This window comes from Catharus ustulatus, chromosome 3 (genome assembly GCF_009819885.2).
Source record: "Catharus ustulatus isolate bCatUst1 chromosome 3, bCatUst1.pri.v2, whole genome shotgun sequence".
Lineage (NCBI taxonomy): Eukaryota > Metazoa > Chordata > Aves > Passeriformes > Turdidae > Catharus > Catharus ustulatus.
In genome coordinates this window covers 27,887,454-28,031,632 of record NC_046223.1, presented here as the reverse complement: position 1 = coordinate 28,031,632, position 144,179 = coordinate 27,887,454, and the positions used below count along the sequence as shown (strand labels likewise).

General features: G+C 42.7%; 1 protein-coding gene and 3 long non-coding RNA genes across 8 annotated transcripts; 2 read left to right on the top strand and 2 right to left on the bottom strand.

Moving 5' to 3' along the window:
* Window positions 1–50,957: 50,957 nt before the first annotated feature.
* SIX3 (SIX homeobox 3) lies at window positions 50,958–56,293 on the bottom strand. Its single transcript, XM_033054916.2, has 2 exons — window positions 54,843–56,293; window positions 50,958–52,471 (listed from the first exon to the last, which is right to left on the bottom strand). The coding sequence occupies exons 1-2, from the start codon at window positions 55,607–55,609 to the stop codon at window positions 52,279–52,281; spliced, it is 960 nt and encodes a 319-aa protein (XP_032910807.1). The 5' UTR covers window positions 55,610–56,293; the 3' UTR covers window positions 50,958–52,278.
* A 2,814-nt stretch (window positions 56,294–59,107) lies between these two features.
* On the top strand, window positions 59,108–95,703 carry LOC116993814. Of its 5 annotated transcripts, none has more exons than XR_004417369.1 (6): window positions 59,108–59,175; window positions 73,601–73,685; window positions 74,677–74,791; window positions 81,356–81,436; window positions 86,515–86,597; window positions 88,642–95,703. It is a non-coding gene; the product is annotated as an uncharacterized LOC116993814 (long non-coding RNA). The 5 variants fall into 5 exon arrangements; XR_004417365.1 differs by having other exon boundaries at window positions 83,317–86,597; window positions 88,642–95,698; XR_004417368.1 differs by having other exon boundaries at window positions 83,317–86,597; window positions 89,178–95,697.
* On the top strand, window positions 62,507–68,549 carry LOC116993815. The gene is made up of 3 exons (XR_004417370.1): window positions 62,507–62,791; window positions 65,888–66,145; window positions 67,996–68,549. It is a non-coding gene; the product is annotated as an uncharacterized LOC116993815 (long non-coding RNA).
* A 5,395-nt stretch (window positions 95,704–101,098) lies between the features above and the next one.
* LOC116994604 lies at window positions 101,099–111,339 on the bottom strand. The gene is made up of 5 exons (XR_004417525.1): window positions 111,069–111,339; window positions 110,386–110,490; window positions 106,089–106,183; window positions 102,664–102,726; window positions 101,099–101,335 (listed from the first exon to the last, which is right to left on the bottom strand). It is a non-coding gene; the product is annotated as an uncharacterized LOC116994604 (long non-coding RNA).
* Window positions 111,340–144,179: the final 32,840 nt, after the last annotated feature.

The following is a 144,179-nucleotide window of genomic DNA, read 5'->3' as shown; positions in this document are numbered from 1 at the left end:
CGAGCCCGGGAGCTGGACGGGAGGGCCCTCACCATCCCTTCCGTGTCGCTCGGGGTGGGGGGCTGCCAAGCGGGATCACGGCTTCTGACCCTCAAAACCCCAGGGAAACCATGCCGCACCTCGCTCTGCCCTGCGAGCTGGGCGAGGGAAGGACAGGACCCTGCGTCAGCACACCCGTGAGCGCTGCCGAGCTGCCCTTCTCGGTCCTGCGGCGGCGAGGGGCCGGGGGTTTCTCTTTTAATATTATCAGTGTTTTCCTAAAACACTTTGTTATTTCTTCGCAGCTCGGAGGAGCAAGAGTTTTAGGGTGAGAGGTGGGTTTGCTCTCACGTTTCCCGGTGTTTGGCGTTACCCACCGTGAGGCACCGTCGGTGAGCGTTCCTGCCGGGGGCTGGCCGGGCGTATCTTGGAGGCTGGGGGCGCACACCTTTGCTTTAGGTTATTTTACTGCGGACAAAGATGAGAGGGTGGCGATGCTAGAGCGGCAGGGGCCGCCCCGCAGCCCGCCCGGCCCGGCCGAGCAGCATCGCCCTTATAAGGAATGTAATTCAAGGGCCAATGTCGTCAGCGCGGCATTAGCACATTTTTGTCATTAAATGTACTCCAGTAGTAATAGTTGTTTATATTTACAGGGCATTCCTGAACGCGAACCACATGCTCAAATCATCCCGAGATGAATGTGGAGCCGGTGAAAGTCAGTACTTTCCGAGGACAGTTTTGGTGGCAAGGGCAGCTCGGGTCAAAATCAGTTTAGTTTGGTGCCACCTATTTTTAGATATGGAAAATCTAAAAGAAGTTAAAGAAACGGGACATTAAAAAAAATCTCAGAAAGAGTTGCAAACCTCAGTCTATTTTTTCCCTTGTTCGCATAATCGTGAACACAATCTCAGCCTCTTTCTAAAATGCTTACTGTGTGTATGCACTGCATATTAATCTAAATCTAAATTTAAAACCACTACTTCATTTCAAAAACCTCTCAAAAACTTTTCTGTCATTTCAATGTCTTATGAGGTTTTCACATAGAAAGCTTGTTAAAATTCTAATCTCTTTCTTTTTTTGCAGGTGATATGGACTTTGACAAATGGGTATTTTATATTTCCTATTAATACTTCTCATATTGTCTTTGATTTATTAGTATAAGCTTTTGAAAAAATCTCCACCTGTCTGGTCAGCTGAAATCATAGCTACTGTCTCCCAGCTCATTTCTGTAAGAAAAGTTAAGTAACACAGCCAGTCTGAAAAGTGGTCATTTGCGCTAACCAGGAAACAGTTGATACTAAGTCTGAAGAACTCAAAGGTGCTATTTAACATGTTACTTTCAATCTATACAATCTTTATGACTACTTTTTCTATTAAGGGACTCATGTCCAACAAACCTGTAAGTAGACGTGTAAAATTTCTATTTAGGTACAGTATGCTTTAAAACATAGATTCATGGGTGTTTAATATTATTAGTTACAGTATAGCTACACAAATTCAAATAATACATTCTTTCTAAAGTCTTTGAAAAGGATTTGTGTCTCTTTCTTGATTTGTTTTTCAGCCAAGGGCTAAAGCCTGGCCCTGTTCTTTTTGAAGACAGTGGCAAAGTTCCCACCTACACCCTAAGGAGCTGTGAAGTCAGTCAGAGTTTTTCCATGGACTTTGGATCAAGCCCATAGCATGAGTCAATTTAAGAAGTGATTAATTCTCTCTCATTGCCTTTGCTTAGATAACAGCATCTCAAGGATTATCCACCCCCATATTCTAGGGTCTTAAATGAAGAAATTCTTTGGTAAAAATTTCCTTGAAATGGGTCCAGCCTTCTCTGCACTCCCCACTTCCTCCCTTCCCTCCCCGGGTTCTCACCTCCAGTTTGGTACTTGCTCTAGGTGGCACCACTCTTATACAAACCCATTATTTCTGTCACTGTTTGCCCTCTAACCTGTGCTCCCGTGATCCTTCAGCAAACGCGTAAGGAGATACAGGGAGTCACTGGAGCCCCAACAGCAGCACCAGGCACGATGACATGAAAAGAAAGACCCACGTTCCCCATTCTTCATTTCTGGCATTAACTGCCCTACTTTCTTCACTCTGCAATCTCCCCATCCTCCCTTCCACGAATATGCCCCAGGGTAAGTGGTTTTACGTGAGTAAGAATGGCTTTAATGCCCTCTGCAAGTTAGAGAAAACTCATCCACCCCTTGCCACTCACTACGACCAAAAGGAAAGAGTCAGGATCACTTTGTATGCAGTCTGTTTGGAAGACCTGGCTGTTGGGTAGATTCTGGTAATGAAAACAGCTGACTTTGACAAAGTCATCTGCTACCAGATTCTCCAAGGACAACAATGCATCCAGCACTGGGGAGGGGTAGGCACTGCTGGAGGATGATGGGCCCCTCCTGCAGCTTGGCTGCCCCCAGATGTCCTCCAGCAGCTGGTGCATGTTCATATCTGCCATACCTATCCCTCTCTGCTCAGCCAGCTTCAGCAGGGGGGAAAGGTGAGCCCCTTGCTGCATTTTCAGCCTGCTGTCAGTCTGTGCTCTGTATAGTTTGGCTGGACCCCAGAGCCCGCCTGGGACTTTTCAGATCACATCTGTGTTTGATTACATCTGTTTGGAGCATCTGTTTATGTCTATCTGTGGCATTATAAAGGAATCTCCGAGGTCTGTTTTGTTGTGTCATGCAGAAATGAAATGGTGTCAGCGAGTCAGCACCACCAGTGATCCAGCAAGCAGAGCAGAGCCCAGGGAGGTGAGGAGAGGGGCAACAGGGAGATGCAAATGTGTGGCTGGGTTTTATCCACCAATGCCAGCCCACAGACCCACTGCCACCAGCACTCACTGACATTTCATCTGCAAAATCTGCTTGTGTTTATGTGTGTCCAGGAGAAACATTGTCATAATTAATGTCTTCTCATTTCTTGCAAATCCCTGTTGTCCAAGGAGTGAATAAAGCTGGGTAGGTGGGAAGAGTTTGTACATTTGTGTGTATTTCCCAAATACTGACTTGGAAACCTTGTGCTTGCTGGTCCAGTGCTTCCCACTCAGGTGTAAATCACTGGCATCTCCAGCTGGTGCAGCAGTACTGGCTGGGGAGGAGCAGAGGGGAAGCAGTGAGGACAGAAGGCAGGTAGAGCTTACAGAACTCAGCATTTATTTATGGCATAATAGCAATTAATCTCACTTTTTAACTTTGTGGCAACTGCATTTAGTCTCTGGTTACATTCAACCAGAAACAAAATCACTGTGTACGAGCAGGTCGGTGTCACTGATATTTCATAAATCTTCTTCTGTCGTTTACAGACAAGTAAGTTTTATCCAGTTGAAACAGGTGGTGGAAGGCAGTGCAGCATTTCATCTACGATTGCGTTTAAATGGAAGATTTGCAACTGCAGTGGGGTTTTTTTAAATAGATGTGGAGACCTAATTGACGATGCTTAAAAAAAAAAGGAGGGGCGACAAAATATTTATGAGAACCTTCACTCAACTCTTCAAAACAGACATGAGTGCTAATCTGACTGTCCATTACAGAGTGAAGGTCAGCGAGAAGAACAGCCGGTGTGACCTGTGTGCTTCAGGATACTGGTACGGCTACAAGCACCTGTAAGCAAAGCAGCATAAGCATTTTACAGCTGAGCAATCTGGGACAGGGAACTGGCTAACAAGCCTGGAATTCCAAACTCCTGATAGCCCAGTGTTATCTCAAACACCTTTTAAGACTCATTTGTAGATTAAAACTCTCAACCAAAAGAGCCTTATAAATTCCCTGAGAATCTGAGAAAGACAGGTGGAAATGTCAGTGACTCATTTTCTCAAGTGCTGCCCCCTCTGCTCATCGAGTTTAGCTTTGTCCAATGGGGCTGGCATTGCTGTGACCTCTGAAGAATGCTGCTATTAATTACACAGCTTTGTTCTGTCACACTGCAAAGCCAAAACCTGTATTTTGCCTTTCACTACCATCAGCATTCTCTACCACAATACAGTAATAGTGCAGGTTTTGTGATCTGAAAGGACACAACACAGTGTACAGTTAGCATTTCATCAGAGCCTGTTCTCCCAGAATTCCTAATCATGTCATCAAAGAAATGGTGATTTGGGCAGAGTCTCACAGGCAAAATGCTGTCAGTAAACCATTGTTTCTGTGATGAAAAAATCTTGCAGTTGATACACATGGTCTGCAACAGGTGCTCATTTCCTTTTATCTATTGCTAGAATCATTCCTTCTGGAAATAAATATGAGCTTGAGGAGAAATTGTTTTGCCACTCTCATTTGCATGGAACCCACAGACTGAAATCCCCTTTTGTAAGCTTATACTTTACCTTTCAGTGCCATCAGTGATGGAACTGTCCACCTCCAAATTTAAACAGGAGGCACTCATAAATATAAAGTATAACGAGCTCTAAAAAAAATAATGTCCAGTACTTGGATTGTGAGTCTTGTTGGCACAACCTTGAAAACTATCTAGGTATCTGTTCCATGCATAGGGAATATTTTACACTTCTCTGTCTTTACTGGGGAAAAGACACACACCCTGATTTGACCCTGCTAAAGAGCAAATCCCCTTAAATACGTCTTGCATTTTATGTAGTGTTTTACAAATTCGTACCCATCTCTTTTCTGCTACATCTCAGACTGCTTTTGTTGATTTTACCCAAGATTCCGCCAGTTTATCCCTTCAGTTAAAATAATACTGTCCTGAATTTAACATGACATGGCAGTGGAGTGGGATGACATGAGAGCTATTGCAACGCTCTTTTATGAGATAAACAAACATCTAAAACAGTTACCCCAGCTTGGACTGGTACAACAATGAAATGAAGAGGCATATACACCCTGCCATTCACTAGCTTGCTTTATTTTTACTATCTATTAATTACTTATCATAATCATCTTTATGCTGTGGGATTTTTGTTTGTTTGTTTGGGGGTTTTTTGAGTTTTTTTGTTCTGTTTTTTTTTTTTTTTTAAATCTCAGACAAATGTCCTACAGTTATTTTCTACCCACATCTTTTTCTTTCTGGATTTCTTTGCTTCATTTCCTAACCTAGCATCATTTCAAAGTGTCAGTGATATGCATTGTATTCCTTCTGATTGTTAATGAAGATGTCAAAGATGATGTCAAATACTGCACTCATTAAATATGCCTTTCTTTATTTGATATACTACCATTAACCCTGATGCTTTCTTTTTTTTTTTTTTTAGAGCCACTCAGGCACCATTCCAACTTCATGCATTCTCTCAGGAATTTAAAATTAATTTCCAGGTAAGACTTTACTATGGAACTATCTAATAAAATGCACATCTAGTTATTGTATCTCTTTCAACATCCAGTTTTGTGATTAGATAGGAAAATGAAAATGAATAATCAGTTTTTCATGTCAGGATTCTTTCTTGACAACCCTGTTGTAATCAGTCTGCACATGTAGAAGAAGTCCAATGCTTCCCTGAAGTCATGAATTTATTGCAGATGTGGTATAAAACAAGGACTAAATTTAAGCCCCAGGTGTGAGGAGGATGCAGGAAAGATGACAGCAGTGAGAGAAAGTTGTCATGTGGAATTATTAATTTAGTGCACTCCCAAACAATTTGTATCTCTCTCTCTTTTTAAATTATTATTATTATTTTTATTTTTTTTCCTTCCTGGAGCAGTTTGAGTTCAAGGAAGGAGCGGTATGTTGGCTGAATGAATTGTCTTGCCATGGGCCACTCCTTGTCATTGTTTTTCCTAGAGGATTTCAGCATTTTCCCCTCACATGACTAATGTCATATTGGGGAGAAGACCCTTGGAACTTCCAGGACAAGGTTTTGGTTGGATGCACATTCATGGCAGTTTGCATACAGTCAGCAAGGCAACCTCAAAGTGGAAAACTCCCATTGTGGTCAAAACTAAGAGGAATTCACAAGAAAAATAGTTTGTTATCTGAAAACACAGAATCATTTAATCCAGAAATGCCAACTTCCTGTGGCAAGAATTCTTGAAGACACCTGTACTAAAATTCTAACTTTTTTTGGTGAATATCTGATTCTGTTCCTCCCAACATCAGAGGTGTATATCTTAATGTACTGATTTCAAAATGTGACTCTAAACATCCCATTTGTAGTAGGCTGACAGAAGCCTCCAGGAGTAACCAGAAATCACAGGTTAGAAAGAAGGGATAAATGTTGATGTTAAGGAGGGTACATGCAGAAGATTTGAATGGACCTCCGGGACTATGAAATCTAGGCATCAAAACCAAAGTAAAACAAATCTTTAATTTTGTGTGTCAGTGGAGACATCAATTCTGCACCAATCAACTGCATTTTACAAAAAACTGATCTTTACTAGTACCAAAAACTAATCACTTCTCCTTTAGCGCCTTCACTTTTTCATTTGCCATTTGATTTCTTCAGCAGCCATAAAATATAGCAGTCCACTTGCCACAGTTGCAGGTCGGGCTGGTCAATAGGGCCTCTTATGTGCCTCTCCTGTTTTCCTCTTGTGCAGCTGCTCTGACTTCCACAACCGACTGCCAGAGGGCCAGTGTCATCTAGTGCTAGATTTTGGCCCCCTTCTCCACTTCCCCAAGCACATTAACAAGGACCATCAGTCTCCAGGTCGATTTTAGCCTTGGAACCCGCAGCTGTGGAGCTGTTCCCCAGATCATTTCCTTACAGCAGGGCTCCTGTCTGCCCCAGGTGCCTCATGCTCAGCCTGCTGTAGGCTGAGTTCCCTCGCGTCGGGAGCTACTCCACTGTTTCCAGCTGCAGCTTTGGGGAGAGAGAACCAGTCCCAGGATTCTGGCGCTGACTGGAGCTGCAGCATTGTCTCCATCAGAAGACCCGTCTGAGACACAGTGTTCCGCTTCCTGCTCCTTTCCTTTAACAGCCTCAGTCACAGCACCTGACAGGGATGACACACGGGCGGGGAGATCCTTCATGCAAAACTCGTAACGCAAACGCTTGTCCATCACCCATTTGTCCATCGCTCATCTGTCCCCGCTCCCAGACGTCACGGTGACACAGTGGGGGTGGCAGTGACAGTGCAGGGGTCACGGTGACACGGGAGCGGTCGTGGTGACACACAGGGGTCACAGTGACAGGGTCACGGTGACACGCAGGGGTCGCGGTGACAGGGTCACAGTGACACGGGAGCGGTCACTTTGACAGGGGCCGTGGTGACCCGCAGGGGTGGCGGTGACACGCAGGGGTGGTGGTGACACAGACGGGTGGCGGTGACAGCACAGTCCCACCGCGGCCATCCCGGCGCTCCCTGCGGGCGCTCCCTGAGGGCGGCGCGGGGCCAGCCCGGGGCCGCAGCGCCACCTGCTGGCCGCGGGCGGGCACGGCGGCCGCGCGCGCTCCCGGGGCGGCCCCGGGCGCGGCCCCGCGCTGCTCCGGACACGGCGGCACCCAGAGAGGCGATGCTGCTGCTGCTCCATGTGCGAGCGCTCTTAGAGGCACTAAGCACTCCTAGAGACGGACAGCCGGGAACTCATTCTTAGTGGGATTCTAAAGAAAAAACAACTTTGCCATTCCCATTTTCCTGGAGTACTAATAAAGCCCAAATTTTATGACACAATTATACTCTATGATACTTGAGGATCCATTAAAGCATAGTGAAGCTGGTACATTCCAGCCACTTTGTATGATTTAGACACCTCAGATTAATAACTGCAGGAGAGCTCGCCCGTGGTGACCTCAGGCTCACACATTGCTCATGCCCATCGCATCTTCAGTGTCTCAGTAGCGCCAGCGAGGAGCAAAACAACAACAAAGATGAGAGGGCCCCAGTTCTCATTTCGCCTCCTCCATTCCTGAGTTTCTCAATGGAATCACCTCCAGCAGAGTTGCTCATCATTTAAACCAGGGTGAGAGGAAAGCCACGGGTTTTCTGGTCCAGAGGTGAGACATGAGACAGAGGGAGTGGGGAGCCCCGAGAGAAAAAACCTGTTGCTGACACTGCTACCATGGGGACTGGAAACTGGACAGGGAAGACCAGGGCATCCTTGGGATGGGGAGTGAAGAAGGGATCAGGAACTGATCAGGTCAGCGTAGAACATTGTTTGTTTATTCAGAGCTGCTTTCTAAAGCACGTTTTTCTTGGAAACGCAGGAATAGGCACACTGAATCAGTCTTAGCCACCCAATCCACTGGCCTGGTTTGACACTGACTCATTGGAGTGCTGCAGAGAGAGAGGCATGGGAACCCTCTTGTGTCCATGCCTTGCAAATACTTGCTTTGTTTCTGTGCCCTAAGCAGGGACTAGACCCTGAGGCAAGGGGTTTGTTTTAATCCATTTCAGTAACTGCACGTGTAGGAGTGTTTTCCAGTTCCTGAGATTGTTAGCCATGATTCTAACTTCTCTAGGTAACTTTATGAGGGTCCAAGGACACTCAAGTTCAAGTTATTTGCCCATACTCCTTCCAGCCTCTTTCCCTAACTTCCCAGGCACTGACAGCAAATACTTCCTCTGTTGCTCATCAAAGTGCTGGATTCTCATCCTATCACCCAGTTCCTATCCAGTGGGTGATGGTTCACATTGCACAGTGTGTTCTTAAAAGCAGAAACAGATGCTGTTCATGTATATTTCATTGAGCCGACCTGTTATGCAAACCCAGGCAGTGACTGATAAAGCTCACAAATTCCTTTGTCCATAAATTCATGACGTGCCCTACATTCTGCCGCCATGCTGCTGTACACATCTCAGCCCTTCTGGTTAAAGCAGCTTCTCCTTGAACACATGGCAAATGTGACAACTGTTAAAATATGTTACATTATCTGTAGGAGTCACGTGCCCCTTCTTTCTAAATGAGTTAATGCAGCTACGGTTTAAATTTTTTTAAATAATCCATTACCTGCTTAACTGATTAGGTGTTGACATTGATTTCATTTGAGCATGTTGAGGAGGTCTTGTCAGACCTTGTTAAGCTAGAAATGCTTCTGCCACCACTCATACATGACAGCAGCCTCATTTTCTAACTTAATGGCATTGGCTTTATTAGGAGTGCATTTGCCATCATTCATCTGTCCAATCAGAGCTCTACAGCACTTGGCAGGAACTGCAGCAGGGAACATTTCTCTTCTGTAATGATATGTAGGTCAGTCATCCAACACAGTATTTAGCCTCCACTGGGACAGGTACAATGGCATGAAGCCAGCCACAGGAATTTGCTCTTACAGGCAATTTAAACAGAGTTGAGTGCCCTCTAGCTCAGCTATCCAGAGGTCTTAGGACCTTGGGTCTGCAATTACAAAGGTCATGAGAGTCTAGCACCACCCTCGTTTCATTAAAGATATATACATCAAAATAGAATATCTGTGCTGTTGGGCCATAGGAACTTTCAGGGATTGCTTTCTCTTTAAAAAACCCAATCTTTTAACAGGAAAACTCACAAAAGTTTTGCATAGCTCTTACGAGGTCAGAGTTTAGTCCTTAAACTCTTAGCATTAAGTTTAGTTCTTAAACTTAGCATGGAGGATCTGTTGTCCCTTCTCATCTCTCCCATCGCTCCCATTTCCATGCTCTGAGCTCACCCCAGCCCAGAAGAAAGAGTGGTTATGCAGCTATGCAATATTACTTAAATATATACCAATATAGTCACTCTTAGCATATGGCCTCAAATACACTCATGTCCAATGACAGAAAAAACATATTTCCTTTTCATGCTCAAAGTTTGACTTAGCATCCTTAACAGACAAATGACACATGACCAAAACTATTTAAGGAGTCTTGGACACCTTGTTAGTAGATATACAGAAATGAGATTAAATGTAACCAATTTAGCAGCTCTCAGGTCACCAAATCCCCTCTACATTTCCAAAAACCCCAGACAGTACTGTCCATTGGTCAAGACTTGGTCCAGGAGGGCTGAGAACTCAAGCATGGTAGCAGAAGAGCTGAACATTCATAGTTCTTGCTAGATTCAGCTAAGACCATGCAAGACAAAGTGTCACAATGTGAAAATTCAAAACTGTTGCAGTCTCAACTGATGTTGAGGCATGATGCTAGACTGCAAAATCTTAAACTTCCATTGCCACAAAAGCAAAACACAAACCATACCTTAATGTGGAATTAATATCTCCAAGACATGTTTTGTCCTGCATAGTCTCAGAGCCTGAACAGTGATACAGAGTGAAGCAAATATTTTCTATCTCTCTTCCAGCATCCAACCCTTTTTCTTCTATCATGTGGCAAATAGTTTTGTATCTTCATTATATCTGTGAGGATGTCTCTTCAGAGCTGATGCCTGTATTGCATCGTGCATGGATTAGTGAAGCCTTTGACTACAAAATAGGTAAAGCTTTGTAACTCAACAGGCAATCTAAATCCAGGAAGAAGGAACCAGATGACAACACTGTGGGTAGTCACATGCAATAGAGAGGAAGTTCAAAAAGGCACAGGACAGATAAACCCTACTGCAGTATAAATACTTCTGATACTTTGACTACTAAAAATACTGTAAGTCTAGATTGTCTGAACTAGACCCTGACAACCTAGGTCAGGAATACATTTAAGTCCCAGAAGAAAGCCTGACTTGCCCAGTTTTTAGCACCACCAGACCCTCAGGGCATCTCCATGCTGTGCATCAAAACACCCTGTCAGGCTCTGTCTGTGCTAGCAGAGCAGAAAAAGGGCAAGAAACAGAGGGACAGGCAGGAGCTAAGGGCAGGTTGGGTCTCTGTCCTCCCAGCTGAGCATTCTGCCCTTAGTGCAGGATTATCCTTCCTCTTGCCCTCCTTCCCGGCCTTCTGACTGCATTCCTAACTATGTAACAAGCCAGCCTCAGCGAGAGAGAGGAATGTGGCACTGACACAAGTGCCTGATAGACTGGAGGAAGTTTCTGGGGGTAGAGTCACAACGCTTCAAGGCAGTGATCTCCTATATTCTAATATTTTAATATTCTAATATTCTAATTCTTAGGTGACTGAAAGCATCTGATGTTGTGATGCAGAAAGAGTTTTCAGATATTCTGCTGTGCCATGCATCTAGCATGTTTTGTCTCTTCACGTTTTCCCACACAACATACAAGCTTTTTGGATTGCCTTCCAGAGACTCCATCTATTAACCGTGCATTTGGTCTGTCTGACTCATTTAGATGCATTGGGTCTTCTTCCTGGAGCTAAAGGGGCTTGTAGCTAAGTGTTGCTGTACCTAAATTAGGTGATTTGGATCTGTTCATATGTTAAGAATCACTGTATTGATTTACCTTCATTAGGATCAACTATTGCCTTGCTGCCTTCTGGGAGAATAATGCTCAACCTGTCTGAGCAAAGATGCTTCAAATTGCTTATAGTTTCTAGTTCCATATATGAATTCAAAACCATGGTCCAAATTTGCCCTGAGTTCAGGCTTGTAGTATTGCTGTCTTCAATGACATTGCACAGTGGAATTTTCATAGAAAGTCAATGAAAACTTACTTTAGGTGAGGGGCTAAAGGCTTAACTCACCCTCTCAGAAATATGTTCATAAATCCTACATGATGAAAAGTCTTTCAGAAATATGAACCCTTTACAAAGAAGATGAAAGTTTGCCAACCAATGTTTTTCTCATTTTCGGGTGGCTATGACCAACAAACAGTGAGGTGGCAGGAGAGCCTCGTGATTAACACTCAGCAGACCCTGTTCACATCCCAGCTCTGTCTCTTGTTTCCATACCTCTCGACCTGTCCAAAGGAAGTAACTGGATGTGTCTGAGAGGTGCTGATCTGCACAACAGCCTTTTTGTCTGGGAGTCCGTGACAGCTGCCAGCCAGACAGAAATCCAGTAGATTCCTGGTGGAATCTAGGTAAGACAGTGATTTATCTCTAAAAACAATATAGTTCTAACCAAAATAACAGACTTGGCAGGTCTGCATGCCTTGACTGACTGTGTGCATCTACTGTATGCATAATTCATGCAATAGGGTCAGATATGTAATTTGAGAGATGGGGACAGTAATTATTTCTTTTTCTCTGATCCCCTTAGGTTGTACACTTTTTCTCCCAGAAGACAACTGCATGCTACACCAACTATGCACAGCCCTGATCCCATTTGGGACCTCTAGATGGTACTGTAATATAATAATATAGTAAACTGACAGATGGGCACTTAAAAAAAATGGCCATTTTGCAGGAAAAGCCCACAAAAGGAATAAATGGGTTAGCCAAGTTCTAGCTTCCATAGCTGGATTTTATTAAAAAATATGTAATGAATAAGCATAGCCAAGAGGAGGATTTTTGTTCATCAGATGTACCTGATGGAAAGTCTAAACTACTGCTAACCCTTTCGTGTCATACAAATCCACTTTCTGTACCCATTCAGGTTAAAAAAAGCCAAGCATAGAAAATGACCTCTTTATAGAAGTTACAGAAGCCAATGCATCTTCAGTGGGTGACACAAAAGTCAGTTTTCTCTGCACTGGGCTTTCTCTGGCAGTCCCTTTGAACACAGGTAACTGTCAGCAGGATGCTATCACACCCTGCTCCAGAGTTTCTGAAGAAAGAATTTCAGAGATTCAAAATCCCTGAAAAGGGAACACCCCTGTCAAGGGAGGACTTTGAAGTGACACTAAACATATATTTATAATTACAGATGAGGCGATATAGCATGCACAAGGAATAAAGACACGCAGCGTGTCCTAGGGGCATGGCAGGAGAGGTGACATGCATCATGAAGCCTTGTTAAACTGCTCACTGGGGCTGAGGAAACCTGAGGCTGGTGTCTCCTATCACTTTTCATGTCACAATGCAGTCCTTTTGTTTGCAGAAGTGTACACACCTCACATGCACTATTGATATCCCTTAAACACGACAGAACTCTTAGGCCTACCTCAAGAAGGGAACATAATCTTGTTCACAGACTCAGCACAGATGCCAGAAAGGATGCAGGGCAGATTTTTAGGTAGCTCAGCTCAGTGTGCTCCCTGTGAGAGACCTGAACTCAGGCAAACAAGCCTCAGGAGGATCGCTTGGAAAGAGTTAGAGACTTGCTGCCATTTGCCTGGAAGGCTTGGAGAGAAAAGCAAAGCCAAAACCAGCCAGAATGTGTACGTTTCTATTTAGAGATCTAGTTGTCTGCATCTCTTTGTGTGTGTGCACATATGCGTGCAAGAGTGATTATGATCTCAGAATGAAAGCAGTTTATTAAAGCAGTCATTTTTTTTATAATAGGAAAGCATACACACACATATATATCCTCACAAATGTGTGATTGTGCACAGACATTTTCCATGCATAAGGACCAGCTCCTCTATTCAGGAAAGTGCATGGGTCTTATCTTTTATTGCGCAAAATGCCTTAGTGATGTCCCTAGAGAGTCAGAGCCCCTGATATCTATTGGAGAACAGTGATTTTCCTCTATCACAAGTACTAAGCCCTTGGTTCCAAACCCAGTGGATCAATAGCTCCCTACCTATACACTCAAAGATGACTTGAAGACACACGTGTGTGTGTGTACAAGTTCAGATGAAAGCTTCCTTCCATCTCACCAGGTAACTGTAAGAAAAAAACTGAGTTACAGCTTTTAGCCAAACAGAGCTAAGGGCATGGTGAGTAAACATTCCTGTAGATTGCATTAAAATCACAGCATTTGCCTCACTGAGGTATCTGTCTGTGGCACCTTCAGTGATTTTCCTTTCCTAGGAATGAAGAAGGCTACAAATAGCAAGATTTGTCTTCAGCAAGTGACATGCATGATTATTTAAACCATGCTTTCCCAGAGTGCTTTATCCTGAGGGAGAGCACACATGATGCCTGAAAATTATGCATTTCCTGTGCAAATCTGATTAGAGGATCACTCCATGGATGTAGTGTCCATCTGAACTACACATCAACAACTGCTGAACAATAGATGGCAAGAATCCCTGGCATACTGCTCCTTGCATTTCTGTTTCATACATTCCTGTTTGCCCAGAGAGTTCAATTGATATTGCTCTTTGTGTTTTGCCTGCCAGATTTGATCAAGCCTATATAAAGAAGGATGCATGTTTAAACTACCACAGCAGGAGTAATTTGAATCAAATACAGGTTTGCATGAAAGCTTTGGTGTATTATTTGGTGGTAAGTTTATTTTAAATCTTCAGGACTACCATTATGAGGTGGGATGCCACATACTGGTTGGAATAGTAATTGAATCTGAATGCAAATCATCCTTTATATAGTAATGTTTTCCTGTCCTCCTCTGTGCATGTGGAATATGTTTGTTTTATTTTAGGGGTCACTCAGGCTACAAGATTTTCTAGTCAGTTCTTTGCAGTCAGATATGACTATCTTCCAAAAAATTAAGGCCAAACCGTGGTCTTCTTCCTCACTTTCCTTGTCTTACACAACAGCCACCCGGAGTACCTTTACACAGCTTTCCAAGAGGTATTTTGACAGAATTTCCAATCAGAAAAGTATCCCATCTGCACAGGTTATTCTTGGGAGCAGCGAGGGTTGATGAGCAACTCATGTAAAACTTAAACTCATTTCTCTTGAAAGTAATAGCCTGTTCTTCCCTAGGGAATGGTTAAACATCGTCTAATTTGCAGCACAGCTTGTCCTCCGACTCAACAGAGATTGGTCTGGTCATCACCAAGGCCTTTTGAAAATGTCAGGTGGTAGACACTGGACAAAGATTGTTAGTGTGTTCCCCAAAGAGACCTCTCTGGTACCTGTCTAGAAGTCAGAAAGAATTTAAAGGCACCTGTGTCCACAGAGCAACTATAAAGGTAGGAAGTGAGGTCTTGGGAGGAATATGAACTCAGAGACATTTGTGGGACTGCACAGCTGATGCACAGAGCACGCACAGCCCCTGGAGCTATGCAGGTCTCTTAGAGGCCCAGGGCAATGATATCATCCTCAATGATTTCACACACCAGCCTCTCACAGCACAGCAAAGCAAACTACCAGGAGGTGAGTCCACACTACTCTGCTCCCCTGCAATGTTAGTACAGGAGCCTTCTCTGGAAATTTGGAGGGCTCCTTTTATACCCTTCCCCTAAGGACATCCACACACACAATTTTTCATCTGGGATGTTTGACTCCATCTGGAAGAGATGGAGGACAGAGGGGGATTGCAACCCAGATTTGCTATCAAGTATCATGACCTGGAGGCTTAGCCCTTTGGAGGAAGATCATACACAAATGTTCCTAGAGTTTTCCCAAACAGATTCTCTGATGTAAGTGTCCATATGAAAATTTGACGTTTATAAGGAGTTCACCACATATGATGCATGTCCTATCCTTTTTTGAGACTGTTTCTCTCTTATTTATGTGGTCTATGTGCTGTATGAGCCTTAGTGAGGGAAAACAACATCCTATTAACAAAAGACATAAGATGATTTTGTAACATGCTTATTTATAAATTCTCTGCTAAAATATCAGGGTGGCGGTTTTGTTGCACAGTAGTTTTTAAGCAACTTTGTCATAGATCTAGACTCAACCAGTCAGGTCAGCTACAAATATTAAATAAATCTATAATTCCTTCCGAAAAGATTTACAAGAAGTACTTAAAGACTACATGCTGTAGGCAAGAGAGTGAAACAATGAAACAGTCACAGTGGGTGCCATCTACCAGAAATTAGCATTTTTTAACTTCCTCATTGATTAGTGAAGCTGAACCATTTCCAGCCTAGCATTTGTAGCAATTATTTAGTGAAACATGAGCTAGTTTTAAAGCAGTTTTTTCTACAGCATCATATTATATATACTTTCTTACTACATAATTACATTTTATACTATTTATTTTAACAAACTGAAAGCTTATTACAAATATTGTTCTTTCTCACACTGGTATTTATCAATTTTAAAAGAACTCTCTAATCCCACTTTGAAACAAATACGAATAACTTCTATAATATAAGTTTAATGTTTTGACCAACTGTAACAAAACTGCCTTCAAAGTATGTGGAATAAAAATCATATACATGAAGATTTGCTCTGCTGTCATTCACGGCAGTCCTAAAATGTCTGACATAGCTGATTTTTGACTGAAAGCAAACATCTAGTTCTCCTAAAGGGGATGATACAGATATGATGTGACATTATCGTGTTACTTCGATTGTACCTTAAGAACATTTGTTTTTATCTTCTCCCGTGGTTTTTTTCTTGCTCAAAGAAGACAAGAAAACATCTATCTGCATGTTATATCCATAGCACTGTATCTCCAGCTGCTGAATATTGGAAGGCCCTTATTGGCCTAACTGTGGCCTACTTCTTGCATTAGTGTTAGTAATTTTGTGTCACCCAGGATGTCTGATGCTTCACTGAAACTGCCCCTGTAAAAAGCAATAAAATATTTCTATCATGAGTGAAGCTGCACACCAAAAAAAAAAAAGGAAGAGGAGAGGCATAGAAGTAATTTAATGATCCCAAGAAAATAACAGAACTGACTTATTGTAGTCTTTTCTCTGAAAGTGAATAAGCTATATCTAGCAATAGCTACTGGGAATCTGGCCCTGTATAAGTATATGAAATGCTTTTCCGGCATAATTCCTCTAATCACATTTCCTCGTGAGCTTCCTGCTTCATTTTGGCTAATATCTAAATAGTATCTTCTTTATTTTTTCTGAAATCTTTACTCTTCTTTGTCGGATGTCTGTGCATCTCGTTACTGGCTGTATTTCTCTAATATGAAAATACTACATTCCCATAAGTAAAACTAGGGGAATGATTTATGCATTTTTCTGCATGAAAAGGCCCCTTGTGTACTTCACATGTAAAGGCAGAACAAAGCAGATCTCTACGAACATTTGTTTTCCTTTTAGCAGTTATTGCCATAAAAAGAGGTCAGAATGAAATGAAACAACTTAATGTTTTGTCCCCTGTCCAGCTCTGGTGCCTGATCTGGTTTCAGCTGTTGTAATTACGGGTCTCTTTCTGAACACATGAGAATGGACTCTGGCCCCTAAAGGATTACAGCTCGTTCAGTGGTTCCCACAACTTTGGACCAACTGGTCACAGTCCATCAAGCCAGCCATGTGTGTGCTTAATACTTTCTGCAGCCCCAGGTGCAGAGCACTCAGGATGGCCTCAAGGACCACCCAGTTTTTCTGCACTGCAGCAGTGGAGCCACTGAAATAAGTAACTTGACAATCACACCCTATAATAAAGAGATCTCTTTGGCCAGGAGTTCCAGCACAGCTGAGCTAGTCAGATGTGCTCATCTTTAGGCATTTCAGGAGCAGTCTGAGGGGAGCCATGGTTGGCTTCACTGTCTGGTTTTGTTCCTAGGTGAAAAACAGACCCAAAAAGCAGATAGATCTTCTAAATAATATTATACAATTTCTGAAAATTAAAATGGCAAATCGGAATCTTTTAGGTGTTGGCACTGTGCACTTGAACAGTTAATCTGTGAGGACCATAGTGACTGGTAAAATTTCTGCTTGAAACTCTCTCTTTGGACACAGGGCAAACATCACAGGAAGCATCTCTCTGCTGTATCAGTGTGCTCCCAGACTACCTGAAAGATACATAGGTGGGAGCCTGATGTCAATCATGCTTTCTGGTTTTTGAAGTCCTTGTTATTCAGATAGAATTGACAGGCACAGAGGTGCTTCATGGAGCAGTAGTTCGACCAGGAGACAACTTGTCCAGTGCTGAAAGACTTCTGACATTTATCACACAGCATTGCAATACTTCAGTTCAGCTGCACTCCATCCCACCACAGACAAGTGTGTCCAGTTAAATCCCACGACAGAAATTCAAATGAGTACTTTAGAGTGTAGGAATGCCAGCAGGAACATATTGCCCTTCTCCCTTGTTTATCCATCCACCTCTGAATGAGGGAATTTTTGAGCTCAATGTGGCATCCAGATCATAATTTTTAAAACCTACCAGTACACCTATCATCCATGAGGACATATAATCCTTTTCAGACTTCCTTTACGCTTTTGCCATGTATCATATTCTGCATCAGTGAGTTCCTCCGTTTAATTTTGTGTTTTCAGAAGAAAAGGGCTTCCTTCACTTAGTCTTATATTTGGCAATAATTATCATTGGGTGTCTCTGTAATATTAGAAATTACTGTATCCACACTTTTCACCTTCTTTATGCCCTACATCCTTTTCAAGCCCTTAGTGCAACCTAAGGGTCTTTACAATTTCTCCTTAAACAGAAAACATTTCCTACTTCTCATCAAACATTTTACCCTCTCTACATAATTTATTTTTTCATAAACTACATTGGGGTTTCTTAGTATGAAATGCAGAAGTGCATGAGATCTTTGAGGTGAATTCAAACATTGATATAATTCTATTTTTTTTGTCTTTTTCCGTCTGTGTTCTTTCTGTAATAACTCAGTTCCTAGTTTTGGTATTATCAGATGTAAGAATATCTCTTGCTTTTGCTGATGTTGATAGTGAAAATTCTGATTTGATTTCCATGAGGATGGGTTGGACCTCTAGCCCAGAGCTCCCCCAGCGGCCCACCACTAATCTCCTGAGTTATTAGGCCACCTATCAGTACTCTGTTGTTCAGCCTTTTGTTCATCTGAGGAGTAGGTCTGCATGGATTCCATGACAGATCAATGATTCTGGGCTTCTCCTCAGAGAAAGGGAATAATTTATCATTGCTAATGGTTTGTTTTGTGTATCGATCTTGCCTCCTCCTGACATCCGCTCATAAGGAACTCGGAAATATCTCCCATTAAAAACACTTTATTTTTGGATAAACATAACAGTTTTATGTCCTTCCAGTCAGGTGTGATTATTTTTGACTATGCCCTGATTATTTAATGACCAGCTAAAAAACTGCCAGCTGATGTCAGTGTAATTCTTACAGAATACCATAGGCAAGGGAGTAAGGTTGGAACATTCATCCTGTTTTCCACAGTCAGGTGCCATTGCCCACTCCAGGACTCTTGGAATTTGTAATAACTGAACTCCAAAGACTGACATTCACACGATGACATGAGAATCACAGGTTTGTTTTTAAAGCAATTTTCTTCTCCCCATCACACTAGAAATTATGAAGAAAATCTTCCCTCAAACACATTCTTAGGTCTCAGAAAAAACACAAGCAATAAAGTGAACATTTTTCCTCTTGGTATGTTTAGTCTCCAAAGCAGATGTGTGTTGAGCTTTTGGGATCTGCAGGCAGGTGACTCTGGGAATGGCAAGCTAGCTCTGCTATTGTCAGTGTCACAGTTCCTAGTAGCTTCATTATGAATATGGTTTTACCCAAGGGCTTTACCAGCTAAGCAACTGTTACTCTATATACACTTAGAGGATGCATGATGTCAAGTGCCAAACTTTTCAGATAATTTCTGCTTAGTATCTGCACAGACATACATAGAGAATGTCACAGTTAAGGCACTACCTTTGATTGTTGCCTTTGGTTAAGCTATTTTGTTTACAAAGACAAAAATTATGATGAATAGGTTTCTTTTAGTTCCTAACTTTATTCCCCAGAGAAGTAGATTTCAGGGGGATTAGTTTGAAGAGCAAATGCATACGTCTTCACAGGATCAGCACCTAAATTCCTGTGATTCTTCTAACAGAGCAATTACTTTTCACATTTGATTTTAACAATGTTAGTTCCCAATTCAATTAACATCACCACTATTTTCTCTTGACAATTTCATGGCAAGCCTATAGGGATCCCATTAAAATGTCATTATATTGCTGCTGTGTTGTGAGACTTCAGTGGGAAAACAATTTCATTGCAAGTCTACAGAGATCTTGTTATGAAGATGTTAGAATGTGAAATGCAAATAGCATCAATTATTTCAGTGTGAGCCTGTGGAGTCCCAATCCTGATGTCATCATGACATGAAGTTGAAAAGAAAAACTCTTCTAATCTTCATGTATGAAGACACCAGAATGATGTGAGAATTAAGGGAGAAAAAGAAAGGCAGAAAGGGACAAAATGCTTTTAATGCATTGCTACAGTGATGCGAGACAAAAAGAGAATTCATAGGTCATGTATTACAATTACTGTGTGACCGTGGTAACCCTAGTCCTGAACTTTCAATATATATGGTCCTCTAATCCTATATGCAGAGGGTTTACACAACTACATTTTAGTGACAGGAAGTATTTTTAGATCCCTTCAAGGAAAGGATCTGTTCCCGCTGCACATATTTTGAGCAGAACGTAGTTTCCCACAGCTTCATGACACACATAAGTACTCCTGAAATCCATGGTAAGCCATACCACGCCTGTACACTTCATCTGTGTAATTCTCTAGAAATAATTAGAAGAGAAGGATCACCAAGCCCTGAGGGTGGACCCCCACTGTGCGCTACGGGCAGCTCCAAAGCTGCCTTGATACCAGGCGCATCAGTCACGCAGACAACAAACCCGTGAAAGGAAGCTCAGATGGAGCTCAAACGTGCCCTGTGGAGCTCATCTGACATTGGTCCTCCCAGCACATGTACACGGGGGGCTTGGCTCCCGGGACACTGCCTGTGTGGAAGCTGCCTGGATGGTCACTTGGCTGCCCTAAACCCTGCAGTTCCCTAGCACAGCAGAGAAAACCACAGGGCCTCCCTGAGCAAGGCGGGGAGATGGCTGAGCGTGCAGTGCTGGGTCGTTGCAGTCTGGGTGAGTGAAGACAGCAGGACTAGCCCCAAAGACAAGAGTTTGGTGTGGTTTTCTGAGGAGGGGGTGCCGTCACTGTGGGAACAGATAGAATGGCACAGAAAATTATGTAAGTGTGAGATGTGACTGAGTACAATATCTAAAATGCATCTTTCCATGCTGTGCCAACCACAGATTTTTTGGTTTGTAGAGCCTGCATCCCCGTATTTTTGTGCAGATATACTCTCCTCCATTTCCCAAAGGTCTACACAAAGTAAAACTAAAGTAAAGGTCTTTTAGTAAACTCTGAAAAAGTGCTCCAGGTTTCCAGTCAAACTCTTTGGACTTTGGTCCAAACTCATCTGGTCAGTGACAGGCTACAAAAATACTCATTTTGCTGATATGGGCAAAGGATGTTGATGACTGCACGCTACTCTTCTGCCACAAAAAATATCAGTCTGGAAGGATGGTCCCCATCTTAAATTATGGTCACCATCACCCCAGACAAGACCCAGAGCCATCAAGGACTTCAGTACACACTCAGGAATCCAGAACTGAGGGAGAAATGGGATTTTCTCTTTTCCTTCTTCTTCTTCTTCTTTCCTAGAGACAGATTTGACTGTTCATAACTGTGGATCAAATTAACTCTCTGAAGCCCTTCAGAAGCACAAGACTCCCGAATGGCAAAGTGCTATCTTAGAAAATACCTCATAACTACCCCAGGAGAGATGTGACCATATCCGATGTGTTATTCTGTGTGCCTCCATGTTCTCAGGATGGTATGTCCCAGGAGACACAGCAGCAGCAGCACGTATGGCATTGCACTCACAGAAGTCCATAATAAATAATTCTGTAGATCTACAATGCTTTCAACACAAAAGGCTGAGTTCAAGGAGTTGTAATTGCCTTATGTTTCTTAACATCTGTGCAATGAACCAAGCCTCCAACTTTGTTTATTCTTGCTCTGAAGCCAGGTATTCTCTGCAAGCAGAATTTTTTTTGTAAGGATGCACAGTGTTTCTACTTCACCTGAGCATGACACTATCTATCATCTATCTATCTATCTATCTATCTATCTATCTATCTATCTATCTATCTATCTATCTATCTATCTATCTATCTATCTGTCGGCAGAACCATCCCCAGAAGTCTTAGAAAGGAATGACAGTATAGAGACTGGATGGTTAAATACTCCTTTTAACTGCTTACTGAAGTGTGAAAAGAAAAGTATTATGGTAACACCTCAGCATCTTCCTGCTGTTACTGCCAAATCATGACAAGGCTATGGTATGTTATGCAGGCTGCTACAGTTCAACAATGCTTAGAAATCTTTATTTGCAGATCATCCACATGGGTAGCACTGGACTAGAGTACCTGTTGGGAGTTTTGTCCTCACACTGCTAAGATGCATTGAAGATATCTAGTGGCTTGACAGCAAGATTAGAAGATTTTTATGTTCTCTTTTCTGAGCCACATGTGAGGCAACAAATGCATGATATCCTCTGGTTTTAGAGTGGTTGGTGTTACTGTAGTCTCCCCAGCTGAGCAGCTACTGCAGTTGGTATCAGCTGCTGTAGCTGTGAGTTTCTCCCAAGAGTCATATCTTATGGGCAGCCTTTGTTACTTATATTTGCTCTGGCCTTTGTGGATAGACAGAGCTCAGGACAGTCTGCATCCTGGCTGACTTCTTTCTGCACTGCAAATAATACAGGCTTATTGAAACATTCTTAATTGTTGTAATCAGGACAGAAGATTAATACAAAGAGACTTTAAAAATTTCTCTCTCTCCTACTTCGGTACTCCCAGACCTCCTCTGTGAACAGCCTCTTCTGCAATGTATTTCTCTATTTCTGTATCTGTTCCAAGACAGAAAGCAGAAGAGCACCAACACTGCTCAGGGTTAGCTGAGTTTAAATGCAAAAACCTGAAAAACAAATGTCAGGCAACCTATATTGTATCTAAAGTCAGTTTAGTTTGCTAGCGGTTATTTAACCTAAATCATTGCACCCATCTCCTCCCTTTATAGTGCTAATGTTTATTTTGCACAGAAATAATTGAGATGGCAAGTGATCACTCTTTGCAAGACCTTTACAAATGAACCAATATCTCAGATTTGCACTGCCCAGAGCTGGCATTACAAGTTCAGCTTTCACAAAAAATGCCTGCAGAGGAGAGTGGCTTGTGGAGCCTCTGTGAAATTCATCAGGCTGAAGCCACTCTAACAAGACTCAGATAAAAGGCCAGTTAAGGGGTGCCCTGGCTCTGGATAGCTGGCTGCCAACAGCCACTTTTGCCACAGAATAGAAGAAATAAGGCTAGAGGGATGGCCAGAGGGCACAGAGGGAAGGCAGCAGGAGAAGAAAGTTGGAGGTGGATGCCAAGGCACAGGGTGGAACAAATCCACTGAGTGATACTCTTCCTGCTCCTGTCAAGCAGAAAAGGATAATATCCCAGATACTTCCCTTCCCACAGGGGTCGTTATCCCTGTTGTCTACTCCTAGAAACCTCCTTTCTCTCTCCCCCTTTCCCTGTCATCAAGAAGCACAAGTTCTCAGTCTGTTGGCTCGGACATGATGCAGCCCCACCCATACCCACTCAGACTTGGAAAGGGCTGAAGGGGGAAAGGGGCTCTCTCTGCCTGGACATCCTGCCCCAGACTCTCGGGTGCAATCCCAGCACAGCCTGTTTCCTCCACAGGTCAGAAAACCATAACAGATTCAGTGTGGGCCTGCTGGGACTAGATGGCAGATCCTGTGCTCTCCTGTCTTACTACAAGGCTCAACTTTACATCAAGTGATTTGTCAGTGTTTTCCTGCTAGCATTTGGCTTTTCTCTTGGCTTTGCTTCCCACTGCTGTTAACTGTCCTGACAAATGAAAGTCATTCTGAAACTATGTGGCTTTGTAATTATTATCTTTGGTAAATGTTTTGAAAGCTGAAAAGTTGCTGTTTGCTCCCTCACAAGCTGCAAATGCCTGCCAGAAGTTCAATTTAACTGTCAACACCTCTGCTCATGAACTTAAATATTTTGGAGTCTGTCTTTATGGTTACATATATTAGCATGTTCTGCTTTCTGTAGGACAGACAACTGCTTGCTAATAAGAATGTGCTCCTGTTTAGTCATGTTTCTTTATTTAAGGCTGCTGTTGAACCAGTCCTTATCCCTCTGTGCTAGAATTCATGTCAGAAATGGGTTTTCTGAGTTCCTCTTGACTAAAGACCTTTTGGGTACTGGTACCTTAAAATAAATCCAGGCGCTGGATACCCTCACGACCGACATTGCTACCTGCTTTTTGAAGTTGGAATGGTAATGCTTGGAAAAACTCATGATAGGTCTCTCCCATTTCCATGAGTGCTTTCATGGACAGATACAAGCACTTTTGGAAACTGCAGGGGAACAACTTGTGAGCACTGAGTTAGGCACAATGACAACCAGGTGGAGTAGCTGATTGAGAATGGAGGTTTAATAGACATATTCAGTCTGCAACAAATTAAACAACTCCCATGTTTCACTGTAGTAGGTGGTAAACCCTGTGTTCTCTTCTTTGGAAATCAGCCAGGTTATGTGCAGTATTGACAGGAAATTGGCACCTTGGATGCTTTTGAAAATTCTCCCTAAGATTTAGGTCTTCAGGCTAATGACCAACTCCCATTGACTTTAGACGGAATTAGAAACCTGTGTGATCTTGAGATTCAAGGCCACAGAAAGATTTTTAAAAATGCTGGTGTACCTAGTTGCCTTTAATTTCACATGAGAAGTTGCATCTGCATCTCTAAGTTCCAGAAAACCAGAGAAACTCAGTCCCTCCTCATTCCAATGCATCCTTATAAGGAGTAGGAATAGGAGTGATTTGTGGTGGGATGTACTCAGACCTCAATGGGTTTGCCAGGGTTATTAAAGGAGGCTAAAAGGATTCAGTACACATTAACCTTAAAAATATAATGGGAGCTGGGTATGACCCTTATTGGATATCCCAGAAATTGCCTGTTAACTCTATATTAAGCTCCTCTATTAAGTGCCCTGTACATTCCCAAATGACTATTTTTTCACCCTGGTTGGACAACAGTCCAGCTACAGCCTACTTCCCATGTGAAGGAGTTTCTGGTTAATAGAAGAATACAGAGAATATGCCTTAAATTTCTCTCATGCTTTAGAATGATTGGGCATGATCACAGTTCCGTTTGTGGGGGACAGGCAGAGTGGGCAATTCTCTGTTCCAGATTTCCTGAGTTTTAAGGGTCCTCTTTCATACAGTCGTCCATAAAGAAATGGCCTGATAATTGCAAGGGTTGCAATTACACTCCTCTGAAAGTAATTTCTGCTAAGTCTAGGTATTTGTGCAAGAATTCAGTTAAAAATCAGAATGTTCAGTGTTCAAGATGTTTCTAGGGATGACATCAACAAATTCCTTAATAAATACCACAGAAAATAAATTAATCTCTGGAAAGATGAGCCATTAATTAGGCCATTTGTCTCATATGTCACCACCTAATCTGTTATATTACATCCCTCTACATTTTCCAACAAAAATAAAACTGCTTTCATATTAATTTTGGTCTTTGTCATAAAAGGAATTGGGTTTGCATTCTTTGCTGGGATTTTGTGTGTGTTTGTGTCAGGAACAAACGCATTAATGAGACCTCAAGAGCAAAATACTCTTTAACATGGAAGAGACATAATCTCCAAATCAGAACAGAGCACACTGAAGCATAAATAGGACAGAGTGGATGACACTAAGAACAAGCAGCTGGCCAGCACAGATTCACAGACTGAGTGGAGCTATATGGTGATAAGAGATTCATTTAGCTTTAAAAAGTGTCTAATGTGCCAAAACAGCCCAAATGATAGGGTTTCCCTAATCACCATGGATAAATTTCATGTCATGCCTGAGAGACTCATTGCATTAGCACCTTTAACTCACCTAGATTAAATGCTGAAAGCTCAGAGGGCTCGGGCCTCTGACACTGCCTTTGTGCATCCCCTCTTTATCAGTGAAGATTTCATCTCACAACCATTCACATGCAGTGTTGTAAATGTAAAGTGAGACCTCAAGTCTTCAGCAAGGTGCTTGAAATGTGAATTGTTGGTCAATAGGGAATATAATCCCACAGTTCAGATGTACACTTAGGATATGCTTATGAATGTGCTTGGAACTTGATTACCCAGAAAGCACTTACACCTGAAGCTGAGTTTTAGAACAGTCAATATTGCCAAGGGAGTACAGCAGCACATGGAGCTGCTATATATTTATTAAGAATATAAGCATAAGAACAGCAATGACCACAATGGAACATTCTGGGGGAATCAGCAAAAACATCTTTTTAAGGAGAAGACTGATCTGGAAAGTGGTATAAAGAATATTTTTACTATGAGAAAGAATGGCACCAAATGAGCAGAAGGACTGGGAGAACTGGCAACTGAAATGTAGTTTCTCAGCGTCTATGAACAAAGGGAGCAAACTGAGTTGTCTGGAGAGTTAACGAAAGATCCATGAAATTACATTTAAAGAGACTTTAAACACTTTGTAGACGGTAGTGAAGGAGGAATCAACTGCTGTGAATAACAGAGATACTTCTGGTGATTAAACCAGGTCTGATAGTTTGCATTTTTGGCTGCCCTAAATGGTCCTGGACATTTTGGTGCTAGTGCTGTGTCAAGGCTCGAAATGAAATGCAGAGGACTCTGCACAGGTGTGATGTGAAAAGACTGAGCCAGCTGGAGAAGGGGCTACCTTAGAAAGCTGTGCGTTGGGGAGACACTGCCTACCTCTGTGGGATCTGTGCAGCCTCCTCATGCCCCACCACACCTGGGTGCAGTCCTGCCACCAGCATTGCTCCTCTTTGCAGGGCCAAGGATGGGGAGAGAGCTGCCTTCAGATCATGAAGATTTTCATCTGTCATTTGCAGCTTGTATTCCCAATTGTCAGGCAAGAGAGATGAAAAGTTACTGCAAAATCTTTTTGTAACATTGAAGCTGTAAAGCCAGGTGCCTCCATACTGTGTGGCATGGCCAAGAGAGGTGTACTGCAGTGGGATATATCAGCAATGGAGAGATGGTGTTTCCCTGGTCCAGTTCTCTGCTGATACCTGCTCTCTCCCAGTAGAAAATCTGTACCCATATTTATATCTGATGTAGAGAAATCTTAATATATGCAAGGGTCTTCTCAAGAGCAAAAATAATGGAGATTTATACTTCAACAACACTCACACACTTTGCAATTTTACCTACTGTGAGTGCACATGTGCATGTTTTGGGCTGATTTGTTTCTGTTCAATAAGCAAAAGATAGTGGAAAATACTTCAGCTTTGGAATGTTCTTCATTAAATGCCTTGGGACTGTGATGCATATACACACATATCCTGCCCCAGAAAATTCTTAGGGCTGTCTGCAAGACTCATTTGTCCAGCTGATGTCACTGTTAACCCTTTCTGAGAGATTTTGTGCTTGCACAGTTCTCTAATACAGTCATCTGAAAGGCATCGGAGAAGTGCCAAAAGGAGTGTCACACTTGCTGGCAAGGACAGCTGTGGAAGATCCCTTCCTCATTTCATGCTGCCAGTATGAGCCTTTGTTTTTCACACACATGCACAGCTCTGACTTCTGCTTGGCTCTCCAGGGGAGAGAGAAGCTGAAGTGCCTTGTTCCAGATGCACGTTTTTGTACAGTGTATTTAGCAATGCTCATTCATCAACAGAACCTGTAATGTCACCTTCCAAACAGCAAGAGAGAGGGATGTGCCAGTGAGTCCAAGTCTTCAGTGCTGTGCTAAGAGTTTCCCCTCCACTTCCCTGAACCTGCAACCTAGGTAAAGTGGCCAGAATCAATATAAAGTGTATTAAAGGAGGCAAAGATATGGCTTTTGGAGAGAATTTCCTTGTCATGTCATCCAGGGAAGTATCATCAGTCCCTGGGCTTTTCATCAGAAAGCCAAATTGCTCTTTCTGTTCTTCTCCTGAGTCCTGAGGATTACACAATGCCTGCAGACTTTGTTTCCTTTATAGGTCTGTCAGTATAACAGGGCACAGTGGCTGTTCTGGGGGCACCCATCTACCTTGAAACTCTGCAGAGACATGTTCAGATCTGGTTTTTGTAGCCTCACTGCTACACTGGGAATGGCCTCAAGCTTGAGTGCTCTTAGACAGGAAGGCTTCTGAGGGCAAGGAACTGTTCGCCTGCATCTCCTTCCCTCCTTCCATCTTAAAACAAGAAAGAAGATCCATTTCAGAGTCTCTTTAGGATTTCTCTTAATCTCTTACCTTGTCACAGGAGCCAAAACTGCGGGCACAGGACATCAGATGTCCAACAGGTGACAAGACTGCCCTGTAAACCAAGTTTAACATCAATTCCCAAATGTGGTTTAACAACTTTACTTTATAATCCCAAATTCTAAATTTTGCTTGGTGGTCTTTGATTTCCTTCCACATCAACGATGTGACAACATAGATATTGTCTTAAGGAGGTGCAGTAACAAATGTTCCATTTAGGCAGTGACAGGGCCACATCTGAACTCAAACAAATTCTCAGTACCATGAGGCCTCATGTCAGCCTCCACACCAGTTCCTTATTTGAACAAAACTTCCTGAATATTGGTATCTCTATCCAGCCTCAGTAACATGATTGAAATGGGGTCCAGCGCCAGTAAATGGATTGGGTTCAGTGTTAGTGAATGCATGTATCAATATATAGTGCTGTTTCTGCAACCCACAGACCCCAGGACAATAGCTCTACCTGAACAGTCAGTAACCACATGATGGCCCACAGTTGTGGGGCTTCTCTGAAGCTTTTTCACTGCTGGGGAATTACTTCTTAAGTGCATCCAGAAGTACAGTTCCCAAATACAGTTAAGATTTTCAGCGTATGAATCCACAGGAACTGTCTTGTTTCCAAATAACTCACAATTATTCTTTAAAATATTCATTCAGAATTCAGATTCCAGTGCAATAATTAAATGAATGGAGCTCCCGAACTCAAGGATAGCAGAAAAATTAATAGTCTTTGGAGCTTTTGGCAGTAAGACAAGCATGAAATAGCATGAATTATGACACTGCCTGAATGCTCAGTTCATGTCTCAGGTAACCATTTGCCTTCAGACCGCAGAGGAGGAGGAAGAAGAGCTGCAGTGTTGTTGAATTGTTTAACAGTAGCTATAACCACTGTCTCGACCCACACCCTGGTGCAGCCTCCTCACTTTCTGGCTCCTGCTGCTAATGATGATACCATGGCAGCTTGTCTCTTGAGTAAATTGATTCTTCAATCTGGTTATGTTCTTGGGTATTAATATGTTTAGAGAGATCTCTAATCCATCCCAAGCTGAAACTGTGATTCAATCCAAAAGGTTAATGCATTGCTTTTGCACAGTACTGTGAATAAGTTGAACCTGTATGCTATCACTCATTGTTTAAACACTCTAACACCTCACAAATGCACAATTTCTTTCAGTCACGAACTTCAAAGCATTTTTTCAATCACCAATTTAATTCCACAGTGCACCAGCCAAGTCAGCTGGCAGATATAGCTCTCCTCTTTTTAGGTAGGTAAACTGAGGCAGTGAAAACTCTAACATATACGTCCAATATGATTTATTTTCAAACACACCAGCTCCTTATAGCTGCATTGCTTTAGTATTCCTACATATTTCTGAACTTCAGATAACATTTCTTGAAATAAATAATGAAGTGAATAACGAAGTGAACAAAACATGAATAGTCATGCCAGATTATGAATGTATTTTCCCATCCTTTTTGTGATTCTTTAGACCTCATAACTTATTTTATGCATCCAAGGAAGATGAATGGAAGGCCAGAGGCTTGGAGGTTATTTTACCAGAAGGAATGGTTTGTGTTCCTGAGCAAAGACACCTAATTTTTAGTGAAAGCTGAAAAGAGGAAGAAAATTCCATACTACTGGTATTATATATTCCCTTGTTTATACACACTGGCCTGTATCCAAAGCAGAGTGTGTGGAAACCACATGACTACTATTGAATATGTGCCTAAATCAAATCTGCAGTGTTTTTCCTCTGCTTGCCAAGCACAAGCCTCCAGTGGGGTTAGATACCATATGTTAGGTAGAAAACAGGTTGCAGTTTTATTGCCTGCCTTTCCAGGTACAGGACTATCTTGCCAAACTAAGTGACATTCAACTCTATAGAAACTATAAATGTCTGGTTTAGCCTGGGACACAAAGCCCATCCCAATTTCTCCAAAATGGTTGACCAAAGCAGACACCTACTCCTTCAAAAGCTGTATCTAAGCAGAGAGGAGGACAATGAAGAAGGTGAAGCTTTGGGTCTTTCCTCCATCTGATCCTGGGGAAAAGATCTCACATTTGCAGGTGAGGTTGTTAGAGAAGTCATCAGGAAGCAACATGTACCATGTGCTATTGTTCTCATTGCAGCAACACTAAAAATTTCAGAATGTGTTTTTGCTCCTTGTTGGCACAAACCCAAATCTTTTAGGGCAGAGTCTGCTGTAGATTTGTTTTGCTGCTCATAACTCCAGGCACAAATGAAGAGCCTGGTCCAGCTGCCAATTTCAAAGGGAAGGGGCTCAAATATGATTTTCCACTTTTGGTCAGGAACTAAAATGGAAGACTAGCCACTGGCCAGCTGTCATTTTGTTTAGAAATATGGAGCCTTCTAGCATAAATGCAAAGAGTGGCCACAGTGAATCAAAGCAAAAATCCATCCAGCACAGTAACCCGTCTCAGAGAGACAGAAAACTCACATAACCACCTTGCAACAGCTTGTTGCTCAGGGACTTCCAGATTGAAAATAATTTTATTTAGTGGGTCTTGATTGATAGTTTTCTCTTCTGCTAATTTTCCCTATCTCTCCCTGAATCAAGGTCAGCTTTCACCATTCACAGCATCCCACAGCAGAGCACTCCTGTAGTTTCCAGACGTGGGTAAAGGAACACTTTCTTCTGTTTGTTTTGAATCTTCCCCTTTTTTTTTCTCATAAAGTATTATTCCATATACTTGGCCACCTTGTCACCCTTCTCTGAACCTTTTCCAGCTTAGTTATATTATGGTAGAGATGAGGGGCTCAGAAGAGCATACAAAACAATAACATGTTTTGGGTATGCTGTAGATTTGAGCCAGCACTGTGAATGGATCACTTTCTCTCCATATACATTTGCATTTATTTACATTGAATGTCATCTGCCATCTCAGGGCAGAATTACTTCATCTTTAGTGCATCATAGAGCATGAAATTAGTCCCTTTATGAAGGTTGACATCCAAGAATGTCCTGAAGAAGAAAACATAACGTACCTACCACACAAACTACACTTTAAAAAAACACCTGTATGGGAGGACTCACACTTCTGAAAATGCAGGATTTACAGGTCAAAAATTTAGTAAAAGGGTGAAAGTAGGAATGCATACTGCACAGTGAGCTAGGCACGACATATAATTATATAAGGATGTGAAGTATTTTTTAATGTTGTCTTCAGGAGGAAAAGTTTCAAAAGCCCATCTAAAATACTGTATGATTATTGGGTTGTATCATAATGTCTAACAAGTACTTTTAGCACTTACTTACCTAAACAGAGACGATATAACTGGCAAGTTTGGAAGCAACAATCAGTTGTGGGGCACACAAAAAACAGAAGCCAGGGTCACCTGGGTCTCACACATTGAACACTTGGCATTGGGATTACACACCTCAGCTGTCATTATCTCTCTGGACTTATCTCCTACTTCATTGAAGATACTCAGAGGTGGGTATCCAAACACAACAGCTCTGCTCCAGTCTTGGTTAAAATAATTTATTTACCATATTTACTATTTACAGTTCAAAGCTGATCAAAAGCTGATTTTGTGGTTGAGCTAGATTTGCCTGATCATCTAGATCATAAATGTTAGGCCCTGCTTCTTTTTGAAAAGGTCCTATGATCTCCATGCTTAATTCAATCCTCTTGGAACTCAAATGCTTGATCCAATCTTCTGAGATTTATATACTGGTGGTCTGTGCAAGAGCTTGAAAAATCAAAATGTTTCACAAAGCCACAGTGTCTCCAATCCAGAGTTGCCTGCTGAACTACTGGATATGGAACAATTTTCCCTGGTTGATCATGGTAACCACATGAGCCTTTACATCATTCCCAGAGATGTCGTCTTGTGTCCAGCCACTGATGCCATTTCCTACCACCATGACTATGTTGCCTGGAACCCTCCACTGCAACTCAGAGAAAAGAAAACAGAGACACCAGTCTGAAGCAACTAATCCAAACAGTGAGAGTATCTGAACTGCTGGGGAAAGGGTTTCAGTTCTGACAGAGAACAGCACTTCTCAAGCACTCTAGTTCAAAACAAATAGGAATCCAGGCAGACAGACAAATGGAAAATGCAGATGTCAGGGTTCAATGGAAAAAAAGAAGGAAAAGGTTCAGTCTATAATCAATCATGGGTACAGTGGAGCATTACAGAGATACTCACGTTACATTCCAGCACCACGATTATCCCATGGTAGTGGAGAGCTGCCCTAGGATTGCTCTTCTGATGAAGCAGCAGTATCTGCTGGTATCATTTTAGCAACTCTGAAGGTGCTCTAGATGCATGCACTGTAGAAGAAATGTATTGACTAAAAGATTGCAGCCCTTCTACTGGATGCATTTACAGCCACTTACAGGCTAATGGATCAAGTTTCTTCTAGGTGGATGGGAAGCCCTCTGAAATCCATTCCAAGAAACACTGCTAAGTAACATTAATAGAATGTCTGTAGCTATCCTCACATGGAGAATTAAAAATATAAAGCAGAGTCAGTGAAGTCCTGGGAAAAACGTGCGCAGTGATCGATTACAGTAATTTCACGACTATAAGGCGCACCCTTTTGACTAAAATTTTCGCCTGAACCCGGAAATGCACCTTATAGTCCGGTGCGCCTTATATATGGGCAAAAGTTCGGAAATTTGCCAACCCAGAAGTGTGAGCTGCAAGCTGCAGGGGGAGCTGGCAGGGCCATGGCTGCCAGGTGGAGGCGGGGACACAAGGGCGCAGCAGCCGGATGGAGGCGGGGCCGTGGGGCTGGGGTTTCTGGGTTCAGGGGGGCCCGGGGGCCTGCGGCGCCCCGGCAGGCATGCCCCAGCCCTGGGGAGGCTGCACGGGGCAGCGGCAGGCATAGCCCGGCCCCCGGGAGGCAGCACGGAGCAGCAGGGGGCATGCCCTGGCCCCGGGGAGGCATAGCCCAGCCCCGCTGGGTACAGGTGGGCCCAGGGGCCAACGGCTGCCAGGTTGGGACGGGGCCTTGTCCAGCAACCGCACGGGGGGAGCTGGGGGCAGGGCCTCGCTGCAAAAAAAAAGTGCGCCTTATAGTCCGGTGCGCCTTATCTGATCTACAAAGTTGCGAAATTTGCCAACTCCCCGGGGGTGTTCCTTGTAGTCCAGTGCGCCTTATGGTTGTGAAATTACTGTATATTAAGTGAAATTGATTTAAGGCCAGTGTGAGAAACTGGGAAACCCATGAAAACAGAGAGGCATTCTCACTGGACTCTGGCATAACTGGCACTTTGGAGTCCTGGCCATTGCTGATGAGCAGAGAGCTGCAAAGCACAGACCTGATTGCCATGTGAAGGGATGTAAAGGCAGTTGCCAGTTTTCTGTTTACCTCAGCTCTCTCTGGATCACTGATCTACCTGGACACCTACAGGAAGACATCAGATCAGGTGGGAAGCAAGTCCAGACCTGCAGTGTTGCGATTTAAAAATTCGCTCTCCCAACACTGCAGGCAAGGTGGGCAGGAGAGGGCAAAGCCTGCTTCACTTGATGTTACAGCCCAGTAACTAGACAGAAAAACATGGTAGCTAAATGAGCAGCCCCTGAATGACTGGAAAGAAATGCTTGAAGCAGCCCCACAATTAAGCCCGTTTGATAGTCTTCAAATTCTTTTCTAAAGCAGCAACAAACGGCAGCAGTCCAAGCTTTACTAGGAAAGCGATCACAGAAACACAGGCACATGACCATGGAGAGACAACGCTTCAGATAGCTCCAAGAAATAAAGAAGTAAGTTGACGTAAGTATAGAAGCCAAAACCTTGGGTAGAAAAGTCAGGAGAAACAAAGAGATTGTGAGACAAATCAAACCAACATGATATAAACCAAGAAAAGGAGTTCAGTGACTGGGTGGAAGACTGCAATGTCAGATATAACATGAGCAAAGGAGACAAGTTCATGGGAGGGGATTCACAGAAGGGATATCAACCATTTAATCTGTGATGGGTTGCTGGTAGAAGAACTGGGGGGGTACAGACTTTCAGGTGACACTGAGCAATACAGTTCACATTTGACATGTGTCTCAAGATCTTGTACTGTCATTCATACCTGTGTCACACCCATCTTCAGTGCAGTGATCTTTCTCCATGGACTTCTGGGGTGAAAGCAGGTGGTTGGTCTGCTGCTGGTGGCTCTGGGACCATGGTGTGTGGGAGTCATGTTGCCTGACTGTGTCTGGAGCTGTCTTCCCAGAGGTTTCAGAGAAATCCCACTGAAATCTCCAACCTTTGGCAGCAACCTCCATCTCTTTCTTTTACTGCTCACCATCAGTACATTTTTCCACTGGAACAAGCTCCCAGAATCTCTCATGGGAGCAGTATATTTGTCTTCCAGCCAATCTCAGAGACTTTGTTTTAGTACCAATGCCCATTTTCACACAAAATGCACAGAAAGATTTAGCACTGAGGCTAGCGCAACAGAAAATTAGCTACTAATTTTTGTAGCAATTTCCAAAAATTTGTTTTCTCTGGATTTAAGGCAGGTTGGGTTAAAACTGCTATAAACATTAATTTTAAAATACAGTCTTCCTTTGGGCACCATCAGAGCAATGGAAACAACCACAGAAAATACAGAGGAATCAGGTATCACTTGTAAGAAAGTAACTGGGGATGTAGTATTCCATTACACAGGATGCATTTGTACCATTTTAGCTTGCACAGATGGAAATATAGTTCAATGTTTCAACATCATTTGACTTTCACGTGTTAAAATATTGATAAGTGCTGCACAGGATAATGCCCCTATGGTTTCAAGTAGTAACTGGAGCATGATGTTTATTGAAGTGAAATACAGCAAAGCCTTTAACAAGTATTTAAAATTCTGAGAATCATTCTCAACACTGTCATAGATTATTTCTTTATTTTTCTTCAGCTAATCTTTGTTGATATCTTCCAGTCTGTGGATGTTAAAATAGAACTCATCTTCTGATCACTCAATGCTTCTGTGTTACAAGAAACTCTTTAGAAAAAAAATACATCCTATTTGAAAACTACAATGCTGCTGTCATACACAAAATAACAAGCTTCAATAAAGAAAAACAATGCTACATAAAATAGGCATAAATGGACCATAGACTCTCTGTTCTAAATATTTATGGACCTTTATGCTGCAGCAAGAACATCTGAAAGCCATAAAACACATGATTATCCAAATTGCTCAATGAGGTCTACCTTGTATCATGTCAAAGCTTCAGGTCTAAAATGCACAGTATTTCCTACACCACTTAGGATTGCTAAAACCAAATTAGTCCAGCCAGAAGTCAGCAGAGGCCAGAAAATGTGTCACTTCAATATATTTGAAGGGAAGATGAGCCATGAAGGATTTTCTGAAAGTGCATATCACAGAGGTGAGACCATCATTCATTCAGAATTCATCTATCCAGTCTGCAGCATCATATTTAGCACAGAGTTGCTTTGGTCCGCTATGAAAGCAAGGCTTCATTTTGTCTTTCTCATTGGCACAAGCATGGAAAAAATCAAAGAGGAAGGTAGTTCACCTGATATTGTTCAGTTGAACAGACTGGAAAGGATTCAATGTTCTCTGAATGCTGTTTGGAGGAAAAATAAAAGTTTTCAAGTAATGGAGCAACCATTCATTGGGGTACTCAGGTCTGCAAGGAATTTAGGGACTTGACTCTCAAACAGGTAATTCTTAGAATATAGTCATTAACCACATCATCTCATGTGTACATTGAGTAGGCCAGATCCACATGGGAAGCCTGAGTAATTCCCAAATGAATGTTAAGTACCAGAAGCAGTGTTTGCACATCAAATGTTCTCTTCTCCACTTAACCTTTGAAGACCAAACAGCATTCATAATTAGACTGCAAACAGAATATTTTTTTCCTCTTCTTAAAACAAAATAAGAAAAATAAATCCTATTTTTGCTGTTGTGCTTTGACTGTAGGAATATCACCTTACATGGAGTATTGTTTAAGGCATTCATATCTCAGTAGTTGTCCTCTGAATACTATTTAAATTAAATATCAGTTCCCTTGTTTCCTAATATATACACTTATTTTAGCACATAAGTCATAGTAATAAGAGGCATCCATTTCAGTGTAAGTTATTATTTTGCAGAGTAGACTCTTCCTTTCCTTCTAGTTAATTTATTATCTGATAATTAGGACTGGTTATAAAAGTCCTAAGTTGTCAATTTCAGTACTGGTTGATGAAAATTCTGTGAGTGTTCTTTGCAAAAAGTACTGGAGTATTTAATTTCTAAGTTGTTGAAGTGTTTCCCTTTGTTTCTATAATTTATATTAAGAGAATAGAAAAGTTGGTATTGTTAAGTGAAAAGAAATCCATACTAGCATGAAGTGTTTCAAACTTACTGAAACAGAAGATTCTGGTAGTTCATGATTCATATTTCGTAGTTTGATATTCATGAATATGAATATTTCAAATTTTTGTCTCTTTGTTGTCTTAATAGAGAAGTTTGAAATGTTAACCTCTGCATGGAATAAATTTTCTCAGTTCTGAAATCTGCTAAAGATGTTGAACAATAGGCATCAATAGACTTCAAAGTACCACTTACAAGTAGTACAAGAAGTACTACAAACCATCTCAGAAAAAAGAATTGTATTACTATGAATTAGTGATGCAGCAAGATGTTCAGGCTACTCATTATGTTTCACAGTGTCATATGCTAAACACTATTTAAAACAACAATAACGTAATTTTTCCACTGGGCTTTGCAGAATCTATCTTGATGACTTCCTAATGCAAGTTTCTGGGCCATTCTCTTGAATAAAATTAATCTCTGGTTCAATAAAAGCTAGTCAACAGTCTCAACACAAAGCTCATTGCCATGATCCCTGAATCATTTGGAATGTGCAAAAATGACACAAATCTTTCTCCCGTACTGCAACTCCAGCTGAGAACACGCCTCAGCTGTGTCCTCAGCATGCTTGCATCTCAGTCACAGAGGACCCATATGATCATATGCTATACTGCCCAAAAAATAATTTTCTCGTGTGCAGAGATGCATTTAACCAGAGATATCGTGTAACATCTTTTGTGGCCATCTGTTCAACCTCTGGAGCACAGGTATTTTAGAGCAGCACACACGTTAAATGCACACAGCCAGGATGTGCCTCGATACAGCCCCGCACTGCAGTGATCCGTGCATTGTGCAAGTGGAAGTGGCTAGCAGATTAAAAAATGGATGATCATGGACCATAAGCTGTCGTGTGGATGTCACACTTGCAAAGCAGAATATAATATTAATATGTCCTGCTAAAAAAAAAGGCTAAATGCTTTTAAAGATAATGGTCTGTTTGATGTTCGTATACGCTGAGGCAGAATCTCTTTGAACAGGCAAATCCAGACTAATAGCAGTAGAAGAAAAGCAGGTAGCTGATAACTTCCCAGGATGGCTAGCTAGTCACCATGAGCCAAAAGCTGTCACATCTGCTTTCTACAGCTGTGACTGTCACAGTACAGCTTACTCAGAAACAAGCCAAAATTAAAGATGGAGTGACTCTCTGAGAACTCATGGGGATGGATGTGACACTCTACCATTGAAGGCCTTATTCTGCTGATCAATACCTCAGGTACCTCACACCAGACTGTTCCTCTGCTCAGACCTCATGGAAAATATCAAAATCCACAGAGTATGTAGGGGGATGGGAGGGGGTCACCAGGGCATGCTTGTTTCCTGACACATTCGAAATGTCTTTGGTCTTACTTTAAAAACCTACAGTCTCAAAACACTTATTATCGTTCTTTGTATATCCTTTAAAAAACCTGTATGCTTTGTTTGATACTGAAGTTGAGATGGGAATCTGTGGGTTGTGCTTTATTTATTGATTATTTGTGTGAAGGAAGGTATGGTGTGTCCTGATTCTGTTTGCTTGTGCTCAGACCATGCTGTTCAGCTGGCTTTCCAGAATGAGGCACAAACAACTTAATGTCTCCGCATTGTATCGCTTGCATTGTTGGTGTTCTCCTGCCTACGGGAGTTCCAAACTCTGCTTTCTCAACCTCATTTGAGTGAAAAGCCCTGCTGCCAAAGGTCATGTGTCCCAGAAACTGTGACAGGGAGCCAGGGGATGATTCAAATAGTCAGGCAAATTTATGAATCAAGAAATGCGATTCAGAAAGACTACCTCAGAAACCTATTTCCTAAAAATTAAACCTAAGGCATTAAAGTAATTAGGACTGTGATAAGTCACTGCCCTAGAGGGATGTGGCCCATCCAGTCAGAACTCCTTTCCTTAAGCTGGATTTCTGTCACATGGAAGTAGAAAGGTTTTCTATGGCTATACCCTGCCTTGTTTGGAGTAAAAACCAATGTCAAAGTTTTTAACATTGCAGGGAACAATGGAGGCAGCAGTACTTTTAAGATGGTAAATCACTGACCCTTGAGTGAGGCCCTTCAGGTGGGCTCTGTGAAGAGATGTTTGACCCAGGGTAGCTGATGGGTCCAAGGCCTAAAACTTCTCATTGCCCTCAAAATGACCCAGAGCTTCTTGATGCCTTCTGAAAATTCCTATACACTGAGTCTCTGAAGTGTGGGCATTGTGAAGGCTTTACTGAAGGGATCTTAGGAACCTGAGAGATTTAGCTCAAGCCTCCATAGTTAAGTGACAGCCAAGCCCTCGGTGGATCTGGCCCAGACCATCTACAGCTGGGAATGGAACGTATTGCTCTAGAAATTTCTCCGAACCACACATTCCTCCAAGCAGTTTTTCATGCATATGTGGTATGATTTTCATGGGATGAAGTTATTAGATGGTGACATTTTTTTCAAATTGGCAGTCATTTGGAAATAAACAGACAATAACATGAGGTGATACCTCATGAAAAAATGCTGCTGCTATGAAAAAAAATACTTTCTAGAGAAAGTGTTTGCAAAATGCAGACAAGGCCAAACTGATGTTACTTATGTAGTATGACACATCTCTTCTGCCAAGGTTTAGGAGTGCAGTTCAGACAGATACTGAGGAGGCAAAAGGGAATAGAGAAACTTTGGCACTGGCTGCCTTTAAACCTAGTAATGACATAGGATATATGAACTTGGGATTTTTTCTGAAAAAGGTTATTTTTTTTTCTTCAAAAAATATATTATTAAAAGCTCTTAAAAATATGAAATAACTGCCTTCTTTGTATAAAACCAGCTTACACCTACAGCTGGAGTCTGCAAAGATACATGCACGTACATAGTTCCAAATAGTGAACACAACTCCAGTAACTACGAGCGTCGTTTCCTCCTATGCTGAAAATTAACGGCGTGGTGACCTCCCAGTGCCACTGGCGACATTATCACGCCTTTTCTCATTTGGTGCATCTCCCACTACTTGCCATAGTCCTTTTTCTTCTCGGCTGTGAAAATAGAGGGTGTTTGAGAGGCGACAGGCTGGCTCAGAGCCGTGGAACCAGTAGATGGCAGCAAGAACACGCAGAAAAGGCTTTCCTCGCCCAGCTGGGCAGCCTGGAAAGCGGTGCAACTTTAAACGGATTCAGTGTTTGTCTTCCATATTTGGAGAGTGAAAAGTATATGTGACAATTAGAGGGTAATGCAATATTACAGTGCAAATAGGAGAGTGAAATGACTGTGTAACCACTGAATGGCTCCCTGATTTAATTTGTTTGTACTGACCTAACTTCTCTGCAATTGCAAGTTCACCTCTGAGGGGCTTGGAAAGAGGCATGGAGATCTGACTACTGCCAGTCACCAGGAACTTCCCCGGCCCTCCTTCTCTGTTACACCTTCTGTGCAGGGTAACATTGCTTTTAGGAAAAGTCGCAGAAATCTGCAAATGGAAAAAGTATCTCCCTTTACACTTGGCCATCATGGGTTTTTTTTTCTTCATGGGGGATTCTGCTCTCTGCCACAAATCCTTCCAAACAAACCCCACAAAAGATTAAAGCATGAACAAGCCCCAGATATGCACATACACAAGTATTATTTTTTTTTTCCCCCCCTCAAAGGGACCTAGGGTCTGGGCTGACTCACCATGTATTGTAGTAATTGCAAAGATGGAATGCAACAGCTCCAGAAAACTGCCAAGAAGCAGGCATAAAATCCAGGCATCCGGGAGGCAGCTGGGCTTCTTAATTATTGGCAAATATATTTATATATAAATATTTTGCCAAGCGTGATTTGGGTTAAGAGTTCCTGTGAAGTGACCTTTTGCTTTCCTTTGTTTTGTGTCTGTACACATGTCCTAGATAGATACATGGGGAGAGAGACACAGACGCACAGGCAGAGATAAATGAACGGATTTCACACAGCCCTCCGAAATCCCAAACGACGCCTAAATTAAACGAAGAGGGATATGAAGCGAGGCATAAGTGCAAGCACAGATTTCAGAACTGTGAAAATATGTCAGCAGAGCATCATTTTTTGGTTCAGGCTGATAATCACTCCCTGCTCTCATTATAAGATCAGAAGGGCCATCTGTCCTCTCTGGATAATTTGGAGCTCAGATACAGTGAGCACCCTTGTTAGAAAATGACCCTCCTACTCTCTGTAATCACAAGCACTTGCAGCCCTGGATCCGCACAAAGCTGGGGAGGAACAGATTGGTTCCAGATCAGTATTGATTACGTATAGATTTGTGGCTTATTTTGTGCTATATTTGGGTGAAGAAGATTTTATTTTGGAAGGATGGTGGGGTTTGTTTCCTGCCTCGGTTTTTCAACCTGTCACCTTCACTTCTTCGGACTTTCCTCTCCCTTCTCAAGATGTAACACTACGATGTTGCATGAAACAGAGAACTCTCTTGATTTTGTAATGAGACAAGTAAGCATCAGTCGGAGCAATACAACTCGGGAAACTGCTTCCTAATACACGATCCGTGTTTGCAGGGAGCAGTTTCCCCTCTGATACACAGTTATTCTCGAGAGGCTGACTCACTCATTCACAGCCGCAGCAGAGAGGTGTAGAATTCAAGAATTCTTCAACGTTTGCTCTGGACCTGCAGACACAAACAAGTCTTAGTGACTTCACTGACATAGGACAAAGTCATTAGCCGAAGGGAAAAACCTAGGCCAGGGAACATAAGCTGCCTTCCTCTTCTGACCCAGATTCAGTGACAAAATCCCACATCCCCCTCGTGTTTCCAGTCAAGGAGATCATCAGAAGGGCAGGACAGGAGTGAAAGTGCCTCTTTTCAGAGAAAGGTTTCAGGAATTCATACGGGATGAAATCATCCCGTCATTCTTGTGGGGACCAGTGTGTATCGTGTCGCTAATAGCAGAACAAAGATGACAAACAAGACGGACACTTTCAGGACATGAGGACACGGGGAAGTTGCAGGTGGGAGGAATCCGATTTTAGCGCTAAGAGCTTCGTCGTCTCTAACGCCCAGCTTTAAGAGACTTAGGGTTTCAAGAGGTAGTTTATTATTATTCTGACGGTAGCGGTTTCTCCTCATTTGTAAGACAATGATGTTTAATATTCACCGAGGAGTAGTGAGGTGGCATTTGAACACCCCCACCCCCAGCCCCGCGCCGGGGGCAGGGTTCCCGTTGCACAGAGCTGTGGTTGGCAGGCTGCGCAGCGCCCGCAGGGACCGCTCCCGGCAGGGTGACCGGCCCGGGGCGACCGAGACTCGGCGGCAACCGTGGGATTGCTCCGGGCCGGCCCGAGCCGGGCATCTTCCCAAGCGGCTGCAAAGCCATCCCATCCGCGGAGGCGGACAGGTACAGAACCGCAACCTCGGCTGAGTCCAGACCACGGTGTTGGCGCAGCCGGCGGGGACCGGAGCTGCCCCACCGGCGCCACCGTGCCCGGCTTGCCTGGGGAGTGGGGGGCGAGCACTCCCGGACCGGGGCAGGCAGAGGCTAGGCACACTCGGAGCAACATTCAGCAGGCATCCCAATATCGCTGCCTTTTTTTTTTTTTTTTTTTTTTTTTCCCCAACCAGTGTTCATAAAACATGTATGCTAAAAATCAGAACAAAGCCGAGCCCAGGTAACTTCGCTGGCTGGCCTTAAGGACGGGCACACTTTTGGGCAATAAAAATTATATCTCCGTTGACTTCAGATAGGTCTCTTTGTCCAGCAGATAAATAATTTCAAGTGCGATCTTGCTGGTTGGGGTGAGAGGGAGAGTTGTGTTTGGTGTGGTTTAGTTTTCTTAAGGACTCCGCATATACCAAATTTTTATCCTCCCTCTCCCTCTTTCCGTAATTTTCCTCACTAGGAAAGCTTGTACATGTTTGGATAAAACTGGAGTACACTGTAGAGAAAGAGAGGGAGAGAAAATAGGTGCAGAACGTAAAAACAGTAACAAGTAGCCCCGAATATGTGAGTGATACATGTATGTTTGTTCTCTCCGAACACTTCTACATCTGCTAAGCAAGGCGTCTGGCTCTGTATATGCTCACTCCTGTGTACTCCCGCGGAAGAAAATCGCTTTACGTGCTTATATATATGCGTGTGGGACTATACAGACAGATAGGTAGATAGACTGCTCTCGCATAATCTGCCCGTGTCTATCTATCTGGGAGGATTAGTTATCTCTGCATCTATTGAGAATTAACAAGGGCGAGAGATTATGTATCAACGTACAGACAACGGCTATGAATATGAAACCTTACGTACATAGGTAAGACGGATTCAGTCAGCCACTCAGCTGCAAAGCTCCTCTTTAAGACTGCTCTGTCTTATCCTCTCAAAGCCCTCTGACAGCTTCCTCCCAGTACCTTCACCAGGGAATAAGGAGGAGAAGGCTCGGCACTGCACATCCCTGCTTTTCACATCCGAAAATGACAGACATATGTCACCGCCGTGCCTGGACTTTGCTGCAAACGGGCCGCCTCCCCCGACCCCGCCACACACACCTTTTGTTCCAGGCAAAATAAACAATTCGGAGGAGCTGGGAAAGGGTGTTATGCCAGAAGGGGAGAGACGGCGGGAGGGCCACGCTCCCCCCCGCCCCCGGCCCCGCGGGCGCGGGGCTCTGCGGGATCCCGGTGGGAAGGGAGCGGGGCTGCTCCGGGGTGGGGGGGTCCCTGCGGCGGCGAGAGAGGGGCGCGCCCAGCCCGGGAGCGGCGGCGGAGGGCAGGGCAGAGCACCAGGGGCCTGCCGCACCTCCAGGTGCGGGGAAGGGGCCGGGGCTCCAGCAGAGGCAGACGGGGTCTGAGGGGCGCAAGAAGGGTCGCTGTGCGAGCGAGGGGGCCGGGGCGCGGGGCCGGGGCCGGGGCAGGGGTCGGGGAGGCGCACGGCGAGGTCTCTCCGCCGCGCAGGACTGTATTTTGCGGCAGAAACTCTCTTGAGCGCAGACAATGGAGCGGGATGTTTACTGCGGGCGGGAAGACAATTAGCAATTCATCGGGAGAGATGTGTCACCCAAATGTCACGGGGAAGCTAACATGACATCTGTTTTAATGGCTCCGTGCTAATAAACTCCTCTCGAAGGGCGGCTTTGTGGGGACGTCAAAGATTATTTACAGAATGAGTCAGTTTCCAAACGGGCTGAGGCGCCGTCGGTGGCGGCGGGACCGCGGCGCGGCGGGGACACGGCGCCCGGGACGCCGGGCGGGATGGACCCGCCGGGAAGGGGCAGCTGCAGGCAGCCCGGCCCGGCCCGGCTCGGCTCGGCTCGGCTCGGCTCGGTCTCGGCAGGGCCCGCCTGGCAGGGACGGTCTGAGCGCCCAGGGCAGGAGGTAGCCCCGGGCGGGTGTCCTTCCTTCCTTCCCCCCGCGATGGCTGTGCCGCGACGGCAGCGGGACCCCTACTCCGAGGGGAAGCGCGTCCGGGTCCGCGGCTTGCCTTCTGCTTAGCTTTGCCCAGAGGATGGGGGAGTCCCAGTCCCGGGAGGAACCGCCCCGTGCGGAGGGCCCCGAAGCAGCAGGGACAGGACCCAGGACCCCGTCCTGGGCCGCAGACGCCGGGTGCGGAGTGGCTCGGCCTCGGAGATGGAAGTTCCTCGACACCGGGAAGCAGCGAGGCCCCAAAAGAGCGGCCGGAATTTCACCGAGTGCCACATCCTGCGTTATTGAACAAGACACGCTGCAGTAAAACACATAAGTAGACAAACTGAGAGAATCCATTTAGAAGTTAACACAGCCTGACTCGCTCACAAGCACACAGTGGGGGGAGACAATTTAATTTCGCTCAAATCCATTCGAAGATTTTTATGTTTAGATTGTTGTTTAGATGGTTTTAAAAGGTTCTTTAAAATAGGAGAGGGGGAAACCTATCGAGTCCCTGCCCGCTGGCTTGTATTCCTGTGCCTCCTCAGTATTCGTCCTCTGTAAGGACAGGTTGGTGAGGGGATGTGTGGAATATATCCAAGGGTTCTTGCAGATACGTGTGTGTACAAAGAGAAAGCGTGTTTCTGTATTCCTGTCTCTCTATGTACGCATGTATGTGCTTCTCATCTGCACAGAGAATGGATACTGCACCTTTTTTAAGACAAGCAGAGCGAGCCAATCCAAAAAGTCTTTACTCGGGCAGAACCGACGCTGAACGTAATAGCAGGTTATTGCAAACCTGTCCTCGGTACTTATTAATCGTCGAGATCAAATACATTAATGGATAGCGAGAATGAAAATAGGCTGAGAACCGTCTGTCGTCCTTTCAAGGGCAACGAAAACGCGGTACTGACACCGGGACTGAAGGGAGCAGCGTGCTCTGTAACCTGGAGAGGGGAAGGAGGTGGGCCAGGAAGTAGGTGGGTAAGAGGAAAATTGCCATTGTCAGGAATACTAAATGCAGTTTTAGGTGCCCCACACCTGAGATGAGTAAATAAGCCACAGATCTGCTTTTCTTCCTGTCTCCAAAGGTATTAATAGCTTCAAAAGCAGCTAGGGCAGGCGAGCACTGGTCCTGCACGTGCGGGATGGCCCAGGGGACAGAGCCCCGGGAACAGGGGCTCCTCCTGACGGGGACCCCGGGGTCCCACTTCCCCCCTTCCCCCCGGGGTCATTCTCTCTCAGTCCTGACCACGTCTTCCATTTTAGCACAGACCTCGTGGCGGGGATCTGCTTCCCCGGGCTTCGAAGGGAGCGCCGTCCGGGCCTCCGGGGCAAACGCACGGGCCGCTGCCCGGGACGTGGGCCCCGGGGAGCAGAGCAGTGGGGGATGGTGAGAACACCAAAATTGTTCCTACACGTCCTTTACTTACTTGACTGCTCGTACCTCTCTCCCCGCACACCCCGGTTCTGTGTAGCTGCCCGGTGTGTGCGCATCTGTTGCGGTGACTTTTGGGGGAGCTGGGGAAGAGCCCCCCTCTGCTCTCTCCGCTTAAGCCCTCGCTGTTACGCTTCCCCCCGGCGCCGAGAGCCGGGCAGAGCCTTCCCGCCGAGGACACGGGGGGCAGCGGGGCGGCCCCGGCAGGGCGGGGGCGGCGGGGAGCGAGCCCCGGGGCGCGGCGGGCGCAGGGGGCGGCCCTCTTGCACAGCCCCCCCGGCCCCCAGACCCCCGGGAATAGGGGGAGGCAGGGGAGGGATCCCACTCTCCATTCCAGCTATTTTCAGAGCTTGGGAGCCCGGTAAACAAAACGCTCTTGCTATCTCCTCGCGCAGATAAGGCAAGAAGTGGCTTTCTTTAATAATATGATTGAAATGTTAGGGGTATGATGCCTCCTCGTTAGTAATATTGGCTTTGCATGCAGAGCACAATCCCATCCCTCTAGACTGCTTAGCCAAAACAGAGCGTAAACTCTGTAATTAGTAACGTGTTCCATCATTAAAGAGCCCTGCTGAGAATTTCTATTTAATAATGGTCTTAAATTAGTTATGATGGTAAATACTCATCTGGAAATTCAACATCTAAAACCATCTACACTCTGGAAATGCTCCAGTGTTGCTGTAATCTCCTGTAACACAGAAATGACTATCACATTCAACCATCGCATTAGAAATTCGTCGTACGGTTTGGTCCACTAATATACAGTATGGATGTGTTAATTAGGTTAACCCATAGACTGTCTGCTTCACAAATATTTAGAAATAAACAATGAAAGCTCCTTTTTAATACGATACAGCCAGGAAGAGAGGAGGAGGGGCGGATTTGACTCTTTCAGTTGGAAAGTCTTTTGTTTTCAGATAAGGTGGAACTGCAACGTCGGGCCTAAGAGTTCACCAGCACACAGTCACGGGCACGCACCCACGGGCACGCACCCGCACCAGCCCAGGAGCAGGAGCAGTACCCACGACTCCTGCAGAATGTGGCTGTTATCATTTGCCTCCCAGCCCGGGCACATCTTTTCATACCACACCTTTTCTCTTTGGGGTTTATTGTGGGTTGTTTTGTTGGGTTTTTTTAAATTTAATTTGTCCATTTTAGAAAACAGCTTGCTCCTTCTCTGCCGTGTCCCCTATACAGAGGGACTTGGCTTCAGCAATCTTTCCAAGAGTTTTAAAAGGATCCAAGGAGGAACAAGGAAGAGGCAGCAAAAGAGTAAATAAATAAAGAAATAAATCCGGCTTTCCCCCCTGTCTGCAAGCGGAATTAAAGTTTCACAGACAGATTGTGATGCAGGTATAAATAAGTCATTCAGGTACGCTTATCCCCACTGGGGATATAAAGAAAACTTACTTGTAATAACAATAGAAAATCAGTAATTGATATAGTTGGGGGTAATGGTAGGAGCGAAGGGAGGGAAGTGAAGTATATTTCTGTATTTACCTACACGTCTAAACGTTTATCCTTTCTAGCACTAACCTTTCATGTTTAATGAATGAATCTGCATTGCAGGCTTTTTTTTCCCCTCCATGTGCCGGCTAGTTTTAAATCTGCAAGCACCACAAAGAGGCCGTGATCCCATCTGCCTATGATTCCAAATTAAAGTTCAAACGGATGGCTTACACACTGCTGATCCTGTATCATAGCCTCTCGCGCCCCTTCAATTACTATTTAATAGAATTACAGTGTAAAATCCCAATAGTCTTAAAGAATGTTTTATCACAGACTGAAGAGAGAGAATATACAGACACCCCCAATGTTATTGAACTGTATTACTGACCTATTTAGATATTAAAAGGGAATATTCAGTGTTCTACAAGATATTACAAGAGCTCCTTTAATCGGAAAACATGCATATGTGTGTACACATATATATGCCTCTCTATGCGTGGACATTGTATACATCAGCTCCACCCCATCAGCGAGTGCACGCATCCAGCCACGCTCTGTGGGTGTGTGGCTCACCCTTGTCCACACGTACTCGCACCCACACAATTACACACACTCCTCCAGGTCCTGTCGAAATTCGTGAGTTTTGGTAAACTGCAGCATAACTTTATTGTTGCCAGATGTTGCTAGAGAGGTTAATCCAGCAGGATAGCAATTGTGAAAAATACTCTTTAAGAGACCTTATTATTAAATGAACCTCCTCTAATGATGTTTTTATGGACGCCAAAAAAAATCAACCTCCCCAAAAAAGAAAAGAAAACAACCCCCCCCAAAAAAAAACCGAACAACAAACCCCAAACAACAAAACCAAACAAATATTTGCATTACAGCTGAAGTCCCCTCTAATAACTGGGAGTGGAAATAAAATTTAGCTGTTATAAATCTTGAGTTCTAGTCTAGTTCTCGTCTTACTTTTTCTACCTGTTCGGCAAAGGACCATCTGCCGCAGTGGCTTCTGCCACTTCACCTGGCTTACAGCGAGGTGAGTCTAACCATGCACTTTGAGGTATTTACATCTACACTTTATTCAACACTCTTTAACATCGTTCTTCTCTTGCAGATCGCGAGGTGCCAAGCCACTCTGAAGCCTCTTGGTCTGAAACCACCTTACTTTCAAAATAAAAAAGAACAGCGTCGAAAACAAAACCTCTCAGCCGTCCTTCCTCCAGACACAGCAACACAAATCCCTTTCGTATCATTTAATCACAGCTTTAACCCGACAGCCCTTGCCTTTTGTCATTACCGTGCCAGAAGAGAATATTTACCATGATTGTCGGTAATATCCTTCGTGCTTTCCCTTCCCAACTCCTTCTTGCACATACATAGACACAGAAACACCCGCCTCCCTGCCTTCTCCATCCCTTGGTCAGTTTGCAACTGTATGGTTTGGTTCATTTCCCTCTTTTCTATACACCATTTGCAAACTTCTGTGTATCTGGGCTCTCTGCGGGGTGGTGATGTAGCAACAGACCCTCTGCATTTTGTACTCAGGAGTGTGTGTGTGTGTGTGTGTACACGCGTGTGATGGTGTGTTAGTCTGCACACCCGTGTGCGTGTGTGCACTCTAGAAAAAGGCAATGTTTGCCTGTCCTCTCCCTACACGCGGAATCCAGGCCAGTGAGATGTGGAGCTCAATAAGAAACTGCATGAATAAACACGAATAGAAAGTTGTGCTCAGCTAACCGAGGAAATCAGAGCAATACCAGGGCACCAACGTCCACATTTCTTTTCACTTCGGGCCGGGGCAGTAACCTCATCTGGGTATGCTAAAAATTAAGGGCAACGGGCAAGCAGATTCAAGTCCCTCGAAAAGGCTGCTGTAATTGATCAGACAGAGAGACATGGGGGTGACCGAAGCCCACGCCTGACCGTGGAGGGCCAGCAGCAGCCGCGGCCCAGCAGGCACACAAAGGACCCCCAATCATGCTAAAGGGCTCGGGCAGCGACCACGGAGAGAGAGAGGGAGGAAGGGAGGGAGGGAGGCAGGTGGCGTCGGTGGTCCCCAGACCTCCACGCCGGTGGATCCGCAAGTCGGAGCTGGGGATGAAGGCAGTGTTATAACAGCGTTACAGGCGAGGGGTGGGCGGTGAGCGGGTTAACTACCGTCTCCAGACTGCTCCGGAACCGGCTGGTCTCGGCCCGACTTCCGACGGGCGGGGCGGGGCAGTGCCCCCGCGGCGCGGGCGAGGGGCGGCGGTGCGGGACGGCGCGGGCCGGGGGAGCGGGGCCGCCCCGGCCGGCTCCGGGGAGGCTGGGCTGCCGGGCTCCGGCCATCTGCCTCCTGTCCTGCGGCTTTCTCTTAAATATTGATCAGACGCACTTCAGCTTCTGAGTAATTTCATCTTAATCAGCGGCCGGGCTCGGCGCGGATAACAAACTAATGCTGGAGAGGGCCTGTGGATAATACCGGGCCAGGGGCTGGGAGGAGGTAGCCCTCCGGTTTGGCGGGGCTCGATAGGCCCTATCTTCCCGGGGCAGATGGACTTAGTGGGTGAGAAGGCTTAAACGCAGCTTTTCATAGATTTACACCTCAATCAGCCATTCAGGTTTTTTATGCAAATCCTAAAACAACATCACTTATCCATCACGAAGCCGGGCTTTGAAACGGCATATCATTAGCTGCACCCTTGGCACCCCGAAACCATGCAGGCACCAACGCCCCCTGGATGTGTCCTCTCCCCCCGCAAACCCCGCCGGCTCCAGAGGGGCTGGGGCAGCTCCTCCTCCGGGTTTGGGCTGGGGATCCCACCAAAGGAGCAACTTTTTGGGGATGGGGGTGACAAATGGCGTGGGAGAATAAAGGCCCTGCCCTTCAGCTTAAGCTGCGCTGGAGCGTCAGGCCAGGTACCGGCGGGGCGAGGTTAAGGGTGATCTCTGGCCTCCCCTAGCAGCCACGGCACGACAGGGCGATCTTCGGGAGGCTTAATCAGAGGGAAGAAAAATCCAAACCTATCAGTGTAAGGCTGAGCTGAGGTAGATTATTGCTGCCGGCTTGACGCCTTCTAGCTGCAGTTTCGAGATGCGAAAATGAAAAGAAAGAAAGAAAAAAATATGTCCCAAACTTTCACGCCCCTGAATCCTTTCAGGTATTAAATTCCCGTAAAAACACTGCTGGGTGAGACCGACACTGCTACCAGAGAGGAACAGAAATACTGCCCTTAAAAACAATGTACCGACATCAAAGATCTTCCTACCCAGAGCTGGAAGGCCAGTTTGTTCTTCTAAAGGCCTCTCCGCTGCCTCTCTGCCGGCGGGGACAGAAAAAGCAGCCCAAGCTCTAGCGTGAGACCCGGCGAGGGTGCCGGCCACTGGGGAACCTTTCATCCCCTCCTGGGTAATATTTTTCCCTTCAAAAAGCCGCGTGGGGGAGGGGAAGAACTAGGTCCATCACACCACCCACGCGGAACACGGGAACCCTATTGTGTGTCTGCCCCCAAGCAATTCCCGTCCATTTCGGTTTCTTACGGCCGGAATTTATTTTCTATTAACTCCCCACTCGTGTTGGCGACGGGCCAGGGGTCGCGCGTTGAGCGGGGCGGGGGAGGCGAGCCCCGACGGGGCGGCCCCGCTGCCTCGGGCCGTGCGCGCCCTTGGCGGCCGTGGCTCCCGACACACGCGGGGATGTGTTCCCTGCGTGCTCCATGCGCTCACACGCGCGGCTTTTCCGCAGGGGAACCTCAGGTGTGTGAACGTATTCACACATCAGTTTATTCCTTAAAATTACCCATTAGTGGCTCGGTCTAAAATCTCGCGCCCTATGGCGGTTCTCCCAAATCCACAGGTAGCCTCTTGAGGCGTGGGGGGGAAGGGAGGAGGGGGGAAGAGCCCGGGAGCTTTTTACGCCTCTCCGCAGACCTAGCTCGGACTTCACTAAAAAAAAAAAAGGAGGGAAGAGGGAGAGAGGACTCGGGCAACACAAAGGTAGATCGGAAGTCCATATTAGTTTGGAAATGGTCAAGAAATTCCAGGCACGTTTCTGTCTAAATCCCTGGTAATATTCAAAATTGTGTTTTCAAGTAAAAACAAGTTTAGAATTTACCTCTCTCTAATTCACGGCTGAATAATCTGCCCAGGGCAAAGCAAAACTTTAAGGAAAAAGAAAAAAAAAGGAAAAGGAAAGAAAGAAATATGCTGAAATACTGTTAGTCATGCAAATAAAGGCTTCTTTCAGCACATTACAATATACTCCGGATTCGAGGGGAGGAGCTGCAACCCGTTAAGGGCGAGGAGTTTTTGTTTTTGTTTTCATTTAAAGCTACAAAACAAATCCCGAAATGTCTTAACCGCTCTCTGGAGACACCGTCCTTGCAGACAGACGATCGGGGAAAGCTTTTTAGCTCGCAGTGCACAGAAACATGACCGGGGTGGAGGGAAACGATGGAGCCCGCCGTGGCTGAGGGGACACGGAGGGACACGGCCGTGCCCCGCGCCACCGCCGCTATGGCAGCACCGTGTCCCCGCTGCCGCCCTCAGCCTCCTGGCAGGGTGGCTTGGTCCCTGTAAAATCCCTCCGGAGTGTCCCGCCGAGCCGGGGAAGGCAGGGGCCGGAGGGGCGGAGGGGCCGCGCAGCGCTGCGGGACAGAGTGCGGGGCCAGGAGACCACGGGGAAGGAAGGAGTGATTTTCCGTGGCGGACAGAAACACCGACATCGCTGGGTAGATAAGAAAATGGAATACTGTATTTGATTTAGAAAGTTTGTACATATAGATAAACACGCAGTTAAGGAAACAATAGTTTAAGCGTCCTACGTGGAGTTTAAGAAGAGACCCCCCCAAAGCTGCTATGAAATACTCAAAATAGCTTTTGCATAAGATAACTACAGTTGCACCCTAAGCTTTTTTTTTTTTTCTTTTTCCTTTTTTTTTTTTTTCTATCGCTGAGGTCCCTTTTGGAAACCTAGCACGTCAGATTTTGACAGCTAAGTTTGTGCAAGGAACACCGAGTCAAGGAAAATAAAAAGGTGACAGAGAGAAAGGGCGGGAGGGAGATAGAGAGAGGGGAGGAAGAAGAAAGAAAGAAAGAGGAGAGCAAATATCATATACAAGCATTTCTACACATATATTACAAACTGGGAAAATGACCGCATCATTAAGATATACATAATTCATATAAAATTTTGAAATAAAAATAAAAATCTGTTACAGTCATAACTATTCTTTTTCCACATTTATAACCAGTACCCACACAGGCAGTGACAGAAGTGTAGAAAAAAAGGTGCTTACGAATAAAATGATTGTCTGCAGAACAAAAAAACAGAAAATTGCATCTTGGCTGGACCATCACTTGGACTAAAAAAAAAAAAAAAAAAAAAAAAAGAAAGAAAGAGAGAGGAAGAGAGAAAGAGAGAGAAATAGGACCAACAAAAAGGCGATAAACATTTGTTATTTCCCTCTTCAAGGAGTTCCTTTTAATTTTTTTTTTATTTTTGATTTTTGTACAAATTCGATCGGAGTTTGCATTTGTTTGTCTGGTTTCTGTATGTTTTCCTTTACTATAGAGAATATTTTTTCCCAGATACAAATTTAATCATCATCATCATGCAAGTGGGTGAAATGCGTCCATGGAAAAGCGCAAAGGAGAAATCGTGCTTGTCCTAAAAAGAATACAATTGTCACTTTTGCTTTGTTTTTTTTTTTCCTTTCTTTTTATATATATAATAATTATTATTTCCCGCCCTCCCCCCCACCCTTCCCGCTGCAGCACCAGCGTTTGTGACTGTTGAAGTTTTAGCTCCATCTCTTGGTGGTGGTGTTGGCTGACGGTGGTGGTGGTGGATTCTCTGATCCCTGTCTGTTTGTTTGCTATTATGTTTGGGTCGGGTTTGGCCTTTTCTTTCCTCCCGGCTGTGTGTGTGCGTGCATGCGTGTGTGTGTCCTGATTCTAGGTTGCCTCGGTTTGTTTTGCTCGGGACGGGGAGAGGGTGCTTGGCTGTTTGGATTTGGATTTTTTTGTTTGTTTGTTTGTTTGTTTTCCGATATCATACATCACATTCCGAGTCGCTGGAGGTTACCGAGAGGATGGAGGTGCCCGTCTCGGCTCTTTCTGTCAAACTGGAGACGCTGGTGGTCGGGCTGGCCGCCGTGGACGGAGACTCGGCCGAGCTGTGTGTCGGGCAGCCGGGCTCTGCCAGCGACCGCATGCCGCTCTGTCCTATCGCCTGGTGCTGGAGCCTGCATCGCGCCGGGAGACAAAACAACAGCACAGCCCCGCTCAGACACCGGGCGCGGCCGAGGGGACGGCGCCCGCCCGGCCCTGCGCCCTCCCGGGGCCGGCCGCGGCCCGAACCGGCCCGGAGGGGACGGAGCGGACCCTGGGCCGTGGGGTGCAGACCCGGGGCCGTAGGGGCGGCCCCGGCCCGGCCGCTCTCCCGCAGCGCCCCGCAGCCCGGAGCGGCGGTGGGATGCAGGGCCAAGCCGTGCGCCCGGGCCGCGCTGCCCCCGGCCCGGCTCCGGGCTCCCCGGGGCACGGCGCCCAGCGCGCACACGGACAGGGGCCGCGCTCCGAAACGGGACGGGAGCGCGGGGACCGGCGCTTCTCCGCGCCCGCGTTTGGAAACACGAGCAGCGCCTCTCTTTCCGCCCAGTGCCGTTCATTCATCCCCGCAGCACAGCGGGCCTAGGAGAAAACCGTGTGTGGGTGAGCTCCTCTAACACCCGGACACCGAGAAAAGCTTCAAGGAGCGGTCCGGAGCGGGCAAGAATCCTGCTGGATCCCCATTTTGTTCTCTGGCTAACACCTGCCTAAATATTTCCCAGCTCACAGGCACTCTGGGTCTGCGGTAGGGAAGGAGGGAGGTCCTGTCCCAGGGACGCAGCGCTATAAATAAAATAAAAGAAGGAGACTGTGGCACACAGTGCTTTTCTCCCCTGGAAATTTAAGTCATTTTTTCATCTGAAAGCCGTAATCAGCTTTAAAGTGCTTTTTCTTTCATTGTCAACGCTTAAAGGAATATTACCTTCGAATGTATTTTTTTGAGAGGCAATAAATATTTTTTGGGTTCCCTAGCATATTGTGAATATTCCACTGGGTCCGTTTATCCCCCTCGAAACCCAAAGAAAGCCTAATTCGGGGATAAGAGCTTCAAGTCCTGGACTGAGCAGCCAGCCTCCACCTCTAGCGCCTAGAACTGCCAGTGTGAATCAAAACACACTCTTCGCTCAAATGTTTCTCACCAGGGTATTTTTTATTTAACTTCCTACAAAGAACAGAAAAAATGTAGACGGCTTATTCTACATTTCTCATTATTTTAAGCTGTCTAATTTCAGGGACTTCGATTTTTCTCCCATTTACAAATCCTGGTGCATTCATCTGCTGTCAACAGCGTTGAGTCAACAAAAGCATCCGTAGGCAACTTCTGTTTATTTACAGTCCTAAGCTGATCTGTTTTCCATTTAATGGAAATTAAATAGCGAGGCACTTTTAGGTTGCATTTCTCCTACAGAATCTTTAATCAGTAGCACCAGCGCTGTAATTAGGAGGAATTTAAGAGGTAGCATTTATAAGAAGTTTTTGTTTACACTCTTACAATGGTAGCGAAACTTAAATTAAAATAAAACCAATGTGTCAAACTAGATTAAGGGTCTATGTCCGTTTGCAAAATAACTTTTACAACAGAAATGAGAAAGGAAGGGAAAAAAGCAAAAGAAAGAAAGTAGAGTGTCTCGCTTTTATCATGGCAAAACAGAAAGCAGGAAAAAAAAAAAGAAAAAGAGAAAGAAAAAGAAAAAAGACACCGAGAGACAGGCAAATAAATGCAAGTGTAAATGCACAGGAAACACACGACCAGGAGGCCAGGTCGCCATGTGGTGTAAACACAGAAATGGAGATGCAGGGGGGGGAAAAGATTCCCGGTCTCTTAAATGTTTTGTTTTGGTTTTTTTTCTCTTCCCCATGAGCCGAAGGGCTCTGGGGTATGCCTGTGCTGGTCCCGCTGCGCATGCAGAGCAGCACGAACAATTAGAGCGGAGCCGCCGGCTCCGCCGAAACGCGCTCCGAACCGCACAGCCTGCCTCGGCCTTTCGGCGGGGAAACCGCGCCAGAGCCCGGCCAGGCACAGATCCCCGCAAGCCGAAAGCCAAACCGGAGCCCACCACTCCTGAGCCGTGGGGTTCCCGTTCCCCCGCGCCAGCCGCCGCTGCAGGGTGGGAGGGAGGCCGGGAGAGCCGGGCGCTGCCCCCGCCGCAGCCGATGTGCTCCGAGCACATCTGCACACACTCGAGCCCGCGGAGCTGCCCACGCCCGCCGGGAGCCCCAGCCCTGTCCGCAGCCCGGGAGCCCGCAGGGAGTCGGGGCAAGGCTGGAGACACGTCAGGCAACTTTGAGCCGTGCCTGTCCCTGTCGCATCCCTGTGGCTGCCGGGAGGAGACCTACCCGCCCGGCGAGAGGACCAAATTCTCCCCGATGGAGGAGGAGGAGGAAAGGAGAGGCAGAGGCGCGCTGCCGCCCAGGAGCTGCCGAGCAGCGGAGCGAGCCGTCCGCCCGCAAGGTCCCGCCGCCCGCCTCGCCCCCCGCCCCGGAGCGTGGCACCGCAGCCCCACTGACCTGTTTTTAGCCGCCGCTGCTCTGTCTCTTTGCCTTCGGTTTTTGAACCAGTTGCCTACTTGCGTGGGGGTGAGCCCCGTGGCCTGAGCCAGTTCCCTTTTCTTGCTGGGGTTGGGGTAAGGGTCCTGCAGGTACCACTCCCTCAGGAGGCTGCGAGTCCTCTCCTTGAAGCAGTGCGTCTTCTGCTCGCCATCCCAAATGGTCCTGGGCAGCGGAAACTTCTTCCTCACCCTGTATTTATCAACCGGCCCCAGCGGGCGACCCCTTAGCTTTTCGGCCTCCTGGTAGTGCGCTTCGAGCCACATGGCCTGCAACTTGCCGTGGGACTCCTTGGTGAATTTGTGGTTCTCCAGGATGTGGTAGAGGTCTCGGAAGTTGCCCGTGTGGAAGGCCACCACCGCCCGGGCGCGGAGGATGGACTCGTGCTTGTTGATGGCCTCGCATGCCCCTGGCGCCACCGGCAGCGACCAGAGGAACCTCCCCAGCCTTTCTATGTCTCCAGTCTCCTCCAGCGTCTCGCAGACGCTGGCCACTTGCTCCGGGGAGAAGTTGAGTGTGGGCAGCTGAAACATTGACAACTCTTCGTGGGGTGCCCGGGAGCTGCCGCCTCCACCGCCGCCGGCACCGGGGCTGCAGCCCGAGCCGCTGCCGCTGCCGCCGCCGCCGCCGCCGCTGGCGAGAAGGAGGGAGCGGTGGTGCGGATCGGCGGCGAAGTTTGGCAAGAAGAAATGGGTGGGATAAAGCTCTAGCGGGGACCTGAACACCATGGGATGACCGGGGAGAGGGGGAGATAAATCAAGGAGAAAAGAAAGAAAGGGAGGAAGAAGGGAGGAAAGGGCACACGCACCGCGCACGCATCCACACCCGCACACGCACACACAGCCACATAGAGGCACGGGGGCACACACACACTCACACGCACACGCGGGCACACGCACACGCGCGCTCACACACACCCCACACGCACACGCACTCACACACACCCGGCCCCGCGCCGCCGCCGAGTCAGGATTCAGTGATTCAACAGCGATCGCCCTAATGACAACAGCCTCATAATATCTCCCCTAAATCCACAGTGAGTGCAGCGCTGAAACATTTTGTTTCGCTTTTCTATTGGTCTTCTGAGTGTCGTTGTGGCGTTGCCATGGCAGCCGCTGCCAATCACTGTCAGCCCTGCCAATCATTACGGAGTACGTAAGGAAGGTTTTTACCACTTCGCCCAAATGCACGGGGGGGAGGGAAGCCGGGCGGTTGGTGGAAAAGCCTGGTTTGTTGTTTGGATTTTTTTTTTCCTCCTTAATCTTTGCAACTCCTAATCTCAGCACTTCCCCTTCTCCCTGTCTCTCCCCCCTCCTTCTCCACACCCCTCCTAAATAAGGGATCAAATAATGCGAAAAGCAGTGTGCACATATTTGTTGAATGGGATGAGCAATTAGAGGGTGGAATATTATTGTGATCTTAACGAGCCTCGTTAAAGCTAAAGGAGATATGGGGGAAAAGTAAATGGGCCAGGCTGGGATACACGTTCGGATAAAGGGCTCCTAACTGAGACAATTTACACATGATTTGCACGTAGTTTCACTTCATTCTGCCTATCTGAGCACTAATAGTGCCGGGGAAGAAAAGAAAGATGAGATCATTAGACCCATCCTCACGCCGGTGACCCTCCCAGAAGCAGGCACATACAGTACAGGCTGGGCTAAGCCCTGGTTCACCGAAGAGTCTCTCCTCCCCTCTCTCGCTCCCTGCCGCTCTCCGCGGAAGGAGGGATCCGCTGCCCGCGGAGTTCCGCGGCCGCTCCGCCGGGAGCCGCCCAGGACCCCCAGCCTGGATCTGCTCCGGCTCCGCGACCGACCCCGCTCGCTGCCTCCCCCGTCCCACTCCTCGCTTCCCCGCCCTCCCGCTCCTTCTCGTCTTCCCTTTCCCTCTCCTTTCTCTTCCCTCTCTCCACTTTGTTTTTCCTGAATTCTGGCTTTCCTCCTCCCACTCGCCTCACCTCCCTTCGCCCCTTCCTTTCTCCGGAGCCCAGCGACCTTGCGAGGCTGTTCCTCATCCCCAAATCCACCGGGGCTTAGCACCGTACCTCTCGTTTCCCCAGCAAATTCTGCCCCCAACTTGCAAGGCTCTTGTGCGGGGAAGAGGAAAGGGATGCAAGAAAAAGTAGATTTGAGCCTTTTTTTTTTTTTTTTTTTTTTTTTTTTTTTTTTTTTTAATTGAGAGCGGGGAAAATATCCGTGGTGGTGGTTTGAGTCCATCCCTCAGTAAGACACAGCTGGGTCGAAAGACCTTGCTACCATGCAACTATATTTATTATTAGGTATGTTGCTTTTAAGAAGATTTAATCAGCATCTTGAGCTGGTAACTCTTTTGTTTGGTTTCTGTAGCTATGGAAGTGTGATTTACAGAGATTTGTACGGGTCATGGACATCTTTCCAGACTTACTGTGTATATTTAGACAGGACTTTGCTTGGTGTTAAAAAGTGTATATTTTGAATAGGTTCACACACAGTAGCAAACAATACCGACATTGTAAAGGCATGTACAACGAGTATTGAAACGCAGCATCCAGACTTCAACTAATCTGCCCTCAATAAAGCTGAAATAATTATCCTAAGCCGCCTTTCTAGAAGAAAAATCATTGAGGAATTCAAAACTTTTTTAAAGATCTTTTCTGCATTCCGATGGAGATCGAGGGGTGAGGCTTGGAGCCCAAACTACTTTCAGACATCAATGGAGGGAAGGAGGGGGGGAAGTGAGATATTACAATTAAAATGTGAAAACATAGCGTGACTTGCCCTATCCGAAGGATAATAATAATACTGCTATGGGTGGTAGAAGTTCTTTAGCTGCGCTCCAAACTGGTTGTGATCCTTTCACAGCGCACTCCTCGTGAAATAATTCCAAGTGGCAGATGAATAGGTCCAGTTGGAAGAGCTGCTGGACTGGAAGAAGCTCGCTGTATTACACATTCATCTGATTTCCACTAAACTGTCATCGGTGTGCTACATGGCTTCATAGTCCTAATGGAAATAATTCGCCCTCTTAATTTTTAGTGATCTGCTTAAGCACTTCTGTTAATAGACTTGGGAAAAACTTCTTTTTACCCTCCCACCTTCCCTGGCTCATATTTCCAGTCGTACAGCTAAGGAGGGAAAGAGACTTCTCAGTCCCTCTACAAATCGACTTGGAGGTATTAATTGGACAACAATATGTTTAGCCAAAGATTTTAATACATACACACACACAAAATCTTTTTCTTTGTAATCCTTTCCTTTTATGTAAAGGATTACAGAGGGGAGAGTAGGGGGAATTCCTGCGGGAGTTTCTTAATATTTGATTCCATTTTTCTTCGAGCTGTAAATTAAAGTACCTTAAAATGTATTTCCAGAATAACATCCAAACCGCCTCTTTGTTGTTTTTTGGGTTGGTTTTTTTTTTTTTTTTTTTCATGTCACGGGCTATCATACGCTGGTCGTTCAGCCTTAGTTTGCAACCCCTCTATTAGTATTCGTGATGAATCTATGAAAGATTCTACATATATTCTTTCTTTCTTTCTCTCTCTCTCTCCCTTCCTTCCTTCCTTCCTTCCACACCCCCCCCTTTTTTTTTAACCTTTTTCCCTCCAGATGTATGAAACGTGTAACAACTGCATTTTTTATGAAAATCTTTCTTCCACAATATCCTTCCGTATGGTATTTCAATGCGTGTATTCTCTGTGCGTGTGTGTTCAAACCCAAACAAACCCTGCCTATCAGCTAATATCAAGGTCTTCCTGAAGCCCGGTCTCCTCTCTGAGCCGCGAAGGTCCAGCACGGGAGCTCTGCTGGCCAGAGGCTCTTACGAGGATGCAGCCAGCATCCTCAAACGTTTCCGCCGGCTCCCGCGGCTGGAAGGCTCGGGTCACCGAGGTGCGGTGGTGGTTAGCCAGAGCTCGGGGAGCGGATCCTGCGCTTGCCCAGCCCGACCGGGGATTCAGCGCTCCCCTAAGCCTGTTAGGGACACACTCTCATGTCCTGAAATGTGCAAGCAGATAATTGCTGGCGCTCCAGCTTTGTGTGAGGAGGCCAGGGTGTAAATGGCTTTTAATGACTGCAGCTGCTGGCTGCAAACTGTCAATGGGATCGGCTAGTGCCGAGCCCGGACCCGCCGGGCGCCCATCCGCAGCCGCCGCCGGGCGGGCGCAGCCGCAGGCGCGGAGCGGCGCGGAGCGGGGCGGCGCGCGCAGCGGGGCGCGGAGCCGGGCGCGGCCGGAGGCAGCGGGAGCGCGGCGGCGGCGGCGGACGGGGCTGGGCAGAGGCTGCCCTCTCGGCTGGGGAAATCCTTTCCGGATCCTGTAAGTTTGTTACGGGCAGGCGGAGGTCCCGCGGGGGAGCGCCCAGGGGGTACGCGGCCTCCCCCTCCTCCCCCCCGACCCTTCCCCACCCCCGCGCTGGGGCCCGGGGTCCGGGGCCGCGTAAGGCGGGGTCCCTCTGCTCTGACGATGGCCGTCTTCTCCAGGCCGGGGGACCTGCCGTCCGTTTCCAGTCAATCTTACTTGGTCCCACATGATTTATTGTTTCAGCTGCTAGAATGACATGTGGCTCTGCAGGGCAGGGGAGCAACCCTCCCCTTCTCCCCAAAAACCTCCCCCTAAACAAACCTGGCAAGCCAATGCTCTCTTCTGGAGGGAGCCCTTACGAAGTTGTGTGCGTGTGTGTGTGTGTGTCGGGCTGCCAACCTGGAGGACTTTTCTGGGGAGAGGAAGGGAAGCAGAGAGAGAAGCTCTTTTATTTCACTGCTTGTTTTGATGGTCGCTCCCAGGAGGCTGCGATTTTCTGCTGCCTAGTTAGTGCCCCTTAATCCTGACTCGGGAGTGACTCAGTCGACGCTTGCGAGCGCTGATTATTTTTTTTTATCGGGGGAGGCAGGGGTTCAAACGGGGCTGGGGCGTAGCGGTCGAGGTACCGGCGAGAGGAAAATGCAGCACTGCGGCCGCAGCGAGGGGGAAGGCGAGGGGGGGAGAAAGGGAGAGCCAGGGCCAGGTGAAGGAGAACCCACCGCGTTGGTCTTGTTAGGCTTTTTGTATTATTGATACAACGACTTAATTGCATTTTTGTCAGTCTTCAGGGGCAAGCGCTGACAAAATTTGTACGGATGCTATCTTTAAAAACACATCTATCTTCCTTCTTCCTTCCTTCCTCCCATCCTTCTTTCTTCCTCTCTTTCTTTAGTCACGATTTCCCGGGATAAATGAATGCGCATTTGATGGGTATGTAAGATGTGGCCCATCCGGCTCCCGTAACAGAGCTCTGTGGATGCGGTGTGTGCTGTACCGGTCGTGATAACAAACAAGTGGCAAGTGATATTTTTTTTAGTTGCTTGGATTGGTTTAAGAAGTCGAGGGGATATTTAATTAGTGGTCCAAAATACTACTTCAGCTTCCAAGTTAAACTTCCGGGGCCCGTCCCACGCTTTATTTTGCATAAACACCTAGGCTGGATGAGGCGAACGTGCAATACCAACAATTTTTAAAATTACTTCTTAAAAAAAAAAGAAAAAAAAGGTGAGAAAAGGAATGCAGCTCGCCTCCGCGGTGAGATGACGGCTTGGGAAGCAGAAAACTTTCCCGAGGAGGTGAGGGAGCCGCAGCCGCCTCCCGGCTGGGCTGGGCTCCTTTCCCCCATCCCTCTGGATCTTCTGGCAGCTCCCGCCAGTCGAAAGTTACCTGCACTGCAGCAGAAGCAGCCGTACAGTCGCTTGCTCCTGAATTAAACACAACTCTTAATGATGTAGCATTATCAACAAGGGACACTTGATTGACTGATCTAGGTATGATATATGTGCTTGGCGCCTAAATTAAATATTAAGTGAAATACTTAGCTCTAATTAGAAATTGTAACCTAGCGATGAAAACTTGAAGAAACAAATTGCGGGGGGAGGAGGGGACAGGCTTTAAAAGCTGCAGAGAGGAAAGTAGCGGTGATGTGTACAGAGTCTGACATATTAGCAACAAGCAGCAACTTTGAAATGATTGACGTGTCATTAAAGCCATCAGGCTGATTTTAATAAATCTTCAAGGAAAAAAAAAAGAAAAGGGAAGAAATGTGTGGAACCTCGCAGACAGGTTATTTATTAATCAGCGCATTAAACCCGAGAGAAACACAATTAGAATGGGGGAGAAGGAGAGAAGGCGGGGGAAAATCTGTTGACGAATTTAGCAGTAAACCTCCATAAAGCAGCGACCATCCAGCTAGGGGCTTCTCTGAGAGATGGAGATGTCAGAGCCAGATGCCTTCTCCCCCGAGTGTGCCTTCCCAAGGTAAACAAGCACACAGTTGTCTCAACTTTCTCCTTTAGTACAAAGTTCCTGGTGCGACGGAAAATTTGAATATTTTATCAGTCTCTTGTAGTGACCCTCATTAGGTGGGCATCCTGCTAAGGCCTTGGCGTTACAAGAAAGCTGCCCAATCAGAGCATTTGCACGCCTTGTTAGCGATGGTTAATGAAGCTTCCCCATGCACTCAAAGAAAGGCCCCCTCGATGTAGATTTACCTTATGTCAACTCGTTACTTCTAATGAATCGCATCAAAATTCTTCCCTGAATGGGGCCGAGGCGCCCGGACCGGGATCCCCTCCCCGCCCGGCGGAGCCCACCCCTGCCACCGCCGGCACTTTAGCGGAGAATCCGGGACCAAGGTGACCAGGCGCAGTTTGGCGGTGGGGAGGGGGAGAAGAGGCCGAGGGAGGGGACGGAGCGGAGTGCGGCGGCGGCGGCGGGGGCACCGCAGCCTGCGGGGGGGCTCAGCCCGGCCGCGGCTACCGGCGGGGGCAGCGGCGGCGGAGGCTTCGCTGCTGGCAGGTAGACGTTTGTTCTTCGCCTCTAATTTCCAGGCTCCCCCCACCCCAACCCCCCCCACCTCCCCGTCCCTCCGGGCTAGCATTTTAAAATCAATTAGTATTTTCAATTCTTGAGGTGAATTATTCAAACAAATGTTTGGGAGACCCTGAGGGAGAATTTGGCCGTGACAAAAGGTTTGATTAGCTTTATTTCCCCCCAAAAGCAACAAAGGCGTAGGGCTACGAGAACAATCCGCTACATCAGGGCATGTTCAATTAAATGAAAGTCATTAGCTTCGCCGTGAAAGCACTACCTTTAAAATCAGATGGGGCGGGCGGGAAGGGGGGAGTGGGTGTACTCTGATAATTGTGGCTGGAGGATTTAACACTCCCCCTCCCCCTATACACACAAAGCCCTCCAAAAAGAAGAAGGAGGGGAGGGGGGGGACCCAAACCCAACACTTCACCCTTTGGAAATTTGTGCTCAGTCTAAACAATAGGAAGCCCATAATGCAGATTATAACACTCACTGACTCGAATCCATTATCTGCCCTCCACACTGTCTATATATTGATTTCCATATACTTTCTATTGCTCTCAATGACTGAGCAAAGCTCCAGTTAAGAGCCCGCGACACACAGGAGCGCTGCTTGAACTACATCTCACCAATACAAGCCGGAGCCGGTTGTAAACACGAAATGCTCCCACTTTCCCGGTGTAGCTGTGAACAAGCACACGACCACCCCTCCACCCCCGCGAGGAAGCTGGCGGCCGGGCAGAGCCGGTGCGCTGCCCCGGGGCCCCCTCCCGCCGCGGGGAGCGTGCGGATCTCCCCGCGGAGCCACGGCTAGGTGCGCACGCCCGTGTCCGCGGGAGAAATCCTGGGGCCGCTTCCCGGGGCGCCCCGTCCCGAGGGCGCCGGAGCCGCATGCGGGGATGGGGGTCTGGATCCCCTCGGGGCACAGAGCCCGTACCCCGGGGCGGGCAGAGCTGGGAGCTCAGCTCCCCGCCCGTGGCCCTCCGCCAGTAGCCCCTCTCCCCAAGACCTGAGCTCTTAATGAGGGATGGCGGTGGTTTCTTTAACTCTGAGACCCAACAGAGCAGAACTTTCCCAAGGCAGGATCCTCCGGACGGTAAGTTTGATATTTAGATTAAGATCGCTTCCTCACGGGCTCCTGTAGTGTGTGTGTGAGTATGTGAATATGAGGAAGACGATGAGAGGGAGCAAGCTTAGCTCAAAGTGACCGTAAAAGAGAGAGAAACAACCACCAAGAGCACGACCTGATTTTTTTGGGGAAGTGCTCTTAGAGGGAGGTGGGGTGGGAACGGGAGGCCACCGAGGCTGAGACGGGAAGCGCAGACGAGCTGCCCCTGCCTCTTCGCAACCTTCCTCTGCAGGGCATCTCTCCAGGCGGAGCCGAAGAAGGTATCGAGAGGGTTAAAGTGTCAGGCGAGAACTAGAAATTTGGAAGCGAATATATGCTGGGGGGAGGGGGAGTAAAGCGGTAATTCTGCTGCTGTAAAGACCCCAAATAATCCACTCGGAACCTGTATAGATCAGGGAGATCCGGGACAGAATCTTAAATGGTCACATCTCCCTCCCCCCGCTCCACTCCCTCCCTTCACTTTAATGAAGATTGTTAATTTGCTTCGAGGCAGTGCGCTGGGTTGATAAGTCCTCCCCAGCTAATATGTTAAAGTTTAAATACCAGCAGGTGCAAATTCACTCTATTTAAGGCTATAAAAATAATGCCGAAATTCAAGAGCACAAGAAGTCAGCCTTTGTATTGTGATTTATAAAAGGGAAATTGCGCTATACATAGCCAACTATTTACCAAAAAAACCCAACCCCCAAAGCCCTGAAAAGTGTTAAACTCTTCTTAATGATGCCGAAGGTGAAGTTGTTTCATATTGGACAAAATGGGAATTATTCTTTGTCATGTAAATCACCCTTCACTTGACCTCAGGTTAGAGGATAATGTTCATTCTTAGTTCACACTAAAACTTATTTAAATTAGAGAGCCTGAAGAATCATTTCACCAAATCCGTGTAATAAAGTGAAGAGGACTTAGGAATCTTCATTCAAAAAAACCCATGGGTTAGGAACGTGTACTTTAAAAATTGGTATTTGCTGCAAACCTCGAGGATTAGGAGGTTTTTATTTAATCAAGTTATGCTCCTTGGATTTCCTGAGAAACGTGTATATAATTTCGCATAACAAGATTAAAAGAAAGCAAAAGATATGAATCAAAGGAGCTATAGATACACAAAAGACCTCCAAGTAACAATTACCGTAATACATATTTTAAAATAGAAAAAGAAATGAAAAGATATTTAACAACTGGGTAAAACAGAAATGAAGGTTTGATAAAGAAGATGCAGCTTGCGGTGCTATTTCATTCGATAAATATACTTTTGGCGTGGAGTGACAGGATGTGTTATTTTGACACAAAATGAAAGCGTTACTGTAGATATAGAGACACAGATATACACGAAGACAGCTGTATACATTCATTTATAAATTGGTGGGTGCACGTGGAAGGAAATCTGAGCGTCTCTACTTTCCAAAGCAGCACTGAAAAATATCCCATAGGTGAGGCACTGGGCTGAGGTAGGTTTAATATTGAAGTGCTGGAGATTATTGGAAATCAAATAAAAATTCGACACGCACAGACCCATTAGAGGATTTAGTGGTGACGAGGGAGAGATTTTCCAGGGCTTTTGTTGCTAATGTTTCAATGCTAGGCGCTAACTTTAAGAAAAGTGTCAGTAGAATAACAAATTGAGGGCATGAAAGGCCACGGAGAGAAAGCAAGCAAGGATGCTCTTGACTTCTTAGCAGTTGCTTAGAAAGGATCTCGAGCTTAATATGGGGACTCAATCAGCGGAGAGTACAAAGCTGGGCAGAGGGAAGTTGGGCTCAGCACGTGCACTTCGCTCAAGTCGCTCGAGTGAGCACCGGAGGGGGGTCGCGGCGGGCGCGGAGCCTCCCCGGGCTGCACCCCCAGCCCCCCGCGCCTGGCACCGGCGGCCGCGGGCACCGCCTTCCCGCATCCCGGCCGGGGCTGCCGCCGCGCCTGGGGACGGGGGTGGGCACGGCCGGGGGCTGGGCACGGCCAGGGGCTGTGCTGAGCCGGTGCCCCTCTTTCACCTCTGCGACAGGGCAGGAAAAAGCCGCCTGCCCGGGACAGACGCGGGGGCCGAGATGGGGGACTGACAGAGCGCAACTTGTCCCTTTAGTGGAGCGCCAGCAGTAGGTTTTGTTAAAAGACTCTGTTATCAAATTCGGTCTTTCTGCTAGAAACAGCCGATTTAAAAGCCCGTCTGTAAAGATTTTTAACAGCTTAACGAAATATCAGAGATAAGGGAAATCTGGAAGATGCTCCCAGGACATCAGACCTTAATGTGCTCCTTCAGCGGCGGAGGGAGCTCCATTCTGTTCCCTGTACGTATTATACTGCAGACAGGGTTCGATATGTACTCTATTTAATCTTGCTCTGTGACAGAGCTGTTTAAGTGTATACCATGCCTACGTTCTTTGTATCAAGACCAAAAGGATGCATTGTTGAAAGAAAACTATTCAAAATCTTTCATCTGATAGAAACGATCCAGCAACTGTGAGGCAGCTACAGCACAATGGTTCTGTCTGCATAATAGGTATCTCATAAAAATACAGCATGTCATTGCAACAAAAAGTTAAAAGTCTTAAATGCATCCATCTTATATATTGCATGAAGTCAATAATATTCTAACCTCTCCTGCACCCCGCCATTAAATGGTACACGGCACTTTAAAATCGAGGGCATTGTGATTGAAATCCTAGTCTCTAGCAGAGAAAGAGGGGAGCAAGGTAAGTTAGCAAGGACCATTACGGATGTAATGACCTCAGGGTAAATATTCATTAGGAAGAGGGGATTCCTCTTCTAATACCCAGTCTATTTTCTTTGGAATGCAATATCACGGAGACTAATGTGGTAGCAAGACCCAAGATTTAAAAGGAGATTATTACCAAGTGTGTTGGGAAGAGTTTGGGAGATCCTCTTTTTTTTTTACCCCAGACACTTTTCTCAAGAGGGACACAGATGCCAAGAATAGCATTTTTAAAATGATCTTTCTAATTTTATTCGGATAGCTAGAGAAGCCTGCTCCTTTCTTAGCCCCCGGCAGCAGAAAGAAGAGAACATTTAAGCAGCACGGTGAGCAGCCCTGCCTCTCTTTTCCCTTGGTAGGTGCACTTAGACGGCGGCAAGAGAGCCTGCACACCCCCCGGGGACAGAGTTTGCCTCCTGAACTACACTTCTCTTACTGAAGAACAGTAGCTCCGACCTCCAAACCAACTGGGACTGGCGCTTTAAAGTAGCTGCGAACAGTGCTCCCGTGTCTCAACATGGTCACGTAGGAGATTTGAGCCTTTTAATTTCCAGACACAAGCAATAACTCCCTCGGAGCTCCGGCTTGGTTTAGGTTGCCGGTTGTTGGGTGTTTTGGTAGGAGTTTTTAAATTTTTTTTTTTTTTTCCTAATAAGAGAGAGAGGGAAGCTGGGTAGGATTCCCTTATAGACACAGAAACATAAAGGGGAGGAAAAAGCCCAGCCGGGGCATATTTGGCTGCAGGGAGCCTCCCCGAGCCGCTGTGTTGTCGCGGACGGGATGGCGGTCGGGGACTGCGGGCGCTGCCGCCGGCCCGGCCCAGCCCGAGCCCCGGCCCTGCGCGGCAGCCAGCGGGCGCGTCGCCTGGTGTGACCTTCAGGGAGCACATTTCAGCTGCTAAACACCGAGAAAAGTGCTTCTCTCGCTCGCAGGCGCCATATTACCGCCGGGAGCCGGGTCTGGGGCGGGGGGAGGGCGGGTGCGCAGTTAGTCTAGTTTTATGCAGTTGTTAATTCAAACTGGACGAGCACTCGATGGCTCCATAAAAAGAAAAAAAAAAAAAAAAGTACTTTGGGATTATTCTTTTCTTCTTAGCGCCCACCCTGCTATCCCCCCTTTTCCAACTCCCCCGAGGGGATGCGCTTTGTAACACTGATGCCTGCTCTGGGACCCTACGGAGCATCCTCCCTCTCCCCGCCCGCTGGGAAAGCGGGTGCGCCGGGGGTGATGCCCGAGAGCACGGGGTGTCACGGGGGCCCTGCCCAAGGCCCCCATATTCGCTTTGCCGGGGGCCCCGGGCAGCGCCCAGCTTCCCCCATCCTGCTGCTTGCCGGGGAGGGACTGGGAAAAGTCCCACAGCCTCGCTCCCTCCGCCCACACGCTGTTTGTGCTGGGAAGGCTGTGAGGCTCAAAATAAGAAAATACACCCAGCACCCCTTTCCCGGTGCAAAATGATTTCCTAAGCTGTGGGTCTGCACTTTGCTCAGCTCCCTCAGTTCTCACAGAGACCTGCTCAACGGCGCTCTTTTGTCTTCCCCCCACCCTTTTTTTTTTTTTAATTGTGAAAAAAACTAACCAACCCAGCCCAAAACCCGACAGTAACAACTTCTGTAGCTGTGCAGAAGCGGAAGAAGCAACACGGCGATCGCGGCAGGGACAGTGAAGCCGGACAGAGCCGCTTCTCCCCTGGGCCGCAGGGCCGGTGCCATTCTAAAGATTTAAGTCCTCTCAGGATTTCGGAACAAAGACAGCCCAGCCCAGCCCAGCTCTGCCACGCACGAATCTCCATTGTAATCCTGGGCTTATTTTTTTCCCCATCCTTTCTTCATTCGCCCTCTTTTCCAGTCTGCGGCTCCTGAAGGTCAGATGGAGAGGTCATAGCTCTGCATCCCCTATAAATAGATTTTGATATTTAGACAGCTATTGCTACTCGATATTAACTTACAGGATAATGGCGAGAGATACCGTATGCGCTGAACCTGTTATTCACGAGTGAGCAGCATCTGTCGAATACAATTCTCGTCTTTTTGCCCTGTTTGGCTGTAGCACACATCAATAGGGCGGAGGACGTCTTGAGGCTGGGGTAGGGACGGGGAGCAGGACGGCTCTGCGGGGGCACAGTTGCAAGTACAGTGTTGAAACTCTACAAGGACTTAGAGAGCTGAAGTCAAGAGCCAGGTCGGCACAGACCGGCTCTGAGCGAGTGCAGGACCAATTCAAGAGCGGCTGGCGGAAAGATTCCAGCGGGCTTTTGACACTTCACATTAAAATATAATGAATGCTGCTGAGGTGGAAGGGTCTTCCCTCTACACATTCACAGCCCCATTTCTCCCACTTTTGGCTTTTAAAATCATGGGTTCCAGGTAGATCTGAACAGAGGCTCAGAGCTCACCACTCTAATCCTTTAGCTTCAAATGTGGGCAATACTTTGAAGGGAGCACTAAGAGTTCTCATTTCCTTTTTACAGAGCATCCCCTCTTCTGGCTGTTCCCAAATCCTCCTCTGCCTTTCGCCACCTGCGAGGCAGAAAGGCCTTTACACTCCCAGCCGTCCTGGGCGCCGGCACTTTACTTGGCAGTGCGACTGAAGCGAAATTCACGGCCGGGACTCCGGCTAAGGCATTAGAGCAAACCCACCCGCAGCCGGGTACCCGCTGGGATGCGCAGAGCGGGGTCGGCCAGTGCTTTGGGAACTGGTGGGACTGGCCACCCCCCACGCGGGGACAGCTTGGGGTGGCCGTGCCCCTGTGGGACAGGGAGAGGAGTTCGGCCAGGCTAAAAATACCATTTCTCCCTCATTGTGCTGGTTCACGTGTGGGTCCTGCTCCTTCTGCAAAACCGATTCCCCTTATCGCAGCTCTAGAAACTAGTAGTGATCAAGATCTTGTGTAGCAGGACGGGGAAGTAGGCAAGCGTTTCCATCTACTTACCTGGGCATGGGAGGGAAGGTCGTGAAAGGCGCCGATTGTGTGTGGATTTTGGGGTTAAAAAGAGGTAACCTGAGGAAGGGGAGGGAGGAAATGTTCCGAGCGGCTTAATTTAATCAATAAAATGTCTGAAATAGTTGTCGAGATTTGATCCTCCCGTTTGCTATTTTGACTTGCCCTCTAATGCTCATGTGTGACATCTGGTACTGTGCGTGTTGGTTTTGGGGGTGATGTGCGCTTTATTTTGAGAAAAGGGATAATTGCCAAGGAAGAGACAAAAGAGGCAGTTTTAAGATGCTGCACTTCCTAGAGCCTTGCGGCTGTTCAACCAGCTCAACAGCAGCAGTGAAACAAACTTGCTGTCAGAAGTTTACCGACGCTCAGAAGGAGGAGCGCGTCTCGCTGCCCGGCCGGGGACCCGCGGGCTTTGTTCCACGGGGAGAGAAGCCGCGAGGGCTGCCACGGGCTCCCCGCTGTCCCCGGCCGGTAGGACACTGCGTGCAGGGCCGGCACTCTCCTGGCCGGGCAGGTGTCCTGTGCCGGGCCGGCCCGAGGCAGCCGCGACAGAGGCGGCAGCGCTTGTGCCCAGAGCCCGACGGAAGGGGCAGACGCGACTTCTCTGGGTGTTTTTATGGTTTGCTTGCCAGGGAAAGTGCCGTCTCTCTCCCCCCTAGGCCTCCTCCGCCCATGTCTTTTCCCCAGGAGCTCCGGAGGGCGCCGGGAGGGGCCCGGCTCTGCACGGCCCCGGGCACACAGGGACGGGGCGCGGGGCCGGCGCAGCCCCCCCGGAGCGGCAGCCCGAGGGCTGCAGCGGGAAGATCTTGTGCTCCCTCCATCTCGGGGCCCTCTTTGACCTGATGAGCTGCTTAGGGCGAGCTCTCACGGTAGTCGTTCCCGTAAGAAAAATCCGAGTTATTGTGAGGTGCAGTCCCCATACATTTTTAACCATAGTGATTACTAAATTAATAGCAGGCCCTAAGACAGATGTCAAAACGTCTTGAAAATGTTTATCTGTGAATAATTGAGAAGGTGGTAAGACGCATTATCTGATTGTATGATGAAATATGTATGAGGAACAGCTGTTTGCGATAGTCACCTCCCGTTGTTTCATTAGCCTAGAGCCTCCTCTTTAAAGAAGCGCTTCCCTGAAGTTGGCCATTCAGCGCCCGCCGCTTCCACCGGCGCCGGCGGCCGAGCCGTGCCCGCCAGAGCCGCAGCAGCGGAGGGGCAATCCGGTGTTGTCCCCAGGCCGCTCCACGGGCTCTCCCCGTGGCATTTCTCCCTGGCATTTCTCACTTCTAGGGCGGGAGGGAAAAGACGTGGATGGGGTCTGAAGATGTCTTGCCGGGCAATCTCAACCTGAAGAGGATGCCCTGAGAGGAAGGATCCTAGATGCTCATCTTGGAAGCACAGCAAACAGCCATTTATTAAGATTTCATGCCGAGCAGCGACAGCCTCCTCGACTGCTTAGCGTTGACATAAACTTCCAGACGTCGAGCATATGCTGTTGCACAGCATTGTTTATGTGTGGTACCAGATGTTGCTTTGCATCCTATTGTCTGGAGACAATGTTTAGTTCAGGTTAAAATATCTTTACTTAAACTGCTCAGTTGGCCATTGTGTGAGCATTAGTGAAGTGTCATGGAGAGGTAATGGGAAGTCCGGAGAGGTTAGCTCTCCGAGCGTGGCCAGAAGGTCCCTGGTTCATGGTAGGGTTACAGCCACCACTGTCATCTTTTGTTTTCCCTCCTCAGAGAACCCTTGTCCTTCCTCTAAAAGGATGTGCCCCGCTCTCATTCCCTTCGGAGTTTTCTCCACCGTTTCATGAAACGGGCCGATGTTTGTTTTTCTAGTTCCCCTAAATCGCCCGAAAGAGGAAAGGAAAGCACGGTCCTGCGTCAGCGCCACCCCAGGCCGGGCCGGTCCAGGGGATGCTGGCGCCGGGGGAAGATCGGTCCCGGGCGCAGAGTTCACGCTCGAGCCAGGCCGGCGGCTCCCTGCCCCCAGAATGCCCGGCCGAGCCTCCCTCCCTCCCTCCGTCCGTCCCCGGCCGGGCGGGCGAAGGGGCGGCAGGGCCGGGGCAGCCCCCTCCCGCCGCCCGGAGCCTTTTCTTCCCTTTAACCCCGCGCTTCGGGCCGCCCGCGGCAGCTGACCTGTGGCAAGACTTTTGCTCCGGGAGAGAGGGGGGAAAAAGCTATAGACTTTAATCGGATTTCTCCCCAAACACTCCTGGTATGTTGTTGTTATGCATCTATATGGAGATCATTATTTATAAATGAGCGAGTACGATCTGTCGCAAAGACTTTAAGAGCCCGGATTTGTGTCATTAAGTTGAGGGCGGGGTGGAGTGACTTAGCGGGGCGGTGGGCGAGCGGGACGTCACCTGCGCCCCGCTTTCCTTGGAGCCAGCCTGTGGAACTCACGGCGGCGAGCTGCCCGCGCTGCGGGCCCGGGGCTGCGGGCTGTGCCCCGCCAGCTCCGCGCTCGCTCCCTGCAGTCCCGCTCAACACAATGCAGCCCGGTTTCCCCTGCACCAGGTGCCCCGCGAAGAGTGGAGAAGAGGTGAGAACATTTTCCAGCAGCCGCAGGTTTTGTTGGTCACTGTGGCTCCTACCTCCTCTGCTCCCCGACATTTGTGAAGCCACTTCAGGGCACAGTTAACATCTCTCTAAAAGCTCGAATTATACAAAAAGCCGCATTGTGTATTTCAGCATCGAAAGTGGAGGTTTTGCAAAGTGATGCGCAGTATAATGCAGATGTGTTTGTGCGATTTTCAGCGTTTTCGCCTGTGCATAATTCCTTATGCCTTTTATTATAGCCCTACACATTACAGTTCATCTGTAAAGATACTGCTTCAGAGGGACCTGTTGCACACAGTGATGGTAATTAGTAACCTTGGTAACAGTTTTAAATAAAGGTTATAACAATGATGTCAACTGTTTTTATTCATCATACCGTAAATGGGGTCTCAACATTATTGTGCCTGTAGAGGACAGTGTTTAAGAAACAGTTATGAGGTTCCACTGTACTTATTATAATGTGAGTTATCACTTTTTACCTTGTCCTTAAGTAAACATGATCGTGGTTCTAAATAGTATAAAGATTTTCAAACTACTGAGGACTCTGTAAACTTTAATTTTCTGAATGAGGTAGATATTATTATGAATTAGACTTATCAGGCTCCAAGTACCCTTATGAAGAACACTGTAGTCTTCCAGAGAAATACCTCAGAATAAGTATTGCTTAGAAACTGTAATGGGTAATGTTTGCAGTGGCTGTACCATTAGCCTTCTGCACGGGCTCTCCCCTCTATTAAAGCTTACAGAAAATGCTCACAAGCTGAAAGCGAAATTAAATATAATTGCTTTTATTTACCTATTGCTTTTATACAAGCAGCATCCACTTCGAGTATTACCTGCCACATCTATTAATCCATTTTTCTGTATTAACTACACCACCATTAGCTATTGAAAAATGTGTATATACACATATATATTACCTATATTGTCTTTGTCAAGATATGTTTTAGTTCTCATTAACAAAAAATATTCTTGTGGAAGAATCTCTGAAGCATGTTTTTCATGCACATTTATTAATAATCACAGTTGTCAAGAATTAGATATGCACAGATTGCAAATGAAAAGAAAATGTTATATGCAAAATGAAATACAGTTGAATTGAGTATAACTATTTTTCCTTCTTAAAATAAAAAATTTACAGAGTGAAAAACTGAGCTATTAAACTTACTTAAAAGATGGCTTTGTTGGTTTAATTATACTGTAGTTATTTTATAAATATGTTTCAAAGGAAGCTTGCCATATTGAATGTCAATGAAGCCTGTAAAGAAAAGACTTACAAAAGCTAATGCATACCAAATACCAAATTTTAGTCATTAGCATTCCTATTTATTGCAAACTAGAGGAACCTATTAACAGACAAGAATTTGTGTTTAGCTAGCATTACAATGTTTAGCCATTAAAATAAAAAAGGGCAAAACCATACAATCTTCTTCCCCTGCCCTTTAGAACTATATGCTCCTTTGACTCAGACAAATGTATCAAAAACCCAGATAACAGAAAATGTGATTCTTCATTTTTACCATCTGTACCAAAGCAAAACCTGTATTGTTTTATTCAAGCAAAATTCCTACTTTTTTAAAGGACCAGGGCTGTCTGATACTCAAATATTTTGCACGTACCTTAAGATCTGCCTTGGAAGGACTTCGACTTCTGGCCCTGGGGAAACACAGATTGTCTTTGGGCTGACTCAGGCCTGCAGGGTCAAGCTTGGAGGCTGCCAGGCCTCATCCAGCATCAGTAGGCACTTCTCTATCACATTCCATAGTTCAGATCAAGGCTGGGGTGTGGATAGCAGCTCTCGTGCTTAGGATGGAGGAAGGAAAGACTAAACCATTCACGAGGCTAAGCAGGCTGCTAACCAGAAGTTTCTTTTCAGTGCTTGTCACAAAATCAGCATTTTTATTCATATGCTGCCTATATGTTCAAGAACCTATTTAAAACCAAGCATTTCTACTTTTCAAAGGCCCTTTAAGAAATTGTATTTTTGTCTCTTTTGAAGATGAGTGTGTACAAATATACTACCCCTCAGAATTTCTAAAAAAAGTTAGGCATATTATTACGTAACATATTAAATTTAAACTATAAATGATAAATAAGATTTCTTGTGCTTTTCACTAAACTGTACTCCCTTGTCTAAAAAGAGGAGTTTTTGGGGACACTGGTATTTATGATGAGGTAGCAAACTGCTAGATCTTTTCCATTTTGTTGCATCCCACACGGTCCTTGCCTTCTCAGCTTCTGAGTGAACATCACTCCTAGAGACTCTGCTGCGTCTATTCAAATTGACAGAGAGATTCAAAACAAGACCAAAGAAGCAGCACAACATCTACAGAACTTCTGGATGACAGATGCTGTCAAATGCCTGTTTTGCCTCAAAGATTACTTCAGTTTTCAAAGAATCGGGGGGGAGGGGGGCGGGGAGCGGTTCAGGAAAGTTCAACCCATCTGTTTAATCTTTGTTTTCCAATTTTCATTGTTAATTTCTACACCAGACTTTACACTTAATTTAATGAAGGGTTTGGTTTGACTAATAAGGATCACTTTTGATTTTGATTTTGCAAGAATAGAGTGAAGACTAGTACAAAGAAAATTCGTTGTATAAACATCCTGCCCAAAAAAGGAAGGTTCGCCCATACTCCATCTACAGGATTCGTAAGTACAAGAAATTTGTTCTCTTCAAAGATTTAAACTCCTTGGCTTTAGGATGCCATTGTAGATCTGGTTGTTTATAGCTTTTGCATGAACATATGGTGAGAAGTTTGACTGAAATAGTTCTACAATCAGCATATCTTAGCATGTATGAAATATTTTGAATAAAGGAGTTCCTGTGTGACCCCATTTATGTGATCCATGTTGCTGCTTTTCACTAATGAAAACAAAACTGATCTAAAATTTGCATGAGTGTGATGTCTGGGAATAACAGATTTCTCGTGAAATCAAAATGATGCAGGCTGTCTCTGATTTTGCTAAGATAAATTAGAATTTGGGAGGAAGAATCTCACGGAAAATTAAATATAAAAGCAGACACAGTTTCTGAAATTTTAGGAACCCTATTTTTTCCTGGGAGATTTTTTTCTGAGTCAAAGATCTCCAGTTTATTATCAACGAAGAGTGGTGGTTCAAGAGGCTGCAGACAGCAAGATTAAAATAAACCTGAAGGAATCTTTATATTGTCTCTCAAGTATACTAACTTTCACAAGGAGAGCTTTTTCTAGGTCAGTGTGTCTGTAACTCAAAATGTAGCTGATCCAGAGATCTACAACTCAGATGCTGCTGGAAAGATGGATGTCTTGCAGGTCTTTCACTTACACTTAGATGCCATGCTAGATAGATACTGTTAGAAGATTTTTGGCAGAAAAACTTTAATTTGCAATGTTTCTACCTACCAAATCCAAACTGATTTAACACTAAGTCCTGTTGCTAGAGTGTATTTAAAGAAGAAATAGTAGTAATGCAATAGTTCTGACAATGAAGTTCAGACAAAAAAAAGAAAAATACCAGCCCTATGGAAGAAAATGTGATGAATCACTCCTTTGTTCATACTGTCCCTTCAATACAAAGCAGAGTACAAAAGTTTGAACAAAAATGCTTCAATTGTTGCATTCTCAGCAATGCTTTCTCTTTCTCACTTTAAACCATCCAGAGTCCTTTGTAGCCATATAGAGTATGCGACAGAACAATTTGGAAAATATTCATCTATCAAGTTTAACAACTTTCTGGTGTAACTTCAGAGAGGTTGATTGCTTATTCATGTGGAAGTGAGTACACCCAACTTGTTTTGCCTGGTTTTGCTACTTTTGCTGGTTTGCAAGGCTGTTCTGGTAGCTGCAATTGGCTTCTCAAGTGACATTTGCTGACATTCGGTGGTGTATATTTATCAGTATTCTTCACCTCACTTCTATATGTGTAATCTATTTTATTTTGTTACTCATAGCAACCTCCTTTCCACTGTCCATGGCCTGAAAATGATAAATGGCACAGTGGCATATTTCCCTAGCTGCACTAAAATGTCACTGTGAAAAATCTTTAATGGACTAAGTGTAGCTTTTCAGGTTATAACTTGTCAAGTTACGGAGAAATTCTAGAGTTTCTCCCTAATCCACCATTCTTTGGAACCACAGCACTGCAGGCAGAGACTAATTATAAGTTACACCAGTCAGAGCAGGGCAAAAATAAATGAAGTAGAAACTGTTTGATCAAGGCTCACTTTATACTTGCTTTCTGCACTTGTGCTGTGTTACCTGATGTGCTCTGCGCAGGCTAATGCTGGATGTGCCTTGCTGCTTATGTATGAATGTGCACATACGCTGAGATCTAGGTTATTTCAAAGAATTTGCTTATCACTGTAGGACTGGATATATTTCTGCTGCTCCTGCATCTGGGAGTGCTGAGGGAAACCCTCCAGGCTGGCCAAAGTAATGAAATGATTTAAGAAAGAGTCTCTGGTGGCACCTGTGATTAAAATGAACACTAACTGGAAATAAATAGGTGAGAGGGCATAGTGTTACTACTCTCTTTTCATTCAGGTACCAAAATAAGTCAAGGGAGGCTGACTTAGGTTTTGAAGCAGCCTCAGAAATACAGTGTACCTACCCTGGACTCAGGGATCTAGAAGTTAGGTTTCCTGCTTTAAGTCTCCTGCTTTAAGTTTCCTGTTCCTTTTTCAGCAGTTCTTGATCAACTCTTTAGACAAAATGCTCAAGTCCACAATATCTTAGTGTGAGACAGAACAGTTTTAGAGAACATTCACCCTAAATCTGACTGCAGATGGTACTTTGGTGTCACTTTTCCTTTGTTTTCCTTGCCTTTGCAATGAATACTTTAAAGAAACATCTTAGTTCCTTAGTTCTTTTCTTTAAAATGAAACCTACTTCCCTGTTCTGTGATCATAAAGCATCATGCCCAGATTTCCTCTCATCGAAGAGCTGGAAAGCACAAAAGGAGCGAAATGCTAGAACCAACAAGAACGCTTGTTTTGCAACAAATAGAGAATGGTGTAATTTATCTGACAGAGAGGGCATTTTTGGCATTGAGGGACAACAGCACCTTTTCAGGTCATGCCATGAAGTAGGAAGTAGCAGAAATTATTTTTATGTGATTTTTCTATTACTTGCATTTAGCTGGTGTTTTCCTTATCAGTGGGGACAAGTGGTTGTAAATCTTGAAGCGATGTGCAGCATAAAATACTTAGTTGGCTTTTGAAAAGAAGCCAGGGTGGAAATGCTTTAGAGTAAAATTTACCTTCCTCTTGTCCCATTCCCTAAACCAACCTCCACCTTATTACAAACATGCTATCACAAGGCCTGTGCACTCTTGTATCCATACCAGTTCCAGAGGGTCCATATTTCACTCTTAGGACTTAAGTGTTTACATAATCCATGATAACTTCCTGCAAGGTTATGACCTTAAATCCCCATTCCTACAAAATATGCTCAGTAGGGAAAAATCTCTTTTCTGACTACTTTAAAATCATGTCAGTCTTTGGAAATGTCATGAGTCCATCAGCTTTCCCAATTAACATTTTCAGTACTTATTCACTGTGTAGACATGGATCACACAGTATTTTGCTTTAAAACAGAGTTTAGACTTTGTTTCCAAGACAAAGTTTAAGGGAAAAAATACATCTTCTATTAGAATAGCTGAATATGACAGCTGGAGGAAGGTTTTTGTATCCTAAGGAGAACTTGTGTCTGAAAGCTTCTCCCCCCCTAGTTAAAATAATCTCTCAGTTGGTCTAAGAGAAAATAATGCCTCTTCCAGCAGTTTTTATTATATTCTTAAACCAGCTACAGTACTACCATGCTTTGTTTGTCGTGTAGGGGTGAGCAAAATGCTTTTGAAATGAAGCTCTATTACACTTTGAAGGCTTCTGTGGACTATCTGCAGTAGACACTCCCCTGGAAGCCAGCAGAGGCTCTGTGTTTGGATCTAGAAATTCTAAAATTTATAGGCTTTCCCCCAACATAGTTCTTAAAGGACAAACAAAGACTTTTCTCCAACCCAATCTGCAGCCCTCAGTTTACCCTGAGTTCAGTTTACTGCCTTTACTACCTGTCCTTGGTAAAGCCAGATGAGTATGTTCTGCTACCACTACACTCCAGCATCTCAGGAGCTCTAAAGCGCCTTGGGGTTTTCTACTGCTTCAAAGGCACTTTCTCCCCACTCAGAGGAGGGCAAATTCTGCCACTGATGGGGTCTGAACATGGCTCTGAGAGTTTAGCTTGCAACGTTCTGGCGCTGCACCATCCTTCAGGAACACCTCTGCCTGCTCCACGGGCACGAGGCCACATCAACTTGCTCTTTGCACTTCTTCAGAGATGTTCACTGAAAACTCTCTGGGGCTGAGGAAGCAAACCAGCATCAAGCCTTCATGCAGAAGTTGCCAGTTTGGCACACACTTTTTCAGCACGGCCTTGCAAGGGATTCAGATTTTCACATCTATTTATTTAGTTTGACTGTTTATGGCCTTTCAAATGCAACTGTCTTCTGTGTGTCCAAATGCCATGGGGGATGGTTTGGCTTTGTGAAAAGACAGAGGAAAAAAGGAAATAAAGCAGCTTCCCTAAGGGCTTATTCATAAGACATACTGCTGCTTGTGGCTTGTTTCCCACGGAGGACAAAATTTATCCTAGTGTTTGACATATATGAAGATACCAGCCCTGCTCTTTGCCAGCATCAAAAGGGAGGATGTACTCAAAGATCTCAAGTTGCCTGCAGAGACTATCAACAGCTTCAGATTAAGCACAGCCAACATCACTGGGACCAAACTGGATATTGTATTATTGTCCTTTTTATTATCCTTTTTATTCTGGTGTGTGTGTGTATGTTCAGTAGTTCACGTGATAAACAAAACACTGAAATAAAAACCACACACATTTTTCCTACTGAAGTGGTCTACTTGACAATGAAATTAAAGTACTTCCTTCTAAAAGATGTTTTAGAACTTATCAAGTTACAGTAAGGAAAATAAAATATTCATACTGGCCTTTTCAAAAGCATTTGCCTGATGCCTAGTTTTACTCCATTTCAGTAGGAGCAGAGCTAAGGACTGATCAGAGTCCAGAGCAATTTCACACCTATAAGCATGGGTAGATTTCCTGATGAACATTTAGGATGTTGCAGACCCTCTCCTGTATCCTTGCTAGATTACAGGCTAAATTGAGGCCAAGTTTCTGCTCTGCTCCCTAATACATATTATGGGTGCAATCATCTCTGTGTAAATCCCTTTGTGGATTTGGGCCTGAGTGTTTTTGAAAATCCCACCCACATGGGACACCCGTAGGTCAAATGAAAAATTGCATAAGCTATTAACTAAAGCTATAGCTTATAAAAAGTTACCCACAAGAAAGGTACACAGGTTAGTGCTGCTCCAGGGCATCCTTAAGTCACACTTCAGCAAGTTATAAAGTTATCTTTGGAGAGCAATCATACCAAGTTGTCAGCCCTGTAAGGATAGATTTATGTGTCTCTGACATGTCAGTTGTCGTCTTTGCCACTTCATTGCGGCTATGATATTTCAGCAGGAGGTAACCACTGCTATTCCCCTGCCTGAAAATACCCAGAACTTTCTTCTGTAAACATTTATTACCCTGGATATTTTCCCATCACAGGATTGCATCCCTGAATTCATCTATATGTTTGTTTAACTCTCACTCACAGGTCAGTGCCTGTTTTTTTCACATTTTTCTCATTTTAATCTGAATTTATGTAGCAGAAGCATCACAGACAAACATTTCTCCCCCCCCCCCAAGAAAAACACTTCATACTTTGCTGGTTTTTTTTAGTGATATAATTTGAAAGGACACAGTTTGTTTCTTTGCTGCTGAGGAAGTAAGGCAGGTAATCACCCAGTGCTGGAAAAGTTACTGTCTTTATTGTGAAGGGGTCCAATCTATGGTTTTGTTAGTAAGTTGTCCTACCTATTCAATATTTTGATTGAGTTTCCCCTCAGGGTTGGACTTGTTTTTCCCTATATTCTCCTGAAATATTGTTCTGAAAGTTGGAAAAATGATTTGTTCTGGCTGAGTCGAAAGTGAAAAATTAGAGCTTGGAAACTCATGAAGTGAGCTTATGTTTAAGGCCTTAATTTTCCTTGAAGCTGAGCACAGTGGCAATGCCAACACCACGCAGCAGACTGCGTCCTGACTGCAGTTACCCTGGAGCCTGAATCCTCATACAGGTCCTCAGCCATTCACACAGAATTGGTGTTTGGTAGACAGAAGCTGGAGACAACAGTGCATGGGCCAGTACGAATCTGCAGCCTAAGAGATATGGTCTTCCCAATATTCTTAACTTTTGTACAAAATGCCCCCTGGAGTTTACAGAGTTGCCATTTCAGCAAATGACATTTTGCATATTCTTTGGAGATGCCACCTAGGTAATGCAGTCACACTCAGCTCAAAAGTGACCATGTGAATTGAATATGACTCAGCTGCTCTCTGGATTACACACACAGGGTATTTTATGCCAGCAGACAGTAAGGGGAGCTGGAGTGGGGCTAGAAAAGGGAGAAAAAACATCTTCCCTTCAGCACTGCCATTTTGGTGTTGCTGCAATGCTCTGTGCATGTTGTAGCTCATACTGGTGTGTAGTGGTGATCAACTTTGTAACAACAGAACCTTTTTTATAAAAAACAATATTTCTCAAGTGTTTCTCTCTTTAGTGTGTTTCACCAGAATTAATACTCAGAAGCTACTAAGGAAGTGTTCTAGAAACTGTAGTGTTATCACTTCTGCAAGTTCCTGGTAATTTCCTTTCTCTCAACAAAACTTACTAGAGCCCAATAACACTTTCTCCCTAATTCTGTGCTTTAATGTCCTATTTTCTTTACTGATTTTTTTTTTTATTATTCCTTTTGAATTACTGATCTGATTATTCCCTTTCCCCACACCTACTTACTGTAGTCTCCTTCCTTATCCTGGCGACAACTTGTTTTTTTTCTAATTGCCAGAAGGCCTTCCTACTTCTCTCTGGAATTACTTTAAAAATAAATTCTCTTTTTCTTTTCCATTAAGGTTCCTCAGGTATTTGATCATGATTTATTTTGGAGTTGTTTGTCTCCTTCAGGTTGTTAGTATTTTACAAGTTAAAATATGTCTGATCTCGCTGTTAACAGCAGGCAGAGTTCAGAGCACAACCAAGTCTGGTCGAGTGAAACCTTCCAGCTTTCCACTGATGCTCCAGCTCTTTCTTGCAGCAAACCTAAGTACTTTTAGAAGGTTTGTTTTTAATACAGACAAACAAACATAGCTCCCACCAAAAGAACACGTGAGCTCCCCATGCATACTCAGGTTCAAATTCCTGACCTGCTGTCTCTCTAGCTACAGAGGGCTGTGTCAATTCACCCACATCCTGAGAGTTGTCCTCAGGCAAGGTGCACTTCACAGTTCCTCCTGGAGGTGATCTACTTCCTATAGCAAAACATTCTGCAGAGTCATTATCTGAATTTGCTTCCTCATATATTGGGTGAACATCCCCACAACTGCACTGCAGAACTGCACTGAAACCGAGCTGCATTTTCTAATGAAAATTCATTTCATTGCAAAACTCCCAATCAGCTCTAATTTGGAAGCCCCAGCTGAGCTCCTGCTGTGAGACATATCATAAGAGACAGATCTTGCTGTGAAGGGCTGGCAGGTTGGAGAGATGAAGGCTGAGAAGAAAAGCACAATAGAAAGGTGAAATGGCTTTCTCAGAATCATGCAATGGGTCAGTGGCAGTTTTAGCTCTTAGTACCAGCCACAGCCCATGTTACCTCTCACATCCTGAGCTTACAGACAGACTTAGATTTCCCTGGTCATCTTTTCATTAACTAGATTATTCTTGCATGTAGGTTAACACTTGGGTGCACAAGTTCAGCAGTCTTGAACCTTGCTGTTTACAAAGCATTGTGTAAATATATATGGCACCATCAAAAACTTTGAGGTAATAGATAACAAAGATGTCACGGTAAAATTCCTAAAAGCCAGGCCCTATTGTGCCACGGTAGGCAAGAGGCCAAAGAAAATCAAGCATTGGTCTAACTGAAGTCTGTCAGCTGCTCTGAACAAGGTAAGAAATATCATTCAAATTTTAGAGTTTGAAAAATCTGGCATAAGATGGTGCACCGGAGCCTGTACAGGTTGTTAAGCCAATGTCATGGTGAGAATGTGATGCCTTAAACTTTTTCACATGCTTCCCTAAATCTCTAAGACTATAAGAATTTTTAGTTTCAAAGCAATTTCATTTTTTCTTCTGGCCTTACACTTATTAGGAACAGAATTAGAGATGACTTGTTGTATATTATAAATAGCATACCATTGTATTTTGTTTATTTTTCCTAGGAGCTTTCTGAAACTAAAATTTCTCTCTGAGGACAGCTGGTCCATGCCCCTGAGGAAAAAGATGCTTATTTCAAGGCTGAGGTTAATGATTTTAATTTACAGTTTTTTGTGGGAATATTGTTTTGTTTCTGCAGATATCTCTGTCTCTCTATTGTTTTAAAAAAGCAGCAATACTTATTTAAGGCTTTACATCTTATTACTCCAAAACACGTTTAATTTTGTTTGACTAGATCATGTCAGTATGTTAATAGAATAATTGTTATTCCAAACATGCTTGGTGAACTTGAATAGCAAAGTGAAGTTTATATGTTTAATCAAATGTATTCAGTAATTCCAGTGGAAAATGCAGAAGTGTTTTCCGTCAATATTTCCTTGACTTTTGAAATGAGTATACATTGCCCAAATTGTCATTCTTGTGGATCCATTTTCTATCCATAGCCGAGCAATTGAATTTATTTGTATGTCTGTTTACAATGGCTGAAAAGGGAGAAAAACCCACAAGGTCACATTGGCAACACTTCTTGCTGGAAGTGCTTTTATAGGTATGTGATAAAGGGAAGGAAACATCCTGTAGATTTTCAAGCCATGAGATGTCAGATGGGTCATAAAACCAGCTGCAATTCCCAAAATCATACAGTATTTTTGGATGTATTGTAAAAAGATTGCCATTTCTCTTTTTTTGTCTCTCGTGCAACATTTTATCTTTCCTTCTGCGTGAGATGATGACTTAAATCTTGTCTAGTTCCTTCAGGGAGCTTCAAAAGAGGGAAAAAAGGCTTAAAAATATTAATTGATAAAAAGGCTATTCATAGTGCTATCTGGTTTAGAAAGCAAGTAGGGAGCTTTGAGGTGAGAACTGCTCGTGGAATGGTATTGTGTAGGCATGGGAAAGTGTCAGGATAGCGTGGTATGAACGGGAACAGGAGCTTTGGGGAGCAGTGGAGATTCTGAGAGGACAACACAGAAATGGAATACCAAATGGAAGGAGCTGAGCAAGAATGACCTTGAGGGCACAGGAGCAGAACAGGGACGTGCAAAGAGCCTGAAGGACCAAGAAGGAGTTAGGGGATCCTATGAGGCTCCCTGCTTCCTCTCTGGATAACTTTGTGGCAAGACACCCAAAGAGAATTTGTAGAATGTGGTTTGTAAACTTTCTATATATTTATCGCTAAACTCTCCACATTTTCTTGAAGCAACCTTCTCCAGTAGTGACTGCTTACAGACCCAGCCAGGAGAGAACATTTGTGGATGGAGTTTTGGTGGGAAGTGTTGGCTGGCGGAGAGCAGGTGAAGGCAGTGCCCCTGAGCTCAAGTGTGTCAGGTTTGCAATTTGTTTCAGGAGTGACCCTGAACCTTCCAGGCCCTGGAAGATTTTCTGTCCTCAGGGAATGTGAGGAAGTGTGGAGACAAAGGGAGAGACTTGAAGTATTTATCCAGGAAGAAAAGATGTAAATATTCTTGTATATTGGCTGAGGGTTTTAAAAGATTTTGCTAAATAGTGTGGTATTATTACTTCTAATAGTAGAAAAACAAGTAGAAAAGAAAACATAAAGTTGTCCTGGGATCACAGTTGTTATACATTTCCTCAGATTATCTTAGTTGGAAACCTCATTTAAGATAAGACATTCTTCTTTGCAGCACTTAACTGTTAAGTTATTATAGAATTAAGGATATGATGATTTTATTGTTAACAAACAGTAAAATAAAATCCAACATTTTCACCACATTCAAAAATGCTGTAGAACTGCTGATGGAAGTATGTTACTCTTGCTTCTAGATAATGAACTTTTTTGAAAGGTTATTTAATATGAAAATTCACCTTTCACAGTTATGTGTATTTTCAACATCTGCAGTGTGTTCAGAGTATTTTGTGTAGCTTCTCTGCTTTGAAAAATGCATGGACAAATTTTCATGACGATAGTTAGATATAGATGATATAGTTATACCTATTTTTCTTTTAGGTGAAAGTGGCAGCTGAACAAAACCTGCTCTTTCAAGGAAGCAGCAAAGCAGCAGTATAGGACCAGAGCTGGAAGTCCTTCTGCTGTAAATCCACACCAATTCAACTAAGACCAAGCACTTGTGAATATTAAATTCACACTAGTGTAGCTGAGAATAGAAATGGCCTTTGTTTTTGAAACCCTTGGAGCCTGAAGTGAAAAAAAAAAATAGGAGCAGGGTTTAACCTTTAAACCTTTCACTGACCTTTAAGCAGTACTTTGGATTATATCTGCCCTTGTTAATCTGAAGCCACTTGCAAACATTACTGGCATTCCTGTTTTTTAAGTATACTTTACGTACATTATAGGATGGGTTAGCAGTTGAAAAGTTTGGCTCCTGATCATTGTGTCTTTATCACCTTTTAAAGTGATGCTTATCTTTGTAAACAAAATTTTATAGTTAGCAGCAACACAAGAAATGCTTTGCGTCAAAGACTATCATTTAAGTGATGGCCAGGCGTAGATCTATACTCTTGGAGGTGCAAACCCATGTGTTGATCAAGACATTAAATTTTGTAGAATTCCTGTATTAATGTAGAGCTCTACGAGGACCAGTTTTGTTAGCACATCCTTCTATCACAGATGAGTAGAAAATTCTTCAGCATTTGGTCAGACCATTATTTCTTCTTCTTTGCCTTTTCTTTCTTTCACATTATTCGCATCACTTCATGCACTTTTTTTCTCACATACATTCCCCATACATATCTTCATTTTGCTCTATTAAATCCAAACTACAGGTACAAATAACATAAAATGAAACATGGATTTATCTTGGACAAGATCTCACTATTCTCATAATCTAAACAGAATTTAATTAACACTAGAAACATCTACTTCTTGATATAAATAAAACAGTCTAAAATTGGTGATTGTCATTTCCCCTTTTCATTCACACAATGATTGCAAAATGTCTTGCCATTCACATGGAAATTTGTCTTCTAAGTACGTCTGTCTTTAGTAGAAAAATGTCGTGGGCAGAGCACAAATTTATGAGAGGATGTATATGTTCAAGAAATAACTGCTATTTCATATTCTGTGTCCATCATTTGGATCAAGACTTTTCCTGCTGGATTGTTACAGTAACACAGAGGAACTGATGCACTGCCCCTCACATTCAAGCTACTCTTCAAGTGCAGAAATACTGGCCTTAGAAATTGACAAAATTACAGACAAGTTATTTTGCATTGAAATATGAAATGCTGAAAATTGCTGAGACAACCTAGCACAACAGAGGCATTCAGGCTGAGTCAGTGGGAGAAACACCATTTAGGTGTTTAGAAAGCTAAAAGTATGGGATTTGTTTCCCTGTAAAGTTTTACCAGGACTTGACATTGTAAAGACATTGAGTGTCATAGGCTTTTAAAGAAATAAAGAGTTGATAAACAGAGAGCAAATACTGAAAGGTCTTGTGATGTAGCTGGTGAAAAGCACCTGTATTTTATGTTGGATATTTATTTGAATATGAAAAGTGCTATAAATTTTTTATCATCTCCTCATCTCTTGCTGTTGCGTGTTGGAGAATGACTAAATCTCTGGAGAGGGATCAGATCTGTAAAAGTTGTCAGTTATTAAGACAAGGTATTCAGTGAATAAATGAATTATTGTACTGAAGTCCTTTATTGAATATTCCTGTGTCACTGCTTCAGTTAAGTATCAAGAACACAAGCATTTAACAATGTTACTTTAAATTCAAAATGCCTTGAAAGTACGGAGATTCAATTTGCAAATGTAACCAAGAATAAAACATGTGCCTGGGATTACATGTCACTTCTTGGGATGTTTTGACATAACACATTTTAGAAAATACTTTCCTGTGACAGAAATGATTAAAATAAATTTCAGTTTTCTAGGACTTCTAACAGAGCCAGTCCAGTTCGTGGTTAGTTTGTTCTCTGCATCACAGCAAGCACTAGCTGACATGCTCACTTGTGTTTCAGTGTGGAGGCCAACTGCTTAAGGCTAAAGTGTTATTGTGTTCCTTGTGTGAATAATCCTATTAGCAGCAAGGGAATATAGGCATGGAAAAATTGTAAAATGGTCAGAAGTGAGAAAATAACCCGACTTCCTTCTCTTTTCTAAAGATGATCTGTGTAGTTATTTTAGACAGACCTCTTGTGTGATGGTGCCAACATCTTCAAAGCCTCCATCTTTTTATCTCCTCTAAGGGCTACCAGAATCACACCAGCTCTTCAATATTTGTTCAGATGGGTACACTTAGAAAAGTACAAAAGCAAATCCATTCAATAATCTGTCTTCTTAATTTCCAAAATACTGGCACCAAGATAGAAAATGTAAGGAGACACAGGGAGGTACTTTTCTCAGTGTCTTTCATGGAAATACACTTCTTCAAGAAATTCAGTGTATAAGGACCACAGAGAATTGTTCCCGAAGAACAACTACATCCATAATGGAAAATATACACCAGAAATTTAGTATGAAACCTACTTTTATTAAATATAGTTAAATTAATTACAGCTTCAGTATAGAATTTTAGTATTACATGTAGTATTACATTAAAAAAAAATAATCCAAATAGGTAATTCCTACTACAGAGTTATGCTCAATTTTGCCACTCATCTTTGTGGTACTTGCAGAAATCCAAGAGTGGCAGCTTTGGGTTTATTAACAAAATGTCACAATTAAACTTATCCAGGAGGACAGGTAAGACTGCCTGTTAATAGCAACATTCTCAGAACAGCGTGATATGTTCACTGATCAAATCACCTGCCTGTCCATCTAAGCCAGCCAAATACCAAAACCAAAAAAAGATTATTACTTTTTTGCAGTGCACCTGTTCTTAGCACATGATGAGAGGATTGTGAAGACAGTGATGGAGCATACATCAAAAAGCTGTTGCTTCATGCTCTGTGACTCATTTGCTGTACCAGGAATGAAACAGAGAGAAGGAATTTGGTTGTTGGGATTATGAAATCCAGAACCTGGTTCTGTAACCTGCTGATGATATGGACCTCTGTTGTCATTTAAACATGATTATATATTCACTGTCTTAATTAATAATTACGGATGTTGCATGACATTATGCTAACACCCTATCTGAAAATAAAATGAGTACTGACATGTCAAGGACTTGGCTAAAATGTGTGTTGATTTCTCTCTGATTGCTGCTGGATCTCACTGTTGATCTGTTAATCATTTTAGCTTCACCAGATGAAACAGAAAGATGGGGAAAGGCAGGTTCTGCTTCCCACAACATCCTGGGACTGTTACCAGCTGCACAAGAGGTAAGGCACAGTTAGAAATGCACAAAGACAATCCAGGTACCAACTAACCAGAACCCACCACTCCTGCTCAAACCCTCCTGTTTTCCATGGATTATTCCCACATTTAGTGGGTGGCAGAAAACAACAGCTGCCCCACTCCTTAGGCTGTTGGCTAAGACCTGTGGGACTCATGCATTTGAAAGCTTTGCGTGGGAAAATAGACACTGAAGCGCTCACACCCTAGGGAAAACGCACAGCTACCACACTGGAGGGCACAGCAGGATGTGGAGCACATCACCAAATTTTGTCAGAGCAACACTAATGATGTCCCCGACCTGGGAATATGTTCTGTGTATAACCTTGCAGAGGCAGCCCCTCGGGTGAGGCAGACACACCCCTGTTCTCTGCACAGGTCACAGAGGGAGTGAGGCATGAAGAAGAGGAAAAGGAGGAAGGGTGCCTTGCCCTGGTGAGCAGGTGCTCTTCTCAATCTACATCTTAGCAAGTACTCTAGGAGCATTAAGGCTGGAAATTGAGGAGCTTTAACCTGCTTAAGGCTCTGGGATTCTTATGCCTTTATGTACACTTGTGCAGAGAAGAGGCACATAAGACTTTCAGATCAAAATACAGTTACAATTAGTGCTGATGTTTGGTAACCAGTTCCTGTTTTCTGCTATGTTCCTTTGGGGGGTGAGGGGGGGAAGAGAGAAAGTAAGCAAAACTCCCACAATTTAACTTTGCCATAAGACTTGTCTTCCTCCCCTTAGAAACATTAAAATCCAAGTACATCCCAGTAAAACGTTTTCAGGAGATGGTACTCAGTACATAAAAAGCTGAACAAATACACTTCAAACATGAAAGTACCAGATCTTAAAGCTTGGAATTTAAAACTGCAAAGTGCACAGAAATAAAACCCTTGCGGACATGCTAAAATGTCTAATTCATTATTATTTCAAAAAAGATTAAAAAATAATTTCTTAACATTAAAGTGCAATCAAGCACTGAAGAAATTATTTAAACTTTCCATAGGAAAAAAGCACACTCTAGAATGCTGCAAGGGTATTGATGGCTATTAAATATTTACTTTTCTCTCTAGCTCACACTAGAAAGAGTAATTTGTATTTGGCAGAAACTGGCTGCAATTACATTAGTCAATCCAAAAGCCCAACTTGCTCATACAAAATGCAAACAAATTAGTTAAAATGGTCTAATTAGCAGACTGTAAAAATGCAAAGCAAGGCTGGCATAAAAATGTGTGCTAGACAAGTATACTTTTACAAAATAAACAGAAAGGCAAATATGAAATAGTCTAATAAATCCTAGCTAAAGGACTATAATGTGAACCCAAATATTTAGGGATTGCATACCGTAAAAAAAAGTTTATATGGACTCTTAATTATTTTCTTGCAACCCACATTCCATCATGAATACATGATTAATACCACAGCTGAAGTTCTGGGATTTCAGCTGAGCCCTGTGGAGCCATGTGAGGGCAGGTTATATATACATTTTGTGTGAGAATATACACAAACACAGCTCCTAGTCAAGTTAATCAGAGTGCAAGGTAGCTTTGGAGCACACAAAGAATATAGGATGTGGCCTATGGAAGGAAGGTCAAGTCATTTCTTTACATGTAGTGTATTTATTTTTGTTTCCACAATTAAGATAAATAACTGGAAGCATACGGAAATGTGGAAACAGCTTAGATAAAAGATAAAACACCTTTGCTCTTATGAGAAATATAAACTGTGGGTGTTGTCCACAAGGACTTAGCTTACTGGTTGAAAAGCATCAATACAAAAACTGTATTACTGTGCTCACTGGTATATTAGACCAGAAAGGGCTTTAGCATCTTTTGCTTCATAACACTGCTGCAATTTTTAGTCTGTGGGGTTATAACATTCTAGTTTCTACACTGCAGATATAACAGTCCCTTATGATTTGTAACCTATCACATAAAATAAACTGTTGTGAGGTGATGATGTGAATGTGTCTCATCTCACCACACGTTCCTCTGTCCTTCAGCACAGTGGAAGCCACATTCTTTCTCCTTGCCACCTGACAGATGGCAGAGGATGGGCGGCTTTGGCAAAGCATTGAAGAAACAGTAACCATGAGCCTCCAACAAAAGAACCTGTGAGCTAAAGCAGTGCAACAGCAGAAGTTTTCTGCCCGCCCTGATGGGGAGGTCACCCAATAGAAAACAACCCCTGGCAAAAGCAGCGCAGTGGCCACAAGGTGTGGTCATTACAGCCATTAGCACTTCTAGCACGTAAGAGCTGACTCAGTTATTTCACTGAAATGGTTGATTGTGGCACATTCACTCCCCCATGCTCTCCTCAGATTGCCTCTCTGTGCCAAAGAGGTTCAGACCATCACTCTTTGTCACAAAGGTATTTATTTGGTGGGAAGGATATCTCAATCTACAAGATGTCTCTGCTAGTTTCAGTGCCACTGGAGGAGTAAGGTATTTATAAGAGCAGAGTCCAGTAGAGATGGACTGTTATTTGACTTAGTGCTTGACAAGTGGCTTTGAGAACGGTAAAGGTAACAAGCTACATCACAGAAATGGTCTTTTCCACTTTTTTACCCATCTCACAGGTATTTCTATATGCTCAGAATCTTGAATCCTGCAGAGCTCCCTGGTGATGACTGGATAAAAAGAGGATGTTGGATATATGAGGAAGAAAAGGAAGTACTGGCATTAAAAAGGGCAGTTAAGAGGATCAAAGCCTGAGGTATGAGGAAAGAAGTCCCATCATGTGGGAAGGCTCCATTCTGTTGTAAAGAAATTTCACTATGACTTCCTGGTTCTGTTGCTCCACATTGGGTGACAGACATGTGACAGGATGGCTGCTCTGTCCCTGCCATGCTCATGCTGAGATACCTAAGTACTGTGGTTGCTACCTTTTTGAAGGAGCCACGGGACCAAAGAGCAAAATTCAGCACAGTTCTCCAGCCTGGTGGCTGCAATGCTTGAGTCCTGTGTTTTGTTGCTGCCTCTACAGTCAACTGCAGCAAGCCCAGGTGAGTTAATCAACTTTCTGCCTGGTGCACAGCTCTGTTCATTCTTCTCTGTATCTGCTGGCAACTCCATTATCCCTTAGTTGCCAAATACTAGGAAAGGCATGGATTCCTGAGGTTTTGCAATGTCCCTCCTAGAGCTACTCACCCCGTGCATGTAATTCACTGGAGAGGCAGATGAATCAGAGGAGTGTGCACCTCAACCCATTGGGGCAGGTCTCCCCTCTTATCATAGTGTCCAAGCCACCTGGTCAAACAGCCCAAAAGGGGAAGTGGCATTTCCTATTCCCAAAATCTGCTGGGAATAGCAGTGAGTGTCTGTAAACCAGCCTCATACAAAAGTCAACCTGATTTCACAGAAAAACTTGAGTCCAAACTTACTCGAGTGAAGAGTCTTCTCCGGACTCAGTGACTTTGGCTCATGCACAGGTTACATCTGGTTCCTATTTTTAGTGAGAGATGGACAGTGGAATGGGAGAAATGATGCAGATACTGTATCGCTAGTAAGCCTGCAAGAAGAGATGTGAGTTGTGAGGAAAGGGTTCAGGTCATCCAGGAAAGGGTAACAGGAAAAGATGTTGGATGGGAACTTGGATGGATGGGAAAATGAACACAAAGACACAGGAGGGAAAGTGATAGAGATGAAAACTGAAGCAGAAAGAATGGAAGAACTATATCAATAAATAACGTGTGAAGAAACTAAAAAGGCAAATGACAAGGAAGATTAATTTTCTATTTCACTGCCTGAAAGTGTTTGTAGCTACAAGTACAAATCGACTTGTTTCATAGGTAAACACAGCATGTTCACCATGGGGAAAAAATGTGAAGAAATAAGGAAGAAAGAATAAATGACCAGTTTTCTTAGTGAAAGTTCTTCGTTCTCTGCTGGAGACCCACAGGAACCTGGGGTGAGATCTGTATTAACACAGAATTACTCAAGATAGAAAAACTAAAACTTACATGAAGAATTAAAGGAAAAAACCCATCTTGATAAATGCCTTTTGATAGACATTGAGGTGTTGAAACATGTCCAGACAAGGGCAAGGGAGCTGAGGAAGGGTCTGGAGCACAAGTCTCATGAAAAGTGACTGAGGGAACTGGGGGAGTTTAGCCTGGAGAAGAGGAGGAACAGAGGGGGATTTTATCACTCTCTACAACTGCCTGAAAGGAGGGTATGGCCGTGTGGGAATCAGCCCCTTTTCCCAAGTAATAAGTGATGGGTCAAGAGGAAATGTTGTACCAGGGGAGGTTTAGACTGGATATTAGGAAAAATTTCCTCATGGAAAGGGTTGTCAAGAAATGGAACAGGCTGTCTCAAGGAAGTGGTTTAATCTCCATTCCTGGAGGTATTTAGTCGACTTTAGATGTGACACTTGGTTACATGGTTTAATGGTGGACTTGGCAGTGCTGGGTCAATGGTTGGACTTGATGATCTTAAAGGTTTTTTACCAACATAAATGATTCTGTGATTCTGTTATTCTGTGAGTGTCTGCATAATAAAATAATAGTCAATCTATTCTATTTCAATAATGCCAATGCATGTAGGAAAAACAAACACATGTACATGGTTGTGATCACTAAATGAACAATTTCATCTCAGGAAAGACATCTTGGAAAGCCTGATAAATATGTCAGCCCTGTGTTCAACAGCAGCAAACCCAATTAAAAACATTAGGAAAATACTGGAGAACAGAACAGAAAGTATTCTGCTGATATACAGTCTGTTGTGTAAAGTCACATAATCTCAAAAAACAATATGGGTAAACCTAGAAAAATACACTGAAGGAGAGACAGAATGGTCAGCTGCATTGATTAAATTCTGAATGAGGATGTCTTAAAGAGTATAAGGTGTCTGTGTGAACAAGAAGTGACTGAAGGTTAACATAGAATGTCATTTCTTCAGGAGACATAGAGAAGGAAAATATTAAATATTGCTGACAATTTATCACAATGCAGGAACAAGTGGTACACAAGACATTACCAGGGAATAAACCAATTGAAAGAGAGCTTTTTTCCCCACAGATTAGGTAAGCTGAAGTGTAGACTCCTTCATGTCCACAAGTTGTTGCAAATTCTTAGAGATAAGTAAATTTAGTAAAGACTCAGTGAATTCATAGAGGGCAAATCCTGAAACACCTATTGAATGCAAAATCTGGGTCTATAATAGTAGCAAGTGATGAACCACTGTGTAGTTACTTTGGTTTTCTGGAGGCAGAATATTGGGGAAGGTTGTTTTGTTGTTCTGTTGTTTTGTTGTTGCTTTGTTCCAATATGATTTTTTTTTTTTTAATATTCTGTGAGATACAAACTAGAAATGCTTTTATTTTTGCAGGGAATGCAGAGTAGCTTTAAGGGATCTGAACTAAGCAGGATGCTGCAGGGTAAAAGCTCGATTCATTTTGTTCCTGAAGAAAAGGCAGCTTCTTTACCTTCAGCTCTGAGGTAGCTCAGGCAACTTGCTGTATCAGCCTCACATCACTTCATGTCCCACTTTCACCAATCCTTTGCTGATTTTCGCTAATATTCTGCTACTCAGGAAAAAATTGGTCTAAAATTACAGACAAATATACAGGATGATGAAATAAACTCTGGTTCCTCAATTCTAAAACACAACAGTTTTTCCTTTGTTGCTGTGGACCAAGCAGATCTAGAATTTGTGAGGTGAGCATAATTTATTCCAGACTCATGTTGCAATAGTTTACGTTCTTGAGTCTTTCCAGATGTACAGAGAGCTGTCTGCTGACAGGAGTTTTTACACATATTCCATCTAAATCAACACTCCAAATGCAACATTGAAGGTGCAGTGAGTTTGTGTGGATTTGTAGCACTCCCTGGAGGACTCTGTGTCTAAAAACGAATAAACATTTCACAGTTCACAGTAAGTGAAAATTTTCAACATTTTTGATGCATGCAATATTGACTGGGGTTCTCATTTCAATGTCAGTATTATTCCACAGCTAATAAGTAATTGGAAAATAACTTCTTGCAAGTGAATGATAAAAGTGAAATTAAATCTTTGTATACTTAGCTGCTGCTTTTTTTTCATTAGAAACAAAGCAACAAACCAGAATATTCATTGATAAGTGAAATATTTTCCATACTAATTGAGAACTACGACAAGATATTGATATTTTATAATCAGAACAAGTAAAAAGAAGACAACTAAACACTAATTTTGTTACTTTATATGTGTTTAGGTTTTGTAATATGATGTAAACTAATATAAGTGTCACAGGTCCAGTTGTGAAAAGTTAATTCTAAAAAGTTAATTCTACACAATATTCATTGTTACAAGCTGTAAACTCATGTGGAGATGACAATTTCTAATGATTAATCTAAAATCATTAATACAAAGGAATGACTGAATATGGGGTCAAGATCTCAAATTTATTACTTAAGCAGCAAGATGCTGTTTCTAGAATAAAGTGACTATGAAATGTTCCTGAAAGCTTGGTCAGAATCCATCAGTGCAGATGCAGAAGTGCAAACATATTGATGGTGTGTGTGGCCAGTGTTTACAGAACTCTATGAATAATAATCTAGATAAATAACATTAGTTAGGGTTATGAAAACAAACATCAAATCAATCGAGGCCTCCTGCTCATGCATAAATACAAAACCAGCACTTCTGCACTTCTTTGTTTGGGTTCTTTTGGGTGGTTTTTGGTTGGTTGGTTGGTTGGTTTCAGTTAAATAGGTGTCAGCAGACACGGATTTAATCAACCCAAATTTTTAAAGTTAGAAATGATCTGGAGAAAGGCCACAAAATGTCTCTAACTCTCCATCACAGTCTTGGTGCCCCCAGTCCCTTGGGGTCAGCAGGCTGCACCTTGCACAGGTGCACTGCCATGCAGATTGCATCAATGTAGCTCTGCAGCTGGCACAAAGCAAATGCACAGCCCAAAGATCATGTGTGACTACAAATGTAAAGGGTTGGAAGTAAAGGAAATTCAAGAACAAAAGAGAAAATGTCTATGTTAATTTATTTTTTTTGCTCATGGGCATTCAGATGTTTATTTTTTATCGAATGGAATGTATGGATAAAAGCCTTTTTTGATATTGCTGTGTGTGATGCATTGGGAAGGAGAAGACAGGTATAATGTGCATTTTTTGTATGTGTGATGGTCTACATAAGCAGAATTTAATATGAAAAGAGCAATTATAGGGATTACATATCAAATGCCTGTATTATCATGTTCAGCATAGCATGGTTCTGTGCTAAGAGACTAATTGTGAAATGGTTATTTCCATATATGGATAAGTGAAATGCACTTATTTAATAATTCTTTATTTTATTTCCAGGAATTTCTGTAATATAAACCACTAAAATTTGCTATCCAGTTTCTATTTAAATATGGTACTATTCTTTTACATTTTGAGGTTCTTTACAAGGCCACAAATACCAGTATGTGTACACTATGATCCAAGCACAAATAGTTTAGCATAGAAGTGAAGGCATTGGGTCCCCTACTCTACAAACACTCTGATGCAGAGAGGTTTTAGGGAGCACAGCCTGGGCAAAGGGAGGTAAATATTCAATGTGAGACATGGCTTTCCATTATTTTCTGCAATATAAAATATTAGGCAACAGCCAATTGAATTATATGTAGGATTTGTTAATGTATTTTTTCACACCAGCTAATCAAGCACTTCAGGAGTACCAATTCATTTGCTGATAAATTTACTGTTATTTTTTAACAGTACTTACAGGTGTGCAAATGGTCTCCAGCAACAGTTTTCTGCCTACATCCAAGTGCCTTTTAGGTGAACAAAACTCCCTACAGCAGACTGTCCTCCCCGTGGGCAGTGACTGGTGTGTCCTGCTTGGGCTGGAAAACCGGATGGTTTTTATAATAAAGGGACACAAAACATTCCTTGTCTTCTGCTGCATGGCACAGGAAGGGATGAATGATGGTTTTGCCACCATGGAAATTGTGGCATCATGATTTCCTGGGACCACAGGGCCCTCCTGGAGGTAAGTGGGATATTGTACGCCAGTAGTGTTGGCATGGCATGTTCCAGTGGAAGTGGCCGTCACCAGGGCCATCAACTGTGGAGCCTGCTAATAAATTCTCATTGATATGAACTTGTCTTGACATCCTTTCTGTAACATGCTGATTCAATCATGCCTACTCTCTCAGCAACTTAGAAAAATCAAACACCACTTCTTGGGCAGAAATTGAAAGGAAATATTAAGATTTTGAGCCAGTAGATGACATCCATTTGTATATAGAAACACTTGGATGAAAGACAGTAGGCAGCAAGGTGTCACCTGGCTGGGACAATGGGTCTGAATCAAGTGCTCAGGTTGGACATGGACGTAAAAAGTCTCTGCCAAAGCTAGGGGCAATTCAGGGTGTGATTCGAGTGCCCAAAAGGTCATTCTCCCATCAACATCCATGCTTTCCAACCTAGCCCTGCAAACTTTGCCACTCTTGCTGCCAGCAGCTCTGCTGCTGTTGTAGAACTTCTCAAGGCACACACCACTAGGGTAGCCTTCAGCAAGGAAAGCAACTAATGTGCCCAAGTTGTTTTCTTTACTGAATGCAATTTTCATAATAGTGGATATAATTATCCAATGACTTCCCAAAAGATTAACCCTGTTGTATGACTAACAACTTGCCACAGCACATTCTGAAAGCTGAAGAGACATGTTCTACCATGTAGTTGCACATCTGGGATATCAAGAAATACTTTTCCTCACCACAAATAAGAGTTGGAAGTCTGGAGTCTGATTCAAACCATTCAAGGGCTTTTATCACTGACTCCAAGAGGGACAAGGTCCTGTTGTTAACTCACTTTATGTCATATCTTAGAAGTCACGGAAAATTTATGTGCAATTCCTCATATTCTATGAAAACTTTAAAATATAGAATTAATAGTGTTTTTTTTTTTTTCTTAGATATAGCAACAACTTTTACACAGAAATGGCACAAAAGAATTGTTGTTGTATGATATTTGAAAACATATAGCTCTGGGATTTTAAGATTTTTCTTTGGAACTGGGTATGGCTGTTCAGTGGCTGAGGATGGCAAGTAAATCAGGTACTCTGAGACCTAACAAAAATTTATCCTAAAAGCTACTAATGTTACTAGATGCTTGGACAGGCCATGTCCCCTGTCAAGTCAGTGAGTTATGCAAGCATCCATTACTGGAGATTGAGAGATTCTGTTCTCCAGCTCTTCCCTTCTCTCCCTGTGAAGGTTGAGGGGAGGAAGCAGGATGTTACAAATTACTGTCAATGACTGAAATGGAAAGTGTCAGTCTCCACTATCTATACAGTATTCAATTTAGCTCACTAATTTGGGAGGTAAAAACACAACCTGAAATATATAATGAAAGTGTGAAACACACACAAAAAAATTGTTGGCATCTATTTGTTAGAGTGTGCCACTCACCTGACTGCATTCAGAGTTGCAGAAGGTTAAACCTCATGGCACAGTGCTTTTGCAGAATCCTTCCTTTATTTATAGCAGATTTCACACTTGGCTACCTTATCTCCATTGGCAGAATTCCTGCTTGCCCATAGCAAGCCACTCATAACAAGACCTTAGCCTATATTTGATAGTGAAAGGGTATGTTTGCAACTTTGTTCTCCTGTGGGAAGTCTTGGTGGTACTTTGACTGGTGATTTCTCTGTTACAATTTCCAGTTCACTTCCACTTCTTGATGCATTTCAGGTACCTCTTGCAAATAAAATCAACCTCCAGCATTTCTTGTAATCAAAATTTTCTAATTTTCTGTTGTATTGTAAAAAGGGATGCTAGAGAGAGTTGCGTCTGCATAGAGCCCCCATTTTAGTTTCTTTACTTATCTCAGCTCTTTTTCATGTTAATGCATCTGTCTGCCAATAAGGCTTTAAGTCCCCAGAACTCTTGGTCATTATTCCAGAACTGCCTTTACTGTCTTGAGATTAAGACAGCTAAGACAATTTTTGTGTGACTTCCCACAGGGACTTCTTGATACAAGATTCAGTCCAAGCTCCAAACCCAAATTATGAATATGTGTTCATAATGCACACTTACAGAATCAAAGCTACATATTTGAGCCAAAAAAGGGTAAGCAAAGTTGTAATGTGATTGTGCATCCCAAAATATTTATGTGGTGATTGTCAGGGACCTGCAGGATCTTTTTGAGCATCTTACTGTTGTGCTTAATTTTAAAAGAAATCTAGCATTCTGGAACTGGAGCAGAAAGTAAACACCGGAAGACTTAGGCTTATTTGTTTTACCAGGTATTTTTCCTTAAATTGCAGATCCTCAACAGTTACACCTAAAGAAATCTTAGAAACTGGAGGGCAACTTTCTGCTCTTTGGCAATATCAAAAGAAAAGTTTTTATATATATGTAAAAAAAGGAGGTTAATGGCAGGGAATGTTGTACCATCTATGTCAAGCTGTCAATGGTCTCATTGAAGCCCTTTTTTCACCACTACAGTTTATAACTTATTTCAGAGGAGAGTTCTTTCTCGTTTATTCCAGCATACTCAGATTCCAGAAAAATATTTGAGATATACCCATAATTTTTCTATTAAACTGAAACAAAACTAGGCCTCAGCCCACAGGAATTGCTTCAACTTAACACTGGAATTTAAGCACAGGACCCTGATTGCAATCAGGGAAGTTACATCAGGTGAAGTAGAAGCAATACAGTGAGGAATTCCTGACTGCTGGAAAGTTTACTGGGCACTCTGTCTGTTACTTTTTTTACTACACCATGAAACGTAGGAATTAATGGAGTAAGAATGAAACAAAAGCCTTCTACTTACAATTCATGTGAATAAATTTTTAGTTGAAAGGAAGTAATGGAAGTGAATGGAGTAATGGAATGAAGTTTGGGGTTTCTAGCAGTCCTGGTTCTCTGCTCCTCTGCATGTCCTACCTTGGCAATATGGAGGTGCAGCCACCTCCTTTAGAATGGCCCCACGTAGGGGCAGCCAGACTGGACCTCAGCAAAGGGGGTGTTTCATACATGAGCTGTTAGCTGCAAAGCAAATTTTTTATTACACTCTTTGTTTCTCCAAGCCCTTCTGCATAAAGTGGTCAATAAAAAAATCCCACCAAAACAAAAAACCACACAGTTTTCCCAGTGTCTCCGTGGTCCATATAACTACATTTTAAGTAAAAGCTTCTTTTATCACCTCAGCTAGCTTGCTTACATATAATAGGCACTGCTGAGTAGTACATCTGGTTAATGATTATCTTTTACATATTGATATTAGTACCTGAAGTGGGAACAGCTCATTTCCTGAATATGATTACCATTCTGAAATCTTATGCACAGGGGAAAAAAAACCAATTCTATAAATTAAACAAGGAGTTCTGAGAACTTATATCCCCCAGTCCACATCCAGATACTAATGCATCTCATTTACTTTGTTGCTATTCCCTTGAGTTATCTGTGTCATGCAGACCAGTCTTGCATGTCATGTTAACTATCCACTGAAAAAAGCTAGAAGTGTACTTGTAACAGTGCCCTAAGCGAGCATACAAGGTAGGTAGAAGAACATAAAAAATTCATCACTGTTACATTTCAAGTTGCTGGGATATTTTCATTCCAATAGGACAGAACCCATGTTAGCTAAAGATGGAGCTATAATTAAACTGATATGGCGTTCACAATTGCCTCGAAACCCGCTGTAGTTGTCATATGTTTCTTTTCCCCATCTTTAAACTATATGGAAATCAATTATCTCAACAAACCAGCTGTAAGGACTGTATGCCAACCACTTACACTTGAAGTGAATAAATTATTTGAAATTCATTATTGATGTGAACAACTCTCCAAGATTTAAGGCACTAGTCCATTTTCTGTGCTGAGATTCACATGGAATTTTAACAAGTTCAGCACTATCCTCCGTCATAAATTCGTACAGCAAACTGTTATGCAAATAGCTAGAGTTCAGGGATTGGCGAGCCGTGCATGGAAAATTATGCTTCAGATGACAAAGTGTCCATGAGTTAATGGTTCTTTACATTTAGTGACAAATTTGTTCCTGATTTACCCCAGAGTGACAGACACAGGGTAAAAGGGGGACATCGGAGACTGAAAATACCATTTGTGTGTCAAGGATGTTAGCAACCTGGAGTGGTGATAGGCACTGGTGTCTACAGGATATGAAATTGAGTTGATGTGATGTCATTTTGGCTCTACTGTAACCTGGTTATCTCTTGCCAAGACTTCATGTATGATTAGTCAGCTCGGAGAGGACAGCAAGCCTTATCAGGCACACTTCCTGACATTCCTGTCAACTTAAGAAATGTGGTTAAGGAATTTAAGATGAGGTGTCACATCTTCATATCAAATCCCATTGAGTCACCACCTACAAGTTTGAAGACTCCTTCTAAAAATATTAATGAAAAGGAAAAAGGAAGTTTGGGCTGGATTTGACCTTGTAGTGCACTTTGCATGCTACATCCCTCTAAGTTAGTGTCTCTATTATGCATACATTTTCTTTGTATACACAGGAAAGAATTGCTATGCAGGCTGTGGAAAAACAATATTAATTAATACTAATGCAAAAGCATGTTCTGAGTTAGCTGACTTCTAGTCTGTAGAATAAGGCAACCTTTTATGTGCCTGAGCAATTTTAAAAGAAACTCCTTCCTTCTCCTTGCCATCCCATATATTTAACAAGGACTCTATTTGGAATGGTTAATAGACAGATGAAAATACTAAGCATAACAATATTTTTTTCATCTCTTCAAACGAAAATTTTATACAATGCAATAGTCACATTGTATACAGACTCTTTCAAGTTTCTTTACAAAGCAAGTTAGCAGCATGCTATTTTCATGCCATTACATCTGTCCAGCTGCACAATTTGTGTTAATAAAGACAGTTGCATTCACTTCCTTGCAGGGACTCAAAGTTAAAATTCATTGCTAAGTCAAAAAGATTCCTGATATTCTGCAGACCAAAAAAATGCATAAACAAGGCACAGGAAAGAGTCTGTCTATAGACCACCATCTGGAAGACTGAACATGCACAAGTACCCAGTTTTTCAGCCATTGCCAAGGAATTCTTCCAAGAATTTCAGGGCCTGGTAAGGTCCAAAGAGTCTTCTCAGGCAGCGTACAATTTCTTCACGACCCTTGAAGAGACGCCTACAGTCCCAAATGCTGACACATAAGTTACACATTCATTCAGTAACAGCTTTTCTGGGTTAATCATTATAAGATATCTGCAGTGAGTAAGCAACCCAGGGAAAACTGACTCTACATGGCACACACAGTCATGTCTCCTTCATTTAGAGGTGGTCCTGGTGCTTGCAATGCAGGCCCAGAACACATGAAGACTGTGTAAGCACATCTGAGAACAGACACAGAGGACTGTGACTGGCTACAGGAGCCCTGTTAAAAGGGACATAAAACTATAATTACATTAGAATTTTTGTTTTTTTTCTGTCAACGAGGAGAGCAGCAATAAACTTCTTTTTGCACCTTGCCTTATTTGTTTGGTTGACTTCGCCTTACACCAAAAAATCTCTATTTGGCTGAATACAAGGGCTTTTTAGCTTTTCCAAAATAATTTTGCAACATTTAAGAATGTGTACCCTGAAATCTTGCTTCCAAATTTAAATGCACTGCTTAATAAAACACAAACAGGAAGGACCAGTGGAAACACTTTGAATAGGGCAAATGACTTAGACCTTTAACTCTGTCACTTTTCTCATGACAATGAGATGCTGAAACAAGAGCATCTGTGACCTGTAGGTTCAGCAAGCTAAGCCCATGAAGCTCAGAAATGTCTCTGCTTTCCTGGAAGAACTGTCTTGCAGCCAGAACAGTTTCTCTTCAAGAAACAAATGGTAAGTCATAAATCTTTTTGTGCTCAAGGATAGGCAACCTGCCCTTTACCAAACTTTTGTGACTATCTCAGTGTAGACAAAGACAAACATAAAAATAGGAGAGGTTTAACACCTCAATTATCTTGAGCTGAGTTATAGAAACATTTGGTAATTCAGACAGAAAACATTTACTGCTAGTGTACAGCCTTCAACCTGAAACTTTATTGACTATAGAGATTGTGAATCATCTTCTGAAAGTCTTCTCCTGGGGAGCAAAAATTTAATTGTGTAGATCTCTCAGTCCATAAGCAAGCACAAGAAGAGAGTAATCGATGTATTCTTTAGACTAGAATATAATTTCCAAATTCTTCAATCTAAATATGTCCAAGAATACCACTGGATCTCTCCTGCTTGGATCTGACAGCTGGGATGATTTTAGTTGAAACATTCTGATTTTTCTGGGGATAGACATAAACTTTTTTAGATGCTGGATATTTTTGTGTTAATATTAGCCTTAAAAGTGATACTAAACTGCAACCTGCCTCTACAGTTCCTTTCACCTAATCATTAATATTTTCACCAGAAAAATGGGTAAGCACAAAGCCACTGTCAATGCCTTCTAGTCCCAGACTTGGAGCAAGACTGAGAAATAAGAATTTCCACACTTCTCTTACCAGTAGGACTCTAAGCATGCTTATACCACCTGTCAAGGTACACTGTTCCACACAAAACCAGCCACCAGTTTAAAATAACCCACTGTATGAGCACACATCACCAAACTGTATACTTGCCTTGTGGACATAACTCCCTGCCTTCATGTCTAATTAAGTAATTAAATCAATAGATGCTTGGCTGGTAAATGATGATGATCTCTCTTTCTGAAATTGTCCCGAAGAGGAAGAAACAAAGACTGTTGGAAGAGGCAGAAGTTTCTCCTGTAGATGTTTCTGTGAAAGAAACAAGCAAAAATCTTATTACAGGACAGTGATTAAGACATGGAAAGTGATGAATGTGTGAGATGAAAGTTCATTCTAATGGAACTTCAGCACAGGTTAAGATTTAATTCACCCGAATGTTAATGCCTGCACCTTAGGTGTTTGGACTGTGCATTGCTCAGACCGCCTCCACAGCCAAGCAAGAGAGATAGGCAATCCCAAAGGGCAAAACACCTCCTAGAATGAGAATTTTTCTAGACCAGAGGAAGGAATTTCCTCCCAGGGATTGACCATTTGTCTCCTTTGACCACAGAACATGTTGTAAGGTGTCAGAACAAGCTATTACCTTATATTTCAAGGGGAATTTTTATATATGAACATCTGGCTTGGGCTTATATCTTATTCTTAAAGTAGGGACACTCATTAGAATGGAAATGATACTTCTTAATATTTGCATTTTTAAAAGTACATTGGTGGGATAAAGTAGCTGATGATCAGTGCTTAGTGCAAAGCCAGTCTGTGGCACTTAGCTTTGCAGGAGACAACATTAAGAGCTTATATTGACTCCAGTCTTGCTCTTATTGAGGTCACTGTAAGTTTTACTCCAGATGCCAAGGAAAAGAAGCTCAGGCCCAGATAACAGCAACCATTAAATCCTTGCCAGTGTCTCTAGGGAAGAGACAGTTGCCTTCTAACCTTGCTCTTTTTATAAAATTCATTTGCCTTTATCACCAGACACTTTGATTTCTCTTTCATCCCCCAAATTTTTCTGAAATAGCTTCCTCTTCTACCATTAGCCCCAGTGATTGCCTATGCATTTTACTGTGTCTTCAGATAGCATTGAAGTTCCAATAAACAAAAAGCAAGCAAACAAACAAACAAACGAGCCAGAGAAAGAAAAAATAAATTAATAAGTCATACTGACTTTATCTGTAGCTGCAATAGGGCAACAGAGCTTAGTTGTAGTCAATGGGAAGATGATAGAACAGTGTCCCTGCTCCAGCTGCTCTTTTGCTGATGGTCAGGGACTAAGAAAATAATTTGACTTTCTTTCCAACACACCTGTTCTTCACAGTAATAAGTGAAATAAAAATGTCCACATTGCACTTCACTGAGGTGAGATTAGCAGAAGATGCCAGGAGAGGAGCCCTTCTACATGAGACAGGTGAAAAAAACAAGCAAGCCAGAGGAAAAATGGAAACAAATGGAAAATGTATGGGGATAGGGAGGGAGCAATTTAAATTGAATGTAAAAATATGTACATAGCATCTATATATCATCTATTTGGGTAGGGATACATACTGGAATATGACTTTCTAAATATGCAGCTTTTGCCTTACCAGAATTATTTTAATTGTCAATTATCCCTTTTGAAAATGGGTGGGAGTGCCACGCATCTTTACCTAGGAAGAAAAATAGGTTATTATACATTTTATAGTCATGAGCTGCCCTGCAAATCCCTGTAATTAAATGGAGGGCTTGCTTTATAGATTCCAAAAGCTTTGCCATTCTAGCTCCTGCACTTTTCTCCAGCAAAGGTTAGCCAGAGCTCTGGCAAAAGGACATTTGTTTTTCCACAGATGGGAAAAGAAAGAACCTGAGGGTCCTGGCCAGATCTTATTATGCTGTTATCCATTCCTGACTCCTGATTTCCTTGAACAAGGTCTTTCAAGGGTGTTTCCACCCAACCTATCCCCTCTGGGAATGTCGTCGTTGTGTGTGTGTCCTGTAAAACGCACTAGTTTTTCCTAAACACAGTCAGGTTCTGCTATTTTTGCTGGACCTTTGACAATGTGTCATCTCTGAGATGTCATTGCATTAACCTTTTGCTATGTTTGGGGTGCCAATGTCAACCACAGGCAGCTGTGGAAGGATGTGCATTTGATTGGCAAAGACAGGATGATTGACACTGGGTTAGTCTTCTGTCAAAGCTCAAGTGTATCATTGTGTGGCAGAGCTGTTCTGCTCAGTGCCACCGTCCCCAGCCCCTGCCATGTTGGTGCATTTCAGCCCACTGTCAGAGACAGCTAACAACTGCTCTTGGTGCTGAACGAGCAACAGCAAACCTGCTGGTGATCAGGGACAGAAAAGTCTCTACTTAGGCCAGTAAAAAAAAAAAGAGGCATTTTAATTTTATGTGTCCCCCTATCTGCATATTTACACACACATGCACACCCTCAGCTGGTTGATTCTTCAGTACAAAAATGTAAACTTTGAATAATTAATATGTAAGGTCTGATTCTTTGGTCTTTATTTTTTATTATCTAGGAAGTAAACGGGAGTTTTCCTACATGCTGGTCCTACAGATTAAGCCCAGTTATCAGCAGCTCTGACTTGGATACCTGCAAAGTTTTAACATGTTCTAGCTTGTCAGTCTTACACTTAACTTTCTGCTTTAAAACTGAAGATATGGCTGAGAGTAATTAAGAAAATATCCAAAGAGGAGGATAATTATTCAAGTAATTTGTCTTTTAAAATTAGCAATATGCTCTTATCTATTGGCCTAAAAACCTATGTGAAATTTTTGTACTATTCAGAGAAGTCATTCTATCACAGACATAAGTGAGAGGGCTCATTTGCATTCACTGATCATCTCATTACATTTTGCCTGTAGTCCTTCCTGTAATTTCAGCTGGATATGCTTTTCTTCTCTCAACACCTCGGGCGGAGTGCCACAGTTTTACAAAGGTGGTGCTTCTCAGCTGCATCTGACAGCCAGTGGAACAGTGTTTCATTTCTGAACACGTGAACCAATGATTAAAAATTTCTGGGTTCCCAATTTTGTGCTTGTATACATTGTCTTCAACAATGTATATTTAGAAGTCGTGAGTTTTAGAAGCATCTCAGCTTTAAGTTTGAATACGTGTGTCTGTTTTCAATGGAAAGGTACACTGGCTTTGTTTTTTTCTTTCGTTAAGGCAAAAAAACCCAACCTGTTTCATGAAACTTCATATGGAAACAAATTGATTTCTGGACAAAATGTCAGCAATCCTTACTGAGGATTACTGAAATATATCCACTTATGTAAAACACTTGCTACCTTCTCAATCAGGAAAGTTCTGCTGGTTTGGAAAGGATGTTAGGCTTTCCCCATCCCAGGGACTTCCACAGATGGAAGTTTTTACTCTGCTACAGAGAGAAACTGATCGCTACAGCCGTGGTAAATTTCAATGAAGAGTGCAATTTTGGTTTTGTCCTTTATTCTTTCTTCCTTTCTACCTCTGGATATCTTCTGCTCATGCTGTCTCCCACCACTTCTCAGCCATATTTGCTACCTCCTTCATTTCCCATTTTCTGCTTACTTTCCATTGCATGCTTCCTATCCATTGAACCATCTCTTAGAGATCCAATTCTGTGTTCTTACTGCATGACAAAACTTTGTCTGAGTATTAAACTAGTCCATAAATTTCTACTTTAACTCATCCCCGCTGATCCAATACTGAGATGTTTATGACTCCCTTAATCTCACAGAACTGTTCTCAATAAACTCTTTGCTGAGCTTTTCTCATCATGACCTTCATGTATCCTTGGAGAACTTCAGACATCCTCCCCACCACAAAGTCTTATTTCTCTTTGTTATCGTAGTTCTTTCCTTATGTCTCTTTTTAGCACAAACTTTTTCCTTCAGCCAAATGTGTAACAAGCCTCACTTAAGGGGCAATGGCTCAGAAACAGGTACTGTCCTACCTTATCTCCAACCACATAGCCCTCTGTCTTAGCCTGTGTCCAACCAAAAAACAAGCCCCTCGTATTTCCTTAAACATTCTTGATCTCTTCCACACTATCTATGCCAGCATTTACTCTGACACTGGGGCTTATAACTGAGGACAGTCTTTGACTTACTCTCCAACCACACATACAACCTGCATTCCACTTCTGCCATATCAGTCTTCAGATCATATGCAAAATCTCTCTATTTCTGACAAAATTTCACATCAGAGGGAGCTGGGCCTGTTCAGTCTCAAGTAGAGATAGCTCAGAGGGGACCTGATCAAAGACTTTCAGAATCTGAAGCAGGGGTGTCAAGGGGAGCCAGGCTCTTCTCAGTGGTGCCAAACAACAGGGCAAGAGCCAATGGGCAGAAACTGATGCACAGGAAGTTCCACCTGAATAGGAGGAGAAATATTTTTACTGTGTGGGTTACTGGACACTGGAGCAGATTGTCCAGAGAGGCTGTGGAATCTGTCTCAGTGGAGATATTCAAGAATTGTCTGCATGTAATCCTGTGCAGTGTGGTCTAGGATGACCCTGCTTGGGCAGGGAGGCTGGACTGGCTGACCCCACTGCTGGTTCCTTTCAGCCTTAATCATTTGGTGATTCTGTGATCCAAAACTCTGAACCATCACCTGTTCGACACCCCCTGCACCCACTCTCCACCTCTTTGGTTCCCCTGACATTGAAATCCCTGTTTCTGTATACAAAGCCAATTCCCACACTTTGGAGTCTTTGTCTTAAATCTCTTCACCAAAGTCTTCCTTCCCCATATCAAATTCCAGTTGTTCCAGAGCCCAACCAATGCCTTCTTATTTCTCCATCCTAATTTTTTTGCATTGCCCACACTGTACCCTATTGACTGCTCACTGTCATTGTCTCCTCTGATTTTAATATTGCCTCTGAGCAGGCAGTGAGTGCCTGGAATGCTGTTGAGTCATTACCGACTTCTACTTTGAGCACAAAAGCAAATAATGATTCGTGGCATGGTTATTTGATACATAGGAATAGTCTATTTACATACTGAGGGATGGCTAATTGGTTTCATACTTACTGGTAATAGTTCTGTTTTGCCTTTTCACATCTCTTTCTCCATTTCACCTTATCAAAGTATCTCTGATTTGTGACAGGGACTCTGGAGACCTGTAACTTCAGAGAGCATTTTGTAAATTTGAAGCAACTTTGTAATACCGTATTATTAGGTACTAAAACCATGAGTCATAATTCATGCACTTAGTATCTTCCTACATTTTTCACCCTTTCCCAAAATTCTTCCATAGTATCTGCCTTAAATAAGTACTTCCCTGATTAAAATGTTTATTTTAAAAAACCTATTGTGAACAGTCTAAAAATACTTGTGGTTATATATATACACACCATAGCCTAATTATTACAGGAATTACTATTCTGATTTATATGTAGTACTTATAATAGCATAAATAGAGATTTGGTCAAAGTTTTTCCATGCAAAGAGCACAGCTCACTAAAAAGCTTATAGAAAAATCTTTTCACTGACATAAAATTTAACAAACACTGGAGAGAAACTCTAGTTCACTTTACTGTTCAAGGCAACTGCATGGTGTTTAATTCTCATTTAATGCTGTTTAGAGATATTGATTGAGCATAGCCCTACTGTTTAACAGGGGCATCTCTGAAGGCAGCTCTCGCACTATGTGTTGAACCTGCGGTTTTGAAATGGAACATTTGGTGTTTTGGTGGTTGCCCCACCAGTTTAAGTCATTTTGAAGGAGTCAGCATGAGCAATGAAGTAGGTAGTGGGAAGGACAGTCTCTAGGTCTAACAGTTCATCACTGGTAGATAATTTTCCAGCATTCAAACAGTCTGTCACATCCCAGCTAAGAAGTGACTTGCTTTTACAATGCCATCCATAAGAGTGTATTGCTGTGCCGATGGTGAAATACACACACAGACGATTAAGGACTGATATCTACGAATAGGGGAAGATATCATCTGTTGAGGCACTAGTAATGATGAGCTCTGTGATAATCTCACAGAGTCAAGATATCTGTGACTTCCTGGAAATGAAATGCAGTGTGGATGCAGTGGCTCTAAAGAGATCCCAGATAGCCTCTCTGGATTCAAGAGGGGAAGGTCTCTGCCTCACAGGCATGGCTGTGTAGGAAGTCAAGAACGTGCTTCCCAGAGAAATGGTGGGGGAAGGGGACTTTTTGTAAGGAATTTGGTGGCTTCCTGCTGCTAGCTGTCTTACTACCCAAATTTTAGGGAGCCCATAGGATTTTCAAGTTCTCTTATTGTTATTTAGACACAACTAACAGAAAAAATTCCTCCTTTTTCCTCTTCCCATTCACCACACATCTGACTGAAGTACAATACAATGTGCTTGTACATGTTCATCCTACAAGAGATATTTCGTAAAATACAACAAAATTGGAGCTGATGTAAGGTACATTTTTTTTGCCTAGAACATGATGAAACAGTTAAAAAATTTCTTCTGGTGAATGATATGAAATGTTCTAGGGTTTATTCTGTTTACAATTTCTCATGTTTTACTAATGTCATAGACAAAAGCAGCCTTCATGCTATTCCAGAAGAGATTTCCATATAGAGTCCCATGAAAAGTTGTTTAAAACATATGATATTTCACAATATGGAATACACTTGTTTCATCAGTCACATGAACCAAATGCACCTCCAATATGTCAAACTTATCTGAATAGTTCCTTGGCTTGCATTAGCCTAACATTCACACCATCAGTAATCAAGGTATGAGAAAGTTTGAACTCAAGAGTAAATCACAAAATACACAGACAGTTAAATACCATCCCTAAATTAATATCAGCTTTCACACACCAGCTGCTCTGGTACTCTACCACTCACTGATAGACTGTTTGCTCCTGCTTGGACAACTCTTAATAGCAGGATAAAGAGCAGAAGATTCTTGAGAAACCAGAAGTACAGAAGTATAGAAGAAAGTTGAATATTGCAACATAAACTTAAGTCTTGGAGGTTTTTTGTTTGAGTTTTTTTTTCTTTTTTTCTGTTTGTTTTGGTTTTTTGTCCATTGCTTTCTTTCTGCAAGATGGATATTTCCATTCTGAATTGTTTGTCTCCATCATACTTCACAGTAAATCACATTTATTTTGACATTCACTCTCTGTAGGCTCATTGCCTGACTGCCACCCACCTCATGGCACACCTTTGTAGAGCGACACTCCTTGGATATATTGCAACATAGTCATTGGTGTACAGAACTCTTGATCTAAACCCCTTTTCTCCACACCTCACTTTCCCCAGCTCCCTGGGTCTTCTGCCTTCTGCTACACAGCATGTATGGACTTGCTGCCCCACAAACATCCTGCCTTGCACTCTGCTCCCCACACCATCCCAGCCTTTACACTGCTGCTGTTGGTTTCTCTTGTTCCTGCCTGCCTGTTTCTCAGTCCTCCTGCTGGGGCTCCACATGTCACCCATGATCCATCCATCCATCCATCCATCCATCCATCCATCCATCCATCCATCCATCCATCCATCCATCCATCCATCCATCCACCTATCCATCCACTCATCCACTCATCCATCCATCCATCCATCCATCCATCCATCCATCCATCCATCCATCCATCCATCCATCATCTATCCAACTACCCATCAATCTATCCATCCACTCATCCATCCACCCATCCACCCATCCATCCCTCCCGTGACGATATCCTGCTCTCCCTGCCACCCTCCACAAAGCAAGGGGTGTCCTTAGCTGCAGCTGCAGTTTCCTCCACCAAGCCTTCCTATCCTGTGTGGCAATCCAGCCCCCACACACCTCCCCCACAGCCCCTTGGCGTTTGGCACTCAGCTGCAGCTTGGGATATTGCATATTTCCCATCAGGGAATTAAGCTCTTCAGAGGCAACACATGCCAAATTTTTTTTCACACTAACAGAGAGCTCTCTCTGTATGTTTGATCCTCATCAGATAGGACTATAAATACCTGAAATACTGGACAAACTTGTATGACCGTTTTTGGATTACATAGCCTACAGGATTAGACTTCTTGCAAGATTTCCAGAACTTCCTGGTTGGCTGAGTGTAAATATTTTAAAAATAACATCTTACAGTATTTCAGTGTTTCTGTTTCCTCTATTGGTCAAAAACAGGAAATGCAGAAGCATGTGAATCTCAGATTTTACTAAACTTCAGAAAAATAGGTTCAGAGAGAGAGCACTTTAAAAAATAAAGGACCAGATTAGAAGCCAGTTTCTTTTTTCACCTAAACCAATTCACCCATCTGCTTTAACCATCCTTCAAAAACAACACTGACCAGGGTATTTTGCATATTTGTAATGTCTGACGGAGATAATAAGCAGAGAGCAGGCTGGTTCCAAAATAGGCTCATGCTCCTTGTGTAACCTGGTGAGTGAACATCCTGACATGCAATTATTTGTTTTTTCTCTCCTTACTAGTGCAAAACATTTGAGTAGCGGGGTTTTAATTTATTTCCATTTACATTGTTACCTAAGGACATTTCTTATCTGAGAAAAGCATTACCATTCGAAAGAGCATTTTCCCTCTTTTAATAGCTGCCTGTCCAGTGCTAGTTGCTTTACTGCATATATAAAGTTAGGGCTGTTTCTTCTCATGTGTATCACTGATCAGCACTGAGTTTCATCTGCCATTTTATTGCCACTTCCACAGCTCTAAAAAATGAGCACCTAACCTTTACCTTATCATTTATTCCTCTGAAAATGTATTCTGCAAGTCTACCAGTTAACTCCTTCCCCTCACACTATCATCATACTACAAGCTCAAGCATAGCACCACTACGGAAATTGTTTGTTTGCAATATTTTATCCTATTTTTCCAATTAGACTGCTTTTTTAAGGTTTAGAATTAGGTTTTCCTCTTTTTAGTCTCACTTTGAAATTTTAAGGGTTACATTTTACAGAATTTGAACCCTCCTGTCCTGCTGCCTTTTCTGACATAGGATCCAGCCTTCGTAAGTTGTACAATGGGGACAGTGTAAAACAAGGACAAAAGAGAAGCTCTGCAGCTTATACATCTGTTCTTGGTTGTGGTTATAATTTTACCTTCTTCAAACCAGAGAACATTTAAGATCTGACACTATCTGTGCTAATTTTCTGAGGCCTGGTTCAGAAATTACTTACTCTCTACCACCTGCTACAGAAAAAGGACATTATCAAGAACGTGCGCCAAACTCAGCTAAAGGTGTAACAGAGTTGTAATAGGCTGATGTTCCCTCAGCACTTTTCCTGAAGTTGTTTTCACACCAGTTGTTTGGTATCGGTTGAAGTCGATTAGTACAGCAATTCACACAGTGCAAGCAGAGGGCATTGCTTTCCAGATGTGCTTTCTCACCTTAGAACAGCTGGCAATTCTGTCACTTCTGAGCCGGAGGTAACTCCTCTGTGTTTTAACAGCTTTCATGGACTGCTTTGAATCAATATGAACATCCACAATATGCTGTACAAATGAGTAAGAGCAGTTTATGAACTGAGAGGATAAAGAGTATAATTTTGCCCTCTTGTACTCCCATTTGTTTATTTCATGTGTTCCCCTTAGCTGTTGCACTGTTAAAAACTTGAAAAAAATCACACCATTTGTGATTTTAAACATTTCCATCACATTCCACTTAGTTATCTCCTCTTAGACTGAGAAATTCCTGGCTCCTCCAGCACAAGTGTTAAATCATCCTTCCCTTCCCTTCCCTTCCCTTCCCTTCCCTTCCCTTCCCTTCCCTTCCCTTCCCTTCCCTTCCCTTCCCTTCCCTTCCCTTCCCTTCCCTTCCCTTCCCTTCCCTTCCCTTCCCTTCCCTTCCCTTCCCTTCCCTTCCCTTCCCTTCCCTTCCCTTCCCTTCCCTTCCCTTCCCTTCCCTTCCCTTCCCTTCCCTTCCCTTCCCTTCCCTTCCCTTCCCTTCCCTTCCCTTCCCTTCCCTTCCCTTCCCTTCCCTTCCCTTCCCTTCCCTTCCCTTCCCTTGTTTTTCCCTGGGATTGGGGATGAGTGAGCAGAGATCAATGCTGTGCAGTTTTCAAGATACTCACACACACAGGGTTGCTGGGCAGCTGAATGATCATCACATTATATGCGAAATTACAGGATTTGAAGTCCATGTCAATCACTTCATATATTTTTAAAACCAGCTTTTCTTTAGCATTTTATTGTTCAGACACGTGGTGTCCTGAACTCCTCCTGAAACTCCTCACATGCAGGTTTTTTACATTCCTGAGAAACTCAGACCAACAACATGCTTTGATACCTTGGCATCCACCGCTTTTTTTAATTTACAAACATGCAGTACCTTACAAATAAGTTTCTCTGAGACTTCATTGGAAATATTTTTCTGTTAAAAAATTTACAAGTCATTCACAGACTATGTTTCCAACTGTTAATCATAAGAGGGTAAAACTCTTTTCCTACCACTTCTTTCATGTCAGTTTAATTCCTTTGGAGACTCTGTGGAAAATGAAAATCAAAACTCTATCAGCTGACCTCCTCTGTGCACATTCTCCATGATTTCTCCAAAGGACTCCAACAAATTTGAAAAGGATGGTTTCCTTTGCAGTTCTGACCCTGTGCCAGGGTTCTGCTGCAGGTAAAAGCAGAACCAGACTGTTGAAAATGCAACAGAAGATATTTGCTGCAGTGTTAAAGTAAGTAGGTGCAGATATTACAGAGGTGAAAATACATAAGTATTAGTGCTAGTGTCGCTGTTTGAAAATGGCATTAATTGGACCATGCTGAAGAGATGTACCCTCACTGGGAGACAACAGTACTGAACAGTATTCAACAGTCAATAAAAAAATTTTAAAAAATTTACATGGAAATGCAATTCTTAATACATTATTCTATTAGATTATCAGGCCTGAATTTTTAAAAACTTGTTAATCACTGAGATATGAAACAGAGTGATCAAAAATGAACAATATTTAAGTAATTGATAAAATGTCTTTAAAGGAACCTCAGAGATGTTCTCTGGGCATGGTACAAACAACTGAATGTGAATTCAAAGGTTGACATCTTTATAAATATTTAAGCCATCAGCAGAGTTTTGAATGAAATATGTTTCCAACCACTAGGCAAAATATTTTTGAAAAATATAATTCTTACATAATTCATGCCAGCAGCTAATATTGGTCTCATTATTATTGTCATTTAATTATAGTGCAATTCGCTCGAATATTTTTGCAATGTAATTTAACAAGTTATATGTCATCTGATAGTATTACAAAATGTGCCATTACACAAGCAATTGACAGTTATGCTGTTTTAAAAACATTGGTTCCCCAACAGCATAAATTATACAGGTGCGAAAGGAAGTCTTAATGCAAAATGCATCTACACTAAATCACTAAAAAAAAAAAATAAGGAGAAGGAGTACATGAGCCACAACTGCATACTATTTTAAGGGCTACGGGAGACTAAGAAGTCTGAATTTTATTTGTACTTAAAGTTAAGACCAGAAGGATCTTAATCACTCAAGTCAAATGACTCAAGTCATCTTCCAGTAATGCCTACTTACAAATGTCTTCCAGAGCTGCTTGAGTATCACATATCACCCTACCACAAAAATGGACCAATACTGATAGCGATGCTACTGAAGTGCTCAAAAGTCTTGTGCCTAGGGTCCAAGCTCCAGCCTGGGAAAATGTTTCTGGTGACTTTAAAGGACTGTAGACCAAGACTTCTTAGAAATCACAGAATATGTAAGAAACCATGCTCAGAAACATGAGTGTTTCTGAGCTAGCCAGAGAGACAAATCCAAATTCAATCCTTACTTCCCAAATCAGCTGCAAATTTACTCTGAGGCCATGCAGAAGGAGCTTTGGTGACAAGAGTTTCATTCTGTGCCAGGACTAAAATAGAGATATTTCAAAATTTCTTGAACTATTTGAAAAACACTCAAGATCATTCATAATACCTCATTTTGAAGTTAATGTTTGCATCTTTGCTGTAATAAATAATAAATTTTATTTGAGAAAATATAATACAAAAGCAATAAACAATTTCAAGTGAATAATGAACCCCCAACAATGTTAAAATGGATTAATTTTGACATTTTTTTCCTTTCTTTCTTTCAAAAAAACTTCAGGTGAAATCAAGTTGAATGTTTGCCATGTAATTTGGTTTCAGCAGAACCTTGACTTCTCAAGGTGGTAGTTCCTTACAAATCCTTCTCACCAATTTTTGTCATCCCTCTTGGCTCACTGATGTCCCTCTGTCCCAGACCACTCTGGATGGCAGCAGCCTTCCAGGTGAGGGCTGGTGCTCCCTGCCTGCCAAGCTCACAGTGATGAGCTCTGCTTTCTCATCAGCATTTGCACCTTTGGGCCATCACATAAACTCGCACTCAGAACACCCACTTCTCCTAAAAGAAGAGAGCATCACTGGAAAGAGTGAAAGAGAAGAGAGCAGCACTTCACAGCAAAAATAGCCTTCTTCAAAAGCAAGACACAACACAAAGTGCCATCCTGATCTTAACAAAAAGCCTAGAGGCTCCTTCATCGTTAAGATGTTTAGGAACATTATGTAGAACTTCATGTTCCCATGACTCACAGGAAAAGGCAGTAGTGTCACACTCACACCACCACTAAAAATAACAGACGCTTGTAAAAATAAACAAAGCACCACTTTGTCTGGTATCTTCTAACAATGAGATGAATACTTGTATAGTAGGTGGTAAGCCGAAACACATCATGTCTGATATGAGAACACAACTTCATGGGGACTGAGAGAATAAAGCTATGCAATCACGTCTTTAGGGTCTAATTTGACTGTAAGATTTAAATAACAGCCCTATATACCACTTGAACTTGGATGTTTTCTGCTCAATGGCAATACAGCAGAAACTTCAAAGTTTGGAAAGTGTATGCAAAAGCTGTATGCTCACTTGTCTTCTTTGACATCTGGAAGAGTCTCTAAAAGTATGGGGTCAGTGTTATCAAGAACTGCACTTTGTCCTTAAATATTGGTCAGGAAACAAACTTTTGAACACCCACCTTTCTGTCAGTACTGAAAATGTGCTTTAGTTTTTTTCACATTAAGGGCTAAACAAAAATTCCTAAAAGTATTCTATAAATCAGCTCACCAGCCATACATGGTTTGTGTGGCTGAGAATAGTTCCATGCACACAACTGAAACAGGCACATATCAGACTAGTTAATTCTGGAAGTCCTGAGAATCTAAAAAAAGCATAGAGTGCTGCAATAATTTTGTTTCTGGAGTGTATCTCCCTGACTGGATTCAGGGAAGCTGTATTCATAGTTGAGGGGAAACTGGATTCATAGTTTTTAACTAACAGTTTACTGGGGAGTAGGAGAACAATGAAACTAGGCAAATGGAGTAGCTGAAACAAAAACTAAAATAAGAAGAAATGTTTGCAAGTGTAAGCTTATTCAAAGAGTGCTGTCTGTTCTGCCCTTTGGCCAGCCTTCTGCAGACATTCATATGGAAACTCTGTTATTGCTGAGTGAGATAAGAGCACATCATCAAACTTATATTTGAATCGGGATAGTTTACTTGGGATTTTCAAGCTGGAGTAAGAAGCAAGGTGACTTGAGACCTCAGGGTCAGTCCTGATTTTTTGTCATCTATTTCATAGTGCCTATCTTTTTGCCTGCTGTTAAAATGGATGTACATATGAACAGATGTTCAGCAAATTATACTCCTGCCCTGCTTTTGAAAGTATTAAACAATTGCATGAAGTAAGCATCAACTTGAAAATATTCTCCCCAACTTCAATTTTTATTCCGTTTCCTTAGAAAACCATCCCATATGAATTCTAGGCTCCCTTTCCTTCACAGTCAGATCCCCCACTACTCCTAAATATCTCTTCTGAAGTTATCTGGATCCATTTGATATCACTTATGAAGAATGAAGCAAAAAAAACCACCTCTTCATCTCAATGCAAAACAGTAACACCCATCATCAAAACTGTTACAGGCCAAATGAAAATCTGGTTATGAAAGACAAAATGGGTAATGAGCTAAGCTGTTTGAATTAAATGACAGGCATTTGGAAAATGTTGCAACTAATATTTTACTTATTACTACAGAACAAATGTTCTCTAGCAATGACAGAACTAATACAATTGAGTTTTTAGATCATGTGGAATGGTGAACAACTGAGAGACTTGAATTAGAATTAGACTTTGAATTTCTTGAAGTCAAAAACTTGAGAAGTTTGTCTTTCAAGCCAAAAGTGGGAACAAACCCTAGATGAATAAAAAATAGTGCCATATGATCAGAGAACAGAAAAGATAGTAAATGAAAGGGAGGAAAAAAAGAAAGAATATTTTGGCCAGTATTGGTTCATTAACCTAACCTTTAAAGCTTGCCACATTTTAGAACAGGTTTAGAACAAGGAACAGATAAATAAAGGCTTGGAGGTAAAGGAACTATTGGACATCATGCACTATTGGATATAGCGCAGTAGGATATATAATAAAAGAAGGGAGATCTAGGCAGACCAGCTTAATAGCTTCCTTTGATAAGATAGCTGATTTTCTAGACAAAGGAAAAGAAGTCAATGTCATCTATCTAGACTTCAGTAATACGTATGGTATGGTGCCACATGGGAAATTATTTGTTAAGCTGGAGAAGATAGGGATTAGTAGAGGAATTGAAAGATAGGTAAAGACTGTCTCAAGGAACGACAGTAAAAGATAGTGTTGAAAGGAAAAGTAACGTGAGGTTACCAGTTAGCAGTGGAATTCTTTATGGATCAGTCTTGGGTCTGATCTCCTTATTTCAATTAAGATCATGACACAAATATTTGGAATGTGGCGATACTGCCTAGGTTGGCACTATCAATACACAGGAGAGAAGGATATCATGCAGAAAAAGGCTGGATGACAGTAGGGACAGGTGTAATAGGAAGGGGATGAGAAGCAGTGTTTTGAAGATAATGAAGCTAGTCACTTATCCCCAAATGAAGGCAATGCATTTGGAAACTAATAACAAAAATTAGGAATCAGTTAGAAAAGACTGAGTTAGAGGGGGACCCCAGGTTAGCTGTCTGTCACAGCACAGCTGAGAGCAAGCAGTGAGATACTGCAGTAAAAAGGGGCACACAAGGAATGCGTCAGGAGGTGCATTTCAGGTGTATAGAGGATGACTAGCTCCATTATGAAAATCTCTGCTGAGATCTCACTGCAAGTGTTCCTACAGTTCCCCTAAACAGTCTCAGGCAAGATAAATCGAAACAGGACCAGGTGCAGAGAGGGCAAACCAAAATGAGAGAGAAAATAAAGACTAAACCAACAAGAGCTCAGTCAGGGATACCTATAAATACTGAGGCTGTCATTAGAAGATAAACACCTGTACGTTAACTCACATTCAGGATGTAAGCTTTCTGCTCCAAGTCTGTAGTAAGACTCTGGCCCTTTGTGTCTCCTGTGTGATGGATATTATCAGGAGTCAGGACCAGTTAACAACTGGTCAGACTGAGGGAGCTACTTACATCTTTCAGAGAACATCTATATAACATCTAGACCTAAATGCCAGCCTATCAGGCAGGGATCTTTTGTTTGTCTCAGTTTCATATAATGCTCCCTTCTAAGAAACTCTGGCACTGCAGCACACCTTTGTGAGCAAATGAGAAACAGCAGCAACAGCAGTGGTCCACAGCAGTCAGGGACCAGTTTTGGAGCCCTGCCAGTGGTCATCTATGGGCCAAGAGCCATGTTCCCCCATCCCTTGCTAACTACACACCTAATTCCACACCAGCCTCACAAGGTATCAGGTACTCATTGGTATCACAAGCTCTTACCTCTCTCAGAATGATACAAAGATGACAGGTTATCTAAAGAATCCGATTAATCTTTTCCATAATCCGAACCTGGATAGTGATGTTGTAGGTGCTTTCCTATTAAAACAGCCCAATTAGCACTTTGGAAGCATGTCAGCAATGTTTCAAGCCTTGAAATAGGATCCCGTTACTTCACAATGAACATGTGCAGCCTTGCTTCTGAAAAAACACTTCTGCAACCTTTAATAAGTAAGAAAGAGTGGTGTAAAAATGACCCTGGAAAACCTTCCTTAAAATTAGTGGAACAAAACCTCTTTTGCCATGTTTTTAAATAAATCCCGCCAAATTCTAGTGGAGGAACTAGCAATTCAGGTCCACAGGTTCCACAGAAGACAAATACCTGCTCCTGCCAGCTGTAGTATCTGGAAATTTGGAGCAATATTCTGCTATAGATTTTCAGACTGTTTTCTCTGATATGGGAAATCCAAAATTGCTGGTGTGGTATATCATGTAGTCTGTTGTACAGTGACGGGTGGAAGGAGGTTTGGTGTAAAACAACTGAGTTAATGTTTACTTACATGGATTTTTTGCCACATTAAGACAGGTCCCCAATGTCTGTGTCACTTACAGTTCAGGTTGCTGCTGAAACAAGCTTTTCACATTTAAGTATATTCTTTCCATTTAATCACTGTAAGCAGAAGTCCAGATATCCACTTTTTCCCCCTGCCGTTCTCTCAGCAGTGTTTTTTTACAATTTAAGAAATCATACAGAGATAATTAATAGGCTATAAAAATCCAAATATTTAGGTTATCATTTCCCTTGTTTTAAAGATAAGCCATTGCAAAGGAAAGGATGGCAGTGCAAAGACAGCATTCTCAAGAGAAGTGAACTGAGATGACATCCTGTGGAAAAAAAAGTACTTTTAGGCATGATCTCAGTTAAACAATCCTTTTAGGTAATTTTGTTAGAATACCAAATTTTATAGCAAAATTAAAGTCCACAAAAATAATTTTTTATCTACAAAAGGAAACAAGCCAGGAAAGAGCAGAGTTCCAGTATTTACTCAAAGAGGCAGCTGTGTTAAACAGATTTATTTATAATAATATTATTTGGTAGCAAGGAACTTACCATGGCTGAATGCAAAAAAGTATTTTTTGATGAGTTAAAGAGATTAAGAAAAATCAGGCAGATTTTGACAGAGAATGGTGTGTAAATGAGAGGTGTTATCAGTCTGAATCTGGCAGCTCCATTTTTGTTATGGTGAAAAATATCAGTATTATTTACTAAGAAGATTAGGGCTGAATTGGAAGAGAGGCTGGTTGTTTGGAGATTGAGATAAGATAAAGGATTTTACCTTCTATGCACAAGCCAAATGCAATACACACAGGACTGTTATCTCCAGCTCAGGCCTAGCAGAGGTGTATTAAGATGTACATTGTAATTACCAGTGGCAGGAGTAGATTTCATAAAGGCTATTTTAAAATCGAATAAAATGCTGGCCTTTAATTATACAGCTATGAAACATTTTTCTTAGTTAATTGCAACAGGGAAAAAAAAAATCCACCTAATATTTGAAACTGATTCTTGCAGAGAAAGCACAAGCAGAGCAGGCAGTCTCTGCCTGATCTGCACTTGTTTTGCTATCTGGCTTCATTCTGTGGTTTGAATCACAGAGACAACTGAGACTGCTAAACACCTTCCTCATTTTCCCCCTGTTATCCAGAAAGCAAGATTAGCAAGGATTGGGGAAGGTGGGGGCTGGAAGGAGGGGGGAAGAATAAATCTCCCTTTCATGACATAATTAATTAGTTCCAAAAATGAGCTGTGCACTCGTGAATCTCTCATGGCTAGCAGTGACAGTTCCAGCTCCCAGTACTCCCAGCGGTGTCTGTGGGGTTGTGAGGGGCAATATTATTTTTACCACTGAGAAGTATCCAAAGGAGAAGAGCAAACCAAGTTGTGTGTTTAGCACAAAGCCTGTTTGGACCTGGCTTGGAGCTCACAAAAGACTGCTGTTGTCAATAAGCGGAAACCAAGCTGGTAGTTTTGGGGGGAATAAAAGAAACTCCTGAACTCTCTCTCTTGTAGAAGATGGTATTGCCATATATCCCAGAACAGCAGCATGCCTCACAACAATCCTCTGGCTTTTTAGGAAGGAACCTCAGGCTGCCCAGGAATTGCCATGAGGCACTGCCACAGTACATGTCCTCTATGAGCTTCCATTTCTGCTTCTATTGCTGCCATGTTTAGCTCTTACAATGATGATCAATTGCTTTCCCACTTTGCCACTATGGGGAACATATCTATGTTCAAAAACCTTTCTAAAACACTTCCATGCGGTGAAAACTCAAAGTTATTTTGCAATTTCCATTTCCACACCAGCCAAAAGCCTTCATTACATGCACAACTCTATTTATTTATTTTAAAATCCAACATCATAAGCATATGTAATATAACAAGGGTACGTAGTCATTAGCAAACTCCTCTGGGGAGTTTACTATTCATGTTACTAAAGGCAAATAAATGCCCTTAGACTTGAGAATCCTGAAGAATATATTTGAGTTTGTTTTGGTGTTACTTTTCTGCTGGAAATTGTGAAGGCTGCAGTTACACAGCTGGCTTTTCATGCTATGACTGCTATAAGCAGCTAATTAAATTACTACTGACTCTCTATTGCTCGTGGTAGCACTACTTCATATGACCTTCAGTTTTGCTGCTTGTACAAGGTTATAAAATCTTGCCCAACCAGCCTGGTCCATTTCCCTGTAACAGTGGTGAAAAATGCAATGAGATACTAAATAATGTATAATTGCATCACAAAAGAAAAGAATTGTGGAAACCTACAGTATTTTTCATGAAGAGAAAATAAAGATAAAATCTACTTAAAAACTGTGTGTAATTCACTAGCTCTCTAAGGTACTGCCCTCTCTACATGTGGGGAGTCCCTTCTAGTGCTCAAAATATCTGCATCTCAGAAACAAGCTGCTAGGAAAGCTGGGGGTGTGCACCACTATGGATCTTGCATAATCCCGTGGCTTCCTTCCTTTGATCTACAATGCTCTGTTTCTCGATATCTGTGGGAAGAGATCCCAGAATATATCAAACCACATGATTTCCCCCGCTTTGTTTGGAACCAAAAACACACGTAGCCATTAAAAACAACAGTTACTAACAACTCAGATCAAATCCAAGCTCAAATCCAAGCAATGTACCAGCACAAATGGAGAAGGAAAAATTTTGTGCAATTTTCCCTGAAGGAAGCATGACTTTGGACTTCTGCTGACAACAGCAATGCTTGGATGCATTGTGTCCACACTGCTGTGGTCTGCTGGTCTCAGAAGAGGTTAAGGTGCTAATCTGTAGACAGAGGGTACAAATAACAGCCTTTTGGATGCATCAGAAATTTCACCAAAGACTGGTTTTAGTCAGTAGGATGCTGCATTTATCATTTTAAGGGTGCTGTGAATCTGGTCTATGTCTTGACGTAAATTTTAAGTCACAATTTTCTCTGTCTATGTTAATGGCAAAATAATTTCAACACTATTGTTAGGCTGTAGTGGACCACTGAAAGCAACTCCTTTTGTTACTGGGTATTTTTGTTCCTAGGAATACAAACTGTGCACCAAAAGAGTCAAACCATTCTCTGATCCCTGTCTTGTTCCTGAGCCAATACAGCTCCTTTCCCCTCTCCTTCTGTCCAGAGAGCAGTGTTCATAGCAATGAGGTTTTGAAAATCTTGCCCTGAATCAATTTAACAAGAGCCATATTTGAACAGAAGTAACAAATAAACCATTCAGCTTCATAAATATCCATAACAAACAAAGTCCAGATTCTGGGCTGCAAAAGTTCACTTAAATCAACAAAGTGATGCTCTTTCTCTGTGCTTCCAGCCAGTTTATTCTAAAATAAAACTACAGTGCACTAATAGACCAGGATCTATTAGACTTGTTCACAGTTCATCTTTCTTAGCTATTGGTGGTCAGGAAGTGTAGAAAATTGCAAGTACAGTAAATACTACATTCTGTTGTAGAATAGTCATCCATCCATGAACATAATGCTAAACACAGAAATATTACAGTGTTTTTGTAAACTGAATAAATTGTACTTTAATGTGCTTTTATGGAAAATGACCACTTAGAGAACAAATGCATTTGTTCCATGTAGGTACCCACAGACTTCTTGCAGTGTAGAATATTTTTGGTTTGCTTTTAAAAGCAGAACTAAACAACAGAACTTTATATTAAAGTCAGAACCATAAGCAAAAAAAAATGGTGAAAGTAAAAGCAACTTATATTTACCAGCTGTGTTTGCTTTTTCTCTTCCCCAACAAAACATGACCAAAATGGGAAATTTCATAAATTAGAAAAAAATGCCAAATCAAACTACAGAGTAGTTTTGTTGATTAGGGGTAACAGAAAGTTGTTGATGGAACAGGAAATAAATGGATGGTGTCAAGAGTGGTGCACTTCCTGTGTGGTGCTGAGCACCCATGACATGTTTTAGGTTTAGGGTGCTTGGAGCGTTCAGCATCTTGCAAACTAAGATTTTTAAAGAAAGTCACTTTGCTCTCCTTGAAGCAGAGTTTTAGCTAGAAACAGAATCATACAAATATATATATATATCTGATATATATATGTATATATATATATCTGATGTATCTGATATATATCTGGTATGTTTAAGAGTTATACAACAAATGCTGAATAAAATACATATAGTCAGATTGGTTGAAGCAATTAAAACTTCTTAATATGGTGAATACAGTAGGAATGATTACATTTGTAATCCATGTCATAGGAAGAAGATTTGGAAAAAGAACTAGTGATGGACAGTTGTATAGACCTAGAAATACTTCTTAAACATAATTTAGGCCAACTTTATTTCTGGCCTGAAATTTCTAGTGACTTCCAAAGCTTGCAGTTTTAGCCTTAGCTACACAAGTTACTTAGTATGCTAGGGCTGTCTTCAAAATTTCCTGCCTGCACGTTTAGGAAAAAAAAAGATATCTCAAAGGACATAAGGCAGAAATCTAGTTTCTAACTTTGGCTGAGAGTGACAGTGCTGGTCATGTCTTTGTGGGCTCAATGTGCTGTTTGGTTGTTGCAGAAAAAGAGGATTCCTTACTGTTCCAGCTATGATTACATGCTCAGATATTATCTTGATGGTTTTAAGAGACATCCATGTGTGCAGTGGGGTGCAACTGGTTGACACAAAATAATATTTTTTCCAATTTGTTCCATGGTGACAGTAATTCAGACAAGAAGAAGATTTTGTGTTCTACTGTAACATTCTACCCAGACAATAATTCCAAGATAATGCAATGGATATTACTTTTCTTCATATATATATATTTACACACATATATATATACACATATATATCTATTAATAGTTATAAGCTCAGTAAAGGGAAATGTAATTGCTCGTATGAACAGATTCTTCTGTGCATAAAATTATTTATTTTACTCTACAAAAATGATAAATATTTGTCAAACATTTTTTGGTTGTCTTTGTTTTATGCATTTATGTGCAAATGAACTCCACTGCAAATCAGTCTATTACATTCCATATCCACACTTCTCAAGTATTGTCCTTTTTTTCTCTAAATATGAGATGTGGTGTGTACTGAGAACCTCTGACAACCAGTTCTTGGCAGGGGGTGCTCAGGAGTACCTTAAAAATTCAACATTTACCTAGTTTGAATGTCTTAAAAGGGCAGAATAGATCAAATAATTCTTAATTTATGTTACTGGATTACTTGCCTCTATCCCCAGTTTTGGTAAACTGCAATGAAGTTTCTGGGGAAAGTGGTATTCCCAAAGAACCAAAAAATAAAGGAGATATGCCTTTTGCTTCCTCAGTAAGCCAATTCAGCCATGAGCTGAAGACATTCTAAAAAGTGTAGAGTTTTCAAATTCTAAACATGCAATTATTATGGTCTAATGACTATTTCATTTGGCCTGGAGAGTACTCATTTAAAGGTCATAAGTTAATTAGAACAAAAAAAAAAAATCACATATTTTCATTTGAATTTTAGGATTTCTGTGCAAATTGTGTGTCCAGGACTGCTGGCTATCAAATATATGCAGAGTATATTTACAACATTCTGCCTGCCTGGAGCATGCCATAGTTAGTAATGTTTCACTAACATTAACCAGCAAGTAGCAAGCAGAGATTTTCCAAGTGTTTGTGACAGTTTAGATATTAAATTGGATTTATTCCATCTGACCATCTATCTCAACTCCATATTTTGCAGAGATCTCTAGCAATATTTTTTTAGACAGTTGTTGCATCAGTAAATTTTTGAGCTCCAAACCCAACCATGAGTAACATTTTAATGCAAATATTGCTATGGATTTTTTACTGAATGGCAGAAAAATAGTTCACATTTTCAACCTTGTGGGGTCCTTGCATCTTGCAAATATGAGTAATAAAAATTGTGCTCAGTCCAGTGGAATAACATAACAGCAGTCACCACTTCCAATTGCCTCACCCAATTTATGGTACTTACATCACATTTGCCAGACTCATCTCCAGACATGAACAGAACTTCAGCCACATTCTTCGGATACCTGAGGTAAAGTCATATGCTAAAGACAGATCAGCACATTGAAAGCTTTTCACTCAATTTTTCTTTTTGTAATGCACTTATATAGATTTTGAACAAACACAGAACCTTTGCCAACCCACACTTGCAAAATATCTCAAGAAAGGAAAAGCTATTGGTTCAAGATCACCTTTCCCTAGATGCTGAAGAGAAAGAAATGCAAATCCACACACCTCCATTCAGCAGTACCTCCTTGTGAGCCTCAGTAATGAAGACAACTGTTTTCCATGGGATCTTCATCAGTAGCAAGGAGATGGATGTAAGGGACAAATGCCCTGCCTAGGCTACACAGGGTCACCGTTCTGAAAGACAAAGGGAATACTGAGGAATCTAAGTGGTTGAGATGTTCTGCTCACTTTCAACACTTCTCCTTTTGCATTCCATCCCCAAAAAAGACAGACAGATGTTTCCAGCACTAGTGACTTAAGACAGGAATAGACACAAATACCTCTCTTTTTAACCAAGCAGTACACAGCTGCTTTGAAGAGAATAATGTATCAAGGGGAAAATACTCATTTGCCTTCTCCATTCACAAAGGCATCAAACCTCCCCGTGAATTGTGGTGTAAGAATTTTTGCCTGTACCTAGAGCATCAGGAACAGACAACAGCTGAGAAGTGCTCAGGAAGCACTTTGCATGCATTCTCCAAACAACATCCTGGCTGCCTTCCATGGGTACGGAAAGCTCAGTCAAATCTCATTGGTTTTAGCTAACAGCTAACAAGAAATTTCCTCACAATGTGAGGAATTCACATCAGCATCCAAGTGAAGACAGCTAGGATTAACCAGATGTCCACCAACCTAAATAAATCCACTCATCGGGATTTTGCAGAGGGCATAGATGCTTTAATTTGCCTGTTGAACAAATTGTGCCTTTATGACATAATCAGTTAGTTTCCACATGGCAATTCTATTGCCAGTGGTCTCTATTGTTGCAAATAATGTAAACACTTATTGTATAAATTACTGATTGTCATTTGTAAACAAAACCTTGGAAGACGTGTCTAGGAATCACCTTGCAGTTGAGGACAAAAGATCGCTGTTAAGATGCACTAAACCAGCGAGAGAGCAAGCTGCTGGCAACAATTTATTTTACCTCAAGGCGTTTTGGACGACTCAGTGTTCTATTAAACACTGAGCATGAACCATCAAAACAGATGCTGTCTGGCAGATATGTCTCAGCCTAGTACTGTTCCAGGACTTACGCACTTAATCAGCATCTTCTAGCAGGCTGTTTTTTTGAGCTGCTAACCAGCTCCATTTTAAATGAGATGAAAGTCAAAGACTTAATCCACCCATCAATGCCAGCAGAAGCCTTTCATGCCCACTGCACTCTTGTGTTGTATTAATTACATCAAAACGAATCTTCCCATCTCACCTAAACATGTCTCAGCTATGCAATTCTGAGAACTTTCATTCTTTCTTGATACTCTTAACTTGCACAGGTCTGAAGCTGTCTGCATTTCTCTCTACAATCATGTCACCTGCTTCTTCTTACCCATCTTGCTAAGGAATCAGTTCTCCCATTCTTCTATCACCTCTTCCATTCCTACCATTATTTCAGTGAGTATGAAGTGCTTGGCAGGACTGGAGCACATTTTTGAAACATTATCGTATTTAGATCATGGAGTCTGTCCACCCAGACAAGTTACATGTTTACTAAACTTCACTTCAGCTAGTATTTATAGAAAAGGCAATGACTAGATTTAGCCCTTTGTTCATTGGGAATAACAAGACGTAAAGATCCATTGCTGCTGTGCTGAGGTGTCAGGCTCAAGCAGAGCATTATTTCATCAGGCAGTGAGAGGTTGGCTACAACCATCTTGCTGACCAGATGTATAAGGGGCTATGAAAGAGAGGTGAGGTCAGCGCTCACTTGCTTTCATTTGCAAAGGTGCCCTCCTCAGGGTAGGTATAGCACTTACCTTTTTCCTTTGTTTTCCTTGGAAGGCTGCTATGCATCTTCATGCTGTGACAGTCCCATCTTCATGAGGCTGAGATTAATCCCTGCAGAGTCCAGGAAGCTTTGACTGTGAGAAATTACATTTGATAGGACTCCTGAGGGGAGGTTCTGGCTTCAGATGCTCTGACACGGCGCTGACACAACACCTTCAGCACAGGGAGGCTGCACAAACTTTCAGGCTGGCAGGAGCAAGGTGCAGTAGTCTGAAACGTACCAGTGAAAAGTTCATGAAAAGGGATGCAGTAGAAATTATTAAGACTGTCACTGGTGATCTGGCAATGGTGTTTATGCCATGTTCAATCCAGCTGAAATCAAACACAGTTGTGTGGCCCTTCTTCCTCCTAGAAAGTGTCCAAATCACCATGTCTTTCTCTTTTGTAGTTTCTCACGGTAAGCAATTTAACATTTAACATTTAACAGTGATATGCAAACGTTGATTCCATAGCATAATCCTTATTCAGACACTGCCTTTCATATGGGAAATTCCCAAGCCTGTGATGATTCTGATTGATTGATTGATTGATCACTCTATAATATAATGCTTGTTAATCTAACAACTTGTTTACAATAGGTCCTTAGAGGTAAGATTATACACACATAGTGTATTAAGGGTGATTGCACTTTTTTGCCTAATGCACGGAGGAATCATGTGAAATGGACAGATTATCAGTATTTTATAATTCTACAATTTCATTAACTAGATGAGACTTGGCCACTGGACATAGATCTTGCACTTACTTCTCTAACTCAAAAGAACAAAGTTTATTGTAAGGTAAAAAGAATCATCACCTTAAATCTTATCTCTCTTGTATGTATATATATATATGCATTTATGCTTCAGCACACTTTGTGACCAAAGGTACATCTTCTCTGATAATGGTGATAATGGGAGTCAGTCAGGAACAGCAAAGCTATTTTTCTTATGTGTTAGCTCTCCCATTTTTGAATAATCCTACTAGCATGAGTCTGTAGTACTTACAATTTTTGTAAGTACCGATTATATTTTCAAAGTCAAAGTGGGATAAAATTAGTACATTCTACTCCATTGTTGCTGCTTTCTATAGTAGCCAGCCATACATATTGAAGAGTACCATAGGAATGTAAGTTTGAGAGTCAAAGGCTTCATTCTTTAAAACAGCACTTACATGGGCAGTATGAGTTCTTGCTGAGGATCTTCACCATGTGAATATCATGCATACAGTCTAGTTAATAAAGAAAATCTGAGTTCCATGGATACACGGGAGTATGTAGGTGGAGTTCTGGCATGTGAGTATTTTTTTCCAGCACTGAAGTCCATTCAGCAGCCAAGAAATCTGTGTCTTATCGTATCATTTGTGCACTCCAGCTCTTCTCAGGAATAATGTCAGTATATTTTGTTTGCCAATGTCAGTAGGCAAGTGTTCTGGTTTAGCCCCAACCAACAATCAAGCACCATGCAGCCACTTATTCACTCTCATCTGGAGGGACTGGTGTCAGAAGGGTAAAGTGGAGATTGGAGAATCAGAAGGGTAAAAGTGAGAAAACTTGTGGGTTTGGATGAGGACAGCTTAATAGATAAGCAAACACTGTGTGCACAAGCAAAGCAAAATAAGGAATGAATTCACCACCTCCCATGGGCAGGCAGGTGTTCAGCCATTTTCAGGAAAGCAGTCTCCATCACACATAACAGTTACTTGGGAAGACAAAATGCCAAAACTCCAAACATCTCCCCTATTCCTTCTTCTTCCACCGGATTTATATGGTCAGCGTGATGCCATATGGTATGGGATATCCCTTTGGTCAGCTGGGGTCAGCTTTCCCAACTCTGTTCTCTCCCAGTTCCTTGTGCACCCCTAGTCCCCTCACAGGTGGGTGAGAGGCAGAAAAGACCCGGACACTGTGTGAGCTCTGTCCAGCAATACTAAAAATATCTCTGTATTATCAATGCTGTTTCCAGGACAAATCCAAAACACAGCCCAGTACTAGATGCTACAAAGAAAATTAACTGTATCCCAAGCAAAACTAGGATATTATTCAGCCTTTTTTTTCATATAATTTATATCAAGCACACCCTATAGCAAGCACAGGAGCCTGCCACTTACCAATGAAACAGCAGTAACAGCTCTAAATCCAATCTAGCACATGCCAATCAAATCTGTCAAACCCTCTGAGTCCCACATTGGGCACCAAAAAGGACAGTCATGTTTTCATCCCAGCTGGCAACTAAGCCCCACACAGCCACCTGCTCACTCCCACTGTAGGATGGGGCAGAGAACAGAATGGGTGGACAAAACTTGTGGGTTGAGATAGAGAAAATTTAATAGTGAAAACAAAAGCCATGTTTGCAAGCAAAGCAAAATGACAAATACATTCACTACTTCCCATTTTCAGGCAACCAATATTCAGCCATCTCCAAGAGAGCAGAGCTCCATCACGCATAATGGTGACTTTGGAAGACAAACATCATTGCTCTGAGAATCCCTCCCTTCCTTCTTCTTTCCTCAGCTATTTATTCAGATCATGATGTCACACAGCACGGGATATCCATGGTCAGCTGGAGTCAGCTGCCTGGCTGTGTCCTCCTCAAACTCCTTGAGCATCCCCAGCCCCTTCCACTCGTGAGGAAGCAGGGAAGGCCTTGGTGCTGTGTAAGCTCTGCTCAAAACAGTGAAATACCCCAGTATAATCAACACAATTTCCAGCACAAATTTAAAGCACAGCCCCATACTAGCTACTATGAAGAAAATTAACTGTCTCCCAGCCCAAATCAGCACAGCAAGTACTTTTGGCCACTGGCAATGAGAGGGATTTGGGAAGAGAGTATTCTGTAAGTCTTGCAGGTCCATCTGGGAATGATGGATGACTTTCAGCAGCAAAGATTTTCTAACAAATGACATTCCAAAACAGAGTCTTACGAAGTACTTGTAGCTAATGTCAATAATTCTCTCTTTGCCAGTTTAAATATCCTTCGCAGTCTTTTGCACCCTCCCTGGTACAGTACACTGGCAAAATTAACAAGCTAATGTCACCACTCCTTGTAGATAAACACATGTAAAGTGTCAGGCATAAGGAGGAGATTACAGAACATGTACTTCCAAGTACCACTTATGAATACAGCACATGTAGCTCGTGGAAATGTTGACATCATCTAAAGAGGAAAGCAAGACTTGCAACCACAGTGGATTATATCATTAGCCAAACTGGAAAGCAATCCTTCTTTACAGCTGCAAGAGTCTGTATCTGCCCTGAACCTCCTGTTTTCCTAAGGAAAAATATACCACTACATTAATATAAGCATTTTGACTGTGAAAGTTCCACAAAACGTGTGTGACATACATATTTTAAATACAAGCACTTTGCAACTGATAGATTCAACCACCTCATTCTTGCTTGAGAAAGAAATGCCACTAAGCATGAGAAAGAGGGTGAAGAGTATGGATGCAAACACAGACAATTTCCAGGATGCACACTACCGTGGATGGGGGTATGAGCCAGTCAGGTTGCTGCAGTGACACACAGAGTGTTCCACTGGCTTTAGGAGACTGCAGAGGTTGTGCTGCTCAAGGCAGAGCATCCCTGCTCCAGAGAGCTTGCAATCAAATAATTCAGGCAACACAAAACAGCTGGAAAACAAAAATTATGGAATCAAAGACGCATGTGCCTGCTCTTATTGTGGGCATCTGCACTCCTTCCTGCCCCTCTCCATTCTCCTCATGGTAAATTTATCTAATGGTAAAATCTTCTGTGCCAACTGTGAGCCCAGGGTATTTCCACCAAGTGCTGCTGTCGCAGGTGTGGCTTTTGCATAAATGGCTGAATAATAAGATAGCCTTACAAACGTGCCCACTGGTTGTTAATTTTGTTAAAAACAAATGGTGATGTCCAGACAAGTTTCCAACCAGGACCAGGGTGCAGGCTGGCGACAGCTAGGAGGAAAGGCTGCTGCTTGATGGATGTAAGCTTAGAGCAATGGGAAGGCATGAGGAAAGGAGGAACGAGCACAGCTGAGTACTTGGAATACTAGGCATGACTATGGCTGGTTTTCTGTCTGTATCAAAGAGACACAACATGTGCTTAAGAGCAAGAAAAACTAAAAAGAAAGAAGTGCAAATAAAAGTTGGAGAGACAAAATGGCAGGATAGCAAGTCTATGGCCACAGGAATGATAGCAGTGTTAGTCAGTGCAACGAAGCACAGGAGACAAAGTAAAGCCCAAGTACAAAGGGAAGCAGAAGAGGTCAGTTTTGGCCATACTGAAAATGAGGCATCTTCAGAAGAGGTGAAAGGCAGACAAGAAGTGTGGCAATGATTTAAGGAATGGAAAAGTAAATTTGCAATTTTCCACCGGAAAAATATTCAGTGTCGTCTGCAATTTTTTTTTCTGCAGGTATGGTTTGATGAATTTTTTCCTCACAGCAAAAAAGACTTTTTGCTTAAAGTTGTTAACGAGATGAGGTGCTTGTCATAGAGGGTAATGCAGAAAGTGAGAGGTCAGAAAGGACTAGTGCTTTGTGGGAAAAGGGTAAAGGATATAACCTTTGTGAGGATTAGGAGAGCTGATCCAGAGTTTGCTAATGGCAGAGGAGAAAAAGAAGCCAGTCAGCTGTTTTGTTGCATACCTTTGCAGCTGAGTCAGGCTAAAGCAATGGAGAAGGAAAGGCATCTACAGGCAACAATGCACAAGATGCATCTGGGTAGCTGACTGGATGTACAAGGCAAATATCAGGAAAGGAGATGCATGGAAGGTGCAAGCATCAGTGACACTCTTCTAAATTTCATTTCTGACATGTGTAAAGAACATGGAAATGTGGAAAGACTATCTGAATCTGAATGGCTTCTGGAGAGGAAGAACTGATGGAGCAGGAAAGAGTGAGAGGAGAAAGTAGGAGGGGGGTCAAATAACAGCCAAAGCATGCAGTGATTGAGCAGAAAGAGCTGAGAACACGAGGGGATCACAGAAAGGCCAACGTGCCAGCTTGTGAGAGAACAGTGTGGGCACCTGCACCCTACACTATATAAAGCCCAGTGCAACACTACTGGAAAAAATATGGGATGAGGCATTCAAATAGGCCTTGATGACAACAAGAAGAATATTTGAGATGAAGAGGGTTTAGTAACTCAGAGCTCTAGGATCAGTCTTTCACAGGATCTTGAGTACAACAGAGGTCAGTGAAATTGTTTTCTTCTGCAAAATTCTCAGTACCTTGAGAATTCAGACCCTAAATTAAAGTCCAACACCGGTACTTTTGTACACTTCTCAGCTTCATCCAGGAGTTTGCAGGTTTGGCATTCAATTTGCAGTTTCTTGGACAGTATCACACAGGCAACAGTGGAGCAAAACCCTGATTCCTCTTTCTAAGCTTTCTCTTCCAGACCTTTTCTTCTGTCAGTTTGTACTCCCTGTAAAATCATCACTTATGTAGCTAACATTAAAGACCTCTTCAAAAGTAGTAGACAGCCTGTGCTCTTACTGGATAACGAAGAGTGCTGAAAGCATTTAGTTTTTCTTATTTCATATTGTGTTAGAACTTGAAATTTCCCAGTTCATTGTTTCTGCCTTATTTTTAACAGGCAAAGAAGAAAATTACCTGAAATCTCTGAGGCCAGTGATTAACTGGAGGTACTTCAATCTCTATTTCTTGTTAGACATAAAATACAATTTATTTTGTCAATATGTTACTTAAAACCCAAATGAAGCACATCAAAAACCTGAGTTTTTTTCAGAGTGAAGTACACTTTTCACCCACTTCATTTCAGATGTTCTCCTGGCTAGCAGTGCAACAATACTGTCACAGAAAAAAAAAATTGACAACTACTTTGACTCACAATCAAAGTCTTATCAAATGTCACAGGAGGTTCAGGCCAAGTGTTTGTATTTACCGTGCTTGATTACAGATCAGTAGGAGATAAAAAAATTACTCCTAGCTCTTATATCCAAGCCACACTTTTCTCCCTAACATAGATGTTCACAGACAAGAACCCAGGTGAACTGTTCTCATAAAAATGGAAGGGGCAGCACACATTGGCATGACAGCAACTTAACCTTTCTACCCTTTAACTTAGAGGCTTACTGAAAATACATTTTGACTCAAATAATATGACAGATGTAGTCAGAAATGTTTAATAAGGAGAAAATTTAGGCTGGGGCAGACATATTTTTGAGCTTACACCTATATTTAACCTTGTCTAAATTCAGACCCTTGTGTTTAGTAATTATCCCTGAATTTCCCAAAGGTTTCCACTCATTTCATAAAATTGTAAACATCAGTTTGCAGAATTAAGCTCCTGCTTAGGTATACTCTGGCTAACTCCTCTAGATATAGCAAACATAACTTTGAGTTTGGTTTGGGACATCTTACCTGACAAATCCTCTGTATTTCTTGCAGGATCCAATATTAAAAAACTAGACATGAAAGTTCCCGCCTCTCCTGTAATCTGCATATAACTTTCCTGATCATACTGCAGCAGTTAGAGGAAAAAAAAATATCTCTGGACATATCTATATCAGCCTTTTTCAACTGAATTATTTGAAAGCCCAAACTACATTTTAAAAAGATGCAGGTGAAGTTATTCTGTCACTGAACCAGACCTGACTTGTCTTTATCTTGTCCTTCAAACTAGTGCAAGGGGTGAGAGTGGCAGGACTCCCCATTTCACATAGTGTTTTCAGCCCCAGCTATTTGCAGCTTCTCAGCAGTGCTGCAGGTGGAGTGGTCAAACACATGTACTGGATGGGATTCACATGAGCAGTGTCTGACACTGAAGCCATCATGTGAGTCACTGGTTTTTCTGAAACCAATACACTTATCAAGTACACAGAAATCTATTTTCCTTCTGTACCATGAAGAAATCAGTGCTTTTGAACTCCTTGGTATCTAAGACAGCTATAGCTTTACTTGGATAAGCAAAACTCAGAATTCTGAGAGTGCTTTCATAATTCAGGAGAAGGTTTAGGCAAATGATAAAACCTTGGTGCAAGAGTTTTAGGTTTTAAAATTTCTTTTTTACCACAATTATCTATAATTAGGACAAAATTTAGAGAAGAAAAACCAATTTAAATTCTGACTTCACACAGCTTCATGGAAAATGTTGTACTTTTGCAGTGACCTATAGGGTTAACAGAAAATCCGCAAGGAGAAACTGATGAGCATGTGATAAGTGACAAGTATTAACACAGTAAATATTCCATGTAAAATTACTATGGGTTTTTAAAAGTATTTCCTCTAGACAAATAAACTGTCACATAAGAAAAGGTAAACTGAGAAAGTATGGCTGAATAAGACATGATTTCTGTATGTGGAATTTGATTATATTTTACAAATATATCAAGGCAAACCATCATTACTATCAATTATGTGTCCAGGAATGATGCTACAGAATTCTGCCTACCTCTGGTTTTGGTTAGCAAAATTTAATTTTGCCTATAGGCAATATATATTTCAAAGTATGTCAATTATACTTAAGACACATTAATGCATTTTTAGAGTAATTTCTGTGTCAGTGAAATTATTGCCTGCTCTCCCATCCCCACCCCCCATTGCTGTCACATATAACTATAACCACATGGAAAAGTAATATTAGGAAACACATTAAAGACGATTTATCAGCTGGGAATAGGAAAGAGAGCCAAGAGCAGGTGATGAACTCTTCAGAACCACTGCATTAAGCTGAGACAGAAAAGGCTGCTCCATTATGTCAACTGACCTGAAATATATAATCAATTTGGACCAAGTTCCATTCTCATTCACTCTAGCCTAATTACATATTATTTAAATGGCATTACTCCGGATTTCTACTAACACAAGTGATCGTCAGAATTTGGCTTTTATTTGGCCCCATAAGGCAACATGATAAAAGAGCCTCACAGAAAGCATGACTCACTAAAGCTCCAGGAATGCACTGCTTGCTCTCTTTCAAAGGCAAGATCTTTACTTGCAGCCTTTACCATTTGTTTGCAAGTGGACTGCAGTGTGTTTTTCACCTGAGTTGCTCACTCAGGTAGGATTTAGAGGTGAAAGGTAAAATAAAAGAAGTCCTGAATCTCCAAACTTAAAAATCAGCTGAGGGACCAGTAAATGAACTGTACAGGTTGTTCAGGGCTGCTTTAATATGCTCCAGGAAAAGATGCTGCTTAACAAGTAGTCTGGCAAATCCTTATCGGCTGCAGTTTCCAGATAGAAGTGAAGCACAGTCCCATGTCGAGCGCATTACGGTATCTAATCTGGCAGTCACAATAGGTGACTGATGCAAGATTCTCTCCCAGCAGAAAAAGTATTTGACACAGGAGGTTACTTAGCAACATTTAGACAGAGACTAAAATGACAATAGGATGGAAGTTTAATAAGGGACTACTAGACGCCCAGAATTCAAGACTGACCACAATAACAGGAGGAAGTGTAAATGGTGTCTTTCCACATAGCCAAGACTCCCACAGGGGATTTACTAATAAGGAGGATAGCCCAAATCTCTTCTTTTGACTCCAGCTGAATTTGGTCTGCAGTGGCTGTAGTGATGGGAACCTGCAACATCCCCTTCAGCCCAGCTATCCTAGCGAGGCACTTCCACCATCCTTTTCATCTTCTTTCAGGTAATCCCTGAGGTCAGTGAAAGAGGCCACCTGTGCTCACCCTGCACCATGGAGAAGTCCCATATCTCTAATAGATTTTAGTTTTCAGGTAATCCAATGGTTAGGCTTATCCACATGCTCAACCCAGCACTTTCCTTGTCTTTAACCTGTAGCTCAGCAATGCATGCAAATGTTCACTCACACGGTGATTAACCCTGGGAAAGGAGACAGTATCAAAGAGAATATCTTTTAATAATTCCTTCAGTCAGAAAGGAAACCTGGGGATTCCTCTGCTACATTCTGTGGAAATTTGATGAGCAAAGTATTCCTTTCATACTCTGGTATTCACTGGATCAGTCTGATCTCAGTTACAAGGGTGTCACAAGACCAGAATGCCATTACGATCAACTATTTAACAAGGAGAAAAATCACAAATCTTGTCTGCCGTGGACATTTTTTCACCATATGTTGTGATGAACTGCAATAGTTTACATTGCTAAACGATCATTTATCTTTTTTGGCAGGAAAATACAAAATGGCCACCCCAAAGGTAACAAAGCATCACCTACAGAAAAGATTTTCAAAGGCTACAAGAAGTAAACAGTGGGTCTGTTGAGGGGTCTTTCAGGGTTAAGGACTGGTGCTAGAAAGTTCAGAACTGGTGAGGGATGCATGTTCCCTATTCAGTGACCAAATATTTAAATGACCCTCCAAGTTCAAAAGTTTAAACAGACAGTTTAAAAAACTGCTTTGCTTACTTCATGTGTTTGAACAGCCACACTGAAAAAAATCCCTTTCACTTGAATAAGCAGCTGATCATTTTTCTGAAGTAAATATACGCAGAACTTGAACTCAAAAGGAGCTGTATGTGGTAATCAACACATTACTCAGTATAATGAGAAAATCATCTCTGTTTTCTGGAAGCATTAGATGAGTGCATGATAGCAGTATTATACTTTATCAGCACTAATACATCATCTGTGTAGGAGTACCCAGGAACAAAAGTTTTTCCTGTAAAAGCACGGGCAGTGCCTGGCATTCCAGGGCTGCTAACGCTCCCGAAATATCTCCCAAGTCAATTTGCCAGTCCCATTTTTCCGATGATGCAACTATTTATCTCACATGACTAGGTCTATAGAAAGGTCCCCGAAGAGGAGAGGCGCCCGTGGAGCGCGGCTCCAGCTCCCACAGCAGCGCCCGCGCCACCGCAACTCCGCTGAGCCGCCGGACAAGCCCGGCCTGAAAAGGTCTGGTTTACCTAGGGGACCAGCTCCTCCTCCTCCCCATTTTTATACTACTGTGGGGTTAATAGCTATGTCGTGTGGGGTCAGGGAAGACATCTGTGTCTCAGATAATATGCTTACGGTGATTACCACACATAATTGACTGACCTTCCCTCATTCTTTTCCTGCTGCAGGCCATGGCTGATAGGGTGAGATGCTCCAGAGGAGTTTATTTTCCATCACACACTATTGTGCTGCTGAGCAAATATTTTAGCAAGCGTTGAATGAATCACCTTTCAGACTTTGGGTTTGACAGTTAAAATATGAAGGCTGTGTCCAATCTAATAATATTAGATTTTAAATCAGCTTTGGGAGAAAACATGGAAAAATCCTACTTAAAATCCATTTATAGATACCTATTAAAATCCTGGTTTGAGTGGTGAAGTCAATGTAAATTTTTTGAGAATTCTTGTTCTTTCTTTTGCTCTCTCTGGAGGCTTCATCTCCCTACCTCGCTTGGAACATTTTGGGCTCTTGAGTGGGTTTGTCTCAAAAAGTATCTGCAAACCTGGGTGTAATTAAAAAAAATTTTAAAAACCAAAAAAACCCCAAAAAACAGAAAACAATTTGTGCACTGTAGTAGCCAAGCTTCCAGGTAGGAAATGCTGAGGTCCAATTTAAGATCCTTCAAGAGAGATCATTAGAAAACCTTTTTAGTTTATGGGGCTGTGCTATAGAAATGCAGGACTGTGTTGGACTGTTCTGCGTAAAAAACTATTATTTTGTTTTACGGCTGACAAGAAATAAAAAAGTCCTCTCACCATTCAGCGACAAAGCAATATTTTTCCCACTTTATATAAAAGAAGAGCAAAATTAGCTGTTATTTTCAATATACACTTACAAAAGGAATGGAATAAATGCAAGAGATCTATTTTTAAAGTAGTGGCGAATGAAAGCTTCATTTGAAACATTGAGATTTTAACTTTTTAATACTGTTTAACTCTGTTTTATCTATCTAGCAATTAGTCTATCAATCCAGACATAATATACTCCCACAGGAAACAATCCTTATATATATGAATATATGTATATGTCCCAGATTCGATTGTGAGTGATTAAAGCTTTGTACCAGGAGTATTCATCTCTCTTAGGGAGACCAGGAGATACACAGAGACGTCTGTACAAACACACACACATGCACACCTACTTCCTCCCTGCTTTTAAAACCCTTTTGTCACATGGAAAATAATCTTTACCACACACCACCAGTGTGTCTTTATGGCCTATCCTCAGAATTTCAAACTGCAGCAATTTCACTGGGAATTAATGGGCGGAATGATATGATACATTGAACAAATACATCTGTTCTTACTCCTGTGGCTGAAAGCTAACATTTGTGCAAATGAATGTTCCAGCACTACAGCCAAAAAGTGCTTCTAACCCCAGTAGTTCCTCTGCTTTAATTTGTCCAACAACATAATCTACATCCCGAGCTGCCATTTACAGAAATCCATTTGGAACTGCCATCATCTTTCAAACATTTAATATAATTCATAAAATGTAGCAACTGCTTAACAAGGAAAAATATACATATTCTAAATGTATGGGTGATCTTTAGACAAATCTCAGCATCACTTCATAATTATATACTACAAGTTTTAATTAACTAAAGCTCTGAAAATCATAATGCCTTATTAAAATGCAATTAATCCTTTGATTAAAAAACAAAAAGCACAAGTATTTACAACAAAAACACAAGTAGAATAATTACAAATATCATGTACCCATTTCTTTTATTTGGGTGTCACTTATGATGTCTCACGTTCCCTTCATTAATTCAAATACACACATTATCTCAAATCCACAGCAGACTGAGTGACAGTGGCCACCAAACACACAGCACTATATCCTATTGATTTCTGCAAATCCTGAACAATGCCATTTGCATGCTTGTTTCTGTAATAATAAAGATATGCCATTCAGAATTAAAGCACCGGCCAGACTAGTGGCAACTAATTGTGTTGTGTGTAATGAGTGCAATTTCAATTTGATATAACCCTCAGCTTTTCTTACAGCATTCGCTAAGTACTTTCAAGTCTTTGTGGGGAAATAATTGATTTTTTTGTGCTGTGGGCACAAGAAAATTATTATGATCTTTTGAATAATGCCAAAGAAAGGACCATGAATGATTTAAATTGGTATATGAAGAAGGCTTCACTGTGGATTGCAGTTTGACTGACATTCTACTAATGTAGTATCTAGATTAGCAATTTTTAAGGAGGCAGCTAATATAAAACTGGTAAAACGGAAAACATTGCTAACAGGGATTTTGTATTTGTTATTCAGCAAGGAATAACAATATGGGGATTTAAGGCATGTCTGACAAACACTATACTATTACATAATTGCCCTCACTCCTTTCTTTTATGGCACGTGTATTGAAGGGTATGTTTCAACTGATAAATTATACATTTAAAATATGTAGATACAATGGTACTGTACTAGGTTATCACAGCAGCTAAAGTCCATTGGATATGTCGGTCTGTAACCACCACGTACAAAACCTTTTGTTTTGCGTGATTGTGACAGAAAGGTTAGCAATCTTCCAATAATTACTCTTCTGAAGAATTGAGATAATTGCCTTTCCTTTCAAAGGAAGGAAATCTTTTTCCTAAAATGCTGCCCACACCAGAGCACTAACCTGCCCATTTTATCCCCTGCCTTGTAAGTTTTATTTAAGAATGGAAAGTCAGAAACAGGTCTCAGCCACCTAAAGCAGTACCCCAAGACAAAATCACCCAAATTACCTCCTGCACATAACTAATTGTAGATTGTTTCAATCTGAAATTGAACTCCCTCTCTCCTTCCTCCTTTTTTTCAACTGATGAATACATTCTATGTAGCAAAAGTGGTGAGTGAATAAATAAGGACATTATCCACATTCCACCTTAAAATGCATACCTTCCAAATCTTATTCTTCAGAGGAGGGAATGTTGTTAATTTAGTTGGTCATAACTAAATAGTTTCTAATCTGGAGCAGGAGTCTGCTGAGAATATTGGACAGTTTAAAGGTTAATCACCATCGCCTGGTTACACAAGTGAGGCAGAACTAATTCCTCCAAAGGCAAATGGCTTGCAGTTTTATCAGCAGTGCAGATTAGAAGTGTTAATATACAGAATAGAATGGATGCTCAAGGGCCAGTTTTCCCTTATCGGCAAACTTTGCAACAGAACTCAGCTACTGCACAACCTCTGCACTTTCTATAATAAGGCCCCTCATTTTGCCTCTCGAGCAGAACTATCAAACAATCCTCCCCAAACCACTGCCACCAAAATCAGGGTATTACAGACCACAGCTAATTGGAAGATCACTATAATGAAGTAAAAGATAAAATACTTTGGCTGCTGGCCTAAAATGTGGATCAGCACAACATAGGAAGCTATCTGGCTATGTCACATTCTGAGAGATTTACATAAACAATAAACTCAAACCAACAGCCCCCAAAAATACATCTTTGTTTACAGTAAATGCAACCTAAAGCACTGGTTATAAAAACTGGGGGGATTTACATATTCAGCATTATTATTAACAGACCAGACTCTACCAGATATATGTAACTTTATGTATGCAGTGCAGGAAGATAAAAGAAGGTAGGATACGTAAGTACACATGTTGTAAAGCATTTACATATTTATGCTGCTCAATGTGCACTAGAATACATTTGTTCCTGCAGCATATCACAGCACACAGACTCTTGTTTGACTTTTCCAAGGCAGTTCTATGCTGTGGGTATTTTTCTTCAGAAAAAAGAAAGGAAAGGGGAAGATCCATAAGTGTCACCTGCTATCTCTCAAATAAATTATGCTGATGGAAAATCCTACCTAAAAAGACAAGAAAAAGAAAAGGTACTTTGTACACATGCATCGAGGAGGAAAGCAGGCAATTCTGCTCGACAAATAAGAAGGACAGTCAGTTCAGAGAAAAGTAATGTAAAATATTCCAGTAATCATCATTGTGTAAGAAACCTGGGGATAATGAGCATACATTTTACAAACGCTGAGCCTGAGCCTGCTCTTGTTGAATGAGTGGGGACTTCTGCCACTGATAGAAGCTTACAAGCTCTGTAGGTTCTCTGGGAGCTCTGTTAAAACTGTCCAGGCTGTCCTCTCTGCACATCTCTCGAGTCACCAACACATCAAACCTTTGCCCCATCCGTCCTGTTTCTTCACTGCGTATGGGCTCCAGTTGAGGAAAATATTTCACTCCAGGACACCAAGTACTTAAGTCTCATTCACATCTATGTTCAATTCAGAAGGGGGAAGCAGAATGTAATGAATTGAATTATTTTTCTAAAATAAAGGGCTGTTATTTTAAATGTGAGATGTATAGCACTTTAATCAAATATAGAAAGTCTGATTCCTTCTAAGACTGCCACAGAGGAAGAAGTAATTTTTTATAGAGAAACAACTTTTCTGTAGCTGTGAGCCTCCAGAGGATATGTAACACTGTCATACCTTGCTCAGAGAAGCAGCAAAAGGAACACACTAAAGATGTAAACAATAGACCATATAGCCTTAAATATTACCTACTACAATAAATATATTTGAAACTGGAATTGGGGAACTACAAAACCTTTCTAGTTAGCAACAGAAAACATCATCTCACATATATTTTGATGTTCTTTAATAATAATTTAATTAGAAGCATGAAAGTATAACCCCAAGCACATTAGGTGTAACACAATAAAATGGAGAAATTGCCTTTTGAGAAGGATTTGTGCTTGGGCAGAGTGTATCTATCCCTTAATATTTCAGAACATAAAAACACACCTATCTAGAGTCACAGTTAGTCATCACTAATTTTTACCAGAGCAAAGGTACTCTCAAATCCTCACAGCTGAAAACAAACCAATAGCTTGTTGTCATCATACCTTATTGGCACCTCCCCTCCCTTCCAAAAACTTGGGTAAACTTGAATTTTATGGTGTCACCTGAGAGCTTACAGTTCTGCAGTGACTATAAGATGCATATCTCTACCAGCCAAGGAGTTATCCATCAGCTCCAAGGCTGACACCCTCCTGATCCCTTAAGGCACAGCAGTTTATCTTAACTGACATGGAATCAAAAAAGGGGAGATGGTTTCTATAGCAAGGTTCAAAACTGTTTAAGAAAAAAACAGACTAAATTTTTGTTCAAGTAGTGGAGTGTAGACATTTTTGGCTGTTAATGGAACACCTCACCACAAATAAAACACAGCTGAAGTTTGGCTCTTGTCTTATGGTCTAACTGGATGTAGGTGCATTGCAGAGCTCTAATCTTGAGATGATGCAGAGCTCTAATCTTGAGATGAAATTGAATACAGCTTCATCACCACTGAGATTAGATGAAAACATTCATAGCTACTGCCATGGGCATAGACAGAAACCATTAAGGACTCTAAAAGACTTGCAGATTGAGAGAGACAATGCCAAAAGCTTGAAAAATTTCATTAAAAGGGAACACTAAAGACTAGTACTGACAATCCCCTTGCCTCATGTGGGTCTCACCATACCAGATGATTTTAGCAGCTAGAGGAGGGGTCCAGCACTATCTTACCAGTAGGTTCGAAAATTTCTCCAACAGGTTCAACACTTTGTAAAGGTAACAAAGACATTTACCATCACTCCAAAAAATCACTCAACTGCTCCCAAAAATTAAGATTACAGACTTTACCCTGATTGAAACAATCTTATTAAAACTTCTCATTGGAAAAACAGCCAGTAGTGTAATCAGATGATGTCAGTGGGAACTCACAAGTTTTCAAGAACCAGGAGCAACCTACTGATCAAACAAGATATCCTTTGAGGCACACTAAGCCTACTAATAGGTGGCTGAACATCTCCCATCCTACAAAATCTGCAGATACACTCAGAGAAAAAAAAAATCCCACCACACATTAGGAAAAACATTCAGATGTCAGAGAAGCAAATGCAATGAAATCAACACAAATTGATAAATTAAGTACTTTGGTCTCTTATGTAAGATATCAAATGATACTTTCTTTTCCTTTTTAACCAACATAAAGAATAAAATTAAAGACAACAGAGAATAAAAACAGAGGCTACAGAGGAACGTATCTTTTGACCACAGGCACCAGTATCTTCTTTCTGCTCATCTGTGTTTGTGGACATCATTGCTCACTTGTGGATAGCGTTGCTGCTCATCAAGCAGTAACCTAGCTCTGGAGGGATTAATCATAACCTGGCAGGAGGTTGTCCAAAATGACCCATTAGAGATTTCTGTCTTCAACATTTCCAACTACAGGATTCTTGGAAGCCAGTGATTTGAACCTAGTGATTCAGAACAGCAGGAGATACAGTTGGTTTCAGTAGGCAGAGAAAATATTCGCTCTGTCTAGCAACAGTTTTTATACAACTCTGTCATAAGAATATTCAAGTGCCTTTGTTGTTTGCAAGCACTTAGAGACAGGAAGGTTTGTTGCATTTGGTTCATTTTGTACATCCAGCAAATATGTGGAAATATAAATGAGTGGCATGATCCCAGGAAGTTAATCTATATTGTTACAAACAAGGGATAAATTTCATTTGAAGAAAAATGGAAGAGAAAATATTTTAAAAATTGAGGAAGACAGATACAATAAATTGTTTGTAGTCTGGTCTGAGAGCAATCTAACTGGAATTTGCCACTGAATGGATGGATATATCATTTCACGTCTGCCTACTCCCAGGCAAGGCTGAAAAATGTCCATGGGCTTCTGTCAGTTATTCTCCTCTTATTCAGAACTGCATCGTCAAAGGTAATCACGTATTTCTTTGCCTCTAGCACCCTGCCTGAACAGTTTAAGTATCTCTTCATTGAACCCACAGGCTACTCTTTTATCAAGAGTTTATTAGTGTTCTACCCTGCCAGACCCACTCTCTCTTTTTTTTTTTTTTGTCTCAGATCACAATGCCTGCATAGATGTTTTAAAGAAGACATGACAATATTTTGGACACATTCCCACTTCTCATCATATAACTGTAAATCATTAGATATGTTCTAGAACTATTGTATTAATGAAGATACAGAGATAGCATTATCCCTAATGATATTAATCACTTTTTGCCACAATATCCAGATACCCTGTTCCCATTTGGCATCAGCTGTAACTTTACATGGCCTCAAGGGGAGGCTGGGCAAGACCACAGAGCAGAAATGTATGCTGAGTTTTTAAGCACTTTGGAACTACATCCATTTCATGAAATTCTTCAGCCATGAGTAGCTGAAAGCTGGGAGAATACTTAGGGGGAGGCATCAGATATGCAAGGCTGGTTTCTACTCTTCCCTGCATACCCACTTATGGCTATTGTTGGAGCCAGGATATTGGGCTACACTGACCTTTGTTCTGAACCAGTATGCCTCTTATGTTCTTATTATGTTCTTATGTTAAGCAGGAAAAGAATTTAGCCTCTGGATAACACCCGGTTGTGCTTGAATTCAGCAGCAAAATTCCTTTTCATTGTTTCAGACTTGAAAAATTATTTACCAAAAAAAAAAGTGTGCACACCAGTATACAAAGTTATATTGTTATCAGATGTAGAAGATATTTCTTTGTTAATAATTAAGAACCTCATTGGACTTTTTTTTTTAAATATCTACATGAATAGGGATTTTTTTCGCCTTGAAAAACATGTAAGCCAACCCCTGCTCCAGACTTCAGCAAAATTCACCATTATGAAGGTATTTTAAATAGGTCTCTGCACCATTCACCTAAGAAAGGATTCCATAACAAGAATTTCTGAGTGTGAAAGAGATTTTAGGCAGAAAGTTCTGTTGATGGCCTTGCAATCTTTGCCAGAATATGTATGGTTTCTTAGATCTCTGGGCTCATCCAGACATTGGCAATGTAGTTGCAGCTCATAGATTGGTATTGATGGTTTATAACTTTTTTTAAAATTATGTCATTTTATAATGACAGGATTTTTACTCTGTTCAGATGGAACTTCAGTCCCCTTCACTGAAATTTCTTTGAGATACATAATGATTTTTGCAAATATTTTGAATCTCTTACTGATTATCAAGTTTGATTCTCTCACTGTGTACAACAAATACTGTTCCACAGATTCTACTTGGAAAGGTAAGAATTGAGGCATTTCTAGAAGTCAAGATCTAATGTGAATAAATATTTGGCTATGCTGAAGACAATAACTTGTATTAAGGATCAGGATGCCTTAAAGAACGTTTTAAAAAGATAAAGAAAAAGTGCAACAGGAAATGCACAAACGTAATTGCACAACAGGGAATTCTGCAGACATCATTACTTACCAGCAACACATCAGGACTTTATTTCCTCCACACATCACAGTTTGAAGCTGGAAAGCAATCCTGCATAGCTGCTTGTTTTGGTGGGACTATACAAGCTGAAGTGAAATCAGACAAAACCACATGTAACAGCAGAAAAACAGAAAGAGGCTTAATTCTAAGTGTTTCTGAGCTTGGCATAGGAATAAGGAAATTAGAACATGATGAATATTAATATTTAGATTGCCTGTGCATCAAGAGGTAAAACATCTCAGGAAAGCTACCTCTGCTGTGCATATCAACCTCATATTCTTTGATGTTTTGTTATACAAACAGTAGTCAGATAAATATACACATAGAGCTCAAAAACCTACAGTATTTCACAATGTCACATCAAGTGAGGGATTCTTTTGATATTTTTTTTCTAGACCTGCTTATGTGCACAATTTCTTTATGCCTCATTTGCTATAAAAATATTGGTCGATGAACAATGAATAAGTAGACATATTTCATTGTATAACCGAGAGTGAGCTGTCTTTTTAGGTTTGTCTTCATTTTGCAAGCCCATGTATCTTAACCTTCATAATGCCTGTTTACATCAATAAAGTAAATTTATTTATTGAACTGTATTTGCATAGTTATTTATTTATACTTTAATCTTTAGAAAGCCAGACATTTACTACAGTAAATTTGTGAATAAAGTTGCACAGTAACTTCAAACATGTATGAATCTGAAGTGCTCTGCTTCAAGAGATGTCCAAGTTTGACCATACCAGCAGGACTGCTCTTCT

Excerpts from the sequence above, each read along its gene's own strand:
- SIX3 (XM_033054916.2), bottom strand. The coding sequence starts at position 55,609 with ATGGTGTTCAGGTCCCCGCTAGAGCTTTATCCCACCCATTTCTTCTTG. Across the intron at positions 52,472-54,842 it reads GCAGCGGCGGCTAAAAACAG|GCTCCAGCACCAGGCGATAG; the intron begins GTCAGTGGGGCT and ends GGCGCGATGCAG.